The following is a 121,896-nucleotide window of genomic DNA, read 5'->3' on the forward strand; positions in this document are numbered from 1 at the left end:
GGCAGAGGAAGTTAATTAGTCAAAAACGAATTGTACTCATTTATTACAATGATAAAAAATCAAGAGATGCTTAATTCATTTACTATTTATTATAAATACTTGAAGCAAACTTAATAGTGAGACTCTAGACAAAGTGCTGTAATACCTAATGTGGCCACATGATGGAGAAACTGCAGCATGTACCACACAGATATAGTAAGTAGACTGTTAAAATGTTTGGTTGCAGTTCCTTTTTTATTTATTTTTAAATGTAATTAGAAACAAGGGGTTTAATTCAAGTTTTATTTTATTTATTGCACCACATTGTAATCTAGACCCACTCAAAGTCTCTCACTAAACCATAATGGTCACTGACAGGGCATAAAAAAAAGAAAAATGTTTTCTTCTATGGGGTCCTGGGTCAGAAACAGTGGTGGAAAAAGTACTCACATATTTTACTAAGTAAAAGTGTTAATATTGCAATGTAGAAATACTCTGTTACAAGTAAAAGTCTAGTATTCAAAATGTACTTGAGTAAAAGTACAAGTATTGGCATCAAAATGTACTTAAAGTACCAAAAGTAGAAAGCACTCATTATGCAGGATGTCCCATTTCACAAGTTCTCAAATGTATAAAATGTAAAAAGATTTTGAAAATAGAAGATCTACAAGCTCACAATGCGACGCATTGTGAGCTTGTAGATCTTCTATTTTCAAATGGCTGTGTGTGTGTGTGTGTGTGTGTGTGTGTGTGTGTGTGTGTGTGTGTGTGTTGCGACGCGACGGGACGCACGCGCGCGCGTGTGTGTGTGTGTGTGTGGTGGAACTGTTGCAGGTACCAAGTAAGTACAAAGTAACTTTCCATCCCTGATATATTGTCTGTGCACAGCGCATAACCAAAACTGCACATACTTTGGCTGCTCATACCCCCCCCCCCGGGTATGGACTAGTAATAATAATTGCCTACACTGCCTGATGCAGTAATGTCAAACTTCATGTTTCGCTCCCTGTCTCTGCCTCCCTTTCTCTCTTTCACTCTCTTTCACTCTCTCTCTCCATCTCCATCTCCATTTCTCTCTCTCTCTCTCTCTCTCTCTCTCTCTCTCTCTCTCTCTCTCTCTCTCTCTCTCTCTCTCTCTCTCTCTCTCTCTATCTGTTGGCCTTGTGCACACATATATACAATAGTCTGGAGGGATGGTTTATGTGGTGTCATCAGACTCGACTCAGAAATCATGGACTTACCGGTCAATCCCCCACCAGACCAATGAAGGCCACCCAACTCTGGAAGATAGGGTGCAATGGTGAGTGAAAGCTTTAGCAGTCTGTGTGATAAACAACCTCAGAGTACTGTGGTACACAGGCTACATGCTCAGGCTGGCAGCCCAAGTCACATTTTTGACCTGTCCCCATTGGAATGAGATTGATTTTGATCCAGTCTGAACAGCAAAAAAAACACTTAGAAACAGATTTTTGTTAATTAGATTTGAACCACATACCTAGATGGTTTGAAATGTGATTAAAATCAAATTTTGTGTCTCAGTCTAGACAACTGGACACTGTCTGAATACACAAATGCGATCTGAATCACTTACACATAATAGCGTGGACAACACACCATGCCACCAAAAGCCATGTGTCCAAAGGGCTCCTTGGCAGGGTGACATCATACGTCCCCATCAGGCTTGTAGATCCGCTATGTTCCAAAAATAATTCTGGAACTTTTCATGTATAATGACATGGCAAAACAGGGATGGCAGAATTCAAGTGGTTTAAAGGAAACAAAATAAAATGTGGAGCCATGATTGTTGTTGCTCATATCATCTACCATATAGTCTGGGAGGCATTGCGTCGGAGCTTGGACAGCAGGGGCGCGGCCACTACGTTGTGATTCAAATCAACAGCCAATGAAGAAAAGGGGGCGGGATCCACATGCACTGGGTGTTGCATCTAAATAGGATCGACGGGAAGCAATTTCCCCTTGAGAAATTGCGGCCGCCATCGTTGTGTACTGCTGTTTGCCTCTCGTCGGACTTTTTAGACGAGTTGCACAGCTCTCAGACCGGTAAGAGGCGTGTCCGCTCAGATTCTGAGCGTAAATTACATCCCGCCCACAAATACCAGGGCTCTGGCCCAGAAGTTCCTCGCCGAGCTGGCGAAAACTTCTGGGAACTCAGATTATCTACCATATAATCTAGCATAAATACATTCATGTTCTGAGTTGTTTTGATGCTAAAAAATGCAAGCGACTCGCTGAAAATAAATGTTTTTGTCTGCTTTCGCTTACGTTCTTAGACAAGAAAGAGCTAAAGTATTCTCGTCTGGCATTAGAAAAAAAGAAAACATCAAACAACACCATGCCACCAAAGGGGTCCGGAGGGGTCCTTGCAGGGTGACATGATACTTCCACCAGACTTACCAAGAATGCACTTTCTTGAAATCAGCTGTTTGAGATGAAATTAATTATCTATGCGACTCTGTGGCCCCTGGAATGCTGGCAGACACTGTCCTGTAGGTACAAAGCATAAAAGTGTAATATACAAGGTTCCAATGATTTATGACCCGAGTTTAGTTTAGCCTCTCTTTGCTGTTGAGCTTCAGTTCAGTTCCCCTGTGGGGGGCCACGCTGTACTGTTCCCATGCACAGCAGGGGGTCCCTCAGACAAGATGGGTCCAGTTACTACTGTGTCTTTCTGTTTTTGATAATTTTAACCCTGTTATCCAAAAATTAATTTTTTTTGTACACATTCTATTCAAACAAGAAATGATGACACAGTCATATTAATACCAGGTTGCTCTCTCCAGCGTCCCCGCACGGAACCAAATGGACCCGTGGTCCTGTAGGCTGTACCCTTTCGCTCGCGGAGTAACAAATCGCTGTTGGAGGCGGCGCTGTGTGTGTATGAGGAGTCAAGTCAATAGCTTGTTTGGTGGCGACGACAACCACACCGTTTTTAAAAAAAAATAGTTTGTTTGGTGGCGACGACCACACTTTTTTTTTGTTCTAGGCTATGATCCCATAGCATGGGAGGACGCCGGTCGTTCAGAGTATGGGGAAGTCTCGGGGAAGTCTCCCCATTGGCTTAAAGGATTGAAGGACAGCCAATGACGAAAAGGTCGCTAGAAAGTGTTTAGAAAGTGTTGACTAGTTGATCAGTCTCTTCCTAGACCAGGCTGCAAGCAACCTGGTAAAAATAGCATCTACAAGCTCACAATGCCTCACATTGTGATCTTGTAGATCCGCTATGTCCTTAAGTAATTCTGGAACTTTTCATGACATGCAAAACAGGGATACCAGAATTGAAGTGGTTTGTTTGTTGTTGTTGCTCACATCATCTACTTGTAATCTAACATGAATACATTCATGTTCTGAGTTGTTTTGATACTAAAAATGCAAGCAACTCGCTGTAAATAAATGTTTTGTCTGCTTTCGCTTACGTTCTTAGACAAGAAAGAACACACACACACAAACAAAAGCAGCAAGTGGGGGGCGATAAGAGGGCAGAGAGAAATAGAGAGAGGTCTTTTTTATGAGTAATCACTGTGACAAGAGGAGACAATTGTCCTTGGATTTTATCGGAAAACCAAACAATGTGGAACAACATAACCATCGATCATCCCACTTCTATTGTTGTAAAGCTCATTGTTCAGGCAGGTACAGTAGTCATAAACGTAGCCTACTGTACACCTCCAGTATAAAGGGTAGATGGTGCCTTTTTATAGCGCCTTTATCCAAGACGCTTTACAATGTGCATTTCATTCACCGATTCACACACACACACCCATTCACACACTGACGCCAGAGGAAACCATGCAAGGCTCCAACCTGCTCATCGGGAGCAATTAGGGTTCAGCGTCTTGCTCAAGGACACTTCGGCACTAACCAGTGGTGGAAAGTAACTAAGTACTTTTACTTAAGTACTGTACTTAAGTACAATTTTGAGGTATTTGTACTTTACTTGAGTATTTCCAATTTCCAATATTTTTACTTCTACTCCACTACATCTCAAAGGCAAATGTTGTACTTTTACTCCACTACAATTATTTGAAAACTTTAGTTACTAGTTACTTTTCAGATATAAATTATGATATAATGAAACATACATTAACCACTTTAGCCCTATTTTATACCTAGGCTATTTGAAAATAGCAGATCTACAAGCTCACAACGCGTCGCATCGCGACGCGTTGTGAGCTTGTAGATCGGCTATTTTCAAATATTTAGTACTTTTACTTTTGGTACTTTAAGTACATTTTTATGCCAATACTTTTGTACTTTTACTCAAGTATTTTTTTAATTCTGGACTTTTACTTGTAACAGAGTATTTTTATATTGCAGTATTGGTACTTTTACTTAAGTAAAGAATTTGAGTACTTTTTCCACCACTGGCACTAACTCTGGGGGAGCCCGGGATTCAAACTGGGAACCTCCGGGTCCAAAGTGGCCGCTCTACGTCGTCCTGAGCCACTGCTGCCCCTAGTATAAGCCCTTAATTACCAGTAAATGGTGTTCTTTCCCAGGTGATTTGAACAGAACTGCACATGCTTTTGCTCAAATAGATTTGTAATACTATCACCAAGTGGGTTAATGGAATTGTGGGCCTAGCTTAGACTAATGTATAAGTTACTGTATCATAGGGCTGGGCAATTTGCCGGAAATATATTGAAACCAATATTTAGAACCAATGACCAACTTGCTCATGTAGGTTAATGGAATAATCTAGAAGTATTTTTTTCCTTTCTTTTATTTCTTATCTATCAACGAAACCAAGCACACTAAAGAATTATAATGGATTTACTTTTATTGTAATCGAATAAATTGATTAGTCTGATTATAATCACTTAACCCTGTATTATACTTAATTGTATTGCATTAGTGGCAGCCATAGCTGAATGCTTCGAGAGCAGAGGTTGTCTCAGGCTCGATTCCAGAGCAGGCCAACAAAGTCTCAAGTCGAGGTGCCTCTGAGCAAGACACTTAACTACTGCTCCTCTGTGGGCTGGGTGAATCTGAAAAATGATTCTACCCCGCAAGATGAAAAAGGTCACTTCACTTACTCTCACCAATTCCCTTTTACGCTAGTTTTGCCTCAAACTAGCTACCGTATATGCATCCAGTTCATCCAGTTCGGTTGTACTGTCTGGATGATATCCCCTTTGTCAGGGGAGAGATTAGGCCTTTGGTCTTCAGGTATAGAGTGTACTGTGTGTGTGTGTGTGTGTGTGTGTGTGTGTGTGTGTGTGTGTGTGTGTGTGTGTGTGTGTGTGTGTGTGTGTGTGTGTGTGTGTGTGTGTGTGTGTGTGTGTGTGTGTGTGTGTGTGTGTGTGTGTGTGTGTGTGTGTGTGTGTGTGTGTGTGTGTGGTGTGTGTCTGTGCGTGCATGCATGTGTTTTGAATACTGTGGGGTTTACTTTCCTTTCAGTGTCAAATCAAACTGTAGTTCAGTAGCTGTAGCTTATTATTGGGGCGTGCCCCGTGGCAGAGATTTGCACTCCACTGAGTGGCCCTTTATAGTGTTGTCTTATAGTTAGCCAATTAGAACACACTCTTCAATAAAGTACAATCTAAAGTCATAGGAGAACAACATTAGTATATATAAAGTTAAAGTCAGGCTTCAGTCTTCAATATATTCAGTGGTGTAAAGTAACGAGGTACATTTACTCAAGTAGCTGTACTTAAGTACACTTTTGAGAAATGTTTACTTTGCTGGAGTATTTCCCATTTTCAATACTTTTACTTCTACTCCACTACATGTCAGAGGCAAATATTGTACTTTTACTCCACTACAATTATTTGACAGCTTTAGACACTAGTTACTTTGTAGTATTAGATTATTATCACAAAACATACATTAACGACTTCAGCCCTATATATTCTTCTGCCATTTGAAAATAGCTGATCTACAAGCTCACAATGCGTCGCGATACGACGCATTGTGAGCTTGTAGATCTGCTATTTTCAAAGGATTTTTATACATTTTATACATTTGAAAACTTGTGAAAAAGGACATTCTGCATAATGAGTACTTTCTACTTTTGTAGATTTTGAATTCCGGACTTTTACTTGTAACAGAGTATTTTTACATTGCAGTATTGATACTTTTACTTAAGTAAAAAAAATGGAGTACTTTTCCCACCACTGCTTATAACCTAAAACATGGCAAGCACGTTTTACAGTACATACGATATAATGGATTCTCTAAAGTTGAAGATTTCCACCTTGGTGAAATGTCAGTTGTTGCTGATGAATAAAGAGCAGAGTGCTTATCTTTCATGCCTTTGAATGAAAGAATTGTCTCGACCATACATCCAATTTAGTTTCCTTCCTTTTATCTTCACCAACTTATGTAATTGTAACACAACAGCATGCAGGAGCATTCAGGTGCATCATGTCAGAGACTACAACTAAATCAATTTTGCGGTGCTTTTGATAGAGAATAACAGACCGAGCAAAGGAAATTGCATTGGCCCTGAGAAGATCACTGCAGTTTGCTGGATTGTTGCATTGTTAAATAAATTGGAGCTTCAAATTGAAAAGTAAATGTTCCCCCTCAGTTACCTGACAATAGACATTGATTGCATTATACTGTGACTGTGACACAAAATGTTCAGCAGTTTATTGTAATGAAATATGAATATGAATGAATATGAATATTAGACAATGGGACAACAAGTAATCTGCTGTTTAGAATCTATTGATTCCTTTGGCTATTGAAGTTATTTACCTGGCATTTCTCACCCCAATACTGGGGGGAACGGTGGTCGCTACCAGTGGTGGAAAGTAACTAAGTACATTTACTCAAGTACTGTACACTTTTGAGGCAGTTTTACTTTACTGGAGTATTGAAAAATGTCAATACTTTTACTTCTACTCCATTACGTTTCAAACAACTCGCATTGCGACGCGTCGTGAGCTTGTGGATCTGATATTTGATTTAAAAATATTTGTATGCATTTTGAAAACTTGTGAAATGGGACATTCTGCACAATGAGCGCTTTTACTTTTGGTACTTTAAGTACATTTTGATGACAATAGTTTTGTACTTTTACTCAAGTAAATTTTGAATACCGAACTTTTACTTGTTAAAAAAAATCGCCACACCGGGGCGATCTTTTTCATGCGAATAATACGTTTTTTTTTTAAACCTTATAAAGTCAATGCAAGCTTCCAAACCAGTTTCGCGGAGCGAAAAAAAGCGTCTTTTAATTATTCGGAACGAGTCCGAATTTTGCGTATATTCGCATATTTGCCGGTGTGTAACCGCCTTAACAGGGCATTTTTACATTGTGATATTGATACTTTTACTTAAATGAAAAATGTGAGTACTTCTTCTTCCATCGCTGGCCGCAACTTATTTTGATACTGGCTACTGCACTAAGTACTCTCTGACATAGCGGGTGCACTGGGTGTTACCCTGACAACGGCTACAACGGATATTGCATAACCTGGAGGGGCATTCGTTCCTGGCATTGGCCTATAGCTAAAATAGAATTCCATATTAAAGAAATCCCATAAGCATCCCATAAGTAGACAATGGGGAGTTTTCTCTCTTAATAATGATCTGTGTAGAAGGATATGTTCCAAATGTTCCAAATGTAACAGTAATAAAGTATCAGTTGAGCTTTAAATGATATTAAAGTCCTCTGGTTATAGTTGTTTATTGTTTCTTTTATTGTTTTATGAGGATCCCCATTTAGTGACCCCTGAGGTCCACAAAGTTAATGAAGCTCAGAGTACATCTGACTCTAAAAAGCCATTCCTTTCTCTATAGCAATTGCCTGTCTAATTGAGCAGAAAACCCTTAAAAAACATCAAATGTATCTTAATTATGAACCTTATAAATTATATTCAGTGGTGTCAAGTTACTAAGTACACTTACTCAAGTACTGTACTTAAGTACACTTTTGAGGATTTTTTTTACTTTACTTGAGTATTTCCAATTTTCAATACTTACAAGCTTGTAGATCTGCTATTTTCAAAAGATCTTTCATACATTTAATACATTTGAAAAGGGGAAATGGGAAATGGGACATTCTGCATGATGAATCTGCTGTCAGTTTAGAAAATAATACTTCCAGATCTGAAAACAACTCTATCAGTGTTTTGCTCCTGGATTAATGGGAACATGATAATTTAGCTGTCAGAAAATGATTGCTAGCTGTGTATTTATCGGTAATTACGTTGAAATAATGGCAACTTAATTCTGCCATAAATCACTGATACATTTGATTAGAAAAAATAAAGAAAAGCAAAGCAGATAAAGTTTGGCAGTTGGTTGTACTCAAAGAAGGAAGTACAATGACAAATGACTCTAAGTAGCCATGCTTTTGTTAGATAAACAGACACCTGATCTTTAACCTTAGAACAAATATAGGTTTTTGCTTGGCCATGAGGATTGCTCTGGAAAGACTGGATGGACTTTTAACCTTTTAAGCCCGGGAACGCATCCGTGTCATTTTAAAATTTCTTTGGCTATTCAAAAATAGCAGATATACAAGCTCATAGCGCGGCACCGAGTGCCGCGCTATGAGCTTGTAGATCTGATTTTTTTTTTTTTAAATCGTGAACCTTTGTGCAAATCTCTGAATATATATGTTTAAAGTGAACGTTTTTAACTCAAATCTTTGCTTCTGGGGGATTCTACAAATGTCTTCTAAATCACGCTATAATATCAGTGGTTCTCAAACTTTTTTCATGTCAAGGACCACCCAAAATGACGTGTATTTGGCCGCGGACCCCCATCTGAAAATATGTTGTTCCAGGGACCCTCAGAAGCAAACAAAGATTTGAGTTGAACATGTTTGCTTTAAAAATAAATATATATTCAATGATTTGCAAAAAAAAATCACGTTAAAAAATAGCAGATCTACAGCTTGTATATCTGCTATTTTTTGAATAGCCAAATAAATTTTAAAATGACACAGATGCTTTCCCGGATTGAATAGGTTAAAGCCTACTGAAGGGAAGGTCATGAATCATTATACTTAGTCCATAAACAGTGTTTCAAACATATAGATAACGCCTGAGCCTGACGTACATAACTTTGGCTCCAATGATTTGCCGTTTCTACTCGTAAATTATCTCAGGCAGGCGAAGGGCCTCCCCTGATGCTCATATGGGTCGTATGACTCACCTGCTAACAGCCTCATTAAGCATCATTGCATATAGGGAAAGATAAGCAGGCCAAAGCAGAGTGTAGTTTGTCGATACTATGGAGACTGACTGCAGCTCTCTTTGTTATAGTGCCTCCAGACCAGTGGTGGAAAGTAACTAAGTACATTTATATTTAATTTACGTATACCGTACTTAATTGCAATTTTGAGGTATTTGTAGTTTACTTGTGTATTTCCAATTTCCTTAAGAGACGCAAACACTTAGTCAGTTTCATCTGTTGGTGTTTGGCTGTGTTATGCATTACGTGCATATTTGACTGATAAGGTTGTTCCATCTCCTGCAGACCCACACTGCATACCTAAACAGTAATAGGCCTCACTTTGCTTTGCTCATATGTTGTTGTTGTTGTTTTGCTGGATGAAAAAGCTCTGAGAACTATCTAGGCATTGCATTCATTATCCCCCATGATAAAGATAAGATAAGATAATTCCTTTTAACAGGACATTCATGAAAGTCCTTGCGGGCTTGTTTCCAATGAGGGCCTGTGAGCAATTAGGGGTTAAGAGTCTTGCTCAGGGACAAATTTCATTTCATCGACACATATGCTGGCGTGGCCTGGAATCGTACCTAGGGCAACCAGAGCCTCTGGCTCCCTAGGCGGGCTCACTAACCACTCAGCTATGGCCGCCCCATGAGGATGTGTGTCGTGAATTTAGATCATTGTCTAATCTAATGCGATGCAAGTCAACACTTAAAGGACGACTTCACCCATTTTCTTTATAATTGTTTTTATCCCACGATTTTGCAACCCTTTTTCACCCAGTGCCAATTGTCTAAGTGATCCTGGGCGCTACACTCCCCCCGCCAGCCTAGGGAGCCCAGAGCCGAGCTCATGCCTCCTTCAATGCATGAGAGCCAACTGACCTTCTTATCACCTGACAGGGGGGAGTTTCCCCGGTAGGAACACGTTATTCCAACCAGTTCCTTTCCCCTCCATCAGGCTATCAAGGGGGAGGCGGTATAGAGACCATGATTACTGCAGGTTTTTGTGAGGGTACCTACCCTAGGGGACACTGGGAGAACATGCAAACCCCACACAGAGTAGGCCCTTTCGCCAACCCCACCTAGGGTATGGGCGCTGTGATGACGTGGAGGAGAGGACACGCCCCCCAGCGCCCACGGCAGGAATCGAAACCCAGGACCTTCTAGCTGTGAGGCAACAACGCTACCGACTGCGCCACCGTGTCCCCTTCTCCCATTTTCAACCTGTCTTCATATAATTGGTCCTCACTAATGCTCATTATAATATGGTTCTATTTTTGTCTTTCTCGGTCTGTGTCTCAGAGGAGGGCTGTGGACAGTTCTGAAAATACCAAACTGATAACCCATGCAACACGGAACAAAAAAGCACGATGATGATGCTTCAGTGACATTTTGCTCAACGATGATAACGCATAACGCAAAAAATGTGAACGACACTTAGATGCCAATTAAAGCATCAGTCCGTCTACACTCTATTATCACTGTACCAGAAATAATTGTCAGCAAATGTCTCCACAGCTTTCTGTGTAAGTGTACGGGATGTCACCTTGCTATAATGTGCAGTGGTGTAATAACTAAGTACATGTACTCAATTACTGTACTTAAGTACAGTTTTTAGGTATTTTTTACTTTACTAGAGTATTTCCAATTGTCTATACATTTACTTCTACTCCACTACATCGCAAAGGCAAATATTGTACTTTTACTCCACAACAATTATTTGAAAACTTAGTTACTTAGTGACTTATGTCGTATATGGTCCCATTTGATCAGACAGGAGAAACACTATTCCATAACTATTCCCTGAATGCAAGAAGAACAAGGATCCAGTTTGAAAGAGGGTTTGTCCATAGAAATGCTTTTATTTCCACAGACGTGACACCTGCGTTGCCAATCCACAGAGTGTACTTGAATCACCAAAACATTGTACTTTATACAGACAGATGTTTTTCAGGGTTGTTGATGCATGGCATATTGCCTGAATCCATGTTATCTGTCCTGTTAGTGCCTGTTGTCACAAACAAAACTGGTAAGCTAACTAGCATAGACAATTATAGACCTATTGCACTGGCGAGCATCTTGTCCAAGGTACTAGAATGTATCCTTATGGAAAGGCTCAGTGAATATATAGAAACAACTGACAATCAATTTGGTTTTAAGAAAAAACATGGCACTGATTTATGTATTTATTCACTGAAGGAAATTGTCAGTCAGTACAGAAGGTCTAATAGTACCATATTTATGTGTTTCCTTGATGCCTCTCAGGCTTTTGATCGCATCAATCATGGTAAACTGTTTTTAAAGTTAAAAGAGTGAGGTGTCCCCTTGTATTTAATAAGGATCTTGCAGTTCTGGTACTCTCACCAAACCATGCAAGCTAGGTGGGGAATGAGTACGTCCAAACCTTTTCTAGTGTCCAATGGAGTACGCCAGGGCGGAATTCTCTCGCCAGTACTCTTCAATTTATATATGAATGATTTATCTATACAGTTAAATGGGTGTAAAACTGGTTGCATGGTGGGGGATAACCTTATCAATCATATGATTTATGCTGATGATTTAGTTGTACTGTCTCCTTACAGTGCTGGCCTACAGCAGCTACTTAGTATATGCTCAGAATACGGAAAGTTGTTTGATATAAAGTTCAACTCTAAAAAGAGTGTGGTTATGATCTCTAGAACTAAGGAGATCAGAAGCTCACCTTTCCCTCTTTCTCATTGGCAGGTGAAGTATTAGAGGTTGTGAAAAAGTTTAAATACCTGGGTCACATAATCAGGGATGATCTCTGTGATGACGATGATGTGCAGCGCCAGTGTTGTAAACTATATGGGCAAGCCAACATGCTGGCACGAAAATTTCACATGTGTACAGACAATGTTAAAGTATCACTTTTTAAAACATATTGCACTCCTCTATATACAGCCCACTTGTGGTGCCGTTATAGCAGTGCAAAAATTAAAAAACTTCAGGTGGCATATAATGATGCTTTTATATTCCTATATTCCTGAAACTTCCAAGATGGACTAGTGCAAGTGAAATGTTTGTGACCAGTAATGTACCCACCTTTCATGCTGTATTGAGGAATTTCATGTTTAAATTTATGTGTAGACTGTTGGAGTCAAAGAATATATTAATTATGGCCTTAACAGGGATCACACAGAGTGATACAAGGTATTCCTCATGTTTCTGGAAACACTGGAGGCAATGCCTATATGTTTTTAATTAATGAAAACAGTCTGGTACTCAGGCTATTTATGTGTTGTTTTTGTCTGTTTTGTAGCTCTGTTTTTATATGGACCCATGGTGTCTGAAATAAAGTTTATACTACTACAGACATTTGACTTAGGACCTCCTCCCAGTCCTCCTTCTTGACCACTCACAAACAAGTTTTTAGAAACAAAAGGCTTCTTGGCCAGCCTTTCTCAGTCATCACAAGGAATTAGCATCCGCCTAGATTTTAAACATTTGACCATTTACTTTAACCCTTGTCTATAAAACTATACTTTTACACAAGCTCATATTATGAAATCTTTGTTTAACATCTTATTAGCTTCAAATTAAGTCCACACACATTATATATTCACAATTTAAACAGCAGTTAGAAATACAATGAGTCAACAAAGACAACAGTTACTTTAAGACAGAATATTTTCCTTAAATGACATTTCTCTTTGTTAACAACACAAGTCATAGTTATCAATATTTTAATCATTTTAACTACACACTGCAGACCTAAGACTGAAGAATAATAAAAGTGTATATATTTTACTGTCATCTTGACCTGGCTTCCAACCATTCACTACACATATCCTGTCTGTATCTGATCGGCCCAGGAAGGAACAATGATTACTCTGATTAGTTTAAATGAATACAAAAGCCTTCTTCTGATAATCAAGACAAGATAGAGGGTGTCAATGCCTCTGAACCGAGGAACAAAAAGGTTTATCAAAGTGACTGTTGTGCCTCTCACCTCCTACACTCTGAACTGATTGCATTACAGCTGAGCCCACACTAAGTTGGGTGAAATCTCTCTCTGGCTTACATTAAAGGTCAAACTCAGTCCTAAGTACAAACCTTCAAGTGTTTTACCAATTAAATGGAAAATCATAGAAATGTCATATTCTTGTGTATGAAACGATACTTTAGTCCTGGATATACCATACTTACTTTGCAGATATAAATTATTACATTATGAAACATACATTAACCACCTCAGCCCTATTTTATACTTAGGCTATTTGAAAATAGACGATCTACAAGCTCACAACGTGTGAGCTTGTAGATCGGCTATTTTCAAACATTTTAGTACTTTTACTTTTGATATTTTAAGTATATTTTGATGCCAATACTTTGGTACTTTTACTCAAGTAACATTTTTAACACGGGCCTTTCACTTGTAGCAGAGTATTTTTATATCGTGGTATTGCTACTTTTACTTAAAGTAAAATATCTGAGTACTTCTTCCGCCACTGGTGAGCAAGGTCATCAGTGCTCTGCTGTGTATCCAGTAATTGAACATTCTCTGTTGTTGCCAACCCCCCACCACTAGAACGATGTATTCTTGCATTGTATCTCACTGTGTTAAGACTAGTAGCTATAGTGGATAATATGCTACAGTTACAACGTCTGAGATAAAACAGACCCATACTGTTGCACATGTAACAGCATGTGTGTATATATCTGGTCCATGTGTGTTGTCCATCTTTCTATTTGCCTATATTCTGCAGGAGTTTGGGACCGTATGTATACTTCACTTAAGCCCCTAACAAAGTGAAGGGGTCTCTAGACACACAGACACACAGACTAGACTGCATAGCATGCCGTAAAATGCTCCCTGCCCTCTGTAGGAACATAATGTTTTCTACAACATTTCAGTAATAGAATGACCTACTTGTAAGAGCATAATGTTGGTATACATTTTCCTTGGGGAATTTTGTAGTTTTGTAGACCATGAGTGTGACCCCTTCAAAGCTTTATACTTAATAGCAGTGATTTTGAACTCTTTTCACATCAAGGTCCATTATTTATTCGGCATTTGAGCCACAGACCACCGTTTTGATGAGATTTAGACTCTCAGACCCCAAACTTAGAATATTTTGTTATCGTTGGATAAGATTTTGTCCACAATTCCACATGCTGTATTGATATTGGTACCAATAGGAGAGATAACAGGCCAACGCTGATCAAAATAACAATATTTTTATTAAGTAATGCAGATGTTTAACAATAATTGAACTCTTGAGAGTGAGAAATGAAACCAAATGGACCCGTGAGGTCCATTTGGTTTCATTTTACGCTCTCAAGAGTTAAGGATCTAATAAGGGTCCATTTGGTTACCAAATCTGCATCATTTAGCTGGGGTCCACCTGGAACCCCCTCAAGGACCACAGGTGGTCCTCGGACCACTGGTTGGACCACTGTTGTACATGTACACAGCATGTGTGTACATATCTGGTCCATGTGTGTTGTCCATCTTTCTGTTTACCTATACAGTATGTTCTGCATGAGTTTGGAACAGCATGTACTTCACTTAAGTTCCTACTTCCGATAAATTACAGGACTTGCAGGATTCAAGATTAAAGATCTATAGAGGTAGAAGAAACAAAGCGAAGGGAATAAAAACACATGGCTGCCGCAGCTTCTTCTCCAACATGAAACCTGCAGGAAAAATCAGGAAAATTCCTTCAGCGAGGATATTGTCTTTGGCTCCATCTATTTAATCAAATGGATGTAGCACAATAAATATAACAGGAGAGGGCAGATTGATACGAGACGATTTCCATTGAAACCCAATACATTTGACATTTTTGTGTTTATTTATTTTTCGAGGCCGAGGGATGGAAGAGGAAAAACAGGGATGAAAGATTAAATACATTAAAATAAATAAATAAATTGCAATTTATTCTTTCACAGAACTTTTACACTGGTATCTTTTCTCTTTGGACTGCAGCCTACATGTAGTTATCTATCCACTTACATGTCACGTAAACAGTGTGGAGATAGCGCACGCTCCCAGGGCAGGGCTTCATCACTCTCTCTCTCTCTCTCTCTCTCTCTCTCTCTCTCTCTCTCTCTCTCTCTCTCTCTCTCTCTCTCTCTCTCTCTCTCTCTCTGGCCACTCTGTCTGTACAGTACTTGGTGAGAAGGCCTTCACCTATACTCCAGTGGTTTTCAACCTTTTCAGCCCGCGACCCCCCAAAATAATCATATTTGAACTGGGGACCCGCCATAATGATCATATTTGAACTGGGGACCCGCATAAATAATCATATTTGAACTGGGGACCCCCCCAAAATAATCATATTTTGAACTGGGGACCCCCCAAAATAATCATATTTTGAACTGGGGACCCCCCAAAATAATCATATTTGAACTGGGGACCCCCCAAAATAATCATATTTGAACTGGGGACCCGTCAAAATAATAATATTTTGAACTGGGGACCCCCCACCCTGACAAGCACTTGGAAGTGTAGGAGTTATGATGATGTTGATTTGACAATTTGGCCAATGTTTTACCAGTTTTTATTGTATACTTTAATTGTTTATTACTTTTGATGCAGTAATGGTCTTTTTTTCCGTTTCATATAATTTTTCTTAGGTATTAGGTTTAAAAGTCCTTTTTAATTGTCACTTTACTGTCATCTGTGGTCTGTGGACCCACCCAAATCATGTTGTTGAGAACCCACTGACCTACTCTCTACCTCAACCTGGAACAGGAGCTGAAGCTGTGCAGCTTTGATTCCCCTTGAAATGTTTACATTTATCTTTCAGCAGGATGTTTGTATACTTGCACTTAAGCTTTTAATCTGTATTGATTGACTCTCTGTCTGTAACAGCATGTGATCGTTGCTGCTGTCTGACCAGGTCTCTCTTTAGAATGAGACCTCCGGTGGAAAGAAAGAAAGAAAGAAAGAAAGAAAGAAAGAAAGAAAGAAAGAAAGAAAGAAAGAAAGAAAGAGAGAATCATCTACATTGGAAATGAAATAATGTGGTCCAGGGCCCAACCACTTGGCTTCCTCTTGGAGAGACACTGAAGATAAATGTTCATCTATGCAGAGTAAAATACCACTAAATGTCAATATAGCCCATTAAGACCGGGAACGCATCATTTGTGTCATTTTAAGATCTCTTTGGCTATTTAAAAATTGCAGATATACGCGCTAGAGCTTGTAGATCAACATTTTTTTAAAACATTTGTAAAAAAAGTTCCAGGGACCCCCAGAAGCAAAGATTTTTAGGTAACAAATGTCCGCTTAAAAAAGAAAATCTAATAATATTTGCACACATTTTTATGATTTTTCAAAAATAGCACATCTACAAGCTCATAGCGCGGCACTCGGGTGCCGCGCTATGAGCTTGTATATCTGCTATTTTTTAATAGCCAAAGAAACCTAAAAATGACACGAGATGCGTTCCCCCGGATTGAATGGGTTAACTCTGTAAGTGTTAAAAAGTATCTTCAAATTAACTCTCAGGATTGTACTGTGTTGTTGTGAAGATTCCTCTGATGGAGGAAGCCCAAGTTGAGCTGGGAAATACCTAATAAGGAGATGATTGTTCCTATCCTACAGTCACGGAGTTCAGTAATATTTTTCAGTGATATATGCTGGCCTGCGTCAGCTGACAAGAGCCTATCTTTAATAGCATCTATTTTCCTATTTCAAGTTACCATCCCAAATGTGAGATTTATGTGAACTTGCCGTGCTGTTGTGGCCAGACAAAACCTTTTAACATTTCTGATGCCTCGTTGAGGATTATGGTAGTTATATAGCACATCTGTTATACTTGTTCACTTGAGATATCTGCCAGCATGTATTAAATACAATTTTGTCAAGCACTCCCTAATCATACAGCTGTAGAGTTACAGCTGTAGAGTAATGAATGAGGAACTATTGAGCCCACCGGTGAGTGTTGCATACATTATATTAAAGTGGGTTCTTGGTGATATGAAAACACAATGAATTTGTGAAATAATGTTAAAACTAATGGTGGGAAATTAACAGCAGTCATCAGTCGAAATCTGATTTAGATTATGACTGATTTGTTTTTACTACCCAACCAACTATTTTGACATCAATCATAGGACCTGTTCTGATGTGAATCTCGGGCTTCATGTGGCCAGCCCTATGACATGAATTGTCTATGATGTGTATGACTTTAAATTTGGGGCAAGCTTTCAGCCTGATCCCTAGACCAAGCCCCCTTGACTTCCATTATAAAATAACATATTTCAAGAGGATAAAACAGATACTTACTCGGCCTATAACTGATGCACACAAAGTCTGGCACTGATGGGCCCAGCGGTTTGGGAGATTATCTCTAGACACACAGACACACAGACACACAGACTAGCCCGCATAGCATGCCGTAAAATGCTCCCTGCCCTCTGTAGGAACATATGTTTTCTACAATATTTCAGCAATAGGAGTAATAGAATTACCCTTGTAAGAGCATTATGTTTGGTATCAATTTTGCTTGGGGAATTTTGCAGTTTTTTCTAGACCATGAGTGTGAACCCCTTCAAAGCCTTATACTCTATAGCAGGGGCCTTTTCAACGTTTTTCAGACCAAGGACCCCTTGGTTGAGAGAGAGAGATGAAGCAGGGACCCCCGCAACTTTTTCATAGATTCCATATAGTTTCATTGTTTGAGAGCACGATCATCAGTGTTGCCTGTTTTGGATTCATTTTCAGATATGTAACCACTTAAACCACTTGACCTTTCACTCTGTACTTAGTCTGCTCTTTTTCCCCCTTTACACCAAACCTCTTTGCCGAAAACAGCCGATCTACAAGCTCACAACGTCTCGCAGCGCGAGCCGTTGTGAGCTTGTAGATCTGCTTGTAGATCTGCTTGTAGATCTGCTTGTAGATATGCTAACAAAAGTTCTCCTCAGAATATGGATGCTAGGGTTCAAGTGGTTCATGTAAAAAAAAGAAAAAAAATCCTATCACACAAAGATTTGGTGACCCCCCTGTAGTGACCCTGAGGACCCCCTAGGGGTCACGGACCCCCTGTTGAAAACCCCTGCTCTAGCTAGTAGGTGAAACCACATGGTGGATTTAATAAAAATGACATTTCTTGACATATAATATTCTACTCACACAGTGACTAAGCAATGTGGAAAGGCCCTTTAAAATGCTTTATCATCAAGTCTTCTTCTAATTGATGTATATAGGCTACAGTATACTGGGTTTATCCAACCTCGAGCCTGACAGCTCAAACATTATCTGTTTGAACTGCATTAAGCAGCGAGGCCGTCAAGGTGGAGCAACCACGGCGTTGTGCTCATTTTCCGCTCTCAGATTACATTGTAGGAATCATGGTCACGATTAAGAGAGTTTAATTTTGTCTGGTTTGATTAGCACAAGGCACACATGAATCAGACAGAGGTTTCTATTAAAAGACAGTTGCGAGTGCAAGCGCACACACACACATGCACGCGCCAAGCCCCCAGAGTTGCTGAGAAACATTGAAGCTGCCACCCCAGTGGCCAAAGCTGGAACTGCAGGTGGGGAGAAATACATGCACGCGCAAAACATACTGAGAGATATTTATATTTATACATATAAATATGTAAACATATTATACATACATACATATGCATTTACATATAAATATGCATCTCGAGTGTATTTAATAAATATCTCGCGTTCAATCCTTGACACACGGGCTGCCGTAGAACGCAAAAAGGACACTAGTGCGCATGCTCATAACTCTATGGGGGGTCAAAATCGAACCAATAATTCTACTTCCGGCAGGTTTCCGGGTGCTTCAAAACGCCAGTGAGCACATTCATTGAAATGATAGCTGGGGGCGGGGCAATCCGCCCTCTAGTTATATTATACCTCTATGGCACGCGCGCGCGCTCACGCATGCACCCACACGCGTGCACACACACACACACACACACACACACACGCACACACACACACACACACACGCACACGCGCACACACACACACACACACACACACACACACACACACACACACACCCTTCTACTCAAATTATTTTCACAAGTGGGAACGTTTCTGTGTTGAATACTTTATTTCAGGGGTCTTTTTATATGTTTTTCAGGCCAATTAATACCCTTTAGCTGAGAGAGAGATGAGGGACTATAGAATTATGTTGATGTTGGCCTCTGTGTCTCAGTGGAGGGCTGTGGACAGTTCAGAAACCCGCCTACCAGTGACATCATGGTACACAGGTTTAGTCCTTTTTATGTTTTATTTATGCGAGAACAATGGCTTCTATAATAGCATGCTAACCTTCCAGGAATAGAAAGCCTGTAGTTTCCATTAGCTTTGATTCCCCATCGATGATGTCACTGGTAGGCGGGTTTCTGAGCTGTCCATAGCCCGCCTCTGAGACACAGAGTGAATAGATATGGTACTATATATATTGTAAAGGCAAACACAGGAGAGGGAGCGTACAACAGCGTTGATGAGGTGCTGACCCCGACTGTTGAGAGGGAGGAGGCCACAACTCATAGCCACGATGCAAAACTGTATTAAAGAAATGTCAAGAAACCAACGTTTCGACAAGATAGTCTTCCTCAGGGTTTAACAAAACTGAGTAGCCTACACACATCACTTATATAGGGAATGGGACACAGGTGGACTCATCTCCAAGGGAGTGTCCTCAATCTAACGAATCCACTCTCACCCATGGTGCTGGACGAACGGCTGGATCTGGCGTTGTGAGCTTGTAGATCTGCTATTTTTTGGCAAAAGTTCTCCTATCCTATCACACAAAGATTTGGTAGCCCCCCTGTAGTAACTATGAGGACCCCCTAGGGGTTCACGGACCCCCTGTTGAAAACCCCTGCTCTAGCTACAGTATAAGGTTTAGGTGTAACCAAATGGTGGATTTAATGAAAATGACATTTCTTGACATGTAACATCCCACTCACACAGTGACTAAGCAATGTGGAATGGCCCTTTAAAATGCTTTATCTTATTCAAATCTTCTTCTAATTGATGTAAGCTACAGTATACTGGGTTTACCCAACCTCGAGCCTGACAGCTCAAACATTATCTCTTTGAACTGCATCAGCAGCGAGGCTGTCAAGGTGGGGCAACCACGGCGTTGTGCTCATTTTCCGCTCTCAGATTACATTGTAGGAATCATGGTCACGATCAGTGGTGGAAAAAGTACTCAAATGTTTTACTTAAGTAAAAGTATCAATACTGCAATTTAGAAGTACTCTGTTACAAGTGAAAGTCCGGAATTCAAAATGTACTTGAGTAAAAGTACAAAAGCATTGGTATCAAAATGTACTTAAAGTACCAAAAGTAAAAGTACTAAAATGTTTGAAAATAGCAGATCTACAAGCTCACAACACGTCGCACTGCGACGCGTTGTGAGCTTGTAGATCGGCTATTTTCAAATAGCTTAGGTATAAAATAGGGCTAAAGTGGTTAATGTATATATAATAATATCATAATTTACATCTGAAAAGTAACTAGTAACTGAAGTTTTCAAATATTTGTAGTGGAGTAAAAGTACAATATTTGCCTCTGAGATGTAGTGGAGTAGAAGTAAAAGTATTGGAAATTGGAAATACTCAAGTAAAGTACAGATACCTCAAAAATGTACTTAAGTACAGTACTTAAGTAAATGTACTTAGTTACTTTACACCACTGGTCACGATACCCTAAATTTTTATCCCACGATTTTGTAACCCAATTCTTCTCCCAGTGCCAATTGCCTATGTAATCCTGGGCGCTACTCTCCCTCTGCCAGCCTGGGGAGAGCCCCGAACTGAGCTCATGCCTCTTTCAATGCATGAGGAGCTAGCAAGCCGCTTCTTATCACCTGACAGGGGGAGGTTCCCCGGTAGGACGTAGCGCGTGGAAGGAACACGTTATTCCAACCAGTTCCTTTCCCCTTCATCAGGCGTCTCGGCTGACCAGGGGGAGGCAGTATAGAGACCAGGATTAAAGCATATTTTTGTGAGGGTACCTAGCGCAGGGGACACGTCGGGGAGAACATGCAAACTACACAGAGAGGCCTTTCACCAACCCCACCCAGGGTATGGGTAAATGGTAAATGGTTCATTTATATAGTGCTTTTATCCAAAGCGCTTTATTGTGCATTACATTCACCCATTCACACACACATTCACACACCGATGGCGGAGGAAACCATGCAAGGCACCAACCTGCTCATCGCAATTAGGGGTTCAGCGTCTTGCTCAAGGACACTTTGACTGTAACTCTGGGGGAGCCCCCCAGCCCGGGATCGAACTGAGAACCTTGCGGTTTCCAGTTCACTCTACCCGGCCACTCTACCCCTGAGACACTGCCGCCACATGGGCACTGATGACGCGGAGGAGAGGACACGCCCCCTAGTGCCCAAAGCGTCCCCGGCGGGAATCAAACCCAGGAACCTTCTAGCTGTGAGGCGACAGCGCTACCGACTGCGCCCCAGTGCCCCTAATTGGACGCCCTACTTGATCATACTACAGTGTCACACAAAAGCATCAAAAGTAACAGATCTACAAGCTCGAAACACGGTGCAAAGCGACGCGTTTCGAGCTACTGATCTTCTTCTGTTGATGCTTTTGAATTTGAATCCTGAAAAGTAACAGTTTTGGACATATGAGGTTTCCACCCGACAGAGACGATATGCATGCAGGCTACTCACACAAATAAATGCATCTCTTTTCCTCTCCGTTTCTCTCCTTCTCTCTCTCCTCACACTCGTCTTTCTTTGGAAACAGTCGAAACTTTTGTTGTTTCATCCTCTTATTAGGCCTAATGGGATTATTGCAATTATTAGCCTACTTCCCAGGGAAGAAAGGGATGCTATTTTATTATTATTTGGTAGAGTTATGCTGTGTTCACACCGACGTTTTTCTGAACAATGACTTGGCTTCTATTTTCAATGTTATCTCTATGCAAATTGGCGTTTTAATTTTTTTCATGAGCGTTTAAACGCCTAAATGGAAAAGCGTGCTTTTTTTCTCCCCAGACCTGAGTTTTGAAGCTTTTGCTTTCGAAGCATTTCAAACTGTAGGCGTTTAAAGCTCAATTCTAGCCAATCAGAGCACAGCATGATCTGAGTAGGCGGGGACTAGCGCATTCAGCCAAAATAGAATGTCAGCCCGCTGCTCGCACAGCCTGCTCGCAGGCGCAGCAGACAGGGAGATGCGGTTTACCGAAAGAAAAATCTATTTTTTTAAATAAAGGCTGTATATGTAATATTAATGGTGATTTGGCAAGAACATGGCATATAAATGGTCGGAAATAAAAGGATATGTGACCAACAAGTCGTGAAAGCAGTTAAAACTGGTTATGTTCCGTGAGACAGGCCCCTCTCCCCGTCAGCTCACCCCGGGGAGAAGAGAGCACGCTGGGGCAGACAGGTCACACGGTCCGCTGTGGTCTGTGGTCCCCACAGTGGACCACAATCCGGTTTTCCGCCCGGTTTTCACCGGAGCGGGGTAGATGAACACGGAGGCCGAATTGGACTACTACACACACCCACACAAAACGAATATTAAAGTTACTACATACTGTCATGAATAGAGTTATATATTGGAACCTCAAACTCTGACTGGGTCACAAAAATCAACAACAAAGCAATAATTTGGTGCAAGTAGCATTGTTATTATTTTTTTAATATAATTTTTATCCCTCGATTTGTGTAACCCTTTTTTCACCCGGTGCCAATTTGCTAAGTGATCCTGGGCACTACACTCCCCCCACCAGCCTAGGGAGGCCAGGGCCGAGCTCGTGCCTCCTTCCATGCATGAGAGCCAACTGACCTTCTTGTCACCTGACAGTGGGGAGTTTCCCTGGTTGGACGTAGCGCATGGAAGGAACACGTTATTCCAACCAGTTCCCTTCCCCTCCATCAGACACCCCGGCTGACCAGGGGGAGGCAGTATAGTGACCAGGATTACTGCATGTTTTTGTGAGGGTATTAACTAACTACCCTAGGAGACACGGGGAGAACATGCAAACTCCACACAGAGTAGGCCCTTTCGCCAACCCCACCTAGGGTATGGGCGCTGATGACGCGGAGGAGAAGACACGCCCCCAGCGCCCACAGCGTCCCCGGCGGGAATCGAACCCAGGACCTTCTAGCTGTGAGGCGACAGTAGCATTGTTATTAACGGTTGTAAAATACAGAAGAGCATTATGAACTGTGCTCAAGTGGTCTGTGGTTTATGAATCTGTGCCAGCGTGTCATTTTATTTAATTTGATGTTTTTAGTGGACTGTTTTTCTTTTCAGTTGCTGTTGGTAGTCATGGCTGCCAGTTCCCACCTGATGTTGTGTGGAAGTTCCCACTGCTCCAGACCGTACTGAATAACTGCTAGCTTGCATAATGTCTTGAGACTAGGATTGAGGTCTAGGATATACAGGTCATTGGTTGTGTTGTATCTCCCAGAGAGGATGATACGATCTCCTACAATGCAACAGAACACAATAAATGTCCACTGGTCTTTCCCCTTGGTCTCAACCTTCTTCCAGGATAAAGTCTCTGGATTGAATTTCCAAAGATATTGGCAGGTGTAGTCACCATGTATGTACAGCTCTCCATTATAGGTAAAGGATGAATTACTAGTAGTTAATGAACTACTGCGTTCTTCTGGAAGAGGCTGTGTGTTCAGCCAGCAGTTGGTCTCTGTGTCAAACACTCTCATGTGGCTGTAGACCCCATAGTCCTTTTGGCCCCCGATTAGAAACATCTTTGTCCCAATAATGATGGCAGAGTGACTGTGACTGTATGAAACAGGCGGAGGAGTTCCTCTGGTGTTAATGAAAGACCAGACCATTGTGGTGGTGGTGTCCAACTTGTAGATGTCATTAGTGAATTTAGTCTGGATCCATCCCCCATGGATAAACATGACCTTCCCCAAGACACAGGCTGAGTGGCCCCACCTCTCTGCTGGAACAGTCCCAGAAACCTGGGGTTTGAACATTATGTGGGTGTCGACATCAAATGCATAAAGAAAGCTGTGGCAAGAAAACCCTCCGCATATGTAGATGGTATCTTCTATCAGCACAGCTGTGTGGTCCTCACGTGTTGATGGAACCCTAAGGCAACGTTTCCCTCCTCCAGTTGTCACCAGGATCAACGTACTCCAGCATAAAGACACTGTGTTGAAAACATGGACATTCATCTGAGCCGTGTTGCCATTACAGAGCTCTCCAAAGGCTTACACCTTGTGCTCCACTGCAACAGCGGCATAACTGCGTCCTTTTGGTCCTCCGTTCAGAAGATGTACCGTCCAGCAGAACATTTCTCTCGCTGTAAGTTAATTTGGACTTCTAAACCCTTTCCAATGTAAACAATGAAGTCCTAATGTGAGCGACTGTGTCTTATCACTTATATTGTTTCAGTGGCACAAATGACACGCAAAGGGTAAAGGCAAATCAGTCGTGTTGGCCAATCAGGGATGCCGATGGCTGTCGATCTCCTAATATGGCAAATTGAATGGGTTCATCAGTGTTGATGAATGGTTTTCAGGGGAAGTCGCTACAGACAGCTGGATTTGATAGTAAAAGTTTCTAAATGAGGTTTAGTTTTGTTCGACGATTCATTTTAAAGGACATGGTTGGGATGACAACGTTGTGACGTCGTCGTGTGATGATGATGTCATCATGTAGAGTCGTCCAGTGGTGGTAAAAGTACTCACATTTCTTACTGAAGTAAAAGTATCAATACTGTATTGTAGAAATACTCTGTTACAAGTAAAAGTCCGGAATTCAAAATGTACTTGAGTAAAAGTACAATAGAATTGGTTTCAAAATGGTATACTAAAATGTTTGAAAATAGCAGATCTACAAGCTCACAACGCGACGCGTTGTGAGCTTGTAGATCGGCTATTTTCATATAGCCTATGTTTAAAATAAGGCTAAAGTGGTTAATGTATGTTTTATAATGTAATATATTCATATCTGCAAAGAAAAGAGAGTTTAATTTTGTCTGGTTTGATTAGCACAAGGCACACATGAATCAGACAAAGATTTCTATTAAAAGACAGTTGTGAGTGCACACACACATGCACACGCGCACACGCACACACACACACACACACACACGCACGCACGCACACACACACACACACACACACACACACACACACACACACACACACACACACACACACACACACACACACACACACACACACACACACACACACACACACACACACACACACCCACACACCCGCACCCGCACACACACACACACACACACACACACACACCCTTCAACTCAAATTATTTTCACAAGTGGGAACGTTTCTGTGTTGAATACTTTAATTCAGGGGTGTTTTTATATGTTTTTCAGGCCAATTAATACCCCTTAGCTGAGAGAGAGATGAGGGAACCCCTGCAACATATTGTAGGCCTATAAAATTATGTTGTAGATGTTGGCCTCTGTGTCTCAGTGGAGGGCTGTGGACAGTTCAGAAACCCGCCTATCAGTGACATCATCGGTACACGTGTTTAGTCATTCTTTAAAATGTTTTATTAATGTGAGAACAATGGCTTCTATTATAGCATGCTAACTTTCCAGGAATAGAAAGCCTGTAGTTTCCATTAGCTTTGATTCCCCATCGATGATGTCACTGGTAGGCAGGTTTCTGAACTGTCCACAGCACAGTGAATAGAGTGAATAGACAAATATGGTACCATATTGTAAAGGCAAACACAGGAGAGGGAGTGTACACCAGCGTTGATGAGGTGCTGACCTCGACTGTTGAGAGGGAGGAGGCCACAACTCATAGCCACGATGCAAAACTGTATTAAAAGAAATTCAAGAAACCAGGTTTCGACAAGATAGTCTTCCTCAGGGATAACAAAACTGAGTAGCCTACACACATCACTTATATAGGGAATGGGACACAGGTGGACTCATCTCCAAGTCCAAGGGAGTGTCCTCAATCTAATGAAGGTCATAGGTGATCCACTCTCACCCAGGTGCTGGACAAACGGCTGGATCATCTACAGGACTTGTTTACAATTCCTGAAGAAGACCCAGCCTGATTGAAATGTTGAAACAATAAATAAGTGGAGCTGAGAGAAGGAAAAAAAAACAGTGTTGCGGACTTTATTCCTTTCCAGTGTCCTCAATCTACCCATCAACATGACTGGGGTGGATAATAATATAATAATAATAAGACTGATGATAGGTTCCTGGTTTCTATGACCTTAGAATACTATTTCTATGCATTTGATGTATTACCTCATGTTTACCTTGCTTACTGTAAATCGCTCTGGATTAAGAGCATCTGCTAAATGCAGAAGTGAACATAAAATTTAGATATGCAAAAAAATGTTGTAACATTTTTCTTCTTCATATTAAATACATACATATTCAACAATATACAAAAATACATGAGATACTCATACGCCAAAATACATATGGCAACAGATTATTGCCATATGTATTGCCGAAAATAGGTTGAAAATTGGTGAAGTGGTCCTTTAATGTTAAAAAATAAAATAAAGTTCATTTGACACAAAGCTCTTTTGGATAGAACTGTATAGTAACTCTGAGGACCCCCCTATGGGGTCTCGAACCCCCTTTTGAAGACACCGGATGTCACAGGGTCTATAAAGGAAACGGAAGTCAGCTGGCGCGGGATTTTGGTCGTTGTTATTGTTGATAGATTGTCCATAAATCCTCTCATTGCTAAGAACCAGAACAGTATAAACGTTTGCAGCGCTTGCCATCTCAAGTGTCTTATTATTGGCATCAAGCATTATTGCTTCAGGCATCATGGCTTCGCGAAAAGAAGCGGATTCCCCATCATGTCTCAAAGTAAGTTGTATAACGTGTCGCATCTCAACGCGTTGTTGTGAGCTTGTAGATTTGCTATTTTCAAATAGCCGATGCATAATAAGGTTAAAGTGCTCATCATGTGGCCTATTTAGTCGCTTCTTTTGGACTTGTTTTCCTAGACCATGGGTTGCTTATTTCTCTCGCATAATATGGCAACACTGGCTAAGTTGCTAACGTTATGTTAACAGGATCAATGTATGTTAGTGAGCTGGTTTTGTGTACGTTAAAGTGCGTGTTACGATTTGCTCTTGAATTAGCCACAATGTTGGTAAACTGGGACAATAGACATTGTTTAGGTATATAAACATATTGTTAGAGTTCTTGAGCTATCTGGCTGCTAGTCAACAATGGGACATTAGTAGCTAAGGAACATGACTGTCAGTCATGGCGCTACTTGCTCCTGGTTTTTGAAATTTCTCCATTTACAACACGTACATCTACATAAACGTTCAGATTTCAAATATAAAGTGTTGACCCCACGGCCACGGATGTAACAAGTTAAAACGCCAGGGTCTAAGTATCCGTATCTTCCGTATTGTTCAATAAAACGCATTTTAATCCGATCGCGTCCGCGATCGAGTCCGCGAGTTATAATAAAACAGAGTGCAGTATACCTTCCAACCGATAGGTCCTGTCGTTGAAAGCATATGGAGAACATTCTGAGAAAATGGCCACCGATTGGATCAAAATGCTTTTTATTGAACAATTTACGGAAGAAACGGGTATTTAGACCCGGACGTTTTAACGTGTAACATCCGTGGCCGTGGGGTCACTACTTTATATTTGAAATCTGAACGTTTATGTAGATGTACGGGTTGTAAATGTAGACATTTCAAAAACCAGGAACAAGTCGTGCCATGACGCTTGTCATGTGAACCATGGCTAAGCCGATGTGAGCTTGTAGATTGGCTATGCATGGGTCTTGAATGTTTTCAGCCCAAGGACCCCTTAGCTGAAAGAGAGATGAAGCAGGGACCCCCCACTACATATTATATCAAATTGTGTTGCAGATAGATTTCATAGACAGTTTCATGGACTTGTTTGACAGCACTATCATCAATGTTGTATACATTAATGTCTTGTTTATTTTTTTACACAGTAGCTTCTCTATTAATTCATATTAATGTTTATTTTCAGACTTTTAACCACTAAGCCTCAATACTAAACTTGACCATTGGCTCTGTACTAGGTTTGCTCTTTTTTTTCTCCCTCTATACCAAACCTCTTTGCCAACAATAGCAGGTCTACAAGCACACAATGCCTCGCGCTGCTAGGTGTTGTGTGCTTGTAGATTGGCTATTTTTGGCTAATGTTCCCCTCACTCCCTTCAGTATCCTATCACACACACATTTGGAGGTAACTCTGAGGACCCCCCATTGAAGACCCCTGGGCTATATTGTTAGATATTGGATGTTCCCCTAGAATATGGATGCGCGGCATCGTGGTTAAAGAACAAATGACACATTTAGTTTAGACTGACGTGACACCTGTCAGGGACACGAAGGAAATCATTGTGAATGTTATTGACAGCTGTCATGAAATGTCATTCACTCAATGAGGCCACTTTCAATGCAAAGTTGACATTGTTTAGGGGTTTTCAACAGGGGGTCCGGGACCCCTAGGGGGTCCTCAGAGTTACTACAGGGGGGTCCTACATTTTTTGTTCCATAGGACCTTTTTGTTTCGTTTTTTACATATGCCACAAAAAAAAATCCAGCATCCCTATTCTGTGAGCTTGTAGATCGGCTATTTTCGGGGGTTTGGTGTTGTAGAGGAAAAAAAGAGCAGACCTAGTACAGAGTCAAAGGTCAAGTTTGACAAGGTATTGAGGGTTGTGGTTAATGTCTGAAAATGCACAATAAAATAAATCCAACATATTAATAGAAAAGATAATGTGTAAAAAACAAACAAAAAACTAAACATTATTTACACAACACAACACTGACGCCATGCTAAGGTTCTCCTTGGAAGAGTACAGAGACCACTGCCAACTACTGAAGGGGGGGGGGGGGGGGGTGTGTGTGTGTGTGTGTGTGTGTGTGTGTGTGTGTGTGTGTGTGTGTGTGTGTGTGTGTGTGTGTGTGTGTGTGTGTGTGTGTGTGTGTGTGTGTGTGTGTGTGTGTGTGTGTGTGTGTGTGTGTGTGTGCGCGTGCGTTTTGATTTAGTTTGTCATAGGCTTTTGAATCAAATTCCATTTAGTTTTAGTCATATTTTGTCATCTGAAATGTTTTACTGTTAGTCTAGTTTTAGTCGACTAAAATGTATGTTGGCGGTGCTTTGATGGCGTCGTACTCGTAATGCCTGATTTTACACTTGGTTGCATGCTGAAAATAGCAGATCTACAAGCTCACAACGCGTCGCAGAGCGACGCGTTGTGACCTTGTAGATCTGCTATTTTCAGAGCGCAACACCCGAGCGCAAACAAACATAAAATGTATTGTCTTTTAGTTCTACTGGATCTCTTCTCCACTATAACATTTTAGTCTAGTTTCTATTTGTTGACGAAATTGTCAATATATTTAGTTTTAGTCATCATAGCTTAGTTTTTATTTAGTTTTTATTTAGTTTTCGTCAGTTAAAAACGGTAGTCGACAAACATTTTTCGTCATAGTTTTAGTCGACGAAATCAACACTGGTGTGTGTGTGTGTGTGTGTGTGTGTGTGTGTGTGTTAGTATTTGTCCAAGGGTCAGTGATGGGCAGGAGCCCCACTGCCATGCGGAATAAGCTGACAAGTGGTGTGGGTTTTTTGTCTTGGTTAGGGATGGGATATCGAGATTTACTCAGATTTATATTATCGCAATAATCTAAACATGCTTAAAACTCTTAAAATGCTACTTTTGTTAACCACTTGAACCCCAGCATCCTCCATATTCTGGGGCGGAACGCTTGCCAAAAATAGCCGATCTACAAGCTCACAACGCAGCGCGTTGTGAGCTTGTAGATCGGCTATTTTTGGCAAAGAGATTTGGTCGAGATATTGAAGAAAAAAAAAACGTATCAAGTACGTTCTTTACAGGTCCGTTTGACCAATTCTAGAGGGTTTAAGTGGTACCGGATATGCAGCTCGGCAAAAGGTGAATTGATCCCAGTGTATGACGGAGGACAATTTCACGATAAATTTAAATCTCTGCGATACGATTGTTGTGAGTGTTTTTTTTGTAATCACGATACAAACGATAATAACGATTATCGTCCCATCCCTAGACTTGGTAGACCAATGTTTCTTGCTAGATGGTAGTTGAGTTGATGTTCAGAATGACGAGGGTCACATGATATGTCCATAGAAGGTATAATATAACTAGAGGGCGGATTGCCCCGCCCCCAGCTATCATTTCAATGAATGTGCTCTCAGTGGCGTTTTGAAGCACCCGGAAGCCTGCCGGAAGTAGAATTATTGAGTCGTTTTTGATCACACATAGAGTTATGAGCATGCGCACTAGTGTCCTTTTTGCGTTCTACGGCAGCCCGTGTGTCAAGGATTGAACGCGAGATATTTATTAAATACACTCGAGATGCATATTTATATGTAAATGCATATGTATGTATGTATAATATGTTTACATATTTATATTTATATATATAAATGTCTCTCAGTATGTTTTGCTCGTGCATGTATTTCTCCCCGCCTGCAGTTCCAGCTTTGGCCACTGGGGTGGCGGCTTCAATGTTTCTCAGCAACTCTGGGGGCTTGGATATGTCCTGCTCACTTCTGGGTCTTGGGCAGGGTTGCCAGATCTGCTTATTATAATTTCCCCCGCAAGATTTTATTTGAAAATAGCCGATCTACAAGAGCTTGTAGATCTGCTATTTTCAAATAGTAGGGGGTACTAAGCACAAAAAATGGCCAAATCGTTACGCGGCGGATAAAAGCACCAAATTTGGTACACGCACTCTTTAGGATGTATCTCATCATCTCAGAAGGGGTGCCCAAAAATTTGGACCCATTAAAGGGTTTTTTAAAGGAAAAATCAAAAATGGCCGCCAGAAATGACCCATGATTCCTAAAAGTTGATATAATTCTGACATTTTGGCTGATTGTGCTAAATATAACTTTTACATTTATAGTAAATAGACTGATATTAAAGGATTTGGCAAAAATAACCGATGAAAAATGTCTTAAATATTTTTTAAACAACTCTAAATGCCCAAAATTGTCTTAAAAACCACTCTGAATAAGATGACCTTCCACATTAATCCTTTTCTAAGTGATATATTGTCAATGCCAAATATACTTAATTGTTTTCTAAAACTTTTAAAAGACCCTATGAATGATTACCAATACATAATATATTGTACAAATCTTCATATGACCAGAGATCAAGCCCTCTATTGGGGCACAACTCCATAGCGTTTTAATGCCCCAAAAATGTAGGAGAGTGTGGGAGCAGACAGGTTCTCGTGCTTGGAGTGTGGGAGCAGACAGGTTCTCGTGCTTGAAATTAAACAAAGTTGCAACCTTGTGCGGGAAAGCAGAAGATCAAAGACACACACACCAGCACCCCCCCCCCCCCCCCCCCCTTAAAAACGGTCTGGGGGGCTCACAAAAGCCTGAGTAGACGATAAAATGACCCAACGTTTTTTTGAAAGTGAAATATCCCTTTAACATGTTGTCCCTGCTACCTGCATGTCACACAGTTAACATGTTGTCCCTGCTACCTGCATGTCACACAACAGTTAAGATGTTGTCCCTGCTACCTGCATGTCACACAACAGTTAAGATGTTGTCCCTGCTACCTGCATGTCACACAGCAGTTAAGATGTTGTCCCTGCTACCTGCATGTCACACAACAGTTAAGATGTTGTCCCTGCTACCTGCATGTCACACAACAGTTAAGATGTTGTCCCTGCTACCTGCATGTCACACAACAGTTAAGATGTTGTCCCTGCTACCTGCATGTCACACAGCAGTTAAGATGTTGTCCCTGTTACCTGCATGTCACAAAACAGTTAACATGTTGTCCCTGCTACCTTCATGTCACACAACAGTTAACATGTTGTCCCTGCTACCTGCATGTCACACAACAGTTAAGATGTTGTCCCTGCTACCTGCATGTCACACAGCAGTTAAGATGTTGTCCCTGTTACCTGCATGTCACACAACAGTTAACATGTTGTCCCTGCTACCTGCATGTCACACAACAGTTAAGATGTTGTCCCTGTTACCTGTATGTCACACAACAGTTAACATGTTGTCCCTGCTACCTGCATGTCACACAACAGTTAAGATGTTGTCCCTGCTACCTGCATGTCACACAACAGTTAAGATGTTGTCCCTGCTACCTGCATGTCACACAACAGTTAAGATGTTGTCCCTGCTACCTGTATGTCACACAACAGTTAAGATGTTGTCCCTGCTACCTGCATGTCACACAACAGTTAAGATGTTGTCCCTGTTACCTGTATGTCACACAACAGTTAAGATGTTGTCCCTGCTACCTGTATCTCACACAACAGTTAAGATGTTGTCCCTGCTACCTGCATGTCACACAACAGTTAACATGTTGTCCCTGCTACCTGTATGTCACACAACAGTTAAGATGTTGTCCCTGCTACCACTAAGTGACTGTCACTTCCTGTTTCAGATTGTTTTGGGCACCCCTTCTAGGATGTCTTAGGATGACCCAAGGGACATGTGTGCCAAATTTTATGCTTTTTGGAGATTATTTTGGTGTCTTTTGAGTCAACGGTCAACAGTTTAGGTGGCCATTTTGGATTTTGTCCATAACTCACTTCCTGTTTAAGATTTTTTTGGGCACCCCCTTCTAGGATGTTTTAGGATGACCCAAGGGACATGTGTGACACATTTTATACTTTTTGGAGATTCTTTAGTTGTCTTTTGAGTCAATCGACAACACTAGGCGGCCATTTTCAATTTGGTCAATAACTCACTTCCTGTTTCAGATTTTTTTGGGCTCCCCTTCTAGGATGTCTTAGGATGACCCAAAGGACATGTGTGCCACATTTTATGCTTTTTGGAGATTATTTTGGTGTCTTTTGAGTCAACGGTCAACAGTTTAGGTGGCCATTTTGGATTTTGTCCATAACTCACTTCCTGTTTAAGATTTTTTTGGGCACCCCTTCTAGGATGTTTTAGGATGACCCAAGGGACATCTGTATCAAATTTCATGCTTTTATCCGCCGCGTAACGATTTTTCACTTAGTACCCCCTACTAAAATAGCTGATGTATATGTTAAAGTGCTCGTGTGGCCCATAGTCGCTTCTTTTGGGCTGGTTTTCCTAGACCTGGTTGCTTGTTTCTCTCACATAATCTGGCAACACGGGTCTTGGGAGTTGTACAGTTTGGAATGGGAATTGTCTCACTGGTAAAAAAAGAATCAGCATTTTTTTGCGCAGGAGACGGGGTTTCTAATCCAGGGTATAACAGGAAAGTCACATTGATTGATTGCACAGACAACGTGGAAAGTCACACGTTGATTAGCCTCGGAAACCCATGCTTTTTTTTTTGTTACAAAAGAAAAAAAGCCTGGGGGAGCCATGCGGGAACGATGGTCTTGAGCCTTGTTATCTCCTAACCAATCAGAGTGCAGAGGGGCGTCGCTCTAAATTTGGTGACGTCAGCGTGCTCCGTGCACAGGCCGGGGGGGGAGGGGAGGGGAGGCGGGGACATATATTGGTGAAGCAATAGGAAGCCACGCACAAATCCGGGCGGCTGTGTTTGGATCCGCCTTTCAAGACCATCGATTGAGCTCGTAGCCTCAGGCTACACGTTGATTGATGCATAACGTGGAAAGTCAGATTGATCGATGGACAACGTACAGTGGTGGAAAGTAACTAAGCACATTTACTTAAGTACTGTACCTAAGTACAATTTTCAGGTATTTGTACTTTACTTGAGTAGTTCCAATTTCCAATACTTTTACTTCTGCTCCACTACACCTCAGAGGCAAATATTGTACTTTTACTCCACTACAATTATTTGAAAACTTTAGTTACTAGTTACTTTTCAGATATAAATTATGATATTATGAAACGTACATTAATCACTTCAGCCCTATTTTATACATAGGTTGTTTGAAAATAGCCGATCTACAAGCTCACAACGCGTCGCATCGCGACGCGTTGTGAGCTTGTAGATCTGCTATTTTCAAAAAGAGAGAGGATAGTTATGGTAAGGTGACAAAATAAAAATCTGCTATTTTCAAACATTTTAGTACTTTTACTTTTGGTACTTTCAGTACATTTTGATGCCAATACTTTTGTACTTTTACTCAAGTAAATATTTAATTCTGGCTGGGCTTTTACTTGTAACAGAGTATTTCTATATTGCAGTATTGGTACTTTTACTTAAGTAAAGAATTTGAGTACTTTTTCCACCACTGACAACGTACCATTATTAATTTTTTTGTTGATCGTTGAAGATGATTGAAGATTGTTTCCATGCTGAGGGTGTGCTATTATGTTGTGGACTTAAGTGTGAATTTAGCTAAACATTTACCATGCTAGCTAACGAGAAAAAAATGAAAAGTTGACAGTAAAAACAAGGCATTCAAAGAAGAATGGAAATAGCACTCTGTTCACCCTACTACTCTGTTTCATCAATGCAAAGCCTTTTTTTCTCTTATCTGTCCAGTGTGTCCATACACCATATATGACCAAAAGTCAGCGACACCCTTTCTAATTAATGTTTCTAATGAGTGCCCTTTGTCCCAGGAAATGGAAATCTTAATTCCATAGCGGAGCCAGTCATCCACAATGACATTCTATCTACTGTAGACAATTGTGTGTTTCCAACATACAGAACTGCTTTGTTGAGATGAGTGAGGGAGAACTTTAATCCATTAAGACCGGGAACGCATCTGTGTCAATTTAAGTTTTCTTTGGCTATTCAAAAATAGCAGATGTAGAGCTTGTTGATCTGCAAAAAACGTGGAAAAGTTTTGCGTGCGTGTGTGTGTGTGTGTTTTAAAGCGAACATTTTTAAGAAAATTTGAGCTTGTATATCTGCTATCTGCTCTGACATGGATGCGTTCCGGGATTGAATGGGTTAATTGCTTGCACAGAGCCCTGACCGTAACCCTATCAAATACCGTTGGAACGGCACATGTGAGCCAGGGTCTAATCGGCCAACATGAGTGTCTGTCTGACCTCATTAACCCCTTAAGACCGGGAACGCATTCTGTGTCATTTTAGATTTTAGCTATAACCATTATTTTATATTTTGTCTATTTTTGAAAAAGGTTCAGCACCACTGATATACAGCAACATAGGTTTTTCAGAAAACTGTTTAGGATTTAGAAGACATGTTATGTAGAATCCCCCAGAAGCAAAGATTTGAGTTTCAAATGTTCGCTTTAAAAAATATATATATATTCAAAGATTTGCAAAAATGTTCACGATTTTTCAAAAGAATAGCAGATCTACAAGCTCATAGCGTGGCACTCGGTGCCACGCTATGAGCTTGTAGATCTGCTATTCTTTCTTTCATTCTGGATTAAGATTGCAGTAACTGGAATAGAGGGCAAAAGAAACAAGGCTGTCCATGACTATGGTACACCATGACTTTTGGTCATAGTGTAGTGTACCTATTCACTGCACTACAAGGGTTACAGTGCACCGGCACCCCACTGCTTGATTCATGGTTGCCTGTGCCTGACTGTCATTTGCTCAAAATGGATAAGAAAAAGTATCTAAGCATTCTTCAGGTGGGGGTAGATTCTCTTATTTAAATATGACGGGTACAATACAAAAAAACAATGTATCAAGTTATAAAATCAACCAAAATATATGTTTTATTGGATCCTAGCACTTGATATTTTTTTTTTATAATAATAATTTGTTTTTGATATACCGGTATATATTATTTTAAGACCAATATTCGAATATCATTTCTGAGGAAAGTTACCACCAGCCCTAGTTTGTTCACATCTCTTCTCCCTTCCTGCGCTCCTTTCAGTGGCTTCCGGTTGCCGGCCACATCCAGAACACTCAATCAAGGACATGTGTCGCCCCATTAAGCCTTAAAGTAATACTAGGTAACGTTTTCAACAAAACTAAAGTTAAATTGTATATCTTTTGCGAGTGGCAAAAGTTTCACAACACCCACTCCGTGAATTTCACCCCCGGAAGCCTTTTATTTATATATTTTCTATTGAACGTGTACGGGGGGGACTTTCCCGGGAAAATGACGTTCCTGGCCAACGTCATGACGTCGTGGCCGACGTCCTCAGGAACTACCGCAACGGTTTCCTGTTTGGCCAGGAACTACCGCGCTATTAACAAAAAGGAACCTCACGCTGATTTTAAGATAATGTAGGATTGGGAGATCGAAAAAGAACAGAAAAAGAAAGCACAGCTCATGGTAACTAATGCTCCACTGGCTAAGAGAAACGATCCGTAGATAGTATAAAACAATTAAAAGATCGCTTTTTGAAACGCTTCCGGCTTCCGGTGAAAACGAATGGAATTCTGGGTAATCGAGGACTAGGGAAATTGTATGCAGTGACGGTAGTGACCAGCAGAGGTTGCTAAAAATCGTTATTTGTGATTTTGCATTGTACAACTTTAAGCTAATGGGGTGACATGCCCTTGATAGCCTGCTGATGGCTGACAACCTGGTCTCCCTGCTCCTCTGAGACGTGTAGATCCCGTGTCTCTAGGTTGGACACACACAACCTTTGACACGAACGATCCCGTTAATGGTTTGACACAAATTTCTCCCCAGAGGAAGCAGGCAGACAGGCTCTGTTAGCTCAGTTGTTTTAAAACGTCAGACCTGGGGTTCAGATCCAGGGTAGAAACAGGAAAGTTAACGTAGTGCAGCTTTAATTATTTACGTCCCCATTACGACTGTCAACTGCGGATATGCTCTGAAAGCTTGTCTTTAATTGACTGGCATCCCCGTAGCCTTCACCTTCCGTAGTGATGAAATGCTTTGAGAAGTATGTGAAGTAGCTCAGTGGTTCTCAACCAGTGGTCCGGGGACCACCAGTGGTCCTTGAGGAGTCTCCAGGTGGTCCCCGGCTAAATGATGGAGAGTTGGTAACCAAATGGACCCTTATAGATCTTTAACTCTTGAGAGAGTAAAATGAAACCAAATGGACCCTTAGGGGTCCATTTTGGTTTAATTTTACACTCCCAAGAGTTAGATTATTGTTAAACATCTGCATTACTTAATTTACAAGAAGTCTACACAATCAGAGAATGGAGAAGGATTGTTATTTTGACAAAATCTTATCCAACGATAACAAAATATTCTAAGTCTTGAGTCTGAGAGGCTAAATCTCATCAAATGGTGGTCCGTTGCGCAAATGCCGAATAAATAATGGACCTTGATGTGAAAAGGGTTGAAAACCACTGAAGTAGCTGGTCAATAGCAGGATACCCCCCTCCCCCCCACACACAAACACACACACACACACACCCACCACCACCAAATGCTCTGCTGTCTGCTCAATGCATGACAAGCTGCCAACGCGGTAAACCGCATTTCTTTCACTGCAGTACTAAATGTTTATGGGAGCTTTGCATTAATGGTGATAACAGGTCTAACACATTTATTTGAGCTCTATTAACACATTCCCTGCCAGAGGGTTTTTTTTATTTTACTTCCCCCAGTGCCAGTGTTTAAATTTTTAATTTTTAGGAGCCGAGATACAGGATTTTAAAGTAATAAGTTAACCAAGGAGTGAATGGAGCTAGAAATCTTTGGATCGTGATATCTCTGGTTCTGTGTGGATAAATTGAAAAAAAAAAAGACCAAAAAAAAAAAAACGGTTTAACTCGTGGATGGATTGTTTTGGCAGTAAACGGGTGTATTTTTCATCAACGGTTATACTCGTGATTGGCAGGCAAAGTGTTAAACATTGTCTTTGTTATTTTTATCATTTTGTAAAATGGGATAGAGGAAGGTTTGAAAAGAGATGTGGATCTTGGCATGTCAACATATGTAATTAGGCCAACTGATTTCACTTCACCTTCCTAGTGATGTAAACATTCCATTCCTTTCTTGGACACATTTCAAAACCCTTCCAGGCGCCCCTGGAAAGAATGAATTTTTAGGCCAATATTGCTTTTTTGTCAACTATAGAAAAGTAGTGTAATAACTTAATCAAAAATACTAGATGGGTAGATGACGTATTGAGGATAAGAAGAAGAAAGTCCGCACACTGTTCTCAAGCTCCAAAAAAACTTTTTATTTAAGCAACATTTCGAGTCTTTCGACCTTATATTTGCCTGATGAAGACCTAGAAGGTTGAAACGTTGCATAAATAAAAAGTTAGTTTTTTTTAGAGCTTGAGAACCGTGTGCGGACTTTCTTCTTATCCTTGATTCTTCCCTTGATGTCCAGCACCTGGCCTAAATGCAGGCGTGGGATGTGCACACAATTCTCTCTGTAGATGACGTATTGGACATGTTATTTTCTTAAACGCTTGTGAGATAGATTACTATGACGATTATGCCGAGGTCTTTTAATGTCAGCTGAATATATTAACCCATTAAGACCGGGAACGCATCTGTGTCACTTTTAGATTTGTTTGGCTATTCAAAAATAGCAGATATACAAGCTCATAGCGCGGCACCGAGTGCCGCGCTACGAGCTTGTAGATCTGCTATTTTTGAAAAATCTTGAAAAAAAATTACCCACCGGCGAATATGCGAATATACGCAAAATTCGGACTCGTTCCGAATAATTAAAAGACGCTTTTTTCGCTCCGCGAAACTGGTGTGGAAGCTTGCATTGACTTTATAAGGTTTTTAAAAAAAAACGTATTATTCGCATGGAAAAAATCGCCCCGGTGTGTAAGGACCTTTAGGATTTAGATTTTTTTTTAGAATCGCCTCAGGTCTCAATGGGTTAATCTGCAGTAGTGAAATGAAAATGTATGCTAAAACGGAGGTAGATTGTTGCAAAAGGTCCGTTACCTTTTTTTGTTACACTTCATTGCTTTGGCCGTAAGTTCTGGGAATTCTGCCTCATCCAGAATTTGCAAGGGGCTGTGTTTCATACGTGTGCCTCTTGACAGTCTGTGGACATGTCAATGAGCTTATTTTGTATGCATAATTGTGGGTGGTCCTTGACATGAAAACGTTTGAGCACCACTGATATAGCAACATAAATGTTAGGATTTAGAAGACATTTGTAGAATCAGAATCTCAGGTCTAAAATGGGTAACACAGTTTACAGTACATGTCAGTCTTGTCTTGTGTGGTAACACTTGTCTCATGTATTCTTCACATTTTCTTTTTTTAACCCATTGAGACCTGAAGCCGATTCTACATGTCTCCTAAATCTCAACAGTTTTCTGAAAAACTTATGTTTCTATATCAGTGGTGCTCAATCTTTTTCATGTCAAGGACCCCAGAATTATATGTATTTGGCCACGGACCCCCATCAAAATATTTTGTTCCAGGGACCCCCAGAAGCAAAGATTTGAGTTAAAAATGTTCGCTGTAAAAAAATATATATTCAGAAGATTTGCACAAATTTTCACGATTTTTCAAAAATAGCAGATATACAAGCTCATAGCGCGGCACTCTGTGCCGCGCTATGAGCTTGTATATCTGCTATTTTTGAATAGCCTAAAGTGTAAAATAATGCTTTTTAGCTCAAATCTAAAAATGACACAGTTCCAGGTCTTAATGGGTTAAAGATTTATTTTTGGTCTTTTTATGCCTTTATTTAGAGAGGGATAGGGAAAGTAGGCTGACAGGAAATGGGGAGAGAGATGGGGGGGGGGGGGGGGGTGAGGGTGACACGCAGCAAAGGTCGTCTTGAACGGGAGTCGACCCCGCGACACGCTGACTGTCAGGCTGGCATTGCAGCCTATAGGGTGTGCCTGGACCGTCACGCTACGGCCCAGGCTGTCTTCACGTTTTCTTATGCTCTGTTGAACTGCCAGTAGAAGCTCTGCCCCCTTCGCACACACATAGAATGGAAGTGTACGGGAGGTGAATATCTAATTTGAATGTGTGACCACCAGTGGTGGAAAAAGTACTCAAATTCTTTACTTAAGTAAAAGTACCAATACTGCAATATAAAAATACTCTGTTACTAGTGAAAGTCCAGAATTAAAAATTTACTTGAGTAAAAGTACAAAAGTATTGGCATCAAAATGTACTTAAAGTACCAAAAGTAAAAGTACTAAATATTTGAAAATAGCCGATCTACAAGCTCACAACGCGTCGCATCGCGACGCGTTGTGAGCTTGTAGATCTGCTATTTTCAAATAGCCTAGGTATAAAATAGGGCTAAAGTGGTTAATGTATGTTTTATAATATCATAATTTATATCTGCAAAGTAACTAGTAACTGAAGTTTTCAAATAATTGTAGTGGAGTAAAAGTACAATATTTGCCTCCGAGATGTAGTGGAGTAGAAGTAAAAGTATTGGAAATTGGAAATACTCAAGTAAAGTACAAATACCTCAAAATTGTACTTAAGTACAGTACTTAAGTAAATATACTTAGTTACTTTCCACCACTGGTGACCACCAATGGTTTGGGTGGTGGCTGATTTTTAAGCAGGCACCCCTTGTCAGGCACGCCTTGACCTGACCTCTGAGTCAAACTAATTGGGACTCAGGGCTGGCTGGTCAGGGTGTGATGTGCATAGATAGTTCTAATAGATGTCCAACGTAGATCAGGATTAAATCAGCCATCCCCCAGGATTCCCCACACACACACACACACACTTGGTAGAGAGCATGACTCATGTCATGATGACTCATGACAGCATGGTGGTACATGTGCTCTGGCTTGTACAATCATTTTTTTCCCCACGCCGTGATAACTATATTGGAGATTATACCTTAACCCATTCAATCCGGGAACGCATATCTGTCATGTTTAGATTTATTTGGGCTTTTTCAAAAAACAGTTTAGAAGACATTTGTAGAATCCCCCAGAAGCAAAGATTTGAGTTAAAATGTTCGCTTTAAAAATATATATATTCAATTTTTTTTTTTGAATAGCCAAAGAAATCCTAAAATGACACACGGATGTGTGGTCTTAATGGGTTAATGCATGGCATGGCAAGCAGCGGAGTTTGTTATCTCGATGTGCCAGGGAATAAAGAGAGTTTTGAATGGAAGCCATGCTGTCGTCTTGCTCCCTCCTACCAAGCCCTGCTACATACACTGTAGGCTATCAACAGGTGGAAGGGGACCAGGGGGAAGCTGAGCCTTCCAGCTCTCAGTAGAGAGAATGGCGAGGCACTTGGAAAAACCAGCAAGGGATGGAGACAGGCTGAGACTCAAGCAAGCCACTGAGGAGAACAAAAAACTGATGGATTGCCGGATGGGGGATGAATGGATTACAGGAAAGATGAATGAGGACTGAATAGCGTTCTACTGCACTTTTTTACTGGGTCCTCCTCGGCCAAGTCAGGAAGTTTGCCATGTTCTATCTAGGCCATTGGTTCTCAAAGTGAGGTCCGGGGACCTCCAGGGGTCCTTGAGAGAGTTCCAGGGGGTCCCCAGCTAAATGATAAATAGTGAGGAACCAAATGGACCCTTATGGGTCTGTAACTCAGAGAGTGTACAAATGGAACCAAATGAACGGGTCCATATGAACGGGTCCATTTGGTTCCATTTGTACACTCTCTGAGTTAAATGAACATTGATTTTACAATATAAATTGGGGTCACAGAGATAGAAATGCTATTAAATGGGGGTTCTTTCTTAGCCCGCTAATGCGTGTCAAACTGAGGGGGTCCTTGAATTAAAATGGTTGAGAATTATGGGGGGTCCCTGGCATATCTTTTCAAATAGGGGTCCGTGGGCTAATAAGTATCAATGTAGCGGTCCTTGACATGAAAACGTTTTGAGAACCACTGATCTATGCTATCTGCATCTAAGTTGCAATACCAACCCTTGACAGCCCATTCATCTAAACAGAAAAGTCCTATCTGATTGTATTAAACAACGTTAAACTCGCCAAGATTGCAGCTCTACGGAATTCTTGGGTCATCCTCTTTTGTATCTGTCAAGTCTTTGTTATAACGACATTATGATGTCGTGTGATGATGACATCATTACGTGGAATTCTTGGCAAAAACTGTGGTTGAAATCTGAATGGCTGGGTAGGAAAAGAGGGACAGACCGACCGACCGACAAAGCCTCATGTAGGCCGACCCCCTGGGTCTGGCAAAAAATAGACGTGTTATGAGCTGCTTTCTGTCAATACATTCCATGCAGTGATTAGTGTTCAAGTTTGGAAACGCTCCTTGGAAATCACTCAACGGTCCTGCGTACCATCTTAAATCGAAATTGCACGTAATGCAGGAGGCAGCAGGACGTTGCGTTATTGAAAACGAGCGCTTCCAAACTCGAAAACATAGAAAAATAATCGCTGCACAGAATTTATTGACAGAAAGTTGAACGTGGATTTTTTTTTAAAACAAAGACTTGACAGAGACGTAGAGGATGACCCAAGCTTTCCGTACAAGTGCAATATTGGAGAGTTTAAAGTCGTTTGATACGATCAGATTGGACTTTTTGGTTGCTTGCAGCTATATTATATTATGGATGCTAAAACTGATGATCCAAAACCAGGTCAATGGCAAGGCGAACCCTGCAACTCAACATTCTCTCTCTCTGTCTGTCTGTATGTATATATATATATGTATGTATTTATTGCAATACAACATATCGATGCTGTGTTTGACTAGACTAATGCAATATATATATTCTTTTGTTACAGAATATCGATACCATCCTCCGCTGTCCCATTTGCTTCGACTTTCTCAATATCACAATGATGACAAAGTGCTCCCATAACTGTAAGTACAAGTAGTCAGCCATGGTTAATATCCCCTGATTTTTGCAAGGTCTTGATAGTCATGCGTAGGTTTCAATGTTGGTAGCTGAAAACTGTCCCAAGAACTATTATAAGTTTGAAGTATAAAACCTAATCTGGGGAGAGTACTTGCACAACAGGGCGATTTCTGTGCGATGAATTTTACTGTTTGTGTACATCCACATCCGCATTGACAATTTTTATTCAGAATGAGTAAATTCTTTACCTATTGTTTTGATGCAAAATATTTACTGGTGATTTTTGTATCGTTTAATGATCATGTCCCTGGTGTGTAAAGACTAAGCATGTAAGAGTTGGTATTGATCTTTAACTCTTGAGAGTGTAAAATGAAACCATGGTTTCATTTTACGCTCTCAAGAGTTAACTTATTGTTAAACATCTTAACTTAATTTACAAGAAGTCTACACAATTAGAGAATGTAGAAGAATTGTTATTTTGATCAACGTTTGCCTTTTTATCTCTCCTATGGTACCAACATCAATACAGCATGCGGAATTGTGGACAAAATCTTATCCAACGATAACAAAATGTCTTGGGTCTGAGAGGCTAAATCTCATCAAATGGTGGTTCCGTGGCTCAAATGCCGAATAAATAATGGACTTGATATGAAAAGGGTTGAAAACCACTGGCCTAAAGGATTTAATGGAAATCTTGTGTTTGCTTTTTACTTTCCAGTTTGTTCTTTGTGCATCAGAAAATATCTCTCTTACAAGTTGCAGTGTCCAGTGTGCAATTCAGTAAGTATGAATGTTGCATGAAAACACACAAACGGATCCTTATCTTCACTCAGTCCCTCACTTTTGTTCCATTCCGCATTAGCAGTAAATGTTCTATAGGTAAAAGCATTCCTTTTTAAAAATAGAAGCGCATTACAGTTCTTGATTGAGGCCTTTTCTTTCTTTTTTTCCTTTTTTAACCATCTTCTTTTCCCTCTGCTACAGCCAATGACAGAGCAGGATCTACGAAACAACCGGATATTGGATGAATTGATAGTGAACTTTCAAACTGTCAGGTAACAATTTTGACTATTTTAGCAATGATTTAATACTTAACCTATTGAGACCTGGAACGCATCGCATCGGTGTAATTATTTGATTTGAGCTAAAAATAATTATTTTACAATTTGGCTATTCAAAAATAGCAGATATACAAGCTCGTAGCGCGGCACCGAGTGCCGCGCTACGAGCTTGTAGATCTGCTATTTTTGAAAAAATCTTGAAAATTGGTGCAACTCTTTGAATATATATTATTTTAAGGCGAACATTTTAACTCAAATCTTTGCTTTCTGGGTGTCCCTGGAACTAAATATTTTGAGATGGGGGTCCACGGCCAAACACATATCATTTTTGGGGTCTTTGACATGAAAAGGTTTGAGCACCACTGATATAGAAACATATGTTTTTTCAGAATACTGTTGGGATTTAGAAGAAATCTGTAGAATCGGCTTCAGGTCTTAATGGCTTAACAGTGTGATAGCTCAGTGGCATAGCGCTCATAATTGAATAATAATTAATTACTGTCACATAACTGACATTTTAACGACTTAATGACTTGTTTTGTACTTATTCAGAAGATGTGTGGCTGTGTGCCTTCCATTTTGTCAATATTATTATGTTTTTCTTTGTTTTAAGTGGTTTTCTTCCAGGGTTACAGCTTGGGGTTAGCTTGTTTTTGTTTTCTAGACTGGGGGACGGTGTTGTTCACTCTCTCACTGCCAGACTTATTTCTGGCTGGATTTTTCCTCCCCCCTACCTTTTTCAAGTAGTCACAGAATATTTATCTCCAGTATGATTGATCCCCTGATGGTTGCTAAACACAGAGGTTTTCACTGTGTGGTTTCACAAATGTCAACGAGGACATTGCGACCTCGTTGACATTAATTGTCTGCCTTTGAAAATAACATGTCTGGGCCAAAAATACATAGTAAAAAAAATATGTTGAGTGATTTCCAACGAGCACTTCCAAACTTGAACACCAATCACTGCATGGAATGTATTGAGAGAAACACAATAAAAACAGTATAAAGGTAACATTATTAAAACAACACAGAAATAAGTGCAGGTGAGAAAGGAAACCCATATAGGGCTTTATACAAGGTTCTCACCTAAAATAATAAACAAGTAGTAAGTTAAAAATTGTAATCAAACATAAGACACGACAAGTGTGCAGTTGAATGTGTGTCTGTGTGTTGAGTGTGTATGGAGAAGTAGGGCTACATTATATGGTAGAAGCAAGTGGAGAGGCTCGATTCATCAAGCTGGCCCTCAGTCATAGGATAGACTACTCCTATGATATGATGGGATAGGTTTTCGTCCTCGTTTCATTTCCCCAGACGTCCCAGGCACTCAGATTTGCCTTTGCCTTATGAAGCAAGTACACGTTGCTAGTCTATCTGATAAGCTAAGAAGTTAGGGGTGCAACATTTAATATAACTAATCAATTTTGTATATTATAAATGTAATATTATAAAATAGAATTACTCAAATTTGTCGATTTTGGAGGAAAATAAAACCCACAATTAAAAACTCAGATTTGCTAAATTCTTCCAAAACGGCAGAATTACCAGGGTAGCCTGGTTTAACCCATTAAGATCTGGAACGCATCTGTGTCATTTTTTGATTTGAGCTAAAAAAAAGCATTCTTTTACACTTTGGCTATTGAAAAATCTCGGTGCCGCGCCATGAGCTTGAAGATCTGCTATTTTTGAGAAATCGTAAAAATGTGTGCAAATCTTTGCTTCTGGGGGTCCCTGGAACAAAATATTTAGAGATGGGGGTCCTTAGGCATATACATTTGGGGGTGCTTGACATGAAACAGTGTGAGAACCACTGATATAGTATTAGTAACATAAGTTTTTTTTTCCAAAAACAGTTTTTAGAAGACATTCCAAAAACAGACATTTTGTAGAATTGGCCTCAGGTCTTAATGGGTTAACTATAAACCGTCTTTCCTGACTAAATTACCATGACCCTGAGAATCCCAGAGAGGAAACTAATGACACAGATTAGCAGACCATTTCACAGGATGCTATTTTTATTGACCATTATTCCTCAGGAGACTCACCTTAACTTTACGTGTATTGGAGAAACACTTGTCGTCATTATATCTTGATCCACCCGTGGATCCAGGGTCTTATGTAAATCAAATGGGGATTTTATTTTCATCAACCGAGGTCATTCAATGTTCTCTTTATTTGTCTGTGTTTTTTAAGCTTAGGGGCCTACTCTTTCTATACATCTGGATTTTAATGAAAAAGAATGGGTTGTACCCAGAGCTTGTGTAGTGGTTAAAGCAATGCCCTAATATTTAAAATGTGTAGTTGATATTTTCCTTCATTAGACCCTTGTAGCAGTATAGGGGTAAAGAGGTTATGCATTTTTCTTTCAGTTTCCATAACCACTTAATCCCTATATACTTTGTTGACCGCGGTCCCCCAGGGTTTTGTACGTACCCCTATATTTGATGTGTGGGTTCTGGTATTCAAGTGGTACTACTCTATTTGCGCTGATGAGAGCAATGGTCAAACCAATTGGGAGTGAGTCTGCAGTTCTAACTGCAATGGGGAGTTTGTGCCACAGTGCAGGAGCCAGGAGGGAGAATAGTCTTCTATGAAGAAAAATGGCTAGCTGCACATCATATCATCTTGTTGGCCCTTTTAATCCATTAACACATTCCACGCCAGAGTTGAATATCATGATGTACTCACCAGTGCCAGCGATTTATTGTTGTTTTTTTGTTTTTTTCACGTCGCCACAGACCTCGCTAAATGCCTTAAGATCGCGCGTTAAACTGTTTGTAGACACACACAGGGTAGCTGTGTGAGTTGCCCAGAGAAGACCGTTGTCGCGGTTTATGTTAAACAGCGATCAGCGAGGAGAAAAACAACAACCGAGATAATGGAGGATTAGGGGAAGATTTAGAGTGGAAGCGGGTGGGAACGAAAATCTCCGGATACGGATATTTCCGTTTCCGGGTGTGCTACAATGAAATGTGTCGTGGCGATGGAGGCCTACAATGAAATGTGAACCTGCGAGAAAAATAAATAAAAATACCTCTTCGCGTAGATCTACGCGACTGGCACGCTGCGCTGTTATTTAGGTTCGCGTAGATCTACGCGATTGGCACGCAATGTGTTAAGACTGGGAATGCATCTCTGTCATTTTAAGATTTCTTTGGCTATTCAAAAATAGCAGATATGCAAGCTCAGTGCCGCGCTATGAGCTTGTAGATCTACTTTTTTTCTCTCTATATCAAACATTTTTAACTCCGATCTGTGCCTCTGGGGGTCCCTGGAACAACATATTTTGAGATTGGGGGTTCCGCACCCAAATACATATTAATTTGGGGATCCTTGACATGGAAAAGTTGGCGCACCACTGATATAGCAACACACTGTTAGTATTTAAAAAACATTTTTAGACATGTATAACTCTGAGGACCCCCTAGGGGTCCCACAGACACCCTGTTTAAGACCCCTATAATAATCCCCTATCAGAGGAGTTGTCATCTTAATATCGATCTTATCTGTGGCTCAATACCACTCGTAGGCCATGCACGGGTAATGCATTTGTGACCTCTGTTTTATGGAGTTTCCTTATTGATCTTATACTGTATGTTGCTCAATACCTCTCATATACCATACACACACAGGGATAATGCCTTTGTGACCTCTGTTTTATGGAGTTAGTCATCTTATTGATCTTATATGTTCCTCAATACCTCTCATATACCATACACACACGGATAATGCCTTTGTGACCTCTGTTTTATGAGTGGATGTCAGAATCCATGCTTCAATGGAGTTCTGAGCTGTCGTCAAATTAAGGTCTTGTAGTGTGGTCAGTCAGGAGGCTATAATGCTGAGCCTCCCAACCAATCAACACAGTGCTGTCAACACCCAAAGGTCTTCTTTGAAGTCACAGGGTTTCAGATGGTTATCAGTGTTGTTGGGGTGAGAGGTTCATGATGGAGCTGCTCTTCCCCTCCGTGCTTTCATTTCCTGTTCTCTAGTTCTCAGTGGTGGATGTACTCAGATATTTTACTTAAGTAAAAGTAGCAATACCACAACATAAAAATACTCTGTTACAAGTAAAAGGCATGTGTTCAAAATGTTACTTGAGTAAAAATACAAAAGTTTGTGCATCAAAATATACTTAAAGTACCAAAAGTAAAAGTACAAAATGTTTGAAAATAGCAGATCTACAATTTCACAACCCGTCGCGTTGTGAGCTTGTAGATCTGCTATTTTCAAATAGCCTATGAAATAGGGCTGAAGTTGACGATTCATTGCGATTAACAATTGAATTGTGTGTTTGGCAATGAACATTGGGACGTATTAATACAAACTTAATTTCTGTTTGCCTTTTAGGCTTCGTAATAAAAAATTTAACAAGGCAGATATGACCAATAAATAATTAAATATACAAATACATTATTGACATATTTTATAATTTTATACATGTAAAAATAGCAGAAATAGCTGATCTACAAGCATACAATGCATCAAAGTGACGCGTTGTAAGCCTGTAGATCTGCTTTTTTTTTAATATTTGAAAATGTATGAACATTTTTCAACATGGAAACGATTAATCAAATAATTGCGATTAGACGATTATTTAATAATTGTGACAGGCCTAGAAGTGCTGCTTTGGCGCCTGTGGGACCCGTGGATGGGCTGGGGACCACCTGCTGTGTGTCGGGCAGAGAGCTGGCCCTTTGCGAAATTACGCCTGTGTTCAAAGACGTTAACAACTCACATTAAACCTGTTATGGTGCCATATGCTGTTCATACCCCTGAAAGCACACACACCCATCACAGTCATGGTTTTAATTTGTTTTTGTAAAACAGTCTGACAAACCGATGATAATTATGCTTTATAACAACTAATTATTAAATATAAAATAAAAAAATGTTTTAACGCTCTCATCAGTCTTCCATATTCCTTAGCCACCCTCTAAATGTGTGTTGTTTTTGACTGCTATTATTTTATGTAATTGCATGTATGCACATCATATTAATTTTAGTCAGATCATGTAATTTTTTTAGGCTTAGCTCTGACTCCATCTGGAATTGTTAAGGGAAGCCTTTTATGTCCTCTGTGAGTGCAGCGTGGCAAATTGGCAATGCAAAGGAGATGCAAAAACATGACGGTAGTTATTTAACAATACTGCCCTTCTTGATGATAGAAATGGCTCTCCAGAATTCCCATCTCCATTATGTAAATGTTTAGCCTGAAAATTCAGGCAAAGAAGGGAACAACATAATTTCTTATATATATTCTTTTGTCAGATCTTTTTAATGCAAAAAGCAAGAGGATTGTCAAAAGAAGTATATATTAACTTAAGCATTATGAAAGGGCTAAAAAGTCACTGAAAGGCCTGTACCCGCACATTCAACATTATGACAACAGTCTGGCCTTAACACATTCCATGCCAGACGTTAATCTCATAATGTACTCACCAGTGCCAACGTGTTATTGTTGTTTTTTAGTTTTTTTCACGTCGCCATAGATCTTGTTAAAATCCTTAAGATTGAGCTGTTTACATCGGCGAAATCTCACTGAATCTACCAGTGAAAACCACATGTCAAACGGAGCTCCATGGTTGTAGTTAGAGCGGATTACGTTAAACAGTGATATGCGAGGAGAAAAAACTACAGGAAGAGAATTGAGTTTCAGTTTCGTCATTAGAACGAGGGCCGACGTGATCGGCAAAACTGGATCCCAAATAATTCTGTTTCCGGTCTTCAAACCGGAACCGGAAATGGATCAAAAAATTCCGAAAGTGCACCTGGGGGGTGGGTTCGCGTAGATCTACGCGATTGGCACGCTGCGGCTTTAAATAGGTTTGCGTAGATCTACGCGATTGGCATTCAATGTGTTAAATGTCTCAGAGTTTTATTCCGTCTGAATTGGGCTACTCTGATTCTTGGCCCTAGATTGCTTTATTGTACATTGCATTTATTTTTAGTCTTTTGTCATCTAGTAGTGGTGGAGGATGAATTATATTTTTCTTTGAATCTTCATAGACTGGGCCCAAAAGCCATTCATATTCCACAGTGCCTTGCTTGACAGCAACATCAGGGATTCTGCCAGACCAGTTCAGTCTAGGTGCACCACCGAGACCGAATTGGTCAGCACCAAGATTAAACGTCAGACTAAACGTTTAAAAATAAGAGTGGAATTGACCTGTAATATGCTGCTCTTTGAAGAATGGTTAGTTTTAACTGTTGCTACACTTAAACTCACATACAATAAGTGTGAACCCACAGTCATATTGTATATTGTATCACTGTTGAGATATTTGGAATAACTATTGAGGCATGACATTTTGTCCATATTCTGCATGTGTGTGCGCAGGTACATGCATCCCCCTCCAGTAGTACCTAGACTTAGTTTCATACTGCAGGAAACCCTGAACATCCTAGTAGGGCGGCTGTGGCTCAGGAGGTAGAGCAGGTCGTCCCGATATATGGAAAGAGTCAAATGTCTGTCCCATACCCAAAGGCCAAGACCCTGGCTCAATCTCAGACTGGCGTCCCATCTCTCTAACCTCCTGTGTTGGAAAAATAATAGAACGTTTTGTCTTGAAAAAACTTATGCCCACAGTGCTCAACGTGTGTAAAAACCAATATGCATATCTGCCCAAGCACAGTACCACAACAGCCTTAGTCAGAGCAATGCACACCTGGCTCACTGAGACCGACTCTAAACCAACAATGGTCAGAGTACTGTTGGCAGATATGTCAAAAGCGTTTGACAGAACTGACCACGGGACCCTGATGCAAAACATACTGGACTTAGCACTATGCCCATCTCTGACAGCCTGGCTACACAGTTACATCACAGGGAGGAGACAAAGAGTGGCGGCAAATGGGGCCCACAGCCCCTGGATTGAAGTCACATCTGGGGTGCCACAAGGGGGGGTAGTCTCCCCATATGTCTTCCTCCTCTATATGGCCACCCGGGACGCTGTGTTTGAGGACACTCTTGATGTTGGATACGCAGATGACATCGGGCTGTCGAGAGCGATTCCCATATCCAACATCATGTCAGACACATCAATGCGCCTGGAGGCACAAAGGCTGGACGACTGGGCAGAAAAGAACAAAATGATGCTCAATGGGAAAAAGTCGGTTGAACTTAGAATATGTTTCTCACGGAACCCACCACAACCTCCCCCGCTTATGCTGGGGGGACAGGAGGTACCTGTTGTGGAAACGACAAAGTATCTAGGATACCACCTTGACCAAAACCTGACTGGAGATGTGCACATTGAAAATGCAATAAAAACTGCCTCCAAGCGGCTGCACTTTCTCACGGTTATGGCGAGACACGGACTACCTGCAGATGACCTCGTCACCATCTACACCACTCTCATCAGGCCGTGTCTGGAATACAGCTCAGTGCTCCTAGTGGGCTGCTCTAAGAAACAACAGGCAGAGCTAGAGCGAGTCCAGACACGTGCCTGTAAAATCATCAAAAGGAGAGCTGGTAACATCTCACAACCCCTACCATCACTCCAGAGCAGGAGGGAGGAGGCTGCAGTGAAGATGGTCAAGGACATGCACGATGAGCAACACCCTCTGCATGACCTGCTACCTCCAACACGAGGCAGCTGCACTGCCAGGACTTTGAGGAACCAACACAAGCTGGCTGAACCCAAGGCCAAGACCAACAGGCTGACCAATTCAACAGTGCACACTGCAGTCAGGCTATATAATGACACTATTTAGCTGCAAAAAAAAACAAACACAGTATGGCCACCTGAACTGCATACATGACCATGCTCTGCTGCCCTGAAAATGTTTTAACCTGTACAATTTTGTGTTTTTAATCTATTTTTATTATTATTATTATTATTATTATTATTATCATGCATCAAATGTAAAGTTCTGCAGTTTTTTCAGTGGGGCCTTGGCTCCACTGCAAGCATGAATTAATAAAGTCAAAGTCAAAGTCATGATCCGTGGGTCGGCGGTTTGAATCCCTGCTCCTCCTGTCCACATGTCATAGTGTCCCTGGGCAAGACACTGAACCCTACATTGCCTCTAATGAGTCGGTCGGCGCTGGCTTGCCACCATTGGTGTGTGAACATGGGAAGTGAGGACGCTGGCGTCGACTGTTCGCCGCTTTACCTCCCAATGTATGAATGAATGAACCATTGTTGAGCACTTGGAAAAGCGCTATAAAAATGGAATTTATTATTATTATTAGTAGTACAATTCCACATGTACTGAAGGGACCTGGCTTTGCCTCAATTGCCTGTGGACGTCCAGGTGGGTGATGCCCTTGTAACATCATATTTTAGGGCTATATTGTCCATCTGGTGTTGAAGCCATTGGGAGATTTAGTTTTTTTTGTGCCCAAAAAATAAAATGCCCCAGTCCTCACAGAACATTGGCAGAGTTGGTCTAGACATTGACGATGAAAGCCAACAGTGGCGAATGGGGATGGCAAATTGACTTGGGACAGGTATAGCGGGGGAGTTGTATGCAGCCCATTTAAAACTTGAACATCATGTTGAGGACAATTCTATTGATTTGGGTTCTGTTTGTCCTCCTGTCTGATTGTTTTAACACAATCCAATCATGATGTGTTTCGCATGGATAACTCCTGATATGTCTATTCAATTTAGACTACGAAAACACTTTGAATTAGCTCCACACCATCCACTGTGGTGGTGATGAATACAAGATTAACTTCTCCAGGCAAGCCTTAAGCTCCTTACACACCGGGGGCGATTTTTTTCATGCGAATAATACGTTTTTTTTAAAAGCCTTATAAATGCAAGCTTCCATGGAGCGAAAAAGCGAAGCGAAAAAGCGTCTTTTAATTATTCGGAACAAGTCCGAATTTTGCGTATATTCGCATAATCGCCGGTGTGTAATGACCTTAAGACCTGTCACAATTATTACTTAACTCTCTCACTCCCAGACTTATTTCTGGCCGCGTTTGCCCACTGCCAGCGATTTTTTTTGATTTTCTTACCTTTTTCAAGTAGTCACAGAATATTTATCTCCATTATAATCGATCCCCTGATGATTGCTAATCACTGAGGGTTATACTGTGTGGTTTCACAAATGTCAACGAGGTCATCGCGACCTCATTGACATTAATTGTCTGCCTTTGAAAATAGCATGTCTGGGCCAAAAATACAGTAAAAAAAAAAGTACACAGGAGCCGAGATACAGCCTTTTTAAGTAATAAGTTAAACAAGAAGTGAATGGAGCAGCAAATCTTCGGATAACGATATCTTGGGTTCTGAACATTTTTTCCCCAAAAAATAAATAAATAATAATATATATATATATATATATTTTTTTTTTTTAAACTCGTGATAACTCATTCTTGGCACTCAGGGCATTCAGAAAAATACTCGTGATAACTCGTTCTTGGCACTCAGAGAGTTAATCGCCTAATCGCAATTATTTCATAATTGTCTAATCACAATTATTTGAGATAATCGTAATTATTTTTGCATAATCGTCAAAATCGTTTCCATGTGGAAAAATAAATGTCTAAATATTAAAAAAAAGCAGTAATAGCAGATCTACAAGCTTACAACGCTTCACTTCGTGATGATTAAATATGTCAGTAATTTCTTTGTATATTCAAGATACTTGTCATATCTGCCCTGTGCAATATTTGATTATGAAGCCTAAAAACGAAACTAAAATTTTAAGTTGTACTCATATGTTTCATATGTTCCAATGCCAAACACACAATTGAATTGTTGACAAAGACCAGTCTTCATTTTAAATGTAATCTATCTATACATTACAGAAATCTGTCCTTCGCGTAATTCGAGAACCGTTTTGACTTCAAACATTTCCGTGTGTTCTGCCGAGGACCCAAGGAAGTGAGGTGCCCGGTGTTAACTCTGTTGGATCGGCGGTTCTCTAAAATACTATATCAATTAATCCGCAAATCCCCATGTTATGCTCGGATCAGTGGTTGGGATCCTCATATATGGGCATAAAATATATGGGTAGTTTTTATTTATTTATTTTTATCCCACGATTTTGTAACCCTATCTTTCACCCAGTGCCAATGCCTCACAGCTTGTAATCCTGGGCGCTACTCTCCCTCTGCCAGCCTCTGGAGAGCCCCGAACTGAGCTCATGCTGACCAGGGGGAGGCAGTATAGAGACCAGGATTAAGGCATGTTTTAGTGAGGGTACCTACCCTAGGAGACACGGGGAGAACATGCAAACTCCACACAGAAAGGCCCTTTTCCAATATATGGGTAGTTAACTTTTCCCAATAAAGATTTCCAGATTTATTTATTTTTGCATTTGAAGACGGTGTGCTAAACTTTTTTTTGCTACGCTTATGGCCCTAGTTTTGTATTCTCTTGTGCACCTTTGGCTCTGTAGGTGTGCAAAAGGCTTGTTTTTCTGTTTGTAAAGGGAAATGTCTCAGGCCTCCCTCACACAGTTAAAACACTCGTTTTATGGCTGCCTAATTGCCTTACGTGAAGCACAAGGCCATTTCAATTCATTTCCCTATGGAAGTCACATGGTTTGATAAAGCTCACTTGCCTTAGGGGAGGGAGGTAAAGCCAGAGATCGGGAAGCAAGTCAGCTTTATCAAACCATGCGACTTCCATAGGGAATGAATTGAACCGGCCTTATGCCTCACGTAATCAGAATCAGAATCAGAATCAGTTTTATTGTCACATCACAGGTTTACAAGGTAAAACAGTGGGTGAAATTCTTTTTTGTACATCGTTCCCATCGCAACGTTAGTTTCCATAGAAAGAAGAGGGGGGGGGAGAAGAAGAGGGTGGGGGGTAAGTGGGAAGGAGATCAAAACAAGAGAGCAACAGAAGGCCAGACAAGTTATCTACATATTTACAAATTACCTGAGATAATAAAGACTAAAAAAAAAACTAAACTAAGGTGCCTGAGCATAGCAGCAATGTATTGTATACTGTGCATGTTATACTTATACTGTGCATGATAGACAATGGACGTTAAGGTGCTTAGAGGAAAAGGAGCACAATAAAAAAGACCAAAAAAAGTCAGTGCGTTATACAAGGGATTAAGGTGCAAAAAGGTCAGTGCGTGTCCACCTAGAGTGGACCGACCCTAGTATAATCCGCAGGTAGCTCCATGAGGGAGTGCAACAAAAAGTCATTTGTACCTGGTGTAGTCCACAGGTGTGTCCGAGGGGGGGCTAAAGTCCAAGTCATTGTCCCTGGTATAATCCACAGGTGTGTTCAGGAAGAGCCAGAAAAAGTCTGCGCTGCCTGTTGTCAGGCTGCTGAACAAGGCCTATGCCCAGGGGTGCACATAACTGGTGCGCAGGTGCGCGTGCGCAGGTGCGCATGCGCACCCAAAATAAATAATGCGCACCACATCAGACGACGCGAGGCGCTTTTGCGTACCAACAGCTGGGACAGGAATTTCCAAGCTTTTATTTTTTAGCAAAACTAAAAAATAAAAGCCTGGAGATCGAGGCTAGGAATTTACTTCCTGAAGCCACACTCACACAATCACGCTAAAGCACGTGTCGGCCCCATGTACAGCCATAGGCGCAGGGGGACGCATGCTGTGATTGTGTGAGCCTCGCATCCTGACACACAGACAGGCTGCGACTCGCAGCCCGCTGCGCGCAGCGGCTGTTAGAGGCACTCGTCACCGATGATGAACGTACCGTAATGGTGCAAAATATGCCGTGAACGTCCCAAATTTGGCGGATAAAAGCCCCTCCTCGATGTGTACTCCGAGGAACTTGAACTCGCTGACCCTTTCCACTGCAGCACCGTCGATGAGGATGGGCGCATGGTCTCTCCGCGGCCTCCTGAAGTCCACGATCAGTTCTTTGGTCTTGTCGACGTTAAGAGAGAGGTTGTTCTCTCGGCACCAGCGTGCTAGTGATTTGATCTCCTCTCTGTAGTCAGACTCGTCGTTGTTGACGATTCGGCCTATCACTGTCGTGTCGTCCGCGTACTTTATGATGGTGTTGGAGACATGTGTGGCTATGCAGTCATACGTGTACAGGGAGTAGAGGAGAGGGCTCAGCACGCATCCCTGGGGTGCTCCGGTGTTGAGGGTCAGGGGGTCGGATGTGATGCTGCCCATTCTCACCACCTGATGTCGGTTGGACAAGAAGTCCTGTATCCCTTAAGGCATAAGGCAGTGACAAAACGCTTGTTTTAAGTGTGTGAGGGAGGCCCCAGAGGACTAATAGGTTTTGTTTTATGTAACAACAAAATGAACTGCAACACACATGCCCTTTCCCCCCCCTCTCTGTATTGCCACACTGCATTATTTCAGGAGGGGGATCCATGCAGGTATGTGTGTGTGCAGATCTGTTCTAATGGGGAGGATGAGGACAAATAAAAAGTTTTCAATATGGAAAGCGGAGCATTGCACACCTCATTGATTCCGTTTTATGGCCCAGTAATGGCCCTGCTGCAATTTGTTTGCTTTCCACCATCTCCAAGATTGTGGCCAACTGCTCTGTTCTTTCTCGCTTAGCAGTTAAGTGCAAGATAATTGAACACGTAGTTTACGTCAAAGAGCTCACATTACTGTCGGCAGCATTTATTGCCAGATTCCTTCCTCTGGTCCAGCAGAGAGAGAGAGAGAGAGAGAGAGTGTGTGTGTGTGTGTGTGTGTGTGTGTGTGTGTGTGTGTGTGTGTGTGTGTGTGTGTGTGTGTGTGTGTGTGTGTGTGTGTGTGTGTGTGTGTGTGTGTGTGTGTGTGTGTGTGTGTGTGTGTGTGTGTGTGTGTGTGTGTGTGTGTGTGTGTGTCTCTGTCTGTCTGTCTGTCTGTCTGTCTGTCTGTGATACATCGTACACATACAGTACGTATATTATAAATACATTTGTGTCATGTGGCTTTTAACCCATTAAGACCTGGAACGCATCTGTGTCATTTTTTTATTTGAGCTAAAAAGCAATTTTTTTTTGGGCTATTCAAAAAGAGCAGATCTACAAGCTCATAGTGCCGTGCTACGAGCTTGTATATCTGCTATTGTTTTTAAATCTTGAAAATGTGAGCAAATCTTTGAATACATATTATTTTAAAGCGAACATTTTTAACTCAAATCTTTGCTTCTGGGGGGTCCCTGGAACAACATATTTTGCGATGGGGGTCCGCGGCCAAAATACATATCATTTTGGGGGTCCTTGACATGGAAAATTCGGGATTTAGAAGACTTTTGTAGAATCGGCTTCAGGTCTTCTTAATAATGGGTAAATTAGATTATTTGTATATTTTTTACACTACAGTATGTGTGTGAATCTGTGTGAGTGAAAGGCAGATAATATCAGTGAATGGGTGCCAGCTGGGTGCATTTCAGCTTTGAAAATGGTTGTGGAAGATTCTTTTTGTCTGGAATCTCTACACACACACACACACGCTCTAACAAATGATTTTCCTGTTTTTATCTTCATCTTCCAGGCAGCAGTTGTCCAAAGCCAGTTCTTACACCCCGCCGCTGTCCCCTGACACTCCGGCATCGGCCGTCAAATGCAGAACCCCCAGTCAGAGGGACCAGGCCCCCAAGAAGGACGGTTCCATTCGGAGTCACTTCTTCTCCAAGGGGCCCAAAACCCCTGGTAACACTGGAAACATGCAGCAGGCTTCTTCTCCTCCTGCTCCTCCCTCTGTTCCGCGAGGCAAAAAGAAACCGCACACCCAAATCCCAAGTAATGGTGGAGACCTACATGAACCGACCGCTCCACCCGCTCTCGCCGTGGAGGAGCCGATGGAGGCAGAGGAGGCCGTACGCGAACCTCCAAACCTGATCCCTGTTAAGCTGGAGAAGGTGGACCCGATCTCAGCCCCACAACCATCCAAGGCTGAGAGTGAGACCTCCTCTCCATCAGGAGACAAAAAGCCAGTGATGAAAGGTGAATGTGTGCTACCAAGACAGGAGGGCGACATCCGCCCACATAAAAAAAAAAGCTAGAATGAATAAATGAAACATTTGTTTGTGTTACATATTAAACTGCAATGTATTAACCCATTGAGGCCTGAGGTTCCGATTCTGCAAAATGTCATCTACTGTAAATCCTAACGGTTTTCTGAAAAACGTATGTTTCTATATCAGTGGTTTTCAAACTTTTTCATGTCAAGGACCCCCAAAATGATATGAATTTGGCCGCGGACCCCCATCTCAAAATATTGTGTTCCAGGGACCCCCAGAAGCAAAGATTTCAGTTAATGTTTTCTTTAAAAGAATATATATATTCAAAGATTTGCACACATTTTCACGATTTAAAAAAAATCTACAAGATCTACAAGCTCATAGCGCGGCACTCGGTGCCACGCTATGAGCTTGTAGATCTTCTATTTTTGAATAGCCAAAGTGTAAAATAACTAGAAGTTCTGCCCGCTACGCGGGCAGAATTCTAGTACCCCCCCGCCAAAGTAAATGTCGTTTGGGGGTACAAAATCATGGGATAAAAAAAACAAAAACACAGAGGGTGACCCCCCCCCCCCCCCCCCCCTTGGGGGTCCCTGGAGACCCTGGGGTCTCCAGGCCGTGACCTACAGACACGGCGAAGGAAAACTGTGAAGCCACCCACAGCCACGCATGCAAGATGTTGCACATGAACTCAGCAGCCGCACTGAGGCGCTCCAACACAAACACTCTGACATTAAGCTTCACACAACAAACATCAGCAGCAAACATTCACCACAATGACAAACAAATTACGTCCGCGCAAAAATAAGCGAGGGCTCGCTTATTTTGTCTTTCCCTCCCTCCCTCTCTTCCTCTCTCTCTCTCTCTCTCCCTCTCTGTCTCTCTGTCTCTGCGTCAGCGAAAATTATGTCTCGCTGTTTGGCTGACTATTCTCTCTCTCCCACCCTCCCTCTCTCGCCCTGTGTGTGTGTGTGTGTGTGTGTGTGTGGTGGGGGTGGGGCGGGGGGGACAGCCATGACGCAACGGGACTTTTGAGATGGCTATTGGCAAAATAGGTTGACTTATTCGGATACATGCGTGTGAGTGTTCGCCCCCTGCCGGTTCTCTGAATTTTTTTTTAAAAATAGGCTCTGTCATGATTAATTGACCACACATATGAAGTGAAACAACTAAATTCTATCCAAACGATATGTTATAAGTGAATTCCGTGCCTCAAAGCAGAAGTTTGAGAGAGTTTAATAAGCGAAAATAAGAAGTGAAGGCACTCGCACAACCAACAATGGCTGCCGTTCGTCTTTTTTCAGGCTGCGAACTCGCCACCTGATTGGCCAACTTTTGCTGTCAATCACAGAACGATGAGCGACGTTGCCATGTCCAGGTTTTGTAAGCGTGAAGTGGGTGTAAATTGGTTAGAGAAAGTGCGTCGACGCATGCGCAGTGCGCAGCTTTGTGTTTTTTCATGAAGCTGGTTGCTTGTTGCTCGCGCACGATCTGGCAACAGCGGTGCAATGTTTATTTTTTTCCCTTTTTCCCGTTTTGCCCTGACTTTCAGCCAGTCTCCCAATTGTATGTTAGATGCTTTTTAGCTCAAATCAAAATGTGACACACATGCGTTCCAGGTCTTAACTCTCTCAGTGCCAATGAAATTAAAAAAAAAATCATACTGTGCCAGCAATTGTTTTTTTTTTTTCAAAGTAAAGAAAAAGTGCTTATGAACCGAGATACAGCCTATTTCAGTTATAAGTTAAACAAGGAGTGGATGGAGCTGCAAATCTTCAGATAATGATATCTTGAGTTCTGAACATTTTTTTCAAAAAATAACTCGTTCTGGCACTGAGGGCATTCAGAAAAAACTCGGGATAACTCGTGGCTTGGCACTGAGAGAGTTAATGGGTTAAAATTAAAAGCTAGAGTGAATAAATGAAACATTTGTTTTATGTTACATATTAAACTGCAATTTATTAATCTGGGTGAGAGGGGACGCTGTGGGCGCTGGGGGCATGTCCTTTCCTCCGCGTCATCAGTGCCCATACTGAGTGGTGGGGTTGGCGAAAGGGCCTTTGCAGGAGTTTGCATGTTTTCCCGTGTCTCCTAGGGTAGGTACCCTCTAGTGATGAGCGGGCCGACCCGTAACCCGCGGGCAGTGGTGGAAAGTAACTAAGTACATTTACTTAAGTACTGTACTTAAGTACAATTTTGAGGTATTTGTACTTTACTTGAGTATTTCCAATTTCCATTACTTTTACTTCTACTCCACTACATCTCAGAGGCAAATATTGGACTTTTACTCCACTACATTTACTTGAAAACTTTAGTTACTAGTTACTTTTCAGATGTAAATTATGATATAATGAAACATACATTAACCACTTTAGCCCTATTTTATACCTAGGCTATTTGAAAATAGCAGATCTACAAGCTCACAACGCGTCGCTTGTAGATCGGCTATTTTCAAATATTTAGTACTTTTACTTTTGATACTTTAAGTACATTTTGATGCCAATACTTTTGTACTTTTACTCAAGTACATTTTTTATTCTGGACTTTTACTTGTAACAGAGTATTTTTATATTGCAGTATTGGTACTTTTACTTAAGTAAAGAATTTGAGTACTTTTTCCACCACTGCCCGCGGGTCAACCCGCGGCGCGGTAGGTCGAGTCAGGATTTCAGAGGCAATTATGCGGGCTGCGGGTGAGCGGGTCAGCCGCTCTCACACGCAAAAAAACAAACAAAACTATTTTGAACAACATGCTTGTTTATTTAGCCCATGACAATGTTGTGCTACTGTAGACATTTTAAGCGACTTTGGGTACTTAAAAAGAGCGCTATATAAATCTGAGCTATTATGATGATGATTATCTTTTTTTTTCCCACCGCGGGTCGCGGGGCGGGTTGAGCCATAGATTTATATATGGGTTCGCGGGGCGGGTTGAGGCGGGTTGGGTTCCGGGGCGGGGCGGGGCGGGTCATGAAAAAACCCGACCCGCACATCACTAGTACCCTCACAAAAAACATGCAGTAATCCTGGTCTCTATACTGCCTCCCCCTGGTCAGCCGGGGCGCCTGATGGAGGGGAAAGGAACTGGTTGGAATAACGTGTTCCTTCCACTCGCTACGTCCTACCGGGGGAAACTCCCCCCTGTCAGGTGATAAGAAGCGGCCTGCTCACTCCTCCATGCATAGAAGGAAGCATGAGCTCAGTTCGGGGCTCTCCCCAGGCTGGCAGAGGGAGAGTAGCGCCCAGGATTACAGCTTGGCACCTGTCAGTGGAAACACAGAAATGTGTGTGGTGGAAATAATCGGCAAAATGACTAAATTGGGGGAGAAAAAAGTGGTAAAGAAAAATTGGCTCCAAAAATGATAATGATCTCAATGGAAGAGTAGCGCGACCACCTCAAACCACTGTAGATGTGCTGGTTGTACTGCATTAACATACTCATACAGATTTCATTAAAAGAATGTTTTATTCATTCAAATCAGTCCTGGATGATTTACATTTGACATTTTAAACCATTAAGACCGGGAACGCATCTGGGTGTGTCATTTTTAGATTTCTTTACCTCTTCAAAAATGACAGCTATACAAGCTCATAGCTTGGCTATGAGCTTGTAGATATGCTATTTTTTGAAAATTCGGGAAAATCTTTGAATATATATATATCGTATTTTCCTCACTATAAGGTGCGCCTTATAGTGCGGATGCGCCTTATAATCCGATGCGCCTTATATATGTATCAATATTGGTTCCCTTGGTTTCCGCACTATAAGCCGCACCGTCAGTGCGCCTTATAGTGCGGATGCGCCTTATAATGCAGTGCGCCCTATATATGAAAATAATACATTTATTGAAGGTGCGCCTTATACTCAGATGCGCCTTATAGTGCGGAAAATACGGTATATATATATATATATATATATATATATATATAAAGCAAACATTTTTACTCAAATCTTAGCTTCTGGGGGTCCCTGGAACAAAACATTTTGAGATGGGGTCTGCCGGGCAAATACATATCTCAATTTTTTTTCTGTTTTCCAAGGACCCCCCCCCCCCCAGAAGCAAAGTTCGCTTTAAGACATACATATTCAAAGATTTGCACACATTTTCACGATTTTTCAAAAAGAATAACAGATCTACAAGCTCATAGCGTGGCTATTTTTGAATTATTGGCTATTTTTTAATAGCCAAAAGAAATCTAAAATGACACAGATGCGATGCGTTCCCAGTCTTAAAGCGTTAATAAGTGCTGTTGAGTGGTTGGGGGGGAGGGGGGGGGGGGTGAGCGCTGTGTGAGGGGATGCACAGCACCAACGCTGATTTAGAACATTCTTATACAAGAGCTCTAATTTATTATATTTATCTCCCAACTTTGGTCTTATCCTTTTTTTTCCAGTGGAGTGCCCTGTGTGTTCTGTAGCCATCTCTTCAACCTTCATCAACAAGCACTTGGACACTTGCCTGACCAGCGGACTGAAGAAGGAGGGCTTAAGGAGGTATTGAAAAGGAAGCACTTAAACTTAGTTAGGCATTAGCAGACACTAATGTAAGATCAGAGTTGGTGGCATGAACCCTAGTCAACAAACCACAGGGTAAATGGGTCAAGCAATTAAGAGTGCATTAAGGAAATAATCTACAATCTCACATCTACAAACTCACGCGAGCTTGTAGATCAGCTATTTTCAAATGGTCGAAATACATATACGGCTGAAGTGGCTAGTGTGTCTTGTGATAATAATCAAAGTCTGCAAAGTAACTAGTAACTAAAGTTTTCAAATAATTGTAGTGAAGTAAAAGTACAATATTTGCCTCTGAGATGTAGTGAAGTAAAAGTATTGACATTTGGAAATACTATATACCTCAACATTTTACTTAAGTACAGTACTTAAGTTAATGTACTTTACACCTCTGGAGAGTTGAGTATGCAGTCCTGACTAAGGTGTGAAGGTCATTCCACATCTTGGGAGCCAGGAGGGAGAAGAGTTTAGGTCACTTGGGGTGATGGCCAGGGCTAGCCACGTGTGGCCAGACTACAGATTAGTCTGGAACCAGGCTAGGCCAGGGTGTCGTAGGGAAGGGAAGGGTGGAACATGATGTGAAGGTGAGAGGGTGCCACGACATTGATTGCCTTTTTAGGTCATCACCAGTGTTTTGAATTGGATGCGGGTAGCAACCATACGCCAGTGACAGGAATGCTGAAGTGGGGAGACGTGAAAAGTTAGGGAGGTTGAATACCAGGCGTGTGCCGTTGCATTCTGGATCAGTTGTTGGTGTTTTTCGTTGTTGTTGAGAGAAACAGAAAATGTCAGGGGAAAACGGTGGGTAAGGACATACCAGCCACTTGGTTGTTAAGTTTGTTCACTGATTATGATACTTATACTCTGAGGTAGGGCTGTTAAAATTCATCAGAAATAATATTTGAATATTGGTCTTAAAAATTTTCGTGCCGCCTTGATCATCCGTTCCATAGTTGTGGGCAGTTGAATGTAGGCTGTTTTTGCCAAAAATCAACAGAAACCATTCTTCCAAAGCGAATAACAAGGAAGTAAACAGGCAGTTTTTTTTTGCGATCACATGACCCGCTGCTTCTCTGCTTCTCTGGGAGCCAAACTGTGACCCATACAAACCCTAAAAACACAAAATCTCATCATTGGAAGACTGCACCCTAGCAAAATATAACGAGACATCCCGTCATTGGCAGTCAAAGAGTTAAAATGTTACAGTATAGATTAAAGGGATAGTTCACCCTATTTCTATCGATTAGTCACCCCATGGAGACTTGAATTCATGGATATTGTTTTATTTTTGTCGCATTCCTAAGCCAATCATTTGATGATTTCCAGATTTGATGATTTCCTGATGCGGTTCCAGTAGGAGACACAAAGAGTCTACTTTGTGTCTCCTACCAGAACCGCTGCCTACGTGCCTGCTGGTCGTCAAATTATTGGCTTAGGAATGCGACAAAAACAAAAAAATATCCATGAATTCAAGTCTGAATTCGATAGGGTGAACTATCCCTTTTAAAGGCCCGTTCATAGTCCCTAGATGGGTCTAAAACGTGCGTCAGGGGGTGAGGGATTCCGTCCGTTCTTTACGGACGCATGCATAGTCGCTCACGTTATTTAGGGGTTATTTTATTTATTTTAAAGTGTACAGGCGTAATACACCTATCCATCCACTAGATGGCCACTAGTATGTACCGCCGTACCCATAATGTTGCCATGTCTACTTATTATAAGCGACTTTGGGCTTATTTTTCTGTAAAGTTGCTTGTAAACAAACAAGCAATTTTGTATCGGTGGTTGCGGTTTTATTTGGGCTTGTTTCTAAAGTGTAGTTGCTTATTTGGGCCAATTATTATTTAAACCAGTGATTCTCAAACATATATTGTAGATCTGCTATATCCTAGGACCTAGTCGATTCTTTTGGGCTTGTTTTCATAGACCTGGTTGCTTATTTCTCTCACAAAACCTGGCAACACAGCCAGCTGCTGGCATCAGCGTAGCTAACAACATGAAGCTACCATTGTAGCATCTAGCCAAAACAACGCAATAAAAGACACAAACTAGTCCACAAACTAGACAAAAACAATGGTTGTCTACAAAACGTGAGTTTCGACCCCTACTGCACTGTGCTATATATTGTCACAGACCGTGGATCGACGGGTACTTAAGTACATTTACTCAAGTACTTCCACCAACCAACGTGGGTCTTTTTTTGGAGAAAGAGGGCCTGAGGAAAACTTTCTTTCCTTATACTGCCAACGGGCTCCACTGGTACTACAGGCATTTTACAAACGAACGTACGTCGGCCTGACGGTGAATGTCGACTGCACGGACGGAAATCCTGGAGCCGTAAGTGACGGAGGGGGAGACAAAAACGACAACGCAAGGAGCGCTGGCGCTAGTTACGTATCCTTACGTCCGACTATGAATGATACTTAAGTCCCACTGGAATAAAGTCGAAGGCTACATTCATAGGACATTATTTCAGAATCAGTAGTGTTGCTAATTATTATTGTACTGTACATATTGGAATCTGTTTTTGGAAATAAGCTTGCCAGCAGCACATGGAAATGATATCAACTTGAGCTCCCAAGTATACTCTGCTCACTCAGTGCTAAATTATCATGATCATGATGCATAAGTAAAATGTTTGGATGTTTAAAACATTTCAAGTCTTGGAACAATATTTTCCATTTATCAAGACTATAAAAATTGCTTGATGTCTTGATGCATTTGCATTAAATAATATATTTTGTTACGTTCATCTTGGTAAGAGGTCCGTCTGTGCTGATTTTTTTCCAGGAAGATTAATGCACTCGTTGTCAATTTGAGGTTCTGGTAATGATTGGGCATGTTTGTGTAACTGCACGGCACACTTGATCTATGGTGGACCTTGATGTCATAATGATGGACTGCTCAAGTTTCTGCTCCCTTAACTCATTAAGACCGGGAACGCATCTGTGTGTCATTTTTAGATTTCTTTGGGCTATTCAAAAGTTGCAGATCTACAGATCTGCTATTTTTGAAAAATCGTCCAAATTTGTCCAAATCTTTGAATATATATATTTTTAAAGCGAAGAAAGAAAAAAAAAACTATGTTGCTATATATATCAGTGGTTCTCAAACGTTTTCTTGTCAAGGACCCCCAAAATTATATATATTTGGCCGCGGACCCCCATCTGAAAATATTTTGTTCCAGGGACCCCCGGAAGCAAAGATTTGAGTTAAAATGTACAGATATATTCAAAGATTTACACATATTTTAAAAATAGCAGATCTACAAGCTCGTAGCACAGCACTCAGTGCCGCGCTTTGAGCTTGTAGATCTGCTATGTTTGAATAGCCCGAAGAAATGTAAACATGACACAGATGCGTTCCCGGTCTTAATGGGCTAAACTCTCTTAGAGGAAGGCATCTTTCCAGACAGCACGGAGAGAGAAGTTCTATGCTGTCTTCCAACTCTGTGTAGTGTGCTTTATTCTCGTCCTGGACTATATAACTGAAAAATGGACCTGCAGACAGGGCTGCAGACCAATATAAGAAAACCCAAGGGTGGCCAGTGATAATTGGTAGTCGCTTCTGTTGTTCATGACTGTCAGAACATCTGGGTTTATGTGTGCCACTGACTGATGAGTAGCAGTTGAATAACTTTGAGTTCGACTTTTAATATCAGTGGTGAAAAGTACATAGCTAAGTGTACATTTAGTCCATTGAGTACTGTACTTAACACATTCACTGCCAGGGGTTTTCTAAAACAGGCTGTAGCTTCTGCCAGCATTTTTAAGTATTCTGACTAATCTTTCAAGAACCACAGAATATTTATCTCCAGTATGATCGATCCCCTGATGGTTGCTAATTACGGAGGGTTTCACTGTGCTTCTGTGAAAAACAAATGTCATCGCGACCTCCCGTTCGCTTGTTGTACCCAGCTGAAAATAGCATGTTTCGCCAAAAATACATGGTAAAACACAGGAGCCGAGATACAGAATATTTCCCAAATACTTTAACCTGGAGGTGAATGGAGCAGTAAATCTTTGGATCGCGTTATCTCCTGGTTCTGTGTGAAAAAAGGAATCAAAAAATAGTGTATATATACTTAATGGCAGGGAATGTGTTAAAGGCATACTATGTAACTTTGCCTTCTGTTTACATTACAAAACAATAAATGCATTTTTACCCATCATTTCCCTCTATAGCAGCAGTCATCAACTACCGGAGTAGTGTTGTTGTTTTAGCCTGCAGAATCACATTGACCTCTCGTTATATTTTGGTGTTTTCGCTGTTAGTTTTTTTTTAGACGGGAACATTGTTTGGCTTCCCAAAACACCTAAATACAACCAGAGGGCAATGTGTTGCTGCAGGTCAACACCACCACACTACTGCAGTGGCTGATAGCTGCTGGTATAGAGGGAAATTATGGGGGGAGGGGAAGTATTTATTGTTAAAATAGCAGAAGGTGACACGCTGTGAACTTATCTATTTAGTTCTCTGAAAAACCTAAATGACTTTTCTGGCTTTAACGCATTCCCTGCCAGAGTTTTTTTTTTTTAAACGGTACAGCCAGTGCCAGCGTTTTTAACGATTCTTTTACCTTTTCAAGTAGTCACAAGATATTTTCCGTGATCACCGTCACCCCTCATTACACACACAGGAGTCTGGTAGAATCGCGGTAATCCGTTCCATAATTGAAAATAGCATGTTTCACCAAAAATACATAAAAAGGAGCCGAGATACAGGATTTTATGAGTTAACCAGGAAGTAAATGGAGCAGTAAATCTTCGGAAATTTTTTTTTTTAAGACAGACTTTTTTTTTTTTTTTTTAAGACGGCCATGTCCATCTCTGCGGTAATAATATATCAATATATATATATATAATATATTATTATATATAGCCCTTTCTGTTACAGTTTTGGAGGTTCTAGGATGCGTCCGATGGGGAAGCTGGTGTACCACATGCTGTCCCTGAAGCAGCTGAAGAGGAAGCTGAAGGAGGTCCACCTCTCTGTCCTCGGCTCCAGGGAGCAGCTGGTCAGGAAGCACCAGGAGTTTGTCTACATCTACAACGCCCAGTGCGACTCACTCAGTCCCAGATCAGGTGAGAAGAACACACAGCGAGGTGTGCAAAAAAGGGTTAAGATCAGGGGTGAACATATATATTCAGCCCCTCAAACCAGGACCCTTAACCCATTCAATCCAGTAACGCATCTGTGTCATTTTAGCTATAACCATTATTTTATAGTGTGGCTATTCAAAAATAGCAGATATACAAGCTCATAGCGCGGCACCGAGTGCCGCGCTATGAGCTTGAAGATCTGCAATTTTTGAGAAATCTTGAGTCTTTTTTGTAAATCTTTGAATATATATATATTTTTAAAGGGAACATTTTTGACCCAAATCTTTGTTAATGGGGGTCCCTGGAACAAAATATTTTCAGATGGGGGTCCTTTGCTAGATACATATCATTTTGGGGGGTCCTTGACATGAAAAAGTTTGAGAACCACTGATATAACAACATACGTTTTAGGATTTAGAAAACATTTGTTGATGAGTTCCCGGATTGAATGGGTTAAATCAATGCACACGTTTCGTTGTGCACGCGTGCGCCCATTCATGCACGTGCATGCGCACCCTAGGTGTTGCAGCATACAGGCAACGACTTGATTGACAAACATCAGCTTCAGCGTTGATGACACGCAATGATGCGTTTGTTCAAAAAACTGCTAACTGATTGTTCGATTTAACCTACATGAGCAAGATTAACCCTTTAAGACCTGAGGCCCATAATAGCCAACGCTCACATCTAAAATGACACGGATGCTTCCCAGTTTTAAAGGAGTAGTTCACCCCATCAATTACACACCCCATGAAGCTTTGAATTCATGGAGGGTCATCAGTCAGTAGGAGACTCAGTCTCCTACTGACTGATGACCAAATTATTGTCTTAGGAACGCGACAAAAACAAAAACATCTCCATGAATTCAAGGCTTCATGGGGTGTGTAAACTACTCCTTTTTAATGGGTTAAGTCAGTTATAGGTTCTAAATGATCGGTTTTGATGTATTGTTGGTTAATTGCCCAGCCCTAGCAGTTTTGATTCATTAAGATTTGACAACAGCAGAATATCGGTGCTCAGGCTTGAATAGGAGAGAAAGAGAGAGTACATTGTTAGAACATTGTGTATGTCTGCTTCTCTAATGAGTGATTATGCACATCTCTCCCAGTGGTGTAAAAGTACTCAATTTTCCACCACTTCTATGCAGAAATACTATAGTATTTCTGCATAGAAGTGGTGGAAAATGGAGTACTTTTCCACAAGTCCGGACTTCAAAATTGACTTGAGTAAAAGTAAAAATAGTATTGGTATCAAAATGTACCAAAGTAGAAAGTACTCATTATGCAGAATGTCCCATAACTCCCATTTCACAACTTTTAAAATGTATAAAATCTGTTGAAAACAGCAGATATACAAGCTCACGATGCATCGCACGGCGACGCATCGGCTATTTTCAAATGGCCGAAATGTATATAGGGCTGAAGTGGTTAACCCATTAACTCTCTCAGTGCCAGACCCCGAGTTATCCCGAGTTTTTGGGTTATACCCTCAGTGCCAGAACGAGAAATCCCGAGTTTAAAAAAAAAAAAAAGTTTTTTTTTTTTTTTTTTTTTTTCTTGAAAAAAGTGTTCAGAACCCAAGATATCATTATCTGAAGATTTGCAGCTCCATCCACTCTTTGTTTAACTTAAAACTGAAAAAGGCTGTATCTCGCTTCCTAAGCACTTTTTATTTTCTTTGAAAAAACAAAAAGAAAAATCTGGCAAAGTTTGCAATATTTTTTTTATTTCATTGGCACTGAAAGAGTTAAGGCCGGGAACGCATCTGTGTGTCAATTTACGATTACTTTGGCTATTAAAAAATAGCAGATATACAAGCTCATAGCTTGAGCTATGAGCTTGTAGATCTGCTATATTTTTTTAAGCGTTAGTATTTAGGAAAAATATTTTTTAATCGGCCTCAGGTCTTAATGGGTTAATGTATGTTTTGTAATAATAATCAAAATCTACAAACTAAGTAACTAGTAACTAAAGTGTTCAAATAGTTGTAGTGGAGTAAAAGTACAACGTTTGCCTCTCAGATGTTGTGGTGTAAAAGTACAGAAAATTGGAAATACTCCAGTTAAGTAAAAAAAATCACACCCAGTGTGAAGTGGGCGGTGTCTTGCTAGCTAATCAAGTGAATCACAATGTGTGATTCACTTAAAAAAAACATAAATGTGTTTTTTTTTAAGTGCATAGTCCTATTTATAGGGCTATGTACATGTGTCATGTTTCCCTAGCCAATCACAGTCCTGAATAGACTGTGATTGGCCAATCACGGTGCAGGGTTAGGGGGGTACACTGGTGGCCAATCACAGCGCAGGATTTGGTGTGCAAATATCCAAACCTCACATATAGGGGCGGTTTCACCGCCCAAAAATACCTAAAAAAGTACAGTGCTGTGAATGTGTGAGTGAGAATCACCACTCGGGGAAATAAATATGAATCTGTCTGTAGTTTTGAAGGGAGCTGTTCTCTCTCTCTCATGTGTTTTGCTTTAGTGATGCTTGGAATTCAAGAGCAGAGATTCTAAAAGGCTGATGCTGGCAATGTTCTCCTTATTATATACCTGATTTATACTTGTCTTGTGCATTCTGTCACACACTGAAAATAGCCGCTTTACAGAAGCTCACAACACGTCGCGGTGAGTTGTGAGCTTGTATATTACGGGCTATTTTCGGTGCGTGACATCGACACGTAACTAAGTATAAATCAGACTATAGACATTTTGTGTGTACTTTGGCCTGTCACAATTATTATATAATCGCCGATTCGCAATTATTTTGAATTGAATAAAAACAATTTTAATAAAAAAAATTACATTTAAAAATGCGATCATTGATCCTCCCCAACATGTTCAAAAGGAGTAGGAAGAAGCAAAAAAAATAAGAAAGGTTCATACATTTTTGAAACATTTTAAAAAATAGTGGAAATGGCAGATCTACAAGCTCACAACGTGTCGCTTGTAGATCGTCTATTTCCACTATTTTGTAACAATTTTTTTGTATAAAAAAAAAATATTTTGGCCATAATTTAAAAAAAATGCTTTTTGATTACTGGTCTCGGTCATTGTCTGTGATTTTTTTTCGTATTAATCTTTTGTATCTATCGCATTTTATCTTAGTCAGTAGCTGACGATATAAACCCCCTGTTGCATACACATTTACACTTCACAGGACCCAAGTCCTTCTGCGTGCTGCTGGGAATATTTAGATCCCATTATGTCCAAAGTGTGTATGTGTTTGTATAAGCCAAGGAATCTGCAGGTTATATGCACATGTTTTTGAATTTGATCTCACAGCTTCCTGTTTTTCCTACGCGTATCTCCTGGGGATTCCTCATTTCCTGAGCAGCGGTCGGCCTTGTGGGCTAAATCCCTTTTTTTTTGTATGGAGAGAAAAGCACTGCCCCATGCAGTACAAACATAAACATATTTGTGGGTTGCAAAGGATCACAAAGTTCTCCTCATACCAGTGCTGATTTTGCCGACTAAAACTATGACGAAGAATGTTCGTCGACTACTTTTTTTCACTGACGAAAACTACATAAAAACTAAATAAAAACTAAGACTAAATATATTGACAATTTCGTCAACAAATAAAAACTAGACTAAAATGTTAGTGAGGGACCTAGTGGAGAAGAGATCGGTTGTTGCGCTCTGAAAATAGCAGATCTACAAGCTCATAACGTGTCGCGTTGCAACGCGTTGTGAGCTTGTAGATCGGCTATTTTCAGCATGCAACCAAGTGTAGCAGCCATTGCGACACCATCAAGGCACCGCCACAATCCATTTTAGTCGACTAAATCAACTGTAGATTTAGTCGACTAAAATCTTATGATATTTAGTCGACTTAAACTAGAAAAAGACAAAAATATTTCAGATGACTAAAATGTGACTTGATTCAAAAGACTATGACTGAATCAAAATGTGCTGTCTAAATCAACACTACCTCATACTTTTGTCAACAGCTGAAGGTATTGCCAAAGAAGTGGAGGCCAACGAGAAGACCAGAAGTCAACTGCAGGGGAAAGCCAAACCTGTGTGTATTTTACTGTAAAACAAACACACCTTAAATTATTACCATGACATTTAAACATTTCCACCTTAAATGATTACCATGACATTTAAACATTTCCACCTTAAAGGTAGGGTAAGTGATATTTTTGGGTTAAAACAAAAAGTATTTTGTTAAAAGGTTAAAGCACTATATTCTGATAGTAATCATTGCTATAGAGTGTTTGTTCAGTAACAGGAGTCTCCCGTCTCTCCAGCTCTTTAATAAACAGAAAATACATTTTCTGGTAGGTGTCAAAATCTCAGCCAATCAGGAGAAAGTACCCATTTTTAAGCTTCATTTTTATAGTGTTCCTGTTCAAATTTTGCCTGCTCATTTCGTAGTGTCATCACTTCCAATTTCACTTGTTTAATCTATATCCTGATTGAGTTCTCTATCCTGATTGGATAAAATTGGAAATGAAACTGAAACTGAAACGAAAATGCATTTTCTGTTTTATAAAGAGCTGGAGAGACATGGAGACTCCTTATATGGACAGGACACTCTATAGCAGACAATTGGACTCGAGTCATAGTGACTCGACTCGAGTCTGACTCGAGTCGCATATTTGACGACTTGCGACTCGACTCGGACTTTGAAGGTAAAGACTTGCGACTCGACTCGGACTTGGAAGGTAAAAGACCAACGAGACTTGAGACTCGACTCGGACTTGCTAGCCAATGACTCCCGACTCGACTCGAGACAAGATGACTCTAATGACTCGTTTTGTTTTTTCCCCTATGAATGATCTGTGTGTGAAATGCGCTCACTCTACCGCAAATGCCTCTCTCTCTTCATACAACCCCATGCTCACTCTACCGCAAATGTGCTTTCTCTCTTTATATAAACACATGCTCACTCTACCGCAAATGCGCTATCTCTCTTAATACAACCCCATTTTGATTCTATGACGGCTGCCGTCTAGTTATCATCAGTGCCAGTGTTGTGAGGAAAAACAAGCAACCAGGTCTAGGAAAACCAGCCCAAAAGAAGCGAGTCAAGCGAAAATAGCAGATCTACAAGCTCACAACGCCTGGCGATGCAACTAGTTCGTGTTTTGTTTATGACCCCAGCCACCCCAACAACAACAGTAGCACCAGCCAGCGAGATATACGTACTTGTAAACATGAAAGTCACTCACCACTGTCGAATTTACTTTATCCATGGTAACAGCAATAAAGTCTTTTTTGGTGCGCAACACAACCCTCGTTTAAGTGAATTGCTTTCACCTGCTGCTGCTGTGCAGAGGGTGCGCTACAGGGCATATCTCCGCCAAGCCAGGGTGACCTACCCAGGCTCATGAAATTCATATGCAGGCATAGTAGCCAATTAGAATGAAATCTGCAAAAACTGACTCATATACTGATACAGAACCATATATTGGCTATTTATTATGGCTGTCGGGTGGAAATCTTGTATGTTCCTTTTTCATTATTATTTAAAAACAATTTGAAATCGTGAAAATAGCCAATCTACAAGCTGTAATTATTTAATAATTAAGAAATACTATATTTTAAAGACTGAAACATCAACTAAAGTCAATATTAGAGCAAGTTCATTCACATTTCATTTGAATGAAAATAACTTGTGGGTAAAATTCAAGTCCAGGGCTGAATGTGACATATTGAGACCTATATAACTAAATATTGGTCATTTGCCAACACATTATTTTGTGAAATAAATGGGTTATATTTCACAGATAGTTATACTATTCTTATAATATATTAAAATACAATCATCCTTAACCTTCAAGTTAAATGCATTATTGACTTGCCCACAACAGAAAGACTTGGGACTCGACTTGGACTTGGGACCAAATGACTTGGGACTCGACTTGGACACGGACCGGAGGGTTGGATTGACTTGGGACTCGACTTGGACTTGGGACCAAATGACTTGGGACTCGACTTGGGACTCGGACCTGAGGGTTGGATTGACTTGGGACTTGACTTGGACTTGGGACCAAATGACTTGGGACTCGACTTGGACTTGGGACCAAACGACTTGGGACTCGACTTGGACTTGGGACCAAATGACTTGGGACTCGACTTGGACTTGGACCGGAGCGACTTGAACAATTGTCTGCTCTATAGTAACGAGCACTATCAGAACATAGACCCATTTTGCAATTATTTTAATAATTGCAAATCACTTACCCTACCTTTAAATGATTACCGTGACATTTAAACATTTCCAGACATCTGTTTGTCTTCACATTTACGCTCCTTAATCTTCACAACATTTACCATTCTATGTCTGAAAATGGCTCCTGATCACAACCAGTGGTGTAAAGTAACTAAGCACATTTACTCAGGTACTGTACTTAAGTACAATTTTGAGGTACTTTACTTTACTGGAGTATATCCAATGTTAAGTACTTTAATTCTACTCCACTACATCTCAGAGGCAAATATTGTACTTTTACTCCACTACAATTATTTGAAAACTTGAGTTACTAGATACTTTGCAGATATACATTATTACATTATAAAACATACGTTAACCACTTCAGCCCTATTTCATACCTAGGCTATTTAAAATAGCAGATCTACAAGCTCACAACGCGTCGCGACGTGTTGTGAGCTTGTAGATCTGCCATTTTCAAACATTTTAGTACTTTAACTTTTGGTACTTTAAGTATATGTTGATGCCAATACTTTTGTACTTTCACACAAGTAACATTTTGAACACAGGCCCTTTACTTGTAACAGAGTATTTCTACTTTGCAGTATTGATACTTTTACTTACGTAGAAAATGTGAGTACTTTTTCCACCACAGCTGAAAATGGCTCCTGATCACAACTACAGAGCCAAATTGGACTGTCCAGGGCGTGTCCAAAACATATGATTAGAATGAATTTCTACAACTCTGTTTTCGCCATTAATTTTTTCGTTAATTTGCCTTATGCTGTCACCTGTCTGGCTTTTGGGTGACAAGATGCTCTCTCTCTGTCCGTCCATTAATCAACAGGTCATGGTTTTCTCCAAGAATCAAGCTGAAGAAGAAATTGACGCCATGCATTCAAATTATAGTAAGTGACAGTCTCATTTCTTTTATCATTGAGTTGTTGACATTGGGGCTTAGGTTGTTTATGCCAGAGCATGTTGGGTGGAGGACGTGTATAGAAAAATAAATACAATGCCTTTACCAATATGTAGGCCTATAGCTGTTAAAATGCTACACCGAAAGTGCAAATACAACTCAAACAAAGAGTCTGATGCTGGGCCAGCCAGGGTGGGGAAAGATACATTAGAATACCAAATATGTTTTCATCAAACACATTTTCTTTTGGGAGTGCTTTTTGATTTGTTTCATATCACAAAGGATGAAAATGAATGTTCTATTCTCTTCAGCTACAATACATCTGCATTTCATTTCTGCATTTTCAATCAGTCTCTGAATTTTCAATCAGTCCCAATTTCACAAGTTTCTCTTGTGAAATTGGAAATGGACAATTGGTGTGAATAGACCAGTTAGTTTTAAATCTCTCTGGGGGAAGATAAATAAGGTAGGTGTAAAAAAAGAAAACGAGGAGACAACATCCCAAGCCACCTAAAATGTGTAGTAGATTCTAAAGTGCTGTATATTTGCTTTGGCAGCTTTAGTGAGCATCATTGGAAAATGGAGACTGTACTTAGTTAATTTACACCACTGCTAGCAGGGCGCTAGCAGTGGTGTAAATTAACTAAGTACATTTACTCAAGTACTGTACTTAAGTACAATTTTGAGGTATTTTTACTTTCCTGGAGTATTTCCAGTTTTCAGTACTTTTACTTCTACTCCACTACATCTCAGAAGCAATTATTGTACTTTTACTCCACTACAATTATTTGAAAACTTTACGTTACTAGTTACTTTGTAGATTTGGATTATTATTACAAAACATACATAAACCACTTCAACCCTATATACATGTTGGCCATTTGAAAATAGCCAATCTACTTTCTCACAATGCGTCGCATTGCGACGCATTGTGAGCTTGTAGATCTGCTATTTTGTTTTTTTCTCTTTTAAATAGCCGGCTTTTTTTTTTTACAATTTATACCTTTTGAAAACTTTTGAAATGGGACATTCTGCATAATGAGTTGTTTCTACTTTGGTACTTGAGTATATTTTGATACCAATACTTTTGTACTTTTACTCAAGTACATTTTTTATTCCAGACTTTTTTTTTTATTTCTACATTGCAGTATTGATACTTTTACTTAAGTAAAACATTTTAGTACTTTTTCCACCACTGCCTGCTAGGATATTCTGGTCCCCACTTCCCCCTTGAGTGGTGCTCCAGCTTTAAATTTAAGAGCGCTCCCTTACCAAGAAGCAATTTTCTTTGTGTGGGGATGTGAAGCACATTGGGATTGCTCATCTCCAAAGCGCTTCCCAATCGATACCTCTAAGGTGGCTCGCTAGATACAACAGGTCCCTGTATTGATCTTACCTTTCTTCAGTGTTCATTATCAACCCACCTCCAATACCCTTTGCATTACAACTGCCGACTGCCGAGAACAAAATAAGGCCTTGCCGTATTTCCGAGAATTTCACTGACAAGAAAATAAATGGTTCACTGAACCACCGAAGAACAAGAGCCTCAAAAAGTTATCGTCAAGCCCCTGGGTTCAGGATCAATTTATGGTTTTGAGTGTCTGACGTGTCGACCGACACGTCGCGCTACGTGTCTACGAGTTCTGAACATTTACGTATACTGTCTCAGTGTTGAGTTTGACAGCAACTTTTGATTTAGTTTGTCATAGTCTTTTGAATAAAATTCCATTTAGTTTTAGTCATATTTTAGTCATCTGAAATGTTTTGGTTTTAGTCTAGTTTTAACATTATAGTCGACTAAATTCACATTTGACTTAGTCGACTAAAATGTATTTTGGCGGTGCCATGTTGGCGTCGTAATGGCTGATTTTTACACTTGGTTGCATGCTGAAAATAGCCGATCTACAAGCTCGATCTACAAGCCTACAACGTGTCTCAACAACGTGTCTCGATCTACAACGTTGTGAGCTTAGATCAGTTAGATCTGCTATTTTCAGAGCTTAACACCGGAGCGCAGCCAAACATAAAATGACGTGTCTTTTAGTTCTACATTTTAGTTCTACATTTTAGTCTAGTTTTTATTTGTTGACGAAATTATCAGTACTATATTTAGTGTTAGTTTTAGTCATCTTAGGTTAGTTTTTATTTATTTTTTATTTAGTTTTCGTCTGTGAAAAAAAGGTAGTCGACGAACATTTTTCACCAGAGTTTTAGTCGACGAAATCAACACTGTACTGTCTGCGACTCGCTGACACGACAACACATAAACAGGAAGCGGATGTAGTCTCGTTCGTCTTTCCAACCAATAAATACGTGACATGTTATGAAAGCATCTGTAACCTTACATTTTTGTAAAACAAAGCCAGAGAAAGGGGATAAAACAAAACAAAATCCCTATAAAATATAATTAACAGTTCTTCACTGAAAACCAATTATCACTATTTCACAGAAGGTATCATCATTCAAATCTTCACTTTATGAACGCCACATCTGGGATCTTGCCATCCGTCTTCAACTGAGTGTAGACTTGTGCAGCTTTGTTGAAATCCCACTCATTGTCCTGTAGACACTTCTGAGACCATTCCAGGTTCATGCCAGACTTCAGTCATCCATGGAAGTTGGAGGAAATCACACAGTAGCATTGTACGCAACACTGTGGGCGGACATAATGTTGACGTTTTGACGTCCCATTTCGCTGTGCTATATGTGTAGGTCGACACTTGTCGCTCAAAGGATAAATTGGCCTTTTAGGAGGCGGCGGGGGGGGGGGGGGGGTGGTTGGGTGGTGGAAACATGCAATACAGGTGAGGCAGAGACGCTTGAGAGACTTCCATTATAGACATGCATTTGAGAGTGTTTAATGAGGTGTTGTAGGGTCATTTAAGTCTCTTTAGGAAACTACTAGGTGTGGGTTCATAGGTGTGCACTCACTCAGGCATACAAAGGCAGAGGAATTTAAGGTACTTTTGTTTTTCTGTCCTCAGGCAGAGGTTGAGTCAGGGCAGGGAAGTTGTGGAACAACTTGCAAAGTCATGTTAAAGGACTAGTTCACCCAAAAAATACTTATTTTCTATCAATTACTCACCCCATGAAGCCTTGAATTCATGGAGATATTTTAGTTTTTGTCGCATTCCTAAGACAATAATTTGATGACTTTGACCTGACACAGGTATTACACAATCAACCATTGCAGGTACTTTTCTTCTACCTTGTTCAGTGATCATTCATTTTAAGAGTGTCTGAACTTCAGCTAATTCGACGTGCTTACAGGGATTAGAGAGAACCCATATGATGAAGCTGACAAGCTAACACCTGTCTGTATGGTAACCGGAGGTTAACTTACGTTTAGGAATAAGGTTAGGCTTAGGCATAGTTTTACCGAGGTTACGTTTAGGAATAAGGTTAGGTTTAGGCATAGTTTTACTGTTACGTTTAGGAATAAGGTTAGGTTTAGGCATAGTTTTACAGAGGTTACGTTTAGGAATAAGGTTAGGTTTAGGCATAGTTTTACTGAGGTTAAGTTTAGGAATAAGGTTAGGTTTAGGCATAGTTTTACTGAGGTTACGTTTAGGAATAAGGTTAGGTTTAGGCATAGTTTTACTGAGGTTACGTTTAGGAATAAGGTTAGGTTTAGGCATAGTTTTACTGAGGTTAAGTTTAGGAATAAGGTTAGGTTTAGGCATAGTTTTACTGAGGTTACGTTTAGGAATAAGGTTAGGTTTAGGCATAGTTTTACTGAGGTTAAGTTTAGGAATAAGGCTAGGTTTAGGCATAGTTTTACTGAGGTTAACATTAGGAATAAGGTTAGGTTTAGGCATAGTTTTACTGAGGTTAACGTTAGGAATAAGGTTAGGTTCAGGCATAGTTTTACCAAGGCTACGTTTCGGAATACCTGTTGGCGACCGTTCCGAGGGTCGTCGGATTTGACCCGGGGCGAGCGTTCTTGTATTCGTCAACAGCCAATAACACGGTGAAGAACTAGCAAGCACATTTTATTTAGGAATATACCATTTCTCCTTGACAACAGCTGTTTGATGTTTGGGTGGCAGTTTCTCAGGAAGTAAAGCTGCAGTCCGTAAATCGGAAAGTTACTGGTTCGATCCCCGACTCCTGATGAACTGATGACAATGAACAAGCTAATTGCTCCTGTGCGCTCTGTTGGAGCAGAATGCTGCTCCTAATAGGATGGGTCAAAATTAGCCCATTAACTCTTTGACTGCCAGAGTATTTTCATAAAGTACTCCCCCAGTGCCAGCAATTTTCGTGTTTTTTTATTTTTATATTTTGAATTTTTCTCATGAAAATAATTTAAGGACACATAATGTAAAGACCCAGCACAAATCCGCCACTAGGGCGCAGCACATGACAGCTTTGATCATGTCGTTGGGTCTCTCTCACCCTTCTTCATAGATTAGACAAGGAAAAACATGAAAACGGATGTGACGTCCCCCCCATTGTTTTGATCAGCGAAAATTACGTTGTGATATACGACGGCGATGACTGATCGTCACCCAGACCATAGATTATAGAAGAGAAACTGTCCGTTTGTCCGTCATACCGTGTGAAAGACCGTTTATTTACCTATTTTGGACGAAAATGACTGGGGAAAAGAATCAAAAACCGGAAACGGAATCCAGGTCATGAAACCGGATGCAGATGTCCGTGAAGTAAGTGGAACTCGAGAATAACATTGAATATTAAGCAGCATAGCGCAATCAGAGATTAAACAATAAACGCGCGTCCAGCGCGTCGAGCGCGTCGACGGCCAACTGGACAAAGTAGCACTTGACGCGTTATCGCGTCGTCCGCAGTCAAAGAGTTAAGACCGGGAACGCATCTGTGTCATTTTAAGATGTCTTTGGCTATTCAAAAATAGCAGATATACTATGAGCTTGTAGATCTGCTATTTAAATTTGTGCAAATCTTTGAATATGTATGTTTTAAAGCGAACATTTTGAACTCCGATCCGTGCTTCTGGGGGTTCCCTGGAACAACATATTTTGAGATGGGGCTCCGCGGCCAAATACATACTGTATCATTTTGGGGGTCCTTGGCATGAAAAACGTTTGAGAACCACTGATATTATAGCAACATAGGTTTTTTCAATAACTGTTAGGATTTAGAAGACATTTGTAGAATCCCAAGAAGCAAAGATTTGAGTTAACAATGTTTGCTTTAAATTAATATATATTCAAAGATTTGCTCACATTTTCAAGATAAAAAAAAAAAAGCAGATCTACAAGCTCATAGCGCAGCACTCAGTGCCGCGCTATGAGCTTGTAGATCTGCTATTTCCTTTATGCCCAAAGAAATCACGGTCTTATTGGGTTAGAGAAGCAATTTCCCTTCCAAGGATCACAATTTCCCCCCTTTTCTTCGATACAATCCAGCAGAGAAGACTGTGTCGGTTTTCTGCCTCCGTTTTTCCCCATTATCAGGACCACAGGTCATCTTGCTCTAACATTTTGTAGATTTGCAGGCTTGCTTTAATCCAGCTGCTCATCTTGATTTGTTCCCACCTGCGTCAAGACAGTTTAAATACAAATCTTGTGTTCTGACAGGCAGACTTCAACATGAGACCATAGTTGGCTAAGGATATGTTACAAGTTAAAAAATATTTTTGTCAGCGCAGGTCTCATTTTGAACTCCATCTTGAGCCTGTATATAATTGGTTTTGTATGAGTAATGTATCCGTATCCGTGTATGTAAGGATAACCATATTATTTCACAAAGTGACTATTAACTTGTATTTTCTTAACATAGCAGCTAAAGGACCTGTTTGAATTGGCTTTTAATTTGACTTTTTGTGGGTAGGTCAAACATGAATATTTGAAGTTTTTCAGAAAACTTAGGTCAGGATTTAGAAGGCGTTTTTAGAATCGGTATCGGGTCTAAATGGGTAAAATAAAAATCGGTGTTTTTGACAGGCAGACTTCAACATAATAACCAGAGAGAATATGTTACAAAGTAAAACAATATTTTTCATCAGCGCAGGTCTCATTTTGAATTCCGTCTTGAGCCTGTATATAATTGGTTTTGTGTGAGTAATGTAATCTGTGTATGTAAGGATAACCACATTATTTCACTAAGTGAATATTAACTTGTATTATCTTAACCCATTAAAACCGGGAGAATCATCTGTGTCATTTTTAGATTTGAGCTAAGAAGCATTATTTTACACTTTGGCTATTCAAAAATAGCAGATCTACAAGCTCATAGCGCGGCACCGAGTGCCGCGCTATGAGCTTGTAGATCTGCTATTTTTGAGAAATCGTGATTATTTTTTTGTTGCAAATCTGTGAATATATATTTTTTTGGGTCCTTGACATGAAAAAGTTTGAGAACCACTGACATAGTAACATACGTTTTTTCAAAACGAGGGAGAGTAGTTTTTAGAAGACATTCTAAAAACAGACATTTTGTAGAATCGGCCTCAGGTCTTAATGGCTTAACATAGCAGCTACATGACCTGTTTGAATTGGCTTTTAATTTGACTTTTTGTGGGTAGGTCAAATGCCCCCCCCCCCCCCTTTTGCAACGCCGCTGCGTTCTAGCTTCGTAGAACAAAGTAGGAAAGGCTGAAAAAGGCCAGTGACTCACTGGAGGTGAGCTCTATTTATAGCTGCAGCGCTGTGATGACTGCCTGGCTTTATCAGTGGAGGTTGTGGATGACGCACTGCCATGGGGGGGTGTGTGTGTGTGTGTGTGTGTGTGTGTGTGCGAGAGTGTGTGTGTGTGTGTGTGTGTGCGAGAGAGTGTGTGTGTGTGTGTGTGCGCGCGCACAACAGGTGGTTACAGCTTTATCTTGATGTGAGGAACAGATTCTTTGTTGTAGCAGAATCTGTTGTCCACTGCTGCAGTTTGTTAACCCGTTCAATCCAGGAACGCATCTGTGTCATTTTAGATTTTTTTTGGCTATTGAAAATCAGCATTTTTTTTTAGATGGGTGTCTGCGGCCCAAATACATTGTTTTCCTAAATCCTAAGTATGTTGCTATATCAGTGGTGCTCCAACTTGTTCATGCCAAGGACCTCCAAAATGATTTATTTGGCCGCGGACCCCCCATCTAAAAATATGTTGTTTCATAGCGCGGCACTCGGTGCCACGCTATGAGCTTGTAGATCTGCTATTTTTTTAGATCTTAAAATGACACGGATGTGTTCCCGGTCTTGATGGATTAATGTGCTGTCAGTGATTTTGTGTGTGTGTGGGGCAAGGACATTCTCTCCTCACGAGTCAGACGAGACGAGTTAATCATGGCATGACAGACGTATGGTCACCCTTAGTATTGAGGACAATTTCACCATCGGGTGTCACTGTCTCACATTATTGCTAAAGTACAATCAATCAATCAGTATCGTGTAAGCATGAGTACGCCAGCTGTCAAATATATCATTATCTCCGCCAGACCAATAGGCCCGGGAGGTGGATATTATGTTTTCACCCCTGTGTGTGTGTGTGTGTGTGCGTGTGCGTGTGTGTGTCGTTAATCTTGGACACCCCTGGACTGATCGGCGTCAGTCCAGGGGGGCTAAGGACTAACCTCCACCCTCATTGTGCCGCTATAACAGGCTGCGTTATATTTTGGCTTATAACCCTTGAGCTGTAGGTTACAATCAAAATTCATCATGCAAGTTCCTGAACAGCACTTGAGTATGGGTCTTCTCGGATCAACACCGGTATTACACATAATGATTTACAGACCTGGGACCCGTGGTGGTTGAATCAGAACCCATTTAAGTGTCTTGCTCAGGGGCGCTTCGACACATACACTGGGTGAAGAGAGGGTCAAAATGGTGTCTTTCCGATTCTCAGACGGCCTCTCTGAAGGTTCAAGGTTGTACTTATATAGTTATAGTATAGTTACATCTTGTGTACAGGTACATAAGAGTAAAACGTATTTTTGTTCGGCTTCCTCTCTCTCCAGCTACAGTATTATCTGTAATTATTTCAGTGCATATTGGCTTCCTCCTCGTCCATGAATCATGAATTACCTATTTGGTTCTATGGAGCCTCCCTCGTTTACATAAATGCTCCAGCACAAAATCACCTCCCCACCCCCCGCCTATTTTTAGCCACCTGTCGGTTTCAAGGTCAACCAGGAACCTGCTGTTGCTAGGTAAACATCGGAGAGGGGAGCACACACCGTTGTTAGACAGACTATGGCCTTTAGTTTGACTGAGGAAACGCTTATCGGCGGTGCCATTCATGGGTTTGTAACTTGGACACAACTGTGCATTCTGTAAAGCTGGTGTTAAAAGACTAAATCATGGGGCGCCCGTTGGCCCAGCGGTCTAGGCGCATACCACATAGGCTGGTAATCCAGTCTGACAGTGTGTCGCGGGTTCGACTCCCGATCTCGACGGCCTTTGCTGCGCGTCATCCCCCCATCTCTCCCTATTTGCTGTCAGCCTACTTTCCTCTCAAATAAAGGCAGAAAAAGCCCCCAAAAATATCCTAAAAAAAATAAAAAATACTAAATCATTTTGTTGGGAAAAGGAATGTAATATTTATTTTTTTCCGTTAATTATGGCTGTCATAAACTCTTTGACTGCCCCGGACGGGAATTCCCGTCCGATGGCTCTATGGCTATCATGGCCAATGACGGAAAGACGGAAATATGAAAAAAAAAAGAAATTGAAAAATTATTATTATTATAATTTTTTTTTTGATTTTTTCTGAATTTTTTTGGTATTTTTTTTGGTTTTTTTGGTTTATCTCAAAGGAACTAGGAGATAACGCTATCCAAAAAATTGCTGCTCCATTCACTTCAATGTTAAAAAACAAACAGAGGAAAAATGCACCTTTTTCCTGGCAGTCTGGCAGACACAGTCTGAAATAAGTCTGGCAGTGAAAGAGTTAATCAATCTTGCATATTGTATATTTTATATACAATGTAATATTGCTGCCACACACCAGGGACACCACATCCATGGTGATTTTGGCTCACAATAGTTGGGAATTTCGAGCGACTACAGTATATGGAACTCGGTAAAACCGAGCTGTGCACTACTTTACGGCCCTCAATATCTGGAATGTTAGATATCTGGACATGTCTGCGATTCAAAATCACTCGGTATGAAATGTTTCGTGACCAGCACTGAAAGCAGAGACGTGCTACAGCCAATGAGAGCACGGGACAGGTGGATGCGGGTGCAATTGTTTGATTGTGTAAAGTTATTTTTTAATCTATATTTCCACTGAGATTTCTTGACTTTGGCAGTCACAAATGATCATGAAATGACTCATTCGAAAAAGTATTTTTAATGAAAGAAAAATAAAGAGGTTGGGAAGGGATGACATTCCCTTATTTTTTTTAGCATTGTGCCATGAATCTATGGTCTGTTTCTTACCAGTGTTGAGCGTTCAAGATACTCCAATTTAGGCATTTAGCAGACGCTTAATCCAGAGCGATTTACAGTAAGCAAGGACACAAGATAAGAAATGGTAATCTAATAATAAAGTAATACATAAGTAAACCAATAATCTAATGATAACTAATACATACGTAAACCAAGAACCTATCAGCCTCTACATTGAAACTATACACACTATAGGATGACAGGTCAACAATGACCTGGCATCTGTCTACATAACATGCTATCCAAGTTGCATTTTAACCTTTGCATAAGCCTGCGAGGTCGTCGAGGCTAGGGCTTCACCAAGTGAAAATTGATCTAATCTATCCTGGGATTATTACCACCTTTTGCCTGCCTTTTTATCCATGCTGCTCATCCATGTCGGGTAGTAAAAGGAACATTTCTAGACACTTCGATAATACATGCATGCTGCTCCGCTGTGTGGGATGAAAATCTGTCACCTGGAAAGCCAAGAACGGAGAGATCATTTCCCTAATCTTTCCTGGTCTTTGTGTGCAGCTGAACCCATCTCTTTCTAGGCAGCGTGTGATATTTTAACAACCGCAGAGGTCTTCCCATTAACCTTTTTTTGCGTGTAGACTTGTGACACCCTGTGCTGCACTGCTGACTGATAATTGTTTCTAGTTACAATGTAACACACTCAGTGATTTAGGACCACATCAAACATGGCATTTGCCTCCCATATCATGTTTTCCATATTTTTTCGATATTTACTGTCACTTCTGTATCGTGTGTGTGTGTGTGTGTGTGTGTGTGTGTGTGTGTGTGTGTGTGTGTGTGTGTGTGTGTGTGTGTGTGTGTGTGTGTGTGTGTGTGTGTGTGTGTGTGTGTGTGTGTGTGTGTGTGTGTGTGTGTGTGTGTGTGTGTGTGTCCGCCATCACGTACATGCTTAACCCATTAAGACCTGAAACTGATTCTATAAATGTCTTCTAAATCCGAAAAGTTTTCTGAAAATACGTATGTTTCTGTATCAGTGGTACAGAAACATGTATTTGGCCGCGGACCCCCATCTCAAAACATTGTGTTCCAGGGACCCCCCAGAAGCACAGATTTGAGTTACAAATGTTCGCTTTAAGAATATATATATTCAAAGATTTGCACAAATGTTCAAGATTTTTCAAAAATAGCAGATCTACAAGCTCATAGCGCGGCACTCGGTGCCGCGCTATGAGCTTGTATATCTGCTATTTTTTAATAGCCAAAGAAACTAAAATGACACAAATGTGCTCCCGGTCTTAATGGGTTAATACAGGATGTGGTCAGATATTCAGTAACATAGTCAAACTGGTAAATGACCTGATAATGATGTAGCTATAATTTCCCATCTAAAGCCCACATTATCTCGTACACAGCATTCATATTCCTTATTCTCACCTTCTCCATAAGTTGCAATTCTTGAATCATACTTTTTCCATTTGATTAAATCTGGGGTGGGGGTGGTACTTTATTTGCTTCAGTGCTGTGAGTTTTTTTTTTTAATAACCTCTTCTATGAACATCTTACCGAAACATGTTTAATTAGTTTTACTTTCACCACATTGCCTTCAGCACGGAGAGATTCATAATACAACTTTATTTGTATAGCACCATTCAAAACTGTTACTAAGTGAATGGAGCAACACATGAAGCAAAATACACTTGTAGAAACAACAGAGGACAGACAACATGATGGATGAATTAAATGTTCTTTTATATTTAGAAATCATTTCTGGAGTCAAGAAATATCTGTGTTAATTTGCCAAGCAAAGGCCCTGGAAAAAAAACGTTTTGTGAATTTCATTAAACATTTGTTTCCATTCTTCATCTGTTATTTGTGTTCCCAACTCTTCCACCCATTTTATCTTTATACTACCGATGTGTTTATTCTTTCCCTTGTTAAGATTGTATACACATTTTGAAATATGTTTGATCTGTTGCCATCCATCCAGTGTTTCAATGGGCGTAGGTAAAAGAAAATTCACTCTTTGTTTTTTGTCTTCCCGTATGCATTTCCTGAGGGTGTTATCCCATTTCTTCTTAATGACATGGGTGATATACAGTTTAGGGCATTCACAGAATAGTCGAATATTCGAATATTCGAATATCAAACCGACTATTCGACTATCAAACCACTATTCGACTATTCGAACTATTTTTAGATTTTCTTTTTTTTAGTGGCTTTTCTAGAGCAGACACGCAGCTGTGAGCTCTGGTGTGACGTCAACTCGCATTCCTTGAGTCGAGTCATCAATGTAATTGAAAAAAAAAAAAAAATAATAATAATCGACTATTCGAATACTTTTGGGTCGAATAATTCGAATACCATAAATCACTATTCGTTAATGCCCTAATACAGTTGTTAGTTTTTTGGAAAAATAAGTGTAGTCATCGTAATGTATGTCATGTATACCAACGCTCTAGAGCAGTGGTTCTCATAAACTTGTCCAGGACCCCCAAAATGATATGCATTTGGCCGCGGACCCCCATGTCAAAATATTTTGTTCCAGGGACCCCCCCAATAGCAAAGATTTGAGTTACAAATGTTCGCTTTAAAAAAATATTCTATTTCAAGATTTGCAAGATTTTTCAAAAATAGCAGATCTACAAGCTCATACCGCGGCACTCGGTGCCGCGGTATGAGCTTGCAGATCTGCTGTTTTTGAATAGCCAAAGTATAAAATGTTTAAAGTGGTTAACATTATTGTGATGCTATATTTTGCAGGTGTTATCTCCCCTCTCTGTTCTTGTTAAACAACAGGATGTATCTTGTGCTTATTGAGACTTCCCTCATTTGTCTTGCAGGGAAGAAACACGACATCGAGTTTTCTCGCCTGATCTACCAGGTCCAAATGGGCCTGGAGAGGAAGAGATGCGCTCAGATCAAACAGGAAGACCACGAGGAAGGGGAGGAGGTCCAAGAAGCACAGACTGCAGGTACCATGGGGAATAAAAAACTTCGTAGTGTTCTCTCCAGCTAACTGTATAGCTGACTTTCCTGCCTTGTCCAGCACTTCTCACAGTCATAGCTGCGTGAGTGCAAGCAACTAGAGTTCTCAAATTTTGCCCGAACCCGACCCGACGTTTTCGGGCTCGGCCGGGCTCAAAATCTATGCTAATTACTCGGGCCGGGCCGAGCCTTGGGTTCTGTGAAGAAAATAAATAAATAAATATTACCCCAAAAAGACATTTCAACTGCCCCCTCTATTAGGCCGACGGAAATAGCAGTGGATGTGTTGGATGCAGTTCAAAGTGAACTTTACTCAGGTATCTAGTTTGTCGCTTCCTAGCCCGAGTTATTAAAGAAAAACAGGCGACAATGGCCAAAAACTCAATCGAAAATCGGCCAAAGTGGATGTTTTCAATATGTTTTGTCCATTATCTCTGGAACGGAAGGTCCAATCTGCTCAGTTCAAAGCTTGTTGGATGTCTGACTTTCAGGACATTAAGCACATAATGACACAATTTCTGGGGGTTTTCGGGTTTTCGGGCCTAAAAGTATGGTAACCGTTCGAGCCGGGCTGAGCCGAGCCTCGGGCCGGCCCAGTTAGGGCCGGGCCTTAATTTTCAAGCCAGTTGAGAACTCTACAAGCAAACCCCCCAAAAAAGGTGCCCATTTGCACCATGGACAGCGACGCTCTCACAAAACACACACAATCCAAGTTTTAAACCATGAGGAATTGCTGGGCTGTTGTTCTAATCAGAGATGTAAGGCTTTGGATTTTAAATGAGACGGACAATAACAATATATTATTCTTCCTCTCAGCCTCTCTCTCTATGGTGTAGGCAACACATCTTGGAATAATAATAATGATTCCTTGCGTTACAATTGGGCCTTTTGCGCCGCTTATGGTGATTAGGGGGATTCTATCTCTCATTGCTTCCCGCTGCCTATCTGAAGTATTGACATGATGATACATCATTTCCAGTGGTGTGAAGTAACTAAGTACATTTACTCTGTACTCTGTACTTAAGTGCAGTTGTGAGGATTTTTTTTACTTTACTGGAGTTTTTCCAATTTTCAATACTTTTACCTCTACTCCACTACATCTCAGAGTCAAATATTATACTTTTTACTCCACTACAATTATTTGAGAACTTTAGTTACTAGATTTTTATTATTATTACAAAATATACATTAACCACTTAGCGACACGTTGTGAGCTTGTAGATCTGCTATTTTCAAAGCAGTTTTTATACAATTGGAAACTTCTGAAATGGGACCTTTCTGCATAATGAGTACCAAATATATGTTAATGCAAATTACTTTGTACTTTTACTCAAGTACATTTTATATACCAGACTTTTACTTGTAAAAGAGTATTTCTACATTGTGGTATAGGTACTTTTACTTAACCCATTGATACCTGGAACGCATCTGTGTCGCTTTAGATGTCTTTGGCTATTCAAAAATAGCAGATATACAAGCTCATAGCGCGGCACCGAGTGCCGCGCTACGAGCTTGTATATCTGCTATTTTTGAAAAATCTCGAAAATATTTTTTTTAGATTTTTTTTCAAAAAACTGTTAGGATTTAGAAGACCTTTCTAGAATCTTCTCAGGTCTTAATGGGTTAAGTACAAAATGTGAGTACCTTTTCCACCACTGATTATTTCTCTTCCTTTAGTGCAAGCTGCAGAGCTGAAGGACAGCGCCGACTTACAGGACCGCTTATTCCTGACGTCGGATGAGACTGGAGGAGAGAGTGACGCCACCTCCATCAGCAGGTGAGCCCTGGTTATCCATTATCCAATCAAGAGTAATAAAACTACATCGTGTTGCCTCATGTAATTTTGTCAAATGATGTGTCAAAGTTAATATCCAGGCCCCACTGAGGGTGGTGATATGCTATGTGAAATCTGTACTATAATGCTGAGAAATGGACGCTGAATAGAAATCAGAAAGTTACGTAGAATGCCCAGGTTTCTTTATTGTCACATGAACTCTACTATACAGCGTAGCAACAGGGCCTATCCTATTATATATTAAGAAAACCTCTGTCCGTCAGTCAGTCTATCTGTCTTATCCTCATTATTCTCCCTCCATGGGTTGAGCAATTGATCTGAACTTGTACACGGCCATTGACCGAGACCTTGAGGAAGCCTGTTTTTCACTTTCACCAAATTAAAAAAATGATCCAGAGATTTGCTGCTCCATTCACTTCTTGGTTAACGTATTACTTAAAACGGCTGTATCTCAGCTCCTGTGCACTTTTTTTTTTTACTATGTATTTCTGGCCCAGACATGTTATTTTCAAAGGCAGACAATTAATGTCAACGAGGTCGCGATGACCTCATTGACATTTGTGAAACCACACAGTGAAACTAGAGGTTACGAATGTAACCCCGGTTTTAGTAGGTTCGGAGTTTACTACTCACTATGGGATATCAGCGCCCTCAGACGATGACACAGAGCAACACACACGCTCCCGACGCCAATACTGATTGGCTAAGGGTATGTCACGAGTGCGGAAGACCCGGGAGTATAAAGCTCCCTCGTGACGTAGGCTCTTCCTCTTAACATTCTCCTCTCTGCATGCCAAATGCGCACAGAAAGGGGTGTCTGGTGAGTAGTAAACTCCGAACCTACTAAAACCGGGGTTACATTCGTAACCTCTAGTTTTACCACGGTTCTCCGTTTACTACTCACTATGGGATTCATAAACCCCCCTTGAGGTAATGAGCCACACAACCCTGACAACCCCGCACGTCCCTCAGCTCCTAGGTCACGTCCCCCCTGGACGTGACCTATGGCCCCATGGGCGCCCCCAACCCACCGGGCTGGGATGCGGGATAGATAATCAAGCTAGGCCCTGACAGACTCCAGAGTCTGCCTATTTACTAACAGGCAGACACAAGCCTGCCTCATAACTCAATATGAGGAACAGGGCCCCATCTCCTGGGAGCCAGCCCAGCTGGTCCCACGGAAACCCCAGAGGAAGTCGAGAAATAGGGAGAAAGCCCCAAGCCTACTCCCTTCCCTCCACTGGCCTGGAGGCAGCCGCTACGCCTAGGACCGCGCGCGCCAAGGATGACGCCGCCACGTCCAGGCTGTAGAAAACCGCAAAAATCGATTGGGACGACCCATTTTGCGGCTGCACAGATCTCCTGGATCGAAGCTCCCCTGTAGAGAGCCCAGGATGTAGCCATGCCTCCAGTAGAGTGAGCCCTCAGACCCTCCGACAGGGGCACCACTACTCACATAAGCCAACCTAATGGCATCTCGGATCCATCTAGAAAACGTTGCCTTATTGACCGCCTTCCTCTGAACCCCAAGGCCCAAAAGAGACAAAGAGCTACGTCGATGAGCGATTGGCCGCTGTCTTCTGACAATAGAGCTTCAACTCTCACTGGACAGAACAATGCAACCGCCTATCCTCCGCCGACACGAAGGGAGGCGGATGGAAGGCTACCAACTCACCCGGATCCGGGGCCACCCCGGTCCTGGTAACGAACGTCAGGTTAGGTTTAAGCAAAACCCTCCTGTCATTGTTAAAACACTTCATGCACTCCGGACTCATCAAGAGTGCATGCATGTCACTGACCCGTTTAGCCGTAGACAGGGCCACCAAGAGGACCGTTTTGAGACTAAAGATCCTCAGATCCACAGACTCAAAAGGCTCGAACGATGGACAGCATAGTGCCTCCAGCACAACCGTCAGATCCCAGGCTGGGAACAGTGGCCTGTTACCCGGCCTGGCTCTCCTGGCGCCGCACAAAACCGGCGCACCAAGGGGTGCTGGCCCACCGTCTTGCCATCGAAACTTCGTGGCAAGCGAAATGGCCGCCCCAAAACACCTTCACTGTTGAGAAGGATAAATCCCGATCTAGCCTTCTCTGCAGAAAGTAAGAATGCTACACATCGAGGCCTGGAAAGCCACCACCACTGGTGACTGTTCCAACCCCCATCTGACCTCGTAAGCATTCCTCGTGGACACGGCCCTTGCGCCCTGGATGGTAGCCATCACGTCAGGGGGAAGGCCACACAAGCTCAAATTCACCCTCTCACGGGCCAGACCCATAGGTCTAGGTCCTGAGGGCGTCCCCCCTCCCTGCCGCAGCAAGTCCCTGCCGACAAGGAGGGCCCAAGGCACGTCGTGAAGGAGAGGAGTTATCTCCTGACCTCTACGTGTCCCATGCTGGGGCCACCAGCAACATCAACAACCCTCGGAGCCTGACCCTCCCCCACATGGGGAGGATCAGCTCTATTGGTGGGAAAGCATAAAGCAGTTCGTTCAGGAGGCTCGGCACCTGGAACGCCTGAATGGACGCGAGACGTGAGTCGCATCACATCGCCATCTCGCACGCCAATCCGTCCAACACCAGGGAGGCCAAACCTTCCTGCTTGTTGACATAGCACATGGCCGCGGTGTTGTATGTTCTGATAGAGACAGAACAACCCGGAAACCGAGCACCGAACTGTTTGAGAGCGAGGAAAAACCCCGTGAGGCTGGCGTCCGTGGTGATGACCTTCTGTGATATCACAGCGCCTATACTGACCCCTTGGGACAGAAAAGCCACCTGCGACCACGATCCGAGTGTCTCCACGACACCCTGGAAACACCACCACTAGCTGAAAACCTGAGGTGAGTGGGATCCGAAGAGCCCGCTGCCACCTCTATACAGGTCTCATGTAGAACCTGCCCAAGCGGATTAAGTGAATGACTGAAGCCATGAGACTCACCGCCTGCATGCCTAGTTTGTAAGTGACTTGACGCCCTACGCGAAAAGACCTCACACAAGCTAAGACGCTGTCTAACCTGCCCTTGGACAGCCGCGTTCTGAGCGTGTTCGAGTCCAGCGAGATCCCCCAGAAGGTGGTCCGCTGAGATGGAACCAGAACGCTCTTCTGGACGTTGACTGTGAACATAGCGACGTCAGGTGGGAGAGGGCCACGGCCGTGTGCCGTGCCACCTCCTCCTCTGAGCCAGCAATTAACCAGTCGTCGAAGTTAAGTCGACAGACCGATCCCCTGTCGCCGCAGTGGAGCTATGGCCGCATTGGTACACTGCACGAGCACTCGCAGGCTCAATGACATACCAAAGGGAAAAACCGTGTACTCGTACACTCCCCTTTGTAGCCGAAGTGCAGGAATTCTCTGTGTGGAGGCCAGACTGGAACGTGGAGGCAAGCAACCTAGAGGTTGATGCCCGCCCATCAGTGCCCCTGATGTACCGTTTTGCAACAGCTTTTACGGTCGTCAACAAAGAAATGGATACTTGTTGAGGCCCTTCAGATTCAGAAAGGGCCGTACGCCCCCCCCCCCCTTTTTCTCACCAGAAAAAGCTTTGAACAGAAACCCAGTCGGTTCTGATTCGTAGATATTTCTCTGGTAACGCTCATGCTCAAGAGAGAGAGAGAGAACCTTCTCTCTTAGAGTCATGGCTGCTTTTATCTTCCGCCTGAGAGAGACACACTCGTCTGACCTAGGAAGTAACACAAGGCATGTGGAAAACACACCAGTTCAACCACAATGTGTTGTTGTTGTTCAGGGGAGCCTGGCCAGTACAACCACAGTGTGTCACTGCCGTACTGAGCTTAACCAGTAAAACACAGTGCAACGCTGATGTACTGGGATAAAAACAGATTCGGATTGCAACCCTCCCAAAAGCTGCTCACCGAGCGAGCGAGTCGGGAGGAGGCGCTGCTGTTATCAGTCCCGTGGGCAACGTGCACATTTCCACGGGGACCGATGACGTCTCCACGCGGTCCAGCGGACTCGTACTGTGGCGTCCATTAGAGACCGTTAGTGTCTGCCATGCTGTGAACCAGGCCTGTCAGGCACAAAGGGCTCATAGAGGAGGCCATCGACGCCCAGGGACCCCCTGGGACCCCTAGCGTCGTGACCTCCTGACCGGGGCTGGATTACGTGCTTGTGTATTTTAAGACATTTTCAAAGGAACAAAATAAAGCACAGAGACAGTGTAAAACAACATAAAAAGTTTAACATACTCTTATGAAAACCCTTTATGTGTGTCTCAAAGCACTCAATGAACCTGAGCCTCCATCGTGGTAGTGTAGACAAAGGGCTAACTAGCTTAGTTTGTAAGCTTAGCCTGGTCTAGTCTAGCCTAGCTACAGGTCGCTTTTAGCCTTTAGCTGCTACCTGTAGCTGTTTGGCTAACCAAGAACGAAGGAGAGCTATGCCCACCGCAGCGTTGTTTTAGGGGACTGGCTAAGCGCTGCACCAAAACAACACTGCTCTTTAACTGTGTCGATGTTAGTGAGGCTAGTCAGCCGCTAAGTGAAAACAACATCAGCCTGACTCTATGGGCTCATAGAGGAGGCCTTCGACGCCCAGGGACCCCCTGGGACCCTTAGCGTCGTGACCTCCTGGCCGGGGCTGGATAATGTGCTTGTGTATTTTAGTATATTTTTAATGCAACAAAATAAAGCACAAAGACAGTGTAAAACAACATAAACAGTTTAACATACTCTTATGAAAACCCTTTATGTTTGTCTCAAGGCACCCAGTGAACCTGAGCCTCCATCGTGGTAGTGTAGACAAAGGGCTAACTAGCTTAGCCTGTAAGCTTAGCCTGGTCTAGTCTAGCCTAGCTACAGGTCGCCTTTAGCCTTTAGCTGCTACCTGTAGTTGTTTGGCTAACCAAGAACGAAGGAGAGCTATGGTCACCACGTGTTGTTTTAGGGGACTGTCTAAGCACTGCACCAAAACAACACTGCTCTTTAACTGTGTCGATGTTAGTGAGGCTAGTCAGCCACTAAGTGAAACAACAGCAGTCTGACTGGAGGCTATGCTAACCTAGCATACCATAGCTAGTAGTAGTCACGGTTAACTCACCAGGAGTGAAGAGACGTTGACATCCGTTTCCATGGAAACAGGTGACGTCGGCACCTAACCCACAGGGCCCGTGCAAGCGTGGGGGTCACGTGACTGAGTACGGAAGCATTCCACGCTGCTCCCTTGGTGTTTACAAAGTCCGTCGCCATCTTGTCTAGGCTTCTTGGCCTGGCTAAAGGAAGCGACGGAGCCACCTCCACCGAAGGAAGCACTCTGTCGCCCTCCAGAGGCTGGCGTGACACGGTGATTGGCAGGTTGTAAATATTGGGGTGACCTTCGACCCGCGCCGCCATCTTGCAAACCTTCCTTCCCACAGTGGGCCTCTGGCGCCCTCTGCCGGATGGATGGTAGAATTGGAAAATTCTGGCGTGACCCATGTACACTGGCGTATAGAATTAGCAATGGGTTTATTACCTTTGTCTTGTTTATAGCATGCACAGTATTCATCCCAGCAGCGTTTGGAAAGTCACCAAGGGACTTTCCAAGCGCTTTGGGCTTATAAGGGGTGGTTATCAACACGGGGACCACCTAGTGATCCCTATGCATCGATGCACCCCGACAGTTGTTGAAAACAGGCAGAGAAGTATCCCATTATTGTCTATCATGCTGTGAAAGCAGGCCTGATAGGCACAATGGGCTTATAGAGGAGGGCATCGACGCCCGGGGACCCCCAGGGACCCCTAGCGTCGTGACCTCCTGACCGGGGCTGGAAGTGTGCTTGTGTATTTTGGGAAATTTTAATGGAACAGAATAAAACACGGAAACAGCATAAACAGTTCAACATACTCTTATGAAAACCCTTTATGTGTCTCAAAGCACCCGATTGTAGCCTCGTTCTTCGTGGTACAGACGCCGGCTCTGAAGAGGCTAACGAGCTGGTGTTGTCCTAGCAAGCTAAGCTAGAACAGCGCTGCTAACAACCTGTTGCTTAGTGAGGCTAGCCATTCGTTGAAACCCCGTCCGGGGCTCGTCGTGGACACCTCCTGGGTGTCTGGTACGACGGGAGCTCCAGGAAATCTTCCCCGTCCTCCGCCATGTCGTCATCGTGAAGAGCCATCGACTCCTCGCTGGCAGGGGGGGGGAGGGAGGGCCGCTGCTAGCATGCTGCGGTGGGGACAAGCCCCCATCGCAGCAGCAGCGGCGGGAGGTGGCGTCAGCGTCGTGGACGCTTGACTCTCTAGTCTTGGCATCGGCACCGGTGGGGGTCCCATGAGCCGGGGGGCCGCTCGTGCTGCCCGACTGGGGTCCCGGTGGAGGTCTCACCGTTATCTCGTCTAGTCCAGCCGACCAGGGTCCTAGCCCTGACGAGCCGAGCGTCAAGTTGAGAAACGGTTAACCTCGTGCAGTTAGGGCACGCATCTGTCTCACCCGGGTGGGTCCTGGCGCAGAACGCGTGATCGACCCCCAAGCAGTGGATGAAGACGCGGTGGGGGTCGTCTGCGGCGATGAGGGGGTCGCATTCCGCGAACCCGCAACTCCTCGGTGGTTCCATCTTGGTCCTCGGTCTGGGAAAACAACAGGCTAAAGCCTAGCCAGTAGCGTAGCCTAGTAGCTGCTAGTATTAGCCTAGCCACTGAATGAATGAATGAGCTAGTAGCTGCTAACCGGTGTTAGCAGCTAACCGGCTTTTTCAGCTAACCGGCTTTTCCAGAACAGGCCAAGAATTAAGGAAAACTGAGAGGATAGGTAAATAAATAAATACTTAATAATAAGTTCCGGGAGAAAACTTATTTGCAAGGATTTTCCCGTGGGGATATAATCCTTATTCCCGCTTTGGGTTATAGTTGAAAATTTCCTTGCTTTCTTGTGTGTGAATTTCTGCGCATTCGCATGCAGAGTGGAGAAAAGAGGAAGAGCCTACGTCACGAGGGAGCTTTATACTCCCGGGTCTTCCGCACTCGTGACATACCCTTAGCCAATCAGTATTGGCGTCGGGAGCGTGTGTGTTGCTCTGTGTCATCGCCTGAGGGCGCTGATATCCCATAGTGAGTAGTAAACGGAGAACCGTGGTAAAACCCTCAGTTTCACCCTCCTTAATTTCGGAATGAGTCTGCAATAGACCATTTAGCCATATGCTGGTAAGTTTGGAGAGCCATCTGTAGAAGCTTACTGCAAGCAAAACAGACATTGTAACAATAAACAATACTTTATAAACATTTATTTTGCGTCGCTTACACATGCCCTTCCTGTCTCCATCAAAGACCTCCTGTCCTGCTTCAATGTATTGGGTGCTATTCATTCCCCTGTCTATCATTTTGCATTGACATTTTTATTGCTTTGTTGTGGGAAGGCACAGGCCACTGAGGCCAGGGCAAGGAGTTTCACATTTTAGGCACATGTTGTGCAGCAATGAAAAGACTATGTAGCTTACTTAATCCATTAGGACCGGGAACGCATCTGTTTAATGTTTTAGATTTCTGTGGGCTATACAAAAATAGCAGAGATACAGATCTGCTATTTAAAAACAAAACAAAAATAATCTTTGGGCTATTCAAAAATAGCAGATATACAGATCTGCAATAAAATAAAATAAAATAAAATAGATTTCTTTGGGCTATTCAAAAATAGCAGATAATTTGCTATTTTTGAAAAATCGTGAAGATTTGTGCAAACATTTGTAACTCAAATCTTTGCTTCTGGGGGGTCCCTGGAACAACATACTTTGAGATGGGGGTCCGCGGCCAAATACATGTCATTTTGGGGGTCCTTGACATTAAAAAAAGTTTGAGAACATAAGTTTGTTTTTCAAAACGGTTAGGATTTAGAAGACATTTGTAGAATATATTTTCAAAGATTTGCCCAAATCTTTTCAAAAATAGCAGATCTACAAGCTCGTAGCGCGGCACTCGGTGCCGCGCTATGAGCTTGTAGATCTGCTATTTTTGAATAGCCGCAAAGAAGTCTTAAAATGACACAGATGCGTTCCCGGTCTTAATGGCTTAAATGCTGACACCTAGTCTTCCATATGGCAAATACCTCTTTGAAACAGGAGAGTTGTCTGGATCATGTATAATAAATACAGAGGAACTTTGTTTTAATCCCAGCGATTATCCTCAGTGGGAGTATTTAAGTCTTGCTTTCCATAACATACGGTATGGATCTTGGACAGGGTTCTGTTGTATCATTTACGGTAGGTTATTTTTGTTGGAACATTTGAATATGGCATACGTCCAGGAGAATAATTAATACATCTGCACAGAATGTATTCTGGATGGGGTGATGGGCTGAGAATTAGTACATCCTCATCATGAGAGAGAGACACATATGCACCAACAAGACTATGAATTGAACAAGACTATGAATTGAAAATAGCCAATCTACAAGCTCACAACGCGTCGCGCTGCGACGCGTTGTGAGCTTGTAGATTGGCTATTTTCAGAGCGCAACCAAGTGTAAAATCGGTCATTACGACGCCATCAAGGCCCCGACCAAAATACATTATAGTCGACTAAATCAACTGTAGATTTAGTCGACTATAATCTTATGATATTTAGTCGACTAAAACTAGACTAACAGTAAAACATTTCAGATGACTAAAATATGACAAAAACTATATGGAATTTGATTCAAAAGACATGACTAAAACTAAATCAAAATGTGCTGTCAAATTCAACACTGATGTAACAGGTGCAGTCACTATGTAGTGTGTCCTCGGGAAGCATCCTAAATGTCTCTATTGAGACCAATCGCACCAGTTTCAGAGAGTCCTGACGTTTTGTTCCATTTATGTGGAGCATAATAAATGAAAGCAGTCTTTCCTTGTTCACTCCTTGTTTGATAGCTGAACCTCTGATGCAGTCAGAGGGACCCAATACCATAAGCTTACTCTCTTACTGTCATATAGCTGGAGGATGGTTTATTTTTGCTCTGCAGCACAGGGTTAGAAATTACCTTTTTTTTTCTCCCAGCGCTCCCTCCCCCTAATTGTTTTTTCTTTTTTCTGTCTTTTTTTTTTTTTTTTTGCATTTCGGGGCCACTGAAATGTTCTGATGAAAACGGTTATTAACACCCTTATCATTTAAAACATACAACTCAATGAATGACCTTGAAAACGGTTTGACATCACTGCATCGCTGTTCTAGATTTCCTTTGATTGAAATGGTAATTTTCAAATTAGTCAGAAGTTATTAACAACTGCTGGGTCTAGGCTGGGCTTTTTAATTAGTGTGAGAACAACTACATGTTTAAAGCACGATGTGACGGAGCTATAGAGCGTCGCAGTTCCCGCCCAAACTCAATGCATTTTTCCATTGACATTTCCAAAAATATTTATATCTATTAATTTAAGCCTCGAATCAAGCCATCATGACATGACATGAATCATGACCATAAAACGTTTGATTCTGTGATATATTTTTTTTTGAAAACGGCAAAACAAAGGGTATTTATTAAATATAGTATATCATATAATTAAATATAAAATTTAATAAAATCACAGAAAAAAACGTTTTATGGTCATGATTCATGTCATCTCATGATGGCTTGATTCGAGGCTTAAATTAATAGATATAAATATTTTTGGAAATGTCAATGGAAAAATGCATTGAGTTTTTTCTTCCGGCACCAAAAAAAACAGGAAGTGGGCGGGAACTGCGACGCTCTATTGATGAGGTAGCAATTTAGTATGTTCAAAATACTGTGACCAACCATGCATCTTCTCTAAGAACGCGTGAGGGAACTAAATTATATCCACAAAGTAGGTAGTAGCCTTCGTATTTTGTAAATATGTAGATAACTTGTCTGGCCTTCTGTTGCTCTCTTGTTTTGATCTCCTTCCCACTTGCCCCCCACCCCCTCTTCTTCTCCCCCCCCCCCTCTTCTTTCTATGGAAATTAACGTTGCGATGGGAACGATGTACAAAAACGAATTTCACCCACTTCTTTACCTTGTAAACCTGTGATGTGACAATAAAACTGATTCTGATTCTGTATACTGCATGCAAGATTATGTCTATCGGATGAAAGAGAGCGAGATATGGGTTCAGACTTGTTGAGGAGAACCAGTGGTGTAAAGTAACTAAGTACATTTACTCAAGTGCTGTACTTAAGTACAATTTTGAGGTACTTTTACTTTACTGGAGTATTTCCAATTGTCTATACTTTTACTTCTACTCCACTACATCTCAGAGACAAATATTGTACAGTACTTTTACTCCGCTACAATTATTTGAAAACTTTTGTTACTTGGCAGATATACATTATTACATTATAAAACATACATTAACCACTTTAGCCCTATTTTATACATAGGCTATTTGAAAATAGCAGATCTACTAGTTCACAACGTGTCGCATCGCGACGCGTTGTGAGCTTGTAGATCTGCCATTTTCAAACATTTTAGTACTTTTACTTTTGGTACTTTTTTAAGTACATTTTGATACCAATACTTTTGTACTTTTACTCAAGTCAGTTTTGAATTCGGGACTTTTACTTGTAACCGAGTACTTCTACATTGCAGTATTGATACTTTTTCCACTACTGAGGACAACAAGACATGATAAAAGTTCAGGCCAGTACTTTCAACTGAACAACACATTTTATGTTAATAGTTGTTTTTTTTCTTAATTGTTTACTTACTATTCATGTATGAGGTCCTTGATCCTCAGGCAAACAGGATTTGCCAAAATGCTTGCATTATTCCTAGAACGAGTTCATATGTGAGAAATCATGCAGGCGTGCAAGCTTAGCCCAGTAGTAGTTTATTTTGTGCATTTTATGCAGCAGCATATTCTGCTGTCCTGGCGTTATTTCCAAATGTTATTTTCAATCATGTTTTGCTCTAGCAACCTTGAATTATTGTAATCCTTAAAGATGCAGTGCCATCATTTGGGTACTGTTTCTGTTTTTCAATTGTCTAAGGACTTGATATTACTCCTCTAGACCAGTGGTTCCCAATTATTTTGGGGGGGGGGGGTCCCCAGAGGATTAGCTTAATGACTTTCATGCCTCACTCAACAGTAAACAAAGCAACGTACAGTAAGTGTATACAGGGTATCTGCACATTTCGAAAGTGACAATTTAAGGACTTTTAAGAACTTTTTTAATACCTCTAAAATGAAGAAGGAAAAAAGAATAAGACCATTACTACGTCAACATTAACCAACACACTATACTATTGTCAAAAATTGTCAATTATTACCTAAGAAAGACGGCTATTTATCTGTAGTTCGGCTATTTATTATTTATCTGTGGAACCGAGTCAAACTAAATTGAATGCCTCAACTCCTACAATTCCAAGTGGTTGTGAGGGTGAGGGGTCCCCAGTTCAAATATGATTATTTTAGGGGGTTCCCACTGAGTTCAAATATGATTATTTTGGGGGGTCGCGGCCTAAAAAGTTTGGGAACCCTTGCTCTCTAGACGACGAAAACACCTTTCCTTGTGTTTGTAAAGCCCCAATAACTTGTGGAAGTCTGTATGTTACTACTCATTTGCTAAATTGCTAGTTTGTTGGATTAGAAAAAATACTCGGGGCCCTATTTTCGCCGGTGCCTTATCCATTATCCCTAAACTTATTTGCCATTTTTTACTATTTTTAAAAACATTTTCAAATAGTTCAACTATAGCCGATCTACATCGACACGTTGTGAGCTTGTAGATCGGCTATTTGAACTATTTGAAAATGTTTTAAAAAATAGTGAAACATGGCAAAAGAAGTTTCCTTTAACCCCTAGAATGCTGGGAGCCAAAAGAGAGCCATAGACAGCCAGATTTAACATGGTCTTAGTCAGTTCTCGCAGGAACAACCTCTATTCATAAAGTACCATATTTTACAACCATTGGTCTCTGAGATGAGAGGTTCTATGTGTGGTTTGGGACTGGTCAGTGTCTATAGGCCCCTTAAACTTTCCCTTGCACGACTGTGATTTATCTTGACTGTCATACTGTATATTGGCCCCCAGTACCTCTCCATATATGGCATAAGCGGTGTGGTCCTACTCCTTCATAACGTTCTTAATGACCCCTGTCACTTAACCCTTTAAGACCGGGAACGCATCTGTGTAATTTTTTGATTTCTTTGGCTATTCAAAAAATAGCAGATATACAAGCTCATAGCGCGGCACCGAGTGCCGCGCTATGAGCTTGTAGATCTGCTATTTTATTTTTTAAATCATGGAAGATTTTTGAAAATCTTTGAACATGTATTTTTTTTAAAAACAAACATTTGTAACTCAAATCTTTGCTTCAGGGGATTTTACAAATATCTTCTAAAGCCCAACAGTGTTTTTTTTTAAACTTATGTTGCTATATATCAGTGCTTCTCAAACTTTTTCATGTCAAGGACCACCCAAAATGATTTGTATTTGGCCACGGACCCCCATCTCAAAATGTTTTGCTCCAGGGACCACCCCCCCCTCCCCCAGAAGCAAAGATTTGAGTTAAAAATGTTCCCTTTAAAAATATATATATTTAAAGATTTGCACAAATTTTCACGCATCTGTGTCAATTTAGATTTCTTTGGCTTGTAGATCTGCTATTTTTGAATAGCCAAAGTATAAAATAATGGTTTAAGTGGTTACACCAGATGCGTTCCCGGTTTTAATGGGTTAAAAGACCTCAGCGTCTTCTCCTGGGTTTCTTTGCCACATCTTAGAGAATGTGGTTGATACGAGGGCCCATGGCTATACGTTAAGCTGACATGATTCGCCGGTTGTCTTCATGTGCACTTCTTCATGCGTACGGCCCTGTAAGGCTCATGTTACAGGGCATCTCTACAGGGGCACGCAGGAGTGTGCCCCTGTTTCTACCACTCCATCTTTCTCCAATTCTCTCATCTCTTGTGTTTTCCTCCCATCGTTTTAACGTCAACTTTAGGTCACAGAATAGTGAAGTTAATTAAAGGGATAGCTCACCCAAAACCTTTTTTCCTATCGGTTAGTCACCCCATGGATACTTGAATTCATGTTTTTTTTTGTTTTTTTTGGTCACATTCCTAAGCCAATAATGTGATGACCGGCAGCGGTTCCGGTAGGAGACACAAAGAGTCTCCTTTGTATTTCCTACCGGAACCGCTGCATACCGGTCCCGCTGGTCATCAAATTATTTGCTTAGGAATGCAACAAAAACTAAAAAAATATCCATGAATTCAAGTCTCCATGGGGTTACTAATCGATAGAAAAAAAATATATATATTTGGGTGAACTATCCCTTTAATGTGCATTATCCCTGCTAATAAAGACATGAAATTGAATGATATCCTAATCCTATCCTAAACTACTTTAATTGAAATGACCTCCAAGATTTGTCCGGGGTTGGTCAACACACGAACACTCCACTTGCCCCGAAACTTGCCACAGACTGTTGATCAGAGCTCTGGCTATTATTTAGGCTTCTTTCCCCCGCCTTCAATGTATTTACATATTGTACGGTTAATATAAAACTACATTTCCTACTACATCTTAACATTTTAGCCACAGCAGCTTTCCTTCTTTTTGGCCGCAGCATCTCTTTTTTTGATCGGGCCTAGATGTGAGGGCCTCAAAGCGGCCTAAACCTCTAGTCATCTCAAAGAAGAAGCTGCTTAGGTGATTATGTCTGTTATGTGGTGTGTTTTCATTTATAGATAAGAGTATTACTGGCCTGATAGCTACGGTTTATCAGATGGGCCAAAGTGTGCTCTGTAGTTGGCCCAGGTCAAAGACGAGCACCAGATAAGAGAATTATGATTTGAAAAGGTCTACAATAGTTGCAATAACTCCAAAAATGTTAAAGCACTCCATTTTGATTTTAGAAAAGCCTCACGTCTAAAGCCTAATCCCCCTTGTGGGGGGAATAAAACAGCTTATGTTTTTGCAGGTCCCATGTGGTCCCTGTAAGATTTATGTTGACCTGACGGTCCAGTCAACTCTGCCAAGCTTATTTTTGCTTCCTGCAGCTTTAATTCTCAGAGTTCTCTTGTCACGCCAACCCTTTCTTTATGCAGTGTGCCGCCCTCTATTCAGTGGCATCACACTGGTCTGTCTCCTCTCCGTGGCGTATCTCCTGAACACGCTCCATTAAGATGCAACCCTGCGACTCTCTCCAGAGTCCTAGCCTTTCCTCACCTCCAAGCTGCTTGTTATGGTTCTCGTGCTTTTCATTGTGTACTTAACCCATTCAGACCGGGAACGCATCTGTGTGTAACCACCTTTAAACCAGGGGTGGGCAACTTTGATGATGGAGAGGGCCACTATTATTTCCACACTCACTCCAGGGGGCCACATTGCATATACTATCGCTATCGGGCAGAAAACTCCTATCTCTGTATTTTAACTTTTCTCGTAAATGAATGCCATACTTCGTGTTTTTCATGTCAAGGGCCCCCAAAATGATATGTATTTTGGCCACGGACCCCCATCTCAAAATATGTTGTTCCAGGGACCCCCAGAAGCAAAGAATTTAGTTAAAAATGTTCGCTTTAAAAAAAATATATATATATTCAAAGATTTGTGCAAATTTTCACGATTTTTCAAAAACAACAGATCTACAGGCTCAAAATAGCAGATCTACAAGCTCATAGCGCGGCACTCGGTGCCGCGCTATGAGCTTGTATATCTGCTATTTTTGAATAGCCAAAGTATAAAATAATGGTTAAAGTGGTTACACAGATGCGTTCCCGGTCTTAATAGGTTAAAGAGATGAGGGTCTGCAGTTACCCGGTCTAGAATGTGACCGTTGCTGACCCCAACCGCTGTTCTCCACATGGTGTGTTTATAATGCTTTCACACCGTGACACAGTCTGTGGTATTGTGCAATGTTTTTTTTCACACCACCATTTTGAAATGTTTGTAATCATTTTTTCAGTGTGAGGATCACTTTTCTTCTCTGTGTTGTAAAACTCAAGGAATATAAACAGAACAGGCACTGATGCCAAGCTCATCCTCCCAGCCTGGCGCGCAGCACAGCCAGACTCTCTCTGCTTAGCCTTGCTTTCTGCACTTTGATCACACATTATTTACCCTGATTTACCCATTAACCAATCACTCATCCACATATCACATGCCTTCTTGACAGGATTGTGTTCATTTAAAGTGTATTTTGTAACAGATTACTACCGGCATTTTTTTTTTTTTTGATTTGATTTATTTGAAAAGCCAAAAACCACATGGTTACAGCAGTTCGTACACAAGAAAGTCCTGAGACTTATTTCCATTGAGGTCCTCTAGCAATAAGTTAAAAATACATTACAAAACGCATGACAATAACATAATGCAATACATACATACAAACAAGTGCTCCCTTATCTTTCCCTAGTCTAATGACCCACTATGGGGGAACCTTTTCTAATAGACATGCTTTTGTCGGCTTCTTAAAAGAGCTCAGATTGGTTGTCAGTTTGACACTGGTTTCGAGGTAATCTCGTAAGTAAAATAATATCATTACTTGCAGTACTTTACTCCAAAACCTATAAAACATTCTGGTAAATGATGTAATCCAAGGGGTACATGAGGAAAACGGATTATATTGCGAAGGTAATACTCTCTAACCCTCTTTCTTTTGATAGATTGATTGAATACTTTATTAGTCAGAAATGTAAACGGCACGTGGTCCAGTAAGACGACTCATTGACTGCCGGAGTAAATAAATCAGCCCTTGCCAGCCTTTTTGAGCGTTTTTTACTAACCTTTTCAAGAGCCACAGAATATTTCGCTCCAAAAGACGGAGGAGTGTCCATGCTTCCATCGGAGAAAAAAAGCGTGTCACCTCGACCCTCCGTTCTGTAGTTATTGTCTGTTGAATATAGCTGGTTCTCGCCAAAAAAGCAGAAAAAAACGAAGCAGAGAAAATTATATTTTTCTAAATCCTTCAACATTAGATCGGATGAGGCTGGGTTTGTTGTGATCACGTTATTTCCGGGTGTAATCTTCTTCGGAAGTCATAGGATCACTCATAGGTTGGTCGAAGAGCGCCCTCTAGCGTAAAAACACTGAAAACACCAGCATATACGTCAAAATACGTAAATGCCGGTGTGTGCGTTTGGATTGACACGCGTCAAAATACGTCGATGGCAGTCAAAGAGTTAAAGCTAAAAGGATAACACAAAAAAAAAGTCCAGGGGACTTGTTTCCATTGTGTAATTCAATTAATCAACACGGCATTCAAAATGTAACTCAATAATACGGTGTCATTAACAAATACAAACACTGTATGCACAAAAGAAAAATTACATTGAGCTCCCCTTGGGGTCTCTTGACAGTAACCTACAGAGATGATGAATGGAATGATGAACGGTTGGTATCAGACGTACAGTAGCTGTCTGCAGAAAAGGGAGAGGCTGGAACACTGGCACCGAGTATGAGATTAAACCATTTAGACCGGCAACGCATCTGTGTCATTTTTATTTTATTTCTTCTGCTATTCAAAAATAGCAGATATACAAGCTCATAGCGCGGCACCGAGTGCCGCGCTATGAGCTTGTAGATCTGCTATTTTTGAAAAATCTTGAACATTTTGTGCAAATCTTTTAATATATATATTTTTACATTTTTAACTCAAATCTTTGCCTTTGGGGGTCCCTGGAACAAAATATTTTGAGATGGGGGTCCACGGCCAAATGCAGATCTAAAAATGTTTTCTTAATCCTAACCGTATGTTGCTATATCAGTGGTGCTCCAGCTTTTTCATGTCAAGGACCCCCAAAATTATATTTATTTGGCCGCAGACCCCCATCTCGAAATGTTTTGTTCCAGGGACCCCCAGAAGCAAATATTGGAGTTAAAAATGTTTGCTTTAAAAATATATATATATTTAAAGATTTGCACAAATTTTCATGATTAACTTTTTTTTTCTTTTTCTTCAGATCTAGTTTGTATATCTTCTACTATTTTTGAATAGCCAAAGAAATCTAAAAAGACACGGATGCTTTCCTGGTCTTAATGGATTAATACAGCCACTGAGGTGACTTATCTCTCCATATACATTATGGCTATCAGTGATGGATCGTGGAGCATTCAGATGTATTTATAGTGGGCACTGGGCAGGTCTTTTGAGTTCTCTGTGGTGACTAAAGGCCCCTGACTGACTGCACCCCCTGATGTGCCTGTCTGTCTGTGGGGTGGAGATATGGAATGGCTTGACCGAGGATACAAAACACAGCATTAATGTCACTCAATTAAAAAAAAAACTGTTCAAATGTATTATCTTGGCTAAATACTGTACAATATAGTATATACACTATAATGGTAGTATGGTGGTGGTGACGATGATAGCGATGGTGGCAGAGATGGTAATATTGGTGGTTGTGATGATGGGGGGGGCGCCCGCTGGCCTAGCGGTCCAGGTGCATACCACATACTTGACAGCGTGTCGCGGGTTCGACTCCCGATCGACGACCTTTGCTGTGTGTCACCCCCCCATCGCTCTCCCCGTTTCCTGTCAGCCTACTGTCCTGTCAAAAAAAGACATAAAAGCCCCCAAAAATATATATAAAAAAAAAAAAAAGATGATAAACTCATTGAGTGCCAGAATTAATGTAGCGATTCTTTAAAAAAAATCTAAATCCTAACAGTTTTTGGAAAAAAATCTAAAAACATTTTTTTCACGATTTTTCAAAAATAGCAGATCTACAAGTTCATAGCGCGGCACTCGGTGCCGCGCTATGAGCTTGTATATCTGCTATTTTTGAATAGCCAAAGACATCTAAAGTGACACAGATGCGTTCCAGGTATTAATGGGTTAAGTCAGCCAGTGCCAGCGTTTTTGAGCATTTTTACTAATCTTTCAAGAGCCACAGAATATTTTGTTCCAGGATGATCGACACACAGAGTGTCGCAAAAGACGAAAGTCTCTGCCAAAAACGCAGGAAAAAAACTAAGCAGAGTAAGGTACATTTTTCTAAAGCCTTTAACATTAGATTGGAGTGTTTGTTTGGCATGGGATCGCTCACAGGTTGGGGAACAGCTGTAAACACTGAAAACATGGTTTGGACATGGTTGTTACACGTCTTTGGCACTCTGGGCTTTGGAAAAAAATGTACATGTTACACGTCAATGGCACTGAATGAGTTAACTCATTCAGTGCCTGACCTATTTCTGGCAGTTTGGCTCTGAGTGCCGGAGCCAAAATTCATTGTAAAAAAAAAAGTGCTTAGGAGCCGAGATACAGACTTTTTCAGTAAGAAGTTAAACAAGAAGTGAATGGAGTTGAACATTTTCAAATCATCATATCTTGGGTTCTGAACACGTCTTAGACGTCCAGTGGCACAGGGCTTATGATACAACGGACGTCTTAGACGTCCAGTGGCACTGAATGAGTTAATAATGTTTATGTAGTGTATAATTGCATATATGGATCCATATAGATCTATATAATGACACGCTTATTGATAGGTGTGGGATTGTTTAAAAAAGATATATATTTAAAAGTGGAATTTATACCGTTGACTTACATTCATTGCAACTACCTTTTGCCAAACATAAGGTTATGTTCGTAGGATAGGCATTTTATAAGCTTTTAGCTTCAGCCTGTTACTTTTTTGATCACATTTAACTATGTAACAATTTGTTTATGATGTTATGGATACTGGTGATTGGTGAAGAAGATCAAAATAGAATAAACCAAAAAGCTTGTGGAGCCACAGCTTTCTCAAATTGTTTCAATGAAATGCTGCTCACTTGATCAGAGACTTTATCATCGTTTTTTTCTCCTCTTTTCCTTTTAGTTCCATCTCAGACATCTTTGGACCAGAGCCGGTCCCAAACATTGAGTGAGTAGTTCTGTTATCCTTGCAAGTGTTTTATTAAAACCACTCACACATTTCTGCTGAAAAATACAAGGTCATGTGAATGCTTTCTGCTGTGTTGGCCACATCAGGAGGACGGGTACATGAAAGGTTTCTCGTAGCACCAATTTTTGCTCATGCAGTTGATTGCCTTGCAGGTAATTGCATAATGGACTGTAATTTGTCCTTATACAGCTATCCACAGATTTTTGCCATTTAGCCATTTAGACCGGGAAATAATCTGTGTCATTTTTGACCCTATAAGTGGGGTTGGGACACCTCATTAGTATTAGTTTCCTGCACTGTGATTGGCCCGTTAGAACACCCCTAGCTGTACTGTGATTGGCTGACTCTATTGGTTGACTCTATTCAGCACTGTGATTGGCTAGCGAGACACATGATGATGACATTAATAACCTATAAATAGGATTATGCACTTCCAAAAACGGCCTCAACATGTTTGTGTCTGGCCTCAACAGCTGCAGCTGATTGAAACACAAAGATGCAACCAGTTACACTAATTAAACACAAACAGGAGTGCAACACATGCGCATAATGAACTCATCAAAGGCACCACTCACTTCACACTGGGTGTGATCTTTTACTTAAATTTGAATACTGGGCTGAAACTTTGCATCATACTGTCCACGTGATGTCCGAGATCCACACGGAAGCCACGCTGTCATCATTAGTCCCCATTAGTCTTGTTTTATAAGCCTCTAGTTCAATAAAACTCAGCGCTATAGCATCTAGAAGAGACGTTTGAGTAATTAAGTGGTCATGAGAATGTGTTCAGTGAGCTCAGACACATAGCTCTGTGTAACTTGTCACATCAAGTGTGAATATTTACTTAATGCATCATCCTCCAACCCAGCACCTCTCTCCCTGCAGTCTGCTGTCTTTTCTCTCATTAACACACCGTGTCATAACTCAACCCCTTGCAGTGATGGATTATAGAGGTTGACCCACTGGATCATAACTCAACGCCCTTACCTTACTCTATAAGTAGTTATACTGTATCTGACACAGCATGTCAAATCACATCCACCCTGGCCTGAATGCCTAGCTTTTTTTAGACTTTGCAATATGAGACTTCTAAATAATGATAGTGCTTACAGTATTGCAGTTACGAAATGTTTAATGGGGTTGTTGGGAGTAAACATATTCTCTGCCAGGTATTAATTAATTAATTCATCCGCCATTGCCAGCGTTTTTTACCTTATTTTGACGATCCACAAAAGCCACGATGTGGACACGGATGTAAACAAATGCTGTCTGGGGAGGGGGGGGAGGGTCTCGTTTATCCACCGGAACAAAAACATTTGAACCGCGATCGTCCGTTCTGTTGTTATCGGCTGTTTAATATGGCTCGTTTTCATCAAAAAATAAGAAATCCGAGCTAGATGTGTTATTCTAAATCTCATAACATGGGAGTGGATGGAGTGACCTTTTTTGGGGCGACGTCATTTCTGCTTCTATCATTCGCTCGCAGTCAAGGGATCATTCATAGGTTGCCGAAGAGCGCCCTCTAGTGTAATACAAAAAAAATAGGATAGTTTTTTTAAATGACGTAGATCTACGTCAATGTCAGGGAATGTGTTCACTGCTCATCCCAACAGTTTGGCAGCTTGTCGCACAAAGAAATTCACAGCAGCAAACGGGATTAGTTAACAAGGTAATTTTAAGCGACAGCATGCAAGAACAAAGCAGTGGATCCCACACACTGCCGAGCTTAGAACTAGAACTTGTTATTCAGATACAACAACGATTCAACTCACACAGCAGCTTCCTCAGCTCTAACCACAGGTGATTGATCACCAGTCACATGTCAAGCAATTATAACGCGTACAGTCTATTAGGACCTCAGAAATAATAAACAAACATGATTGATTACAAAAAACAATTTTATACAGGTAATTACTATGAGGGATACAAAACGTTTTTCATACTTTTACACAACCATTGGGCTTCAAATATTGGCATGAAGCAAAAAATATATATAGTAAAAGCACCTAAATCGTCAGTAGACTGGGACATGGAGGACAAATAAATCACTACTAAGTAAGAGTGCCACAATTTCCAATCAGACTATAATGATCGAGTAGTAGAAATGGTAGGAAAATGTGTTGGACAATTAACTATAGGAAAATATTGGTGACTCAGCCAGTAAGTGCACCGACCATTATGCTTGTTTGATTGATTAATTGATTCCATACTTTATTAGTCAAAAATTTAAAATAGCACAAGGTACAGTCAGACATTAACTCATTCACTGCCAGAACTTTTTTATTTTTGCGTTTGACAAACTGCCAGAGATTTTTCATAGAAAAAAAAAAGTACTCAGGAGCCAAGATACAAAATGTTTAAGTTTTAAGTTAACAAGGAAGTGAATGGGAGTCTAGATCTTCAACAAATCATATCTCCTTGGTCTTTAGGTTAAAAATTAAATAAATAAATAAGAAAAGAAAAAACTTTTTTTTTGAAAAAATTAAAAGTCGTTTTAGTCGTTCTTGGCAGTGGAGGCTTAAAGGACAAAAGTCGTTCTAGGCAGTGAATGAGTTAAGGCTAAAAGGATAACACAAATAAAGTCCCGGGGACTCGTTTCCATTGTGGTCCTATGTGAGTCACAAAGTCCCAAGTTCAAATCCAACTCCTGTCCATGTCTTGCATGTCTCCCCTCTCTCAGCCCCTAGGTTTCTTCTCTCTATGTTTCTTCTTTCAATTATTTCCAAAAAATATTTCATCTAAGTTAGAAGCTACTAATAATAAGCAACAGCATTCAAAAGGAAAAAAAGATTTCACCATCCCCAAAAGAAGATTAATATTCATGTGTTGTTACTATTTTGTTTGTCGACTGTCAGATTTGTATCTGTCTGTGAGAAGGAAGAGTATCGGGGCTACTACTACTGTCAACCGTTTGAATTCAAGTCAAGGTGTAGCTTTTTGTTTTTGGCAGAGGAGAGACAAAGTAGCTCTTTACACAGCTGGGCTCCCCATCATGAATATATCTCCTCCGATGTGCTGCTGCTGCTGCGGTGGCCATGACTTATTATTGTCACCGTTTTTTTCCACCTGCCATAACATGACAGTGCGCTGGCAGGTCTCTCTTATGACAGGAACAGAATGTTTTCTTGTATGTGTGACCACAGCGGTGGAAATTGATTCTGCACAGTTACTGTATTATCCCATTCAAACCGGGAAAGCATCTGTGTCATTTTAGATTTTAGCTATATATATATATATATATATATGTAGCACATTATTTTATACTTTGGCTATTCAAAAATAGCAGATATACAAGCTCATAGCGCGTCACTCAACTTGTAGATCTGCTATTTTTAAAAAATCGTGAACATTTGTGCAAATCTTTGAATATATATATAGATACATTTTTTTTTTTTTTTAACAAAGATTTGCACACATTTTCACGATTTTTCAACATAAGTAAAAAAAAGATCTTCAAATATATATATATATATATATATATATATATATATATATATATATATATATATATATACATTTATATAATCTATATTATAACTCAACTCTTTGCCTCTGGCAATATTTTGACACGTCGCCAAATACATATAATTATAGCGGTACTTGACAAGAACAAGTTTGAGCACCGCTGATACAGGAAGTTTTCTTTTTTTTTGTTGAAAACTGTTAGGATTTAGAAGACATTTGTAGAATCTGCCTCAGTCAGGTCTTAATGGGTTAAAGTAGCCGTTGTTTCAAAATGCTGCTTCAATTGCACTGAATGAATGTTCATCAAGCCCGTTGCTGCTGCATGGTGTGGATGACGTCACATCTGTGATAAGAAGCACTGAAGTGTACCCTGGCAGCATTCAATCCAACAATACAAACCACAGGCTGTCATATATACACAGGCAGTTCCTTATCCTAGACATGACGTTGGTTTTTAAATTGAATACTGTACCCTAGTCTTTCTAGGAAACATGAATATTATCTCTCCAAGAACACAGGTCTCAAAGTGAGGTCCGTGGACCCCCTAGGGTCCTTGAGAGGAGGCCGTTAAATGGTTCCAGGAAAATGAGGAACAGTTAAAATACTTGAGCCCTGTTTTGTTTTTGAGATATTCGAAAACTCATAACTCATAATGCGGAGCAATGTGACACATTCACAACACGTCATGTTAAAGGAACGAGTTACAACGTGAGTTACTCACGTTGTGAGCTTGTAGATCTCTTAATTTTGAAAATTTGACAGATCTTCTCTCCCTGGCACAATATCTTTTAAAATGGAGATCGACGGCCAAATACATAAATGTAGGGATCCTTGACATGAAAACGTTAGAGAACCACTGTCCCTGTAGCCTGCTGCAACCCTCCTGATTTCGTGTATAAAGGGGCGGGTGTAAAGAGCCGGCGAGAAACTGCGGCTGATCCCATTGGTTCACCGATCTGTCCGTCAACCCCCGCCCCGTTAACACAACATTACGAGCGACGCCCACTGCACTCTGGTTGGTTGGGAAGTGAAACACTTCCTCATACCCAGTACGGGCTATCGTTGGGCCAGGCTTTTATTTTTTAGCAAAACTAAGCAATAAAAGCCTGGAGATCGAGGCTACTGTCCCTGATACCCCTGGCGATTATAGTTTTTCTGTGTTTTCTGAAACTGTAGCCATTTTCATTAACTTTAAAATAGCACTATTCACGGTTGGCAAAAGGGCCTTTCTGTGTGGAGTTTGCATGTTCTCCCTGTGTCTCCTAGGGTAGGTACCCTCACCAAAAACATGCAGTAATCCTGGTCTCTGTACTGCCTCCCTCTGGTCAGTCGGAGCGCCTGATGGAGGTGAAAGGAACTGGTTGGAATAACGTGTTCCTACGTCCTACCGGGGAAACTCCCCACTGTCAGGTGATAAGAAGTGGCTTGCTAGCTCCTCATGCATTGAAGGAAGCATTAGCTCAGTTTTGGGCTCTCCCTCGGCTGGCAGAGGGAGAGTAGCGCCCAGGATTAAAGGAAAAAATGGGTTACACAATCGTGGGATAAAAATGTAAGTAAAAAGAAATAGCACTATTCACAGGTTTAAGCTCTTCAGCAAACTGTCAAGTGTAGTCATGAAGCCGCCTCCTATAAGCTCACTAATGATGTTTTGACAGCTGACAATCCTTCAAAAATGTGATCAAATAAATCACAACGTGATCCAAAAAAAAGGATGCTCGTGGCAAATTAGCTTCAAGGTAGGTCATCTCACATATGGTACGGATCAGTGAAAGGCAAGTGAAGAACATAAAACATAATGGCTCAATGCAGTGTGTCTGGCTGAGGCCCACTGTGTATTTCTTCTCCATTATTGTTGCTCGCTAGAAGATCAAGGCTCCACTCTGTCTCTGTCTGTATGACCTTTTGGTAAAGACCAAAACCTGCCACTGTTTATTCCTAATGTCATAGTTCCACACAACACATTTTCCATACAGCTATTCATTTTCCCCTGTAGCGCTTGGAACCTTGGAATGCCGTGTTGATTCAAAAAGGGGGGGAAGGTATGATTTTATTGTCTTGTGATGAGTGTGAAAGGGAATTTGGCCAACGGCAAACAAAACCGCCGCTCTCTCTATCCTCAGGCTTTTTTTGTCTAACGCTGCGAGGAATTTGGCTGCAGAAAGCTCCAGTGGTGTAAAGTAACTAAGTACATTTACTCAAGTACTGTACTTAAGTACAATTTTTAGGTACTTTTACTTTACTGGAGTATTGCCAATTTTCAGTACTTTTGCTTCTACTCCACTACATATCAGAGGCAAATATTGTACTTTCACTCCACTACAATAATTTGAAAACTTTAGTTAGTGTGGTTGCCCTAACAGGGCAACCAGACTATAGTTATCTTCGCGCTTTATTATTAATATAGATAAACTTTATTTCCAATCGTAACTCCTCCCACAGTTTACTTTTCCCAATTTAGTGCCATATGTCAAAATGACCGGCCTCACCGGGAATCGTGTGCTTGTATTTTGCTAAGAGATTGGTTGCATAGTTTTATTGATATTGATTTATTAGTGCATTAAATTTCCCCATCCACTTTAATTAAAAAGTGAAAAAACTCAAATTCAAGTATTTTTTTCTCAGAAACCGTAAGAGCTAGAGTTACCAGATTTGGAGGGGAGGTTCATAATTTAGTCAGAAATTATTGAAAAAATAATTACACTAATCGGCCACATGGTGGCGCTATAACAGCCCCCTTTACGTTTTGGCCTATAACTCTTCAACCGTAGGTCGTAAAATCAAAATTTCTTTATATAGGCCACGCCCATTTGCGTCAGGATAGATTTTCCGCCATTTTGAATTTTCTTCAAAACACACTTTTAGCTCCTCCTCCCATATATTTTGTCGGTACACATGATCTCTGGACCCATGCGATAATCTGGACCGAAACAGAATTTTGATAGTCCATACCGTTCGTCCGTAAATGGCTTCCAAAGTTAGCGGGAGGGGCCCGTTTTACAAAAAAGCCCACAAATCACAAACAAAACGTCCAGTCAATCCCAAATTTAAATCACATGTCAAGTGTGGTTTATTCAACAAATCCCCAAAAGAATTTCCACTTTGATCCGTAGGGGGCGCCACAAATGCTCAAAATGTAACCTTTTGATGCAAAAACCATATGTTGGGGGGACCAATCCTCTCAAAATGAAACGCAAGTGATCTCAGGAGTTGCGTGACAATGTAATTGGCGCAGCCTCCGACGGTATTCCTCCCAGCGTATTCCTCGAGTCCCGGCGGCAGCGACCCGCGACTCGCGTCGGCGCAACCACACTCTGCAATTGCCCTGAATTGCGACGCGTCTAGTTACTAGTTACTTTGCAGATATAAATGATTACATTATAAAACATACATTAACCACTTTAGCCCTATTTTATACCTGGGCTATTTGAAAATAGCCGATCTACAAGCTCACAACGCGTCGCGCCGCGTTGTGAGCTTGTAGATCGACTATTTTCAAACATTTTAGTACTTTTACTTTTGGTCTTTAAGTACATTTTGATACCAATACCTTACTCAAAAATTAAAAAGTAAATTTTGAATTCCAGACTATTACTTGTAACGGAGTACTTCTACATTGCAGTATTGATACTTTTACTTAAGTAACACATTTAAGTAATTTTCCCACCACTGTACGCAAGGCACATCTTCACCTTTTTTTTGCACACGTGGATTTGTGACAGAAATTCCAGCGGTGGAATTTTGTTTTTACTATTCATCTATTAGTCAAAGATAGCAAAGGCTGCAGCAGGTCAGATTTTAGTCATTGACTACAGGGTAACATGTCTGTAGGGTAAACAAACTGTAGAAAGCCCTTCATGTCTAGGCTCTAAATGGTTCCACATGCAAAAGGCACTGGAGGTTTGTTGGGGGCCCCCTGAGGTTTGGTGGGGCCCCCCTCTCGTTCCTATGGGGGAGCTCTGTTATCTGAGCATTTCCTTCAGAGAAAAGAGAGAGAGAGAGGAGTTTTTCCTATCCTCTGTCGGAGCAAAGTAATTCCGTTCCCTCTCTCCTCCTCCTCTTCACCTCCATCAAACGCAGTCTGCCTCTCCCTGTGAGAGTGCTGTACACAGGGCCAAACCGAGAGCTCAACCCAGTGTTTGTCAGTTTATGTGAAATGGTGCCATAACTTAACACTAGTGAGACACTTTGAGCTGACACGGCCGCCTCACACCGGGCTGTCTCTGTCCCGTTGCCGTGCTCCCACTTTGTTCTTTCTGACACACGAATGCAAAGAACGTTAGCCTTGTTATTCTAAAACATTTTACATGTCAAGGAGACAAGGACGGCCCAAATTGATACATATTCGGCCATGGACCCCCATCTGTAAGAATTTTGTACCTTATGAGGCCCCCATAACAGACGATTTGTGTTAAAAAATGGCAAAAGTATTCCAATAGAGCACTGAAGTCTGACTTAGTCTGACTCTGATTTACACATCCTACCTGGCATCATATAAGAACTGTGTTCCAAACATAAACAAATGATCCAGACGGTTTGACTCTTATGGATACAAAGTATCAACTGACGGTGAGAAAACGCTAATGTTACCGCCGCCGATTTAAGTAAATTTTTGTCAGAAGCAGACAGTATCAAATATGAGTGACTGACTATCATATACGATACAGAGCCACCTCCCCGACAATATCGCCGGGACAATTTGTTTATTTTTGGACAACAATTCCTATATGAGACGATTCTAAGATGATCCAATGTTATTCTCCATAGAGATATTCCTTCCACAACCCAGGGGATGAACGAGTGACGTCAGGACTTCGGTACTCTATTTTGCTTTTAATTTTCATGATTGTTCGAAGTGTATCCAAAAATAATAACCAATCTACAAGCTCCAATTTGAGCTTGCAAATAGGCTATTTTTGAATAGCTGCTGAAGCATAAAATCGGGTTAAATTGGTAAAACTCATGTTGATGCTATTTTAACACATTTTGCTGAGGGACCGCCTGGAACCCCTTTCAAGGACCCCTGGGGTCCACATTTTGAGAACCGCTGGTTTATTTACCGTCCCATGATATCCATATCCTTGAGTTTTACTGACTTACCGACTTGTCCCAACTCCCCACTGAGTATTAAAGAATTGCTGGATTTACGGTTAAAGTTTTTCTCTGAACTCGAGGAACACTTTATTCTCGAGTAATATTTTCTGCTTCCCTTTGTAACTCGCAGAGGGTAGCAGTCACTCAAGAGGATTTAATAATGATACGGCTGAGTCAGGTATTGGCAGAATTAGCTGAACCAAAACTTTATTTGGCTTATCATTTTAAGTTCCTTTGAATTATTATCCAATATATTATGTGACTGCCTTGCATTTGTTTGGAAAAACTTTCATTTCTAGAGCATATTTGATTTCATGTAAACTGTAGTGCAACCATTCAAAGATTTATGGGCTCTCCCAAGGGGAAGCAACTGAACCCAGGGATAAAGGACATGATGTTATACAGTAGGTGTTGCTTCTGAACCTCTCCTCATATAATGAGACTAGGCTTCTGAGTGTTTATCAGCGTTTATCATGGTTTGAAGGCGAGTTCTGTTTTTTAACAGTGATGGAAGGGAACTGGCTGATGAAATAGTAACACATGATGCTCTCAAGGCTGTGTGTCCACCAAAGCATTTTATTTACGGGCAGAAAACACAAGACGCTCGCCTCCAAATGCCCAGTGTAGTAAATGGTGCATTTATACAGCTAGATAGTGAACTATATACCAGCACTCACGCAACTGTCCTTTTAACACATTGGGTGCCAAAACCGTATATATACGGTTTTGGCCATACTAACGTTGAGTGCCAAAACCGTATATATACGTTTTGTTTTGTTTTTCCCTTCACAGCAACAGGAGATATCACTCCTACAAGATTTAGACTCCAATCCACCTCCTGGTTAACTTATGACTTCAAAAACCTGTATCTCGGCTCCTGTGTACTTTTTTTTTTTACAATGTTAATTTAACTATTTTCAACTGGCTGCATCTATGGAACGGATTACCGAATGTTTTTATTTTTCCCCCCCCCGATTGTACGAGACCTGTACAGTATGTGTGTAATGAGGGGATCACCGTGAGGACCTTGAAAAAGGTTCAAAAAATGTTAAAAATCATGGCACTCAAAGTATAATATTTTAATAAACCTCTGGCACCCAATGTGTTAAGACACTTTTATTTATATACAGTATATCGGCGTTGAGTCACAATGTATATATTTGTCACAATATTCATATTGTATTACAAGTATTTCCCTTCAATACAAATAAAACGACAATTCACCTGGCAGTAAACAAAAGAATGTACTCTCATATCTTCATCCATACACACCAACCGCTAGGCTCGACAGATGGCAAAATGTAAGGTGGAAAAACGTGTAGAAAGGTGGAAAACGTCCTTGCAGTGAGGTGGAGAAAACTACAGGGCCTCTATAGAGTGCACCTCCAAAATCACTTTCACGTCTGACCGTAGGGGTCGCCACAAGTGCACAAGGTTGCACCGTCTTTCGTGTCAACACCACTTCCAACCGCTGCTTCCTCGAGTCCCGGCGACGGCACGACCCCACGACTGACACAGCCCTGGGTAGGCAACCCGGCCTGGCGGGAAGAGATCTACGCTTCGAGTAGCGCACTCTTCTAGTTTTAGCACTGAAACTTTATATTTGGTTCATAATAATGTAGGACATTGGTTCTCAAAGTGGGGTCCGGGGACCCCCAGGGGTCCTTGAGGGAGCTCCAGGGGGTCCCCAGCTAAATGATGGATAGTTAGTAACCAAATGGACCCTCTGTAACTCTGAGAGTGTACAAATGGAACCAAATGGACCCTTACGGGTCCATTTGGTTCCATTTGTGCACTCTCAGAAATTAACATTGATATTACAATATAATTGGGGTCCCAGAGATAGAAATGCCATTAAATGGGGGCCGTAAAAATCTTCTCTTATGGGGGTCCTTATGGGGGTCCCAAAAACTCTTCAGACACCCCGTAGGATATATCGTTTCACTTAAAACAATAAAGTGTGATAAATGAGGAACAACTACAGTATGTACGCTTGAGGAATAATTTAGCCTTTTTGATGGAGAGCTTCCATTGTGATATTTAGGAAGGTTTTTTCCACCTTGTCTAGTACTAATGTTAATTACTAGTCTGTAAACAAAATGTCAACAAACCCAACCCCTATGGTGCTGGAGCTGCATAATAATGGACTTGTACCACAATCATTATTACTAATTAAGCCCTAGTCGTTCGATGAATAGTCATAATAGCCCACAACACGTCACGGTGCAACGCATTGTGAGCTAACCCCAACCCTGTGAGCTGCTATTTTGGAACATTTCTGCCTTTAACCCCTTAAGACCGGGAAAGCATCTGTCATATTAGATTTTAACCACTTTAACCATTATGTTTGGCTATTCAAAAATAGCAGATCTACAAGCTCATAGTGCTATGAGCTTGTATATCTATTTTTGGAAAAATCGTGACAATGTGTGCAAAGCTTTGAATATATATATTTTTAAAGCGAACATTTTTAACTCAAATCTTTGCTTCTGGGGGGTTCTAAATCTTCTAAATCCTAAGTTTTTTGAAATAACGTGTTGCTATAATCAGCGGTTCTCAAACCTTTTCATGTCAAGGGCCCCCAAAACGATATGTATTTGGCTGTGGACCCCCATCTCAAAATATGTTGTTCAAGGGACCCCCCAGAAGCAAAGATTTGAGTTAAAAAAAATTGCTTTAAAAATATATATGTTCAAAGAATTTTCACATTTTTTCAAAAAATAGCAGATCTACAATCTCATGGCGCTATGAGCTTATATATCTGCTATTTTTTGAAAAGCCAAAGTATAAAATATGGATAAAGTGTTAAAGCGGTCTTAATGGGTTAAAACATGCCCAAAATAAGGCCCCCCAGATTGAGAGTGCTTAAAGTTGATTGCAGTCACACGGGGACTGTGAATGTTACTGTGTTGACTGTTATGACTTGGTGGCTAATAGGGAGCCCAAAAGGGGGATTTGTATTCATTTTGTACCTCTCGTTTTCTCATATCTCTCTGTTGGAGTTCATCCACCTGGAATAATGCATAGTGACAAGTCAGTTTGGCGGATTTGCAACCTGGAAACGGCTTATTTTTCTATTTTAATTACACTGGAAAGTTTTTCTGTTCTTTCTTTCTTTTCCTTCTCTCAAATCCTTCATGTGACTCTCTTTGGGATTACCACCCTGGTCTGCTGCTAATAACCGCCATGAATAAAGAGAGGAAAAGGCAACTTCAAGGAGATTTGGGAAATGAAATATGTTTTAAATTGCATACCTACGAGTTCATTTATTCATTCATTTAAAATACATTTCCTCTTCATTAGACAACCTGAAATGGGCCAATGTTTAGCTGTCTTATTTCATGTGGTTATCGATTTCAGAATGACCCAGAAAGTAAGTCTACTTAACTGTTTTGACCTTTGTGGTGTTGACACTTTTTTCCGGTGTGGACAGCGCTTGTCAGTTACCAATATATATATATACTTTTTTATATATATATATATTTTGTTTGGGTCTTTTCTGCCTTTATTGATGGTACACAGTGGAGGTAGACAGGAAACGGGGAGTGACACATGCAGCAAAGGTCGTCAGGATTGGGATTCGATTCGCATTAGAGCCTATGTGGCATGCTCCTGGACCGCTAGGCCAGCGGGCGCCCCTCTAGTCAATACGTTAATGTGATTGATGCACAGCTTATCAGCAAGAAGGCAAGCTCTGAAGGTTCAAGCTTGTCTGATGTCATGTGTACATTCTGTATGTGTCTGACATACTGTATACATTCACCATTCTGTATGTGTCTGACATACTGTATACATTCACCATTCTGTATGTGTCTGACATACTGTATACATTCACCATTCTGTATGTGTCTGACATACTGTATACATTCACCATTCTGTATGTGTCTGACATACTGTATACATTCACCATTCTGTATGTGTCTGACATACTGTATACATTCACCATTCTGTATGTGTCTGACATACTGTATACATTCACCATTCTGTATGTGTCTGACATACTGTATACATTCACCATTCTGTATGTGTCTGACATACTGTATACATCCACCAAACCACAGTTAATCTGTTTGGTATTTGGTTGGTTATAGTATAATTTATTTCAGTACTTTTCTACTCCATTAACATGAGTCGAAAAATATATTCTTTATTCAACTGTGATCAGTGGTGTAAAGTAACTAAGTACATTTACTCAAGTGCAATTTTGAGGTACTTTTACTTTACTGGAGTATTTCCAATTGTCTATACTTTTACTTCTACTCCACTACATCTCAGAGGCAAATATTGTACTTTTACTCCACTACAATTAGTGGAGTAAACAGCGACGTGTTGTGAGCTTGTAGATCTGCTATTTTCAAACATTTTAGTACATTTTTTTTTATACATTTGAAAACTTGAAATGGGACATTCTGCATAATGAGTACTTTTACTTTTGGTTCTTTAAGTACATTTTGATACCAATACGTTTGTACTTTTACTCAAGTACATTTTTTATTCCACACTTTTACTTGTAACAGTACTTCTACATTGCAGTATTGATACTTTTACGTAAGTAAAACCTTTGTGTACTTGTTCCACCACTGACTGTGATCCATTTCCTTTCAGAAACGTGAGAAACAAGAGCCGAAAGAGACCCGCTTGCTCCAGAGAGGAAGATGCATCTCCACCTCTCATCCTGGGGAAACGCAAGTGCAAAACACTAAGAGAGGACCGCTGAGGAGGATAAATTGATTGTTTTGTTTGTTTTTTTATAGTTGTTTTCTAAAGTCGTTTGTTGTTTATTTAACACAAAATAAAAATGACAAATACAGGTCATGGTCAAAAAAATGGATGTTTTCTCTCTTGTCATTCCACAGCTTCAACTGGCTCAAAACCCTTAAGGTACTTAACAAGCACAAGGAGAAAAAAACTATTCTAAGCTAATTACCAATGAAACCAGTAATGTGCCTAATGGAAAATAAAGGGTAAACAAATCAACTAACACAATAGAGATGTACATTGGCACTTCCCTCACGATTCAATTAGATTATGATTCACCAGGTTTTGATTTGATTACGATTAGCCTTGTAATAATTCGATTCGACGATGCATCGCGATGCCTCACACTTTTCTATATTGCTGCACAACATGGCAACTTTTTCATCAGTCAATACAAGCAGTCAGATATACTGAACAACATATAAATCTGGCTGCTGCTCTGTGCAATTAGCAATATGATAAAAAATATATATATGTATATTTAAAACGTTTTAAAAAACTAAAAAGAAAAAAGATTTAAAAAAATATATATATATATATCGGTTTTTTACAATTGTGAATCGATTCATTATCGTCCATGTCCGCATTAATCTATTAATACATTTTTGACACCACTGTAACACAATAATGATATTACAAAAAACGTGACTCTTAACATGGAGTAAAGATCCACACTGGGACTGCCAGGTTGCCGTAAACTAGCTATTTGAATAGCCGCTGTATACACGACTTTAAACGACAAACTAAAACACCTTTTATCAGTCGAGTTTGGATGTGTGACTTTGTTGTCATTGTCTGCTTCCTCACATTATCAGAGCTGTGTGACACATAGAGATGTGGCTGATTGTAATTCCAAACCGAGCACCTAGAATATAAAAATAGCTCCGATCGATTTTGTTTGTGTGTGTAGTGTAGTGTAGGGTGGCAGTCTGATTCAATAAACTGGAAAGGTTTCTTAGAAATAGCCAGATAAAGGCTGAGCGGGTAGTAAACAGGGGGAGGGGGGGGGGTGCATCTGCGTGTGAGGGAGAGTGAATTGCACAGTGGTGGAAAGTAACCAAGTACATTTACTTAAGTACTGTACTTAAGTACAATGTTGAGGTATTTGTACTTTACTTGAGTGTTTCCAAATTCCGATACTTTTACTTCTATTCCACTACATCTCGGATCCAAATATTGTACTTTTACTCCACTACAATTACCGTATTTGAAAACTTTAGTTTTGTAGATTTTGATTATTATTACAAAACATACATTAACCACTTCAGCCCTATATGCATTTCGGCCATTTGAAAATAGCAGATCTACAAGCTCACAATGCGACGCATTGTGAGCTTGTAGATCTGCTATTTTCAAAAGATTTGTATACATTTGAAATACATTTGGGACCTTCTCTCTCTAGGTCGTCCTCAGACGAGCCC

At 41.0% G+C, this 121,896-nt stretch overlaps 1 protein-coding gene across 1 annotated transcript; it reads left to right on the plus strand.

Annotated features, from left to right (window-relative positions):
- Window positions 1-26,745: 26,745 nt before the first annotated feature.
- rad18 (RAD18 E3 ubiquitin protein ligase) lies at window positions 26,746-120,434 on the plus strand (the record flags this gene model as incomplete). The annotated part of the gene is made up of 13 exons (XM_080424263.1): window positions 26,746-26,922; window positions 42,606-42,684; window positions 43,398-43,459; window positions 43,664-43,734; window positions 57,136-57,587; window positions 62,000-62,099; window positions 67,017-67,204; window positions 71,173-71,243; window positions 74,230-74,290; window positions 86,462-86,593; window positions 88,284-88,383; window positions 107,096-107,140; window positions 120,323-120,434. Exons 1-13 carry the CDS (start codon window positions 26,881-26,883, stop codon window positions 120,432-120,434), a joined length of 1,515 nt encoding a protein of 504 aa, XP_080280389.1. The 5' UTR covers window positions 26,746-26,880.
- Between the last annotated feature and the right edge of the window lie 1,462 nt (window positions 120,435-121,896).

The sequence above is a fragment of the Gymnoscopelus braueri genome, assembly GCF_963280865.1.
Source record: "Gymnoscopelus braueri genome assembly, chromosome: 3".
Lineage (NCBI taxonomy): Eukaryota > Metazoa > Chordata > Actinopteri > Myctophiformes > Myctophidae > Gymnoscopelus > Gymnoscopelus braueri.